Consider the following 115764-nt stretch of genomic DNA (forward strand, 5'->3'; position numbering starts at 1 on the left):
ATCAGATAGTCTAACTGACCACACGGCTTTCATTAGCATAGTACCGGAGTTGTGCCGTCTTGTGGCGGTTTCCAACAACAGGAACCTAAAACCTTTTCCTTTTGATTCAAAAGGACTACTAGACTGTAAATGATACCTGCTGTCAAACAATTTTCATACAACTAATTGAAAATAATTTTTTTGCAAAAGGAGAAGACTTGGAAACTAATTACAACTGGTAAATACTAGTTTCCTTGTTAACAGTTATAAAATGTCCATGAAACATGCTCAATATCGTGAATCCATACACAGGAAAATTTAATTTGAGAAGGAATAAACTGGTTCCATATGAAAAGCCATCATCGAAAAGTCAATACAAAAAAAAAGAGGAAAGAATAAATGGTGGAGAGGCCATGGAGAAAAAGGGAACTAATTTATGGTGCAGCTGGGATGTAAATGGTAACAACTACTATGAAGAACAATAGAGACGTGCCCTGAAAAGGTGAAAATTCAACCTCGGGTGATTGGGCAGACTCACCTCTTAAGAGTGTATTTGGAGAAACCCACATTTCAAAGACACAAGTGACCTAACGCGGGCTCTACAGCACCATTCACAACAGGGAGGAAGGACATGGGAGCACAGAGAATGTCCGTGGATAGGTGAGTCCGGAAACAAGCGATCACAGTGGAAGACGACGCAGCCATGAAGAATGAAGGTGCCATCTGCAGGAACATGGTAACACCTACAGCTAAGCCTACTAAGTGAGGTCAGTTCAGTTCAGTCACTCAGTCGTGTCCGACTCTGCGATCCCATGGACTGCAGCACGCCAGGCCTCCCTGTCCATCACCAACTCCTGGAGTTTACTCAAACTCATGTCCATTGAGTCGGTGATGCCATCCAACCATCTCATCCTCTTTCGTCCCCTTCTCCTCCTGCCCTCAATCTTTCCCAGCATCAGGGTCTTTTCAAATGAGTCAGTTCTTCGCATCAGGTGCCTAAAGGTTTGTAGTTTTCACCTTCAGCATCAGTCCTTCCAATGACTATTCAGGACTGATCTCCTTTAGGATGGACTGGTTGGATCTCCTTGCAGTCCAAGGGACTCTCAAGAGTCTGCTCCAACACCACACTTCAAAAGCATCAATTCTTCGGCACTCAGCTTTCTTATAGTCCAACTCTCACATCCATACATGACTACTGGAAAGACCATAGCTTTGACTACATGGACCTGTGTTGGCAAAGTAATATATCTGCTTTTTAATATGCTGTCTAGGTTGGTCATAAGTTTTCTTCCAAGGAGTAAGCGTCTTTTAATTTCATGGCTGCAGTCACCATCTGCAGTGATTTGGGAGCCCAAGAAAATAAAGTCAGCCACTGTTTCCACTGTTTTCCCATCTATTTGGCATGAAGGGATGGGGCCACATGCCATGATCTTAGTTTTCTGAATGTTGAGTTTTAAGCCAACGTTTTCACTCTCCTCTTTCACTTTCATCAAGAGGCTCTTTAGTTCTTCTTCACTTTCTGCCATAAGGGTGATGTCATCTGCATATCTGAGGTTGTTGATATTTCTCCCAGCAATCTTGATTCCAGCTTGTGCTTCTCCAGCCCAACCTTTCTCATGATGTACTCTGCATAGAAGTTAAATAAGCAGGGTGACAATATACAGCCTTGATGTACTCCTTTCCCTATTTGGAACCAGTCTGTTGGTCCATGTCCAGTTCTAACTGTTGCTTCCTGACCTGCATACAGATTTCTCATGAGGCAGGTCAGGTGGTCTGGTATTCCCATCTCTCGAAGAATTTTCCACAGTTTGTTGTGATCCACACAGTCAAAGGCTTTGGCATAGTCAATAAAGCAAAAGTAGATGTTTTTCTGGAACTCTCTTGCTTTTTCCATGATCTAACAGGTGTTGGCAATTTGATCTCTGGTTCCTCTCCCTTTTCTAAAACCAGCTTGAACATCTGGAACTTCACGGTTCACATATTGCTGAAGCCTGGCTTGGAGAATTTTGAGCATTACTTTACCAGCGTGTGAGGTGAGTGCAATTGTGCGGTAGTTTGAGCATTCTTTGGCATTGCCTTTCTTTGGGATTGGCATGAAAACTGACCTTTTCCAGTGAAGTCAGTCAAAATCAAAGAACAATATAAGCTATCCCATGAATCTGAAATTTACATCGTGAATACATGCAGGACATGACAAACAGGCACAGAAATGGAAAAACTTGTGATTAACGAAGGAGAATGAAGGGGCCGAGGGATCCACTATGCAGGTTGAGATGAAGAAACAAACTATCACATATACTGTAGATAGTCAACCAGGACCTGGGGACACGAAGGTGGTTCTGAGAAGACTCAGAAATAGCACACATGAGAAAAGAATCAGCAAGTAGTTGAGTAGCTGTCTCATGCAACTGTGAAACTGAGAAAGTCAAGTCCAGTCCCACGGTACCGTACACCAATACTACTCCAACTGCGGGGGAGGAAAAAGGCGTAAAACAGAGAAACCAGACCCAGGCATTTGGCATTCAATCTGGCACATCACACCATCCTTCACAATCCCAGAACATGACTTCCAGAAGCTCTGACTGCTTTAGAAACCAGAGCCAGGGATGAAGAAATCCTTCTGCCTTCTAGCCCTATGCCCCAACAACAACCTGAACAAGACCGATTCTGAGAACTTAATATTCATGGAGGCCACTGAGCTTGAAATAATACCTGTCCTCCCAGCATTTTAAGGGGTTAGTCATGGAAAAGAATTACAAATGGGAAAGTAGGAAGAAAAAATGATCACCAGGCAACTGCCACTCCCACCATTAAAAAAAAAAAACCCACTTAAAATGATGTTCAGGACGGCGACTTATTAGAGACATTCAAAGCAAACGGAGGAGGGATCATGAGGCACCACTAAAACAGCCGTTATCAGAACATCAACAGACGAGAAAAGCTGGGAGTGAGGTGAAGGGAAGCGGGGACCCTCCCAGGGTGTGGTGGGGAAGAGCCACTAAAGACAATGGGATGCAGGGGCCTTTAAAAGAAATTCAGACAATGAGCTACCGTATGATCGGGCAGTCCCCCTCTTCACAGTGTATGGTTTGAAAACAAGAATTCCAAAGGACCCGTGAACCACAGCAGGCACCATTGAAGTATTTACAATATCCTGAAATCGCAAGCAAACCAGATGGGCATGGCCAGATGAATGGAGACAGAAGTGATGCACACACAAGAGGGAATTTGTTGCAGCTGGGGAAAGGAAGGCCATAATGCTATCCACAGAAACTTCTGCGCCTAACAATGACCTCAGGGAGGTCAGAAAGACGAACACTAACATAGCAACTATCACTTACAGGTGAAATGGAGAGACATCCGCACCCAGCAAAGACTGCATTCCAAAAGTGAAAGTGACACAGGTTTAGAACACAAAACGGATGGTTGTCAATGGAAAAAGGGGGCTGCGGGCATGGAGGTGACAGCTGGGAGAAACTCATACCCACTAATACAGAGAAAACAGGGATTCTACAGGGACCTCCTGCAGAGCAAGGGTGCAGAACCAGGCACTCTGGAATAACCTACACGGGCAAAGAAAGCCAGGAGGAGGAGACGTGTAGGAGGACATGGGGGAGATGCTGCATGCCTGCAGCCGACAGGGCACCAGAAACAAACGCAGCCCTGTCCCAAGAACCGTATGTTCCACGTGAGAAAAACGAGACACAATTCCTGGGGGCAGACCCACCTCTAGGGGTATATCTGCAGAAACCCAGCTTCCAAAGAGACAAATGACCCACGTGGGCCCCACAGCACCACGTACGGCACAGAGGACACGGCAGCACACAGAATGTCCATGGACAGATGAATGCAGAAAGACGCTGTCTAGGAAGACAATGGAAGATGACTCAGCCATGAAGAAGAATGAAAGAATGCCCTTTACAGGAACATCGTTAAATCCAGAGATAATCCTACTAAGTGGAGTCAGTCAGAATCAGAAAGAACACTATCATAAGCAATCCCATGCATCTAAAAATGCACACCGCTAACTGATTCAGGAAAGAACCAATAAACAAACTGAGCAGCAGAAAAATGAGCTTCTGATTCCCAGAGGAGAATGAAGCGGGCCAGGAATAAATTAGGATGTTGAGATGAACAGTATCAAGCTACCCCATGTACAGTAGCTAATAGGCAAGCACTTAGGCACGTCTGGCCAGTCCTCTCAACACTGTAATGACCTCCATGAAACAGAATCGAAAGACGAGTTGCTGTCTCTATATGTGAAACAGATAAGAACTCTGGACACACAATATTGTACCAAGGCCCCTCCCATTCCAGATAAAAAGTCATTGAATGAGACAGACCAAACGAGACCCAGGAATTTGGTGTTTCTTGTGGCACACTCCACCCTCATTTACAACCTCTAAACGGGACTTCCACTAAAGCTCTGGCTGCAGAAGAAACCAGAGCTGGGCATCAGGAAACCCTTGCACCTTCTAGCCACATGGCCCAACAGCAACCAGACACTGTGGCTTCTGGGCAGCCTCACACTCACAAGGATGCCTGGGCTTGGAATCATACCTGCCCTCCAACAATTTAAAGGGGCAAGTCATGGAAAAGAATTAAAAACAGGGAAATTGGTATGAGGGACTGTGCTGAAGAGTTCAAGGAGGATCCAGGAATACAGGGGTTTTGCAACAATAACTAAGTGAAGTGAATTGAAAGTCGCTCAGTCATGTCTGACTCTGTGACCCCATGGAACTATATACTCCAAGGAATTCTCCAAGCCAGAATACTGGTGTGGGTAGCCATTCCCTTCTCCAGGGGATCTTCCCAACCCAGATCGAATCCTCCCACATTGCAGGTGGATTCTTTTTTTTTTTTTTTTTTAATTTTTATTATTTTTATTTTTTTTTCCAGTGGGTTTTGTCATACATTGATATGAATCAGCCATGGGTTTACATGTATTCCCAATCCCGATCCCCCCTTCCACCTCCCTCTCCACCCGATTCCTCTGGGTCTCCCCAGTGCACCAGGCCCGAGCACTTGTCTCATGCATCCCACCTGGGCTGGTGATCTGTTTCACCATAGATAGTATACATGCTGTTCTTTTGAAATATCCCACCCTCACATTCTCCCACAAAGTTCAAAAGTCTGTTCTGTATTTCTGTGTCTCTTTTTCTGTTTTGGCATATAGGGTTATCGTTATCACCTTTCTTAAATTCCATATATATGTGTTAGTATGCTGTAATGTTCTTTATCTTTCTGGCTTACTTCACTCTGTATAATGGGCTCCAGCTTCATCCATCTCATTAGGACTGGATTCAAATGAATTCTTTTTAATGGCTGAGTAATATTCCATGGTGTATATGTACCACAGCTTCCTTATCCATTCATCTGCTGATGGGCATCTAGGTTGCTTCCATGTCCTGGCTATTATAAACAGTGCTGCGATGAACATTGGGGTGCACGTGTCTCTTTCAGATCTGGTTTCCTCAGTGTGTATGCCCAGAAGTGGGATTGCTGGGTCATATGGCAGTTCTATTTCCAGTTTTTTAAGAAATCTCCACACTGTTTTCCATAGTGGCTGTACTAGTTTGCATTCCCACCAACAGTGTAAGAGGGTTCCCTTTTCTCCACACCCTCTCCAGCATTTATTGCTTGTAGACTTTTGGATAGCAGCCATCCTGACTGGCGTGTAATGGTACCTCATTGTGGTTTTGATTTGCATTTCTCTAATAATGAGTGATGTTGAGCATCTTTTCATGTGTTTGTTAGCCATCTGTATGTCTTCTTTGGAGAAATGTCTGTTTAGTTCTTTGGCCCATTTTTTGATTGGGTCATTTATTTTTCTGGAATTGAGCTGCAGGAGTTGCTTGTATATTTTTGAGATTAATCCTTTGTCTGTTTCTTCATTTGCTATTATTTTCTCCCAATCTGAGGGCTGTCTTTTCACCTTACTTATAGTTTCCTTTGTAGTGCAAAAGCTTTTAAGTTTCATTAGGTCCCATTTGTTTATTTTTGCTTTTATTTCCAATATTCTGGGAGGGTGGTCATAGAGGATCTTTGCTGTGATTTATGTCGGAGAGTGTTTTGGCCTATGTTCTCCTCTAGGAGTTTTATAGTTTCTGTTCTTACATTTAGATCTTTAATCCATTTTGAGTTTATTTTTGTGTATGGTGTTAGAAAGTGTTCTAGTTTCATTCTTTTACAAGTGGTTGACCAGTTTTCCCAGCACCACTTGTTAAAGAGGTTGTCTTTTTTCTTTTTTATATCCTTGCCTCCTTTGTCAAAGATAAGGTGTCCATAGGTTCGTGGATTTATCTCTGGGCTTTCTATTCTGTTCCATTGATCTATATTTCTGTCTTTGTGCAGTACCACATACTGTCTTGATGACTGTGGCTTTTGTAGTAGAGTCTGAAGTCACGGCAGGTTGATTCCTCCAGTTCCATTCTTCTTTCTCAGATTATTTGGTATTCGAGGTTTTTTGTATTTCCATACAAATTGTGAAATTCTTTGGTCTAGTTTTCTGTGAAAACAATACCTTGGTAGCTTGATAGGGATTGCATTGATCTATAGACTGCTTTTGGGTAGAATAGCCATTTTGACAATATTGATTCTTCCAATCCATGAACACGGTATTGTTTCTCCATCTGTTTGTGTTTCCTCTTTGATTTCTTTCATCAGTGTTTTATAGTTTCTATGTATAGGTCCTTTTGTTTCTTTAGGTAGATATACTTCCTAAGTATTTATTCTTTTTGTTGCAATGGTGAATGGTATTGTTTCCTTAATTTCTCTTTCTGTTTTTTCATTGTTAGTATATAGGAATGCAAGGGATTTCTGTGTGTTAATTTTATATCCTGCAACTTTACTATATTCATTGATTAGCTCTAGTAATTTTCTGGTAGAGTCTTTAGGGTTTTCTATGTAGAGGATCATGTCATCTGCAAACAGTGAGAGTTTTACTTCTTCTTTTCCTATCTGGATTCCTTTTACTTCTTTTTCTGCTCTGATTGCTGTGGCCAAAACTTCCAAAACTATGTTGAATAGTAGTGGTGAGAGTGGGCACCCTTGTCTTGTTCCTGATGTTAGGGAAATGCTTTCAATTTTCACCATTGAGGATCATGTTTGCTGTGGGTTTGTCATATTTATAGCTTATTATTTGGAGGTATGTTCCTTCTATTCCTGCTTTTTGGAGAGTTTTAATCATAAATGAGTGTTGAATTTTGTCAAAGGCTTTCTCTGGCATCTATTGAGATAATCATATGGTTTTTATCCTTTCAATTTGTTAATGTGGTGTATTACATTGATTGATTTGTGGATATTAAAGAAATCTTGCATTCCTGGATAAAGCCCACTTGGTCATGGTGTATGATTTTTTTTCAATATGTTGTTGGATTCTGTTTGCTAGAATTTTGTTAAGGATTTTTGCATCTATGTTCATCAGTGATATTGGCCTGTAGTTTTCTTTTTTTGTGGCATCTTTGTCTGGTTTTGGAATTAGGGTGATGGTGGCCTCATAGAATGAGTGCAGGTGGATTCTTTACCAGCTGAGCCACCAGAGAAGCCCAAGAATACTGGAGTGAATAGCCTATCCCTTCTCCAGCACATCTTCCTGACCCAGGAATTGAATCAGGGTCTCCTGCATTGCAGGCAGATTCTTTACCAACTGAGCTATCAGGGAAGCCTAAAAGTGAAAGCAAAAGTCACTTGGTCATGTCCAACTCTGTGACCCCATGGACTATCTGGTCCATGGAATTCTCCAGGCCAGAATACTGGAGTGGGTAGCCGTTCCCTTCTCCAGAGGATCCAACACAAGGATTGAACCCAGGTCTCCCACATTGCAGGCAGATTCTTTACCAGCTGAGCCACAAGTGAAGCCCATAACTAAGTAGTCAGAACATCAAAAAATTACTGTTAAAGAAAAGGAAACATCTCAAGTTAATGAATTTAGAGGTTTGCTGTGTTTGGTAAGGTGCCAGAGTCTGGCCTCTCTGAAATCATTCCTTCGTTATGCACCTTAAGTATCTATGGCCAGTATCCCGCTTGTCTGCAGCCTGAATCCCCTCAGAGTGAACAGTCCAGGCAGCTGCTGTGGCTGCTGGGTTGGTGGCTGCCAACATCCTTTGTTTACTGATAAGGATGGCAATACTTTTCATCCACAGTGCCTCATGTTGGTCATTAATTCAACTAACATTTGAGCAGCATTTCATGACCAACCTTGTCCCGTAGTGCTAAGAAGTGTTATTCCTAATCAGGTGAAGACTCTATTGCTAGGCCATCTGGTTTGCTGATCTTTTCTGGATCAGCCCCTTATTGATGATCTAAAATTCTCTAGATTGCCTGTCTTAATAGTCCGTTGTGATTCAGGAAATGTTCTCTCTTGTTGCTTCTTCTCATACCTAGAGTTTCACAATTAAAATTATTCTATGTACAGTTATATATATGATGAACTCTCTCAAGACATCTCTTTTGTTGGAGCCCTGGATACACATTGGGCAATGTGAGAGACAATGATCTTATAAAACAGATAGGATATAAGTAATACAGATGGGTAACACTAATAAAGTCATACGCCAGTAGAGAGAGACAAACCATAAACACACTGAAAATAAAGAACCAATTACAACAGTGGGTAGTATAAGTAGTAATCTGATTGCAAGAAACCATCAAGTCTGATGGAGAAGCTCAATTCTGGAAGGATCAGGCAGAGAGAAAAAAAATGCATTTCATCTTTGTTTACCAAGGGGCAATTTGTCAACTTATAGTAGTCATAGCATAAGAGTAAAGGTTTTTCTGGAAAAAAAAGATTAAAAGCTGGTATGTTTCAGAAAAAAATCATAGCATTATAAATCATTTATCAATTCATTCAGTTCCATGTAATTAATTCCTGTTGATCTGGATGAAGCTGTCAAGTTTTCTATCAGAGTTTTGTAATTTCTTCCACAGTTTAGCAGTATTATCATAAGTTATCAGAGACATTTATCAAGAAGTCTTTTATGAATTTTCTTGAAGATCTTCATTTTATAAAAAGAGTAAAACAATGATTGTCTATAGACCACAGAAGACTTAAATAGCATGGTTAAAGATCTGATTACAAGCCAATTGACAAGAAAGTTGGATATTTCTGTGACATACAACATTTTAAGATAACTGGAATATGACTGATAACATTATACCAGTATATATTACATTTTTAGGAATTCATATAAATTTTAGAATATCTCTATTAATGTTATTTATCCATACAATATAAGGTTTATCTCCAATCACTTGACAATTCTTCTCAAGTAATTTAACATATCAAATAAGCCTAATTATTTTAATTTTCCCCTCTGAGTTGCCCCCGGGTTCCTCTGAAGTACCCTGGAGTGAGCTGGAGGTCAGAAGAACTTTAGTTACAATTTGCTATTCAGGCAGGCAGTTTGTTTAAAAAATATCAAATAGCTTTCAAACACTTGGTCCAATAGGATCATAGGTCCTTGTGAAACAACTTAGTCACTTAAAGTGACAAAAGATTTCAAAAAGCAAATACAAATGTCTTAAAGGCAAACAAACTCATGATCTGTTACCAAAAGCAAGGAAACTTTGTTCTCTTAACAGAGAGAGGAACAAAAATCTAGTCTTGTGTCAGCCTACTTTTATAACAAAATCCACTTGTCTAACTAAATGTAATCTAGTCTCAGCTGTACAAAACTCCTTTATAGGGCTCTCTTTCTACAAACTATTCACAACTTTCTGTATCCTTATTAGTTTGTTTTTCCACCTCCAAAACAAACACACACCTAAGTCTAGGACACAATCATTGTTTTCCCTTAACAAAATGTTTTTCCATTCTTCATACCTAATTCTGCTGAAAATGCCACATCCTATATTCTTTCCATAATGAAATATTTCCATTAATATCTTCAGTAGCTTCAATTACATATTACAATTCTAACCCTTAAAAATCTTAATCTTTAGCAAAAACTGCCACATACCAAGTAACTGTAGTCTTCTCCATACCAGCACTTCCTGATTGGAATAGTCCACAACCTCTAGAAACAAAGAACAATTTCTTTCTTCAGTGTGGGACCAGATGTGTGTCTAATAAACCCACACATCTTTAGTGTCCCTTCCTAAGGAGCTACTGTGCGAAGCATGGCAAAGAGTCGGACACAACTGAAGCAACTTAGCACACACACTCACTCATAAGGAGACAAGGTAAGTAAGTTTAGACTTGTTTAGCAATTAACATTCAGGTATTTTATCTTACTTGAACTGACTTGGATAATTCAATGAATTCCCATCATTTAATTTAACTTAGCAAAACTCAAGTTAGCAAACATCTGGAGAAACTATTTTAAGAAGACATAACCAAAATACATTGTTTAGTAGCTAAGTTGGGTCTGACTCTTTGTGACCCCATGGACTGTAGCCTGCCAGGCTCCTCTGGCCATGAGACTTCCCAGGCAGGAATACTGAAGTGGGTTACCATTCCCTTCTTTAGGGGATCTTCCTGACCCAGGGGTGGAACAGATGTCTGTGTCTCCTACATTGGCAGGTGGGTTATTTATTGCTGAGCCACTGGGGAAGCTCATGGGGGAGATTAGACTGCCATTATAATATTGATCATATTGTATTTAAATCTTACAAAAAGATAAATAGCTCCATTTTCAAACATGGAAGGAATGTCACAGTGTTTGCAAACCAAGCCTTAGAATATCGAACTGACCCTCACTAAGCTAAAAATACTCATATACATTCTTTCAATAAGTGAATTTTTGTCTGGTGCTTTTATGCCATAGGTAACAGTATCCATGTTCATGGGTGAATTTTTCTAACTAAACTTGGGGCTTCTCACAGTGTAGCATTATTCACAAGAGCTAAAAGGTGGAAACAACCCTAATTTCCATCAATAAATGAATAAATAAAATATGATATATACATATAATGGAATATTATTCATTCTTTAAAAAAGGAAAGAAATTCTGACATGCCACACACAGATAAACCTTAAAAACATTATGCTAAGTGAAGTAAGTCACAAAAGGACAAATAATGTATAATTCCACTCATAGCAGGCACCTAAAGTGGTCAAATTCATAATGACAGAAAGTTGTTGAATGATAGTTGCCAGGATGTTGGGGAGGGCGCAATGAGAACTTACTATTTAATGGGTACAGAGTATCAGTTTGGGACAATAAACTTTGGGAGGCAGATGGTGGTAATGTTTGCACAACAGTGAGAATATATTTTATGAGAACTGTACATTTAAAATGCTTAAAATGAAAAAAAATAAAATAAAATAAAATGCTTAAAATGATTAATTTTATGGTTTACATATTTGACCACAAGTTAAAAAAAAATGCTGGGATTCATATAATTAATCTTTACCACACTAAGTGGCTGATTACGTGACCAGGCTGTGCAGATTTATTTTAAAATAAACCTCAAAATATAACAGAATCACTATGTCGTCATTAGAGCAATATGAGAAAGCTCTCTTCTATATTTAAGTTCAAGATCCAGAGTAACATGCTCTTTCTCAGAACTCCAGGAAGCCATTCAACAAAGTATTTTTCTAACACTGGAAATTCCTTTCAAATTAAATTTTTTGAAAAAAGGCAGAAAAGACATGAAACCTATCCTACCTTTACATTTCAGAACTCTAATCCATTTTGAGTATTATAATGTACTTAATTTTGAGTATTATAATACAGAGCATTTTGAGTATTATAATATAGAGCAATGATGGTGTGAACCCATCTGCTAGAAGCCTCCCTTTGGAATAACATCACCAACTGCCATTGCTGAAGCCAGTCTGAACCAACTTACCAGGGCTGAAGCTGACTGTTAACGTTCCAGGAATTTTGTCAGCTGCTTGTTAAATACAGGCATTATTAAAAATAAAATTATATGAACTTAACAATTAAATAAATGAAATCGCAAAGGTAGTTAATAACCAAATTCACCACTTCCTAAGTATTTTACTAGATTTTATTTTACTGTGTATGCTCTTGAGATTAGTTACTGTAGCCTTATCTTTATGGTGGCATCTCTCCCCAAATCCAAATGCAGTGTGACATCACGCTGGTAGGCTGAAATCAGTCATGGTTTAAATACTTACACCATGGAAATGGGCAAATGCTGTAAATCAAGAGTTGTTACATTTTAAAAGGGTTATAGAAACAAATGAAGAAAACGCAACACAGACTATATGAGACCCATAAAGCCGAACATATCACTCTCTTGCCCTTCACAGAAAAAGTGTGCCAATTTCTGGTTAAGATGTTGACAGAGATTGTGTTAATAAGAGAATCAGACTTAAAAGTGTGCATGTCTGAGTCATTACACCATAAATAGCACAAAAAAAATTAAGGAATCATTTTTCCAGTATTCAGAAACCGTTACCTCATTCAGCAAAGAAGTCACAACACTGATGAATGAATGAAGTTCTGACATGGTTTCACTATTGCCCTTTCATCTTACTCATTTTAATAAATGAAAGTATCAAACCAACACTCATATCAGTACAAAATTTTGATATATGACAGTACAAGAGAAAGAGTACTGGATTAGGAGGGAAAGGAACTGAGTTCTAAGCTTAGTTATGACCTTGAACAATTTACTTCATCAGTTTCCTATTTTCTAAAATGAGTGGGGGAAAAAAACTCAGATAATCCCAAAAGGGAGTCCCAATAATAGATGACTACTCTATGATTGCATACTCTATGTATGGATGTGAGAGTTGGACTATAAAGAAAGCTGAGCGCCAAAGAATGGATGCTTTTGAACTGTGATGTTGGAGAAGACTCTTGAGAGTTCCTTGGACTGCAAGGAGATCCAACCAGTCCATCCTAAAGGAGATCAGTCCTGGGTGTTCATTGGAAGGACTGACGCTGAAGCTGAAACTCCAATACTTGGTCCACCTGATGCGAAGAAGTGACTCATTTGAAAAGACCTTGATGCAAGGGGAAGACTGAAGGTGGGAGGAGAAGGGGACGACAGAGGATGAGATGGTTGGATGGCATCACCGACTCAATGGACATGAGTCTGAGCAAGCTCCGGGAGTTTGATGGACACGGAGGCCTGGCGTGCTGCAGTTCATGGGGGTCACAAAGAGTCAGACACGACTGAGCGACTGAACTGAACTGGAAGCTTTCATAAGGCAAGTCAACAAAAGTCCTTTTTCTGAGTGCACAAGTTAAACTCAGAACAAATTTCTACTATTATTAGCCCTTGGTTAGTAATATTGGTTCCCAGTGTGTGTGTGTATTTGTTTTGCTGTTGTTTTGTTAAAGGGCTCAAGTAACCATATTAGTTTCTTTTAGTATCTTTAATATTTCTTGAGGGGCAAATCTATTTGGTGTAGTATTCCCCAGTGAAACATGTTTATTCCCCAGTGTAATTAAGCAAAAGACAGTAACCATCTTATATAAACACACCATTTAAACACACCAAATTTTGCAAACTTTAATCTTAACTCTACATATTTTAGTTTCCTTTAGGACTCAGTCAACAAGCCTTAGTTTTACAGAGTCCTAGAGCTTTCCTCACTTTTTAATCCCCTGACGATTTTATCTATTTTGTATAAAAGTTTCTGGGGTCCACAGTGAGGGTTTAAGTCAAGAGACTCAGGTCCTTTTGTCAATCTTATAACTTGATTAATCGATCTAACTGTGGTCCCAAGTGATCACTGGTCAGGTGTATCAGTCTAATTTTCTTACAGCCATATATATTTTTAAGCTGGGGTAAATGGAGAAGACTTGTTTGGGGCCCTTTAATGTTGAGGACTAATATGGGGTTCCTTTTGCCCATGCAACCTTAGTTAGTGTTGTATCAAGTCTTTGATTTAATCCTATTAATGTCAATTTTACTTCTCTAGCTTTAAAATAACTAAAGATTTCTTTATCCATTTGGAACAAGTCCCTTTAAAATGTCCACCTGGTTGGATAAAGTCTCTACATTTCCCTTCAGTTTTTTCACTTATGCTGTTAATCTAATTAATGTTAATTATCATCTTATATTAGCATTGGTAAGACCCATTGAGGGAAAGAGGAAGCCACAAATAAGAATTCTCAAGGTGGTTTTCTTGTTTGTTTTAAATTAAGGGAGTTAAAAAAATAACCATGTATTTTTTTCACCTGTTAATTTTTTTTTAAGTGAGACACCAATAAAACAGTTGTTTATATTGAGCACTCTCTAAGAATTTACCAGAGTTTTTCCAATGTAAAGGATTCATCATCTGGCCGATACTGAGATATATCTTAATTGTGACTCAAATCAACAAGATCCAAGAGGCTTCCCCACAACAGAGTATAAATGATGTCGCCTAAACAAGATGCAGAAAGTTTATTCCCAAAAACAGCCTATGAAAGTAACGCACTTCCTGATGCAAGGAAGGTTAAAAATGGCAAAAAGTCCCTGAGAGTTCAGACAGTCGGATAAGGACTGCTCAGAATCCCAGTCTATTCTGTTGACGGCCAAAAGTACACACCACTATATCTTTTGGATGGCAGAGACCAAGTTCTCAAACATATGCAAAATGTTAACTGCACATGCAGTAAAAAGAACCCCATCTTAGTCATTTTGGGGGCGAGATTTTCTTTAATTCTCAAGTAAGTACTTTAAATTTTGGACATACATAAACCTGGCTGGGGTATTAGTTGGAGGCTGGCAATCTATGGTTAGATCTGATAGAGTACCTGAAGAACTGTGGATGGAAGTGCGTGACGTTATACAGGATACAGGGATCAAGGCCATCCCTAAGGAAAAGAAATGCAAAAATGCAAAATGGCTGTCTGAGGAGGCCTTACAAATAGCTGTGAAAAGAAGAGAAGTGAAAAGCAAAGGAGAAAAGGAAAGATATGCCCATCTGACTGCAGAGTTCCAAAGAATAGCAAGGAGAGACAAGAAAGCCTTCCTCAGCGATCAATGCAAAGAAAGAAACGAAAACAATAGAATGGGAAAGTCTATAGGTCTCTTCAAGAAAATTACAGATACCAAGGGAACATTTCATGCAAAGATGGACTCAATAAAGGACAGAAATGGTATGGACCTAACAGAAGCAGAAGATACTAAGATGAGGTGGAAAGAATACACAGAAGAACTATACAAAAAAGATCTGCATGACCCAGATAACCACAATGGTGTGATCACTCACTTAGAGCCAAACATCCTGGAATGTGAAGTCAAGTGTGCCTTAGGAAGCATCACTATGAACAAAGCTAGTGGAGGTGATAGAATTCCAGTTGAGCTATTTCAAATCCTAAAAGATGATTCTGTGAAAGTGCTGCACTCAATATGCCAGCAAATTTGGAAAACTCAGCAGTGGCCACAGGAATGGAAAAGGTCATTTTTCATTGCAATCCCAAAGAAAGGCAATGCCAAAGAATGCTCAAACTACTGCACAATTGCACTCATCTCACACACTAGTAAAGTAATGCTCAAAATTCTCCAAGCCAGGCTTCAACAGTACGTGAACCGTGAACTTCCAGATGTTCAAGCTGGATTTAGAAAAGGCAGAGGAACCAGAGATCAAATTGCCAACATCTGCTGGATCATTGAAAAACCAAGAGAGTTCCAGAAAAACATCTACTTTTGCTTTATTGACTATGCCAAAGCATTTGACTGTGTGGACCACAACAAACTGTGGAAAATTCTGAAAGAGCTGGGGATATCAGACCACCTGACCTGCCTCATGAGAAATCTGTATGCAGGTCAGGAAGCAACAGTTAGAACTGGACATGGAACAACAGACTGGTTCCAAATCGGCAAAGGAGTACATCAAGGCTGTATATTGTCATCCTGCTTATTTAACTTATATGCAGAATACAGCATGAGAAACGCTGGGCTGGAAGAAGCACAAGCTGGAATCAAGATTGCTGGGAGAAATATCAATAACCTCAGATATGCAGATGACACCACCCTTATGACAGAAAGCACTAAAAGAGCCTCTTGATGAAAGTGAAAGAGGAGAGTGAAAAAGTTGGCTTAAAACTCAACATTCAGAAAACTAAGATCATGGCATCTGGTCCCATCACTTCATGGCAAACAGATGGGGAAATAGTGACAGACTTTATTTTTCTGAGCTCCAAAATCACTACAGATGGTGACTGCAGCCATGAAATTAAAAGACGCTTGCTCCTTGGAAGAAAAGCTATGACTAGCCTAGAGAACATATTAACAAGCAGAGACATTACTTTGCCAACAAAGGTGCGTCTAGTCAAAGCTATGGTTTTTCCAGTAGTCGTGTATGGATGTGAGAGTTGGACTATAAAGAAAGCTGAGTGCCGAAGAATGGAATGGATGCTTTTGAACTGTGGTGTTGGAGAAGACCCTTGAGAGTCCCTTGAGCAGCAAGGAGATTCAACCAGTCCATCCTAAAGAAAATCAGTCCTGAATATTCACTGGAAGGACTGATGTTGAAGCTGAAACCAATACTTTGTCCACCTGATGCGAAGAACTGACTCATTTGAAAAGACCCTGATGCTGGGAAAGCTTGAAGGCAGGAGGAAAAGGCATGACAGAGAATGAGGTGGTTGGATGGCATCACTGACTCACTGGACATGGGTTTGAGTAGATTCCGGGAACTAGCGATGGACAGGGAGGCCTGGGATGCTACCGTCCACGGGGTCCCAAAGAGTCAGACACGACTGAGCGACTGAACTGAACTGAATCTATCGTTCCTTTTTCTTTTGAAAGCATTGTTTCCCATACCAGGGTTGGTTTGTTGAGATCACATTTATTTCAACAAACTCTATTCAAAGTATTCCAACTACCAATTCAAGGAAAAATGATGCCAGCTTTCCACTTAGTTACCCGGTCCAACCCTACCCAGTGACTTTCAATTGAGCGAAGTCATCCCAGTCTTTCAACTGAGGATGAACTTCTCGGTGTCTAAACTGAGCAAAAATCTTCCCCGCATCTTTCTGAGGATAACACAGATACCTCTTCTTGAAACTTAAGTTTCAAGGGTAACTGACTCCTCCAGAGAATTTAAATACCACTGAATAAAACTTAGGATCATCAGCCAATAACAAGAGATTCAAGAACCAGGAGACACTCACCCAGATTCCTCTGGAGTCTCTGAAGAGGCGGATGGGCCCAAGAGGCCTCTGCTGGCACCAAGCTCCAGGTCCTCGTCGAGTTCAGGTGAAGGAGAGAAGTCTGTTTGGGTCCCTTCGTAGTCATCAGAACTGTGGACTAAAAGAAATGCACAGCCTAAAAGTTGAGAATCATGTTTTATTTGGAGAATTTTCTGAGGACTTAAGCCCAGAAGGCAGCCTCAGATTGCTCTGAGGGGCTGCTCCAAAGAGGTCAGGGAGAAGCCAGGGTGTAGAGAAGTTTTGCAACAAAAGCCAAGTAGTCAGAACATCAAAAGACTACTGTTTATTTAAAAAAAAAAAAGCCAAACGTCAAGTTAAAGAATTTAGTGCTTTTCTAAGTATAGGAAGATCCAAGAGGTTGGGTTCATTGAAATCATCCCTTTGATTTGCACCTCAGCTATCTGGGGCCAGCATCCTGCTTTCTGCCATCCTGGGTCCCCTCAGGGTGAACAGTCCAGGCATCTGCCCGTGGCTGCTGGCTTGGTGACTGCAACATCCTTCATGGACTGATACGGCAGACAACATTTTTCATCCACCCCAGAAACCACTCACCTTTCAGTCCCTTGGGAATCACCCTTACTTCTTGCCCCGTCCTCAGGAGCAAAGGTTGAATGTACGCTTCCTCACTTTCCCCTCCCAAACTGGCAGCATCTTCAGTGGGCAGCTTCACTCTGAAACATCCCTGCCTCCAGCCCCTCAAAGCAAGCTCAGTATCATCTCCAACCTCACCATGCTGTTTGTGGAAAACCAAAAGTAACGCCTCATGATATGATTTGGTGTATTAGAAAGGGCTGTGACCCAATGGCTGAGTCAGTTTTTAGGGTCCCCCTGGTCTCTCGAGAATTTCTTCACCTGTTTAGGTGGGGCTGCACCTCTGTCAGACAGGCACAGTGGCCTTGATAATCTCCTAGGTCTCTCGAGAGGCCAAAAGTCTAATTAAAATTTCAAAATTCGAGTGCACTAAAGACCCATAATGAAGATCATGTCAAAGAGAAAAAGGTGAAGAAAGGGGCCTTCTAAGAGTCTGTAAAACAGAAAGACATACTTCACAAAATCATAGATTCTTAATGTTGGAGGAGGCTTTACAGATGTTTTTCCAAAACCCTCACATGCATAAAAACCACTCTGAGAGCCCCTTAGAAATGCAGACTGAGATTCAGTAGGTCTGGCTGGGGGCTGCTTTCTCCAGGGGCTACACTTGGAGGTATACCTTGAGGGTATACCCGTGGTTATCACCTTGACAGCACGTGGGGATTACTCAAAAAGCTTTAAAAAATACTCCTGCTTGGACGTCCTGCAGCCCTTCCCCCTCCACACAACGTAACTGATTTATTTCAATCACTTCCCCCTGATTCTAATCTGCAGCAAAGTGAGAACCACTGCCCCACATCAGTGCTTCTCAACTTTAGCACATATCATCATCATCTAGAGAGCTTGTGAAACCACAGTTCTCGCAAGAGTCCCAACGCAGAGATTCTGACTCAGCAAATCTGAGGTGCAGCCTCAAATGTGCATTATTAACAAGGTCAAGAAGCAACAGTTAGAATTGGACATGGAACAACAGACTGGTTCCAAATCGGCAAAGGAGTGGGTCAAGGCTGTATATTGTCACCCTGCTTATTTAACTTCTATGCAGAGTACATCATGAGAAATGCCAGGCTGGATGAAGCACAAGTTGGAATCAAGATTGCCAAGAGAAATATCAATAACCTCAGATATGCAGATGACACCACCCTTATGGCAGAAAGTGAAGGAGAACTAAAGAGCCTCTTGAAAGTGAGAGAGGAGAGTGAAAAAGTTGGCTTAAAACTCAACATTCAGAAAACTAAGATCATGGCATCTGGTCTCATCACTTCATGGCAAATAGATGGGGAAACAGTGACAGACTTTATTTTTCTGAGCTCCAAAATCACTACAGATGGTGACTGCAGCCATGAAATTAAAAGACGCTTGCTCCTTGGAAGAAAAGCTATGACCAGCCTAGACAGCATATTAAAAAGCAGAGATGTTATTTTGCCAACAAAGGTCCGTCTAGTCAAAGCTATGGTTTTTCCAGTAGTCGTGTATGAATGTGAGAGTTGGACTATAAAGAAAGCTGAGTGCCAAAGAATTGATGCTTTTGAACTGTGGTGTTGGAGAAGACTCTTGAGAGTCCCTTGGGCAGCAAGGAGATCCAACCAGTCCATCCTAAAGAAAATCAGTACTGAATATTCACTGGAAGGACTGATGCTGAAGCTGAAACCAATACTTTGTCCACCTGATGCAAAGAACTGACTCATTTGAAAAGACCCTCATGCTGGGAAAGATTGAAGGGGGGAGGAGAAGGGGACGACAGAGGATGAGATGGTTGGATGGTACCACGGACTCAATGCACATCAGTTTGAGTAAACTCCAGGAGCTGGTGATGGACAAGGAGGTCTGGCATGCTGCAGTCCACGGGGTCCCAAAGAGTTAGACACGACTGAGCGGCTGAACTAAACTGAAATTTTTCCCACTATTTAGGCAGCAATGTCACCCCACTCCAGTACTCTTGCCTGGAAATTCCCACGGACAGAGAGGCCTGGTAGGCTGCGGTCCATGGGGTTGCGAAGAGTCGGACACGACTGAGCGACTTCACTTTCACTTTTCACTTTCATGCATTGGAGAAGGAAATGGCAGCCCCTCCAGTGTTCTTGCCTGGAGAATCCCAGGGACGGGAGCCTGGTGGGCTGCCGTCTATGGGGTCACACAGAGTTGGACACGACTGACGTGACTTGGCAGCAGCAGCAGGCAGCAACCGATACAGGACTCCTGCATCTTGAGCAACAAGCAGAGTCCGTGATGCACAGTGGGTGCTGCTCAGTATCAGCGGATAAACTGAATGAAAAGCAAAGACCATCAGAGGTGAGACACCAAACAGCAGAGTCGTTGTGCTAGGTTGCTCCAGTCGTGTCTGACTGTTTGACCCCATGGACTGTAGCCTGCCAGGCTCCCGTCCATGGGATTCTCCAGGCAAGAATACCTGAGTGGGTTGTCATTTCCTTTTCCAGGGGATCTTCTCAAACCAGGGATGGAACCTGGGTCTCCTGCACTGCAGGCAGAATCTTTACCACTGAGCCACCAGGGAAGCCCGCACCCAGCAAAATTTAACCCAAATTCTAAAAGGAAAACTATTTCTTTTTTCAACAAATATTATATTGAGCTAGGCATTGTGCCACTAGAGATAAAAGACATGATCCCAAATGTACAGCTTACATTATAAATGACGACTTAAGTGTCTCATTTGAGGTTACAATGCCTTTGATCAATCTGAAAAGAGAGAGGTAGAGAGTGACATACTTCACAGGAAGGCTTTTCCCACCCTGCGAGCAGGAAGAACAGCACATGCTCACACGGAACCGAACAAGCTCCTAGGTGATGCTGAGTCTGCTGGTCCCCTTGGCCTTGGAGGTCATCCAATTTCGCATCAGTTTCCCACGTGGGAAACCAAGATGAAATGAGTCGCTCAAGGTCTCTTCCTTCCGAATCTCCTGACTCTGGTCCCCAGGTATACTCCGCCAGTCCTTTCTGCGTCCCGCATTCTTCCCCTAGTCCTCCGCTAATCGCCAGAATGAGCTTGTGCCCTGGGGCTCCGGAGGGCCGAGGTTCCGTGCGCTGGGAGGCTCTTGAGCTACCCTCACCTGCACAGTCCGACGCGAAGACCTGCGGTCTCGCTCTGCCGAAACCGGGGACGCCGCTCCCTGGATTCGAAAGCTCGGCTGGCAGCGCGCGACCTCTGCTAAAGAAAGGTGGGAGGCGGAACCCGCGAGAGGGGCTGTCGCCGCGATGTCGGTTACCGTGGCAACCGGTGCCCTCCCCCGCGGTAACCCTACGCTGACGTAAGGCTGCTAGGACCGAAGAAGGAGATTGGTGCGTCTGGGGGCGGGTTTGCGCGCAGAGAGGATAAAGGCGCTGTGCGCCAAGGGCCAGCTGGGCTTTCTGCTCTGCGCGCTGTCTCCGTGCCACGTGCGTCTCCAGCGCCGCAGCGGCGCAGCATCTCTGGGCAGCTGCCTCGGAAGGTCAGTGCGGTGGGGCTGGATGTTCCCCCGCGGCTGATCCTGCGAACTGAGCCTCTTTGAAACGGAGGCTGACGCCGCGGGACTGCCTGACCTCCCTGCCCCCCACTGGCCCGATAGGTGTGACAAGGCCCGGCGCCCCAGACTCAGCTCCCCGGGGCGATCGCGGGGCCCCAGCGGTCGCTGCGGAACTGGGAGGCCGACGGAGGGTCGGGGTACTGCAGGAATCGACAGGCGTGGCTCCCGGCCCTTCCTAAGTTTTGAAAGGGCACCCCTGCCAGGAGCGGTTTTTCTCATAAAACCGGTTTATCCAGTCATCTTCCCTGGAGGGTAGGCCCCCCAGAACTTTTCCAAAGGAAAGTGGGAGGCTAAGGCTGGAGATCCGCGAGCGGCCCTTGTCTCCACGTCTTTTAGGGTCTCTTAGGCCAGTGTTCACTGGGGGGAATGTGCGGGGCGCCCGCTCCGCAGGGCCAGGTCTGTCTCTGAGACCCTCTGTAGCTCGCGCCGAGAGCTCCAGGATTTTTCCCCCACGACCCTTTCTGGCTTTCAGATCATCCCCACGTTAAGTCTAGACTTTACCAGCTGGTTGATGGAGTCTTTAGCAGTTTGCTAAATAAGTGCTTTTATAAATTGCTTTTTATTAAATCCTGTCAGCATGTGGTGTCCCCTTTCTAAGGATGGGGATTCTTGAGGTTGGCGAGGTTGGTGTACGCCGGCTCGCGCTGGAGGGAGGGCGGTGTCTGGCCTTGAACCCCGGGTGCTGGTGGGTACTCTTCTCCTGGGGAGGGGCGAGGAGGAGGAGGAGCCGAGCTGCAGGGGAGGAGGGGCAGCGGGGAAGGTGGCCCCTTCGCCACCACGAGGATGCTCCCTCTTTGTCCCCTCTCTTAGGTACCCGATGTTTTCTCTTGGCAGGGAGGAGTGGGGGTGCTGGCAGGAGGGTTTGAGACTCAACGGACATGGTTTGCAACCCCTTGCCTTTTGGTAATTAATAATGTGCCTGACCTTGGGCGGGTCAATTCATTCTGCAAAATGGAGAAAAGATCCCAGCTTCAGAGTTACTGTGAGGCTTAAATAAGAGTTCGGGAAAGCAGATGCTGCCTCAGCGCTCAATAGTTGAGGTGCCAGATTTTCCTGTTAGATCGTTACTATGAAGAGTACATGTTTGGGGACTTCTCTGGTGGTCCAGTTGTTAAGCATCCCTGTGTCCACTGCCGAGGGTACAGGTTCAGTCCTTGATGGGAGAACTAAGATCCAGAATGTCATAAGGTGCAGCCAAAAAAAAAAAAAAGAGGATACATTTATTTTTATGAATTTTTTATGATTTAATGAACGGGAGGATATAAAGCCAAGACTGCCTTGCAAATAAGCAGTTATAAGCGTTATTGATCCTTAAAGCAGAGTGAGAGGTGGGAGAACTCAGGGGAGATGAAGATGGGCATGGTCAGCCCTGGGAGAGGGTCCTGGGGCCAGGAAGTTGTCAACTGGGCAATGACTGACCTTTGGTGAAAGCAGTTTCACTGAGTGTGGATCAAGAAGGCCTGCTAGGAGAGGGTGGGGATGTAGGTTTGGAGCAGTATAAACACTCTGGAGACCCCTGAGACTGGAAGGAAAGGTGAAAGCTGGATGAGAATGCTAGGTTTCAGCTGGTTTATAAGCAGAGGGCAAAGAACCATTTAAGGGGATTGGTGGGACCAAGGGCTTGGGAGTTTGAACTGGCTAGGGGTTTTGTGGGTCTCTGGGGCAGCATTGATCTACACTGGGTGAAGTTTCTAGCTCCCCAGTAATATATGTATGCACTGACCATTTCTTGGGTCTGGAGTTTTAAAAATTTGGTAAATTAATCACATAACATAAAATTTGCCCTCTTACCATTTTTAAGAGTACAATTCAGTACTGCCAGGTGTATTCAGTGTTGTGCAATGGATCTCTAAAACTTTTTTATCCTGTGAAATGAAAGCTGTGCCTGTTAATTAAGCACTCGTATCCCCTCTCCGTTTCTCCCGTCCCCTTGGCAACTAAATTTCCACTTCCTGTTTCTATGCTTTTTGACTACTTTAGGTAACTCATGTAACTCATATGGGTGGAATCATACTGTATTTGGCCTTTGTGACCAGCTTATTTCAGTCAGCATAATGTCCTCCAGGTTCATCCATGTTGTAGCATTTGACAGGATATCCTTTTTCAAGGCTAAGTAATATTCCATCACATGTATATACCACATTTTCTTTATCCATTCATCTGTTGGGAGCTGGATACTTGTAGCTTCATACTGAATGTGCTGGAGACATGACCTAATACATTTTTATTTACTATCTCTGTGTTGGGGTCCTTTAATGGACCGGAACCTGGTGGTACGGAGTCAACGATAAGAAAGTAAAAGAGAGAAAGAGAGAGAGACAAAAAAAGACCCGGGGACCTAAGCTCTGATGGAGCAAAGGTGCTTTAATGATTCTTCTATGAGTATATATAAGCTGTGGTACAAGAAACTTCTTTCGGGAATGATAGAGATCAGAAAACCAAACATACAGTAACCGTTACCAAGGGGACAAGGGGTAATCCTAGTCACAAGTTCAGGAGACAATCCATATCTCATGAAGGGGGAGCAAGACTAAGCAATTTTGTCAAAAAGAGAATGTTTACTAAAGGAGACCCAAGTCTGCCTCACACAATGACCTCAGTCCCTGGGAGCAGCGTGCTGTTCCGCTTGAAGAGGGACAAAGGACTCATGAGAGAGAGCACGTAGGAATCCTCCCGTCACACACTCCCTGACATCTCTGTGGCTGAGAATGATGGGAGCTGAGAGTTGGGAAGATCACAAGACAGCAAGAACATTAAGGGAAACCGATGATGCATCCTCTGAAGAAAAGGTCTATTTTCTTGGTTTTCAATATTCCAAATTAGAGTTTCTTTTAATATTTTTGAAATAGAATTATCTGTCTTCAGAGAAATCACAATTGAATTACAGTTTTTTTCCCCAAGAAATGGAAGTAATGTTCTCTGGAAACAGGGGACATTCTGTTTATTGTGGTGTAGACAAACCCCTGATACTTCTCTTTCCTGCCTGCCTGTTTGACATGGTATTTGAATTCTCACATGCATTAGGAACTGCTCAGTGGGACTCATAGCTCCCTGGGAGAGGCAGCCTTACTGGCTCCTGGCACCTAAAACCAACATGTCCAAAACCAAGCTCGTTTGTCTTCTTACCTGATCTGCTCCTCCAGTAAGCTCATGCACAAATTAGAGGTCCGTGTTATTCTTCTCGATTCCTCACCAGTTGCTCCATGTCCCAATAGTCACAGTCAGTTGGGCTCAGAGTCTGCATCTCTCTTACTCTCTTCACCATGCCACGGCTTTCTTGAGCTCTGCTATGGTTAGGGCAGAAAGGTAGATGCCTGGAGATGGGAAGGTTTGTATAACAACCACCCTAGCAAGGCTTGCGCTGGGGAGATGCTCAATTATTTAAGGGGGAAAGTCTGATGGCCTGTTTCTTTTTCATCCTTTGGAATTAAAGTAAGCAAAGTGCTTAGGGGAGAAAGTCTATGGACTTTCATTTGATCTCCAGTCATCTTTGATGGTTTCCATTTGTAAGTTTGATAACTATCTTGGCAAAGCAAGTCTTACTCTAGAACAGTTATTCTCAAGTGTAATCTGGGGAACCCTGGGGTTCCCTGAGACCTTTGTAAGGTCCATGAGGTCAAGGCTATTTTTACAGTAATACTCAGAAGTTTTTCTGCCTTTTTCATTGTTTCTCTCTCAGATATGTGGTAGAATCTTCTAGAGGCCACATAGAGGCTTGTGATGAGCTTTTCCGCTGGTCTAATGGGGTGTGTGCTTCTGTACTCTTGTGTTTCTAGAATCTTCTAAGGATAGCAAGCTTAAAGTATAAATATGTGCATTTTCAGAGATAAACTCCATTTGTTCTTATCACTTCTATGCATTTTTATTAGCTACATGCTGTTATATCTGCTGTTATCTTTGGAGCCCATTTTCTTTTAATATCAATATGTCATTACTTTGAAATTCTAAGTTGAGCCTTTACCTACATGGAAAAATAACAAAAAGTTTATTTTAATTTATTTTTTTTAATTTAAGGATACATCATTGGCTTAAAAGGAGGGCTATTAGAGGACTTGATTTTTTTCAACTCAAAGTTATACCATCTATGTGTATAAATGCTAAAAAGAAATGGCACAAGAGTTCTCTGAATCATGGAAAGAGGAATTTTTCTCCAGATAAATATACAAAATTAAATAATACATGAAAATATGAACGCTTTCCTCAGGTTTTACAGATGTTAGAAATTTAGCTTGTGTGTCTGATGCCACAGAATGTTTTGAGTAATATTTTGGTGGCAATAGCATTATTCTGAGACCAACCGTTCTGAATGAATGAAGTATAGATAGGATGATCTCTTTAAAAGCCAAAAATTATTTGTTACAGCTTGCCAAACTAGAAAAGGAAAAAACTATTGAAGTATGACAAGATAGGTTATCAAATTGCAGTGGCTAGAGAAACAATAAATCCTTGTTTGTATGAAAAAGCATGGGAAAAACTCAGCACCGCCACTGCCTGATAATACAGTAACTTGTCAGAGACTTAGCTGCAAACATGAAGACTGACAGTAGAAGTATATATCTTACAAGTGGAAGAATCTGTGGTCATGGCTGGACTTACCATTCTGTTTGTCTTCATACACTTATCAACGCCAAACCAATCATCAAAGACTATCTTTTTAGTGAATGTTTGACAGCAAACACAAATAGTGCCCAAGTCTTTGGTATAGAATTGCTTTTGTGAATTTCATGGTTTATCCTGGAATAACTATTGAGTTTTCACTGACAGTGCGCCAGCCGCAGTGGCCGAAAGTACTGGTCCCTCTGCAGGAAGCAAGGCAGTGGCACCACGTGGTCCTGGAAGTCACGGTATTCTTCACTGCCATCTGCTTTCCAGTAGAAAAATTAAAAGTGGAAAACTTAAGGACTGTTGTTGCTCTTGTTGTTTAGCCCCTGAGTTGTGTCTGGCTCTTTTGCAATCCTGTGGACTGTAGCCCACCAGGCTCTTCTGTCCGTGGGATTTTCAGGCAAGAATACTGGAGTGGGTTGCCATTTCCTTCTCCAGGGGATCTTCCCAACCCAGGGATCCAACCCGTGTCTCCTGCAGGCGGATTCTTTACCACTGAGCCACCAGGGAAGCCCCTTACTTAAGAATGCCCTTTATGAAACAGTAAAAAGTGATTAATTTTTATTAAACCTTAACCTTGAGATATATCTTTTTTGTGTATCATGTGGTAAGTGGGTGTACTTGTTGTGTATCAAAATATGATGGTTGTTTTGAGACAAAGCATTTTGTGTGATTGAATTGTGAGCTGAACTGGTCACTTTTTTTTTCTTCAGTCTAACGCTCTCCCAACTGAGCTATTTTGGCCACTTGCAGGGTCACTTTTTTTTTATAGAGTACTAGTTTTACCTGAAAGAATGACTGACGAACTATGATTATTCATACCTGGAAAATCAGCAAACATTTTCATTAAAAAAAAAAGAACCTAGTGAGCCTGTCAAGGAAACAACCAATGGTATCTGTTGCAGGTTAACTTGTATATCTACTATTCTGAACTTGACTTCTTCCCAATACTTAGGAATTTTCTGATGAGATCAGTGTCATTAACTAGTATAACTTTGGGGAATTGTACAGTCAAGTGTGTTAGCAGTCAGAAGCTCTGCATAACTCACTGAATGAGTATTTTCCGAAAGACCAATGCATGGAATTGTAAAATCATACAGGAATAAAAGATCTGTTCAAAGCATTAGATATACTAGTGGGTTCTAATGTTACAGGTACAAAAATTTCATGATAATATCTTCAGATTCTGTGTTGCAGCTAACTTTAAAAAAAAACTACTATGTGTTGAGTTCTGGATATCAAAGGTGAGTATCCAGAATTATCTGAGAAGGCTTTTAAGACACTGCTCCTTTGTGAGTCTGGATTTGCTTCATTTACTTCAATCAAAGCAACAGATTGAGTTAGAAGCAGGTGCAGAAACCCAGTTGTTTTTCTATTAAGGAAAACATCAAAGAGATTAGTAAATGTAAAACAGTGGCACTCTGCTCAGGATGTTTTTTTGTTTTGGAAGATGTATTTTCATAAAATACATTTATATTAACACTAGATAGAGGAGCCTGGTGTGCTACAGTCCATGGGTCACAAAGAGTTGGACACGACTTAGCAACTTGAACAACAAAAGGAGTTCTGAGACCAGAAAATGTGAGAGCTGCTACCTTAAAAGCATTCAACTGAACTTGGAAATGGCAAGATAATAATCTTGACTTGGAAAAGCTACATGCTGTAGATGGGTGGAGGGCTTTTTGGTTTTGTTTTTAATGTATATGCATTGTTAATCAAAGCCATCCCATAACAGGGACCGTAGTGCTGCTTGATGGTTAAAAACTGGGTTCCCTGAGATGGGTGATGGTTACGATGGTTAAATGCTATAATGCAGAAAGGCATTCATGGGCCTGTGGCCTGTATTGAGCAATACATGTTAGCTAGTGATAGTTGTAGAATAGTAATAGTCATGAATTGTCCACGTTGCTAAACTAACATACATTGTCTGAAGTTTCATCTCCCAGTGCTGTTGGAAATCTGACCTCTGACAGAGGTGGAGGCCACAGGGCAGTGTGCAGAGAGCAAAGACCTGACCTTAGGGAGGGTGGGCAGGAAGGTTGCTGTTTGAACCGGTAGAGTACGCCCTGCACTCTGATCTACTCTTGTGACATGCTCACCTTGCATAAAGTTGGCAAGGAAGAGGAACTGGACTGCAGTAAAATACACATGATCTTGGAAGAGGGGAGAAAATGGCTCTCTAAATTATCCTCTCTTAAGAGATGGCAGTGAAACAGAAATTAGTCACGGCTTACTCAGTACTGCTGGGGGCCTTTTTACCTTAGCGATCTGCTTTTCTAGTCTGGATCATCCTTAAGATAATGTCTGAGTTAGCACTCAGATGTGAACATCTGAGTCTCATAGGGTGCTGTGTTATTTAGTCCGGGACCTATTTGCACTTCAGTGGTATGTGGACAGATGGTAATGGTTGTGAAGATTGGAGGCTTTCACTTGGATCCATGACTTGGTGTTCCTGGCATGGACAGCTCTGTACACAGTAACCTCCACTGTGACTTTAGATCCCATTGTCGTCAGCACTTGCGGCTCCAGTGCTAAATCTCAGCCAGCCTTTGTTTGCCTGAACTTTGCATGAGCAACGTTTGTCCCTTTTCACGGGGCTGGGCTCACGGTCGTCTCTAGATTGGCTCCCTGGCCCCGCTCTCAGCGGGGTTTGGTTCATGAATCCAGGGCATGGCTTTGCTTGGGAGCTGGCGATCTTGGTGTTAGTCATGGTTACATGGTTTGTGTCTTGAGGGGTCTGGAAGGTAAGCAGTTACATGTTGAACTCTGCTTTTTTGTTTATTAAAATTTTATTGAAGTATAGTTGATTTATAATGTGTTAATTTCTGCTATATAGCAAGTGACTCAGTTATACATACATATATATATATTATTTTTCATTATGGTTTGTCACAAAATATTGAATATAGTTCCTGCTCTACAGAAGGAGCTTGTTGTTTATCCATCCTATATAGAGTATCACGTTGGCCAAAAAATTCATTCCGGTTTTTCCATAAGATGTTTTCCTGTGCTAATCCCAAACTCCATTCCTTCCCTTCCCTACCGGCTCCTCCTTGACAACTTCAAGTCTGTTCTCTATATCTGTGAATCTGTTTTTGTTTTGTAGATTTTTTTTTGCATCATATTTTAGATTCCACGTATGATATCATACGATATTTGTCTTTCTTTTTCTGACTGACTTCACACAGTATGATACTCTCTAGGTCCATCCATGTTTCTGCAAATGGCATTGTTTCATTCTTTTCTGAGTGCTAAGTTGCTTCAGCCATGTCCGACTCTGTGCGACCCTATGGACTGTAGCCCACCAGGCTCCTCTGTCCTCTGTCCATTCTCTAGGCAAGAGTACTGGAGCGGGTTGCCATGCCGTTCTCCAGGGGATCTTCCTGATACAGGGATCGAACCTGCATCTCTTCAGTCTCCTGCACTGGGAAGTGGGTTCTTTACTCCTAGAGCCACCTGGGAAGCCCTTCGTTCTTTTTTATGGCTGAGTGATATTCCCTTGTGTATATATGAAGCACATCCTCTTTAACTATTCATCTGTTGATGGACACTTAGATTGCGTCCGTGTCTTGGTTACTATAAATGGTGCTGCATGAACCTTGGGATGCGTGTGTCTTTTCTGAACTCCGCTCCTTTTGTGTTACAGGTGTGTCTCAGAGACCATGCCAGTTGTTCGGATGTTGCGGCGGGTTGCCTGCTGGATGCTGCAGAACCCGGCCTGTGGCTGCCGGGCTCCTGTCCTGCCCAGTCGGTTTCTGGGCACCTCCCCTCGGCAGATTCCAATGGATGCCAACTTCCACTCCACTTCATTCTTGGGAGCAGACCAGCAGCGTGTCTTAATTACAGGTTGGGTTTTTTTTTTTTCTTTCTCTCACCTTTGTAGCTTCATTATTTTCTTTGTGTGACTGTATGTTCGCTTTTGGAATGTCTGACATACCACCAGGTAACATGTATTCTTCAGAAACTCCCTTCCCACTCTTGGCTTCCTCCTGAATTGTACAAATCCCTGGTGTTTATTTTGTCACTGTTGACGGGGCTTGGTTTCCCTGCCCGAATTTCTTGTCATCTGAAGAAGGGACCTGGGAACCTGGGGATGAGAAAGCTATCCTGGGACTTGGTTCCCCTTTCCTGCTCGAGATCCAAGGTGTGTGGACAAAACGTGGACTCTGGAGTCCGGCGCATCTTTCTTTGGCCAGGCTCCTCTGGCCAGGAGTTACTGCACATTTGTGTCTTGGAGGTGGAGAAGATAGCCAGGGCCTGCCCGGGGCTCAGGGGACTTCTCGCCGTGACCTCATGGAGCCCGCATCTCATTGTCCACAGACTGGCATCTCCTGTCCCCCCAACCCCCGGTTCTGCATCTGCTCACTGCAAATTTGACCGTCTGCCCACAAGTCCTTCCAGCTGTCTCAAGCCCACCGCTGATTTGATTAGCACATTTTATTGTCTTCTGTTTGCCAGAGTTTCATGCCTTGACTTCACGTCCTTATCCATCTTCCCTTCCTCAGTGTGTGCACCTTTCTCTCGCTGCCACCTCCTCCTCTGCTGTAAATGGGTTTCGAGTGAGGTCTGTTCCCTTAGCGCCTCCCTCCCTGACTCTCCCAGCATCTTCTGTGTCTCTGAGTCCCTCCTCCCGCCACCAACAAAGCACCCTCCAGGTGTTACCATCAGCATGCTGGTTTCAGCCACATGTTTACACGTGATTACAGGAGATCCCACAGTCTGCATCTTCCTGCCTGATTACTTTCTCCCAAAATGGAATTTAGGGTTGTATTCCCCTAAATGTGTTCCTAGACCCCCAGCTCTCCCATGTCCACCAATGGCATTTGTAAGCATCCAGATTAAGATGCTGTAATCATTTGTTTAATATTCTTAGCAGCTCCTAACCCACCCAGTTATCTACTGTTTTTTTCAGGCGACTTCTTGGTTTTTGCCTTCTTTCTCCATTCCTATTCCACTGCAGGTCTACTGGAGGAGAGTGCTCTGGATAATCCCACCAGAGGTTGATATCCAACTATTATATCTTGCAAATAAACTTATTTACAAAATAGAAGCAGACTCAGATTTAGATAACAAACTTATGATTATCAGGGTAGGGTGGGAAGGATGAGGGGAAGGGACAGTTAGGGATCAATGTGAACACACTGCTGTATTTAAAATGGATAACCAACCACGACCTACTATATGACACATGGAACGCTGCTCAATGTCAGCCTGGATGGGAGGGGAGTTTGGGGGAGAATGGGTACGTGGATACGTGTGGCTGCGTCCCTTTGCTGTCCACCTGAAACTATGACAACGTTGTTAATCGGGTATACCCCAATGCAGAATAAAAAGTTTCTTTAAAAAAAAAAAACTATTACATGTGGCTACTATTAGTGTTCTGGTACCCATAGGAGACAAGCTTCATAGCCCATCAAATAACAAAGCCAAAGCTGGTAGTGTGCTCCTGGCTGGGAGATGCTCCTGCTCTCCTGTGACCGTTCTCTCCCTGTTCCCTGACTTCCCCTCAGCCATCGCTCGGCTCAAGAATGTTCTGTCTCTGAAACTCATCTTATCTGTACTCGTCTATGACCTAGCTCGGAGAAGGTGATTCAACTCCATCAGGCCATCCTGGGGCTTTACCTAATTAGCTAAGATTACCAGTGGAGTTTTATTCTGTTATTACATCCTGGGAATAATTGAACTGGTTCGATTTAAATTGAAGTTTCACTTTTTTCTTCTTTATCCAGGGGGTCTTGGCCAGCTTGGAGTGGGGCTTGCTAACTTTCTGAGGTAAGAGCTCTCAAAGTTGAAATTAAAATCTGAGTTTGGGGGTCTGTGAAGCTTATCTTTGCTCCTGTTTAACCACTGAATCTCTGCTCTCCCCTCTTGCTCCTGACTCTTACGACATTGCATCTAAATGGCCGCTGGGAATGTGGTTCATTGTGCCTCTCAGCATGGCAGACTCTGTCTCAGGTCCTGACTCGTGTCCCCACGCTGGTCCTTTGCCCTCTGCCTTCTCTCGGTTAGGCAAAGTAAGACCTGCCTCCAAATGAGTCGGTCAGTTTTTTGGTGTTTGGGGCCTGAGAGAAGAACCTGTAGACACTGAAAAGGAGCAAGGTGGGATTTAGAGAAAGTGGGATAAAAGGAAAAGAGAGAAGGACAGGGGGGAAGAGGGAAGGACTCCAGGGCACTGGGAAGACATTGGTGACAGGTTCCCGGACGACGATGGGGTAAGGTACAAACAGGAGATGCAGCCCCGAGTGTGGCTGGAGCTGCAGGGGTGCTTGTTGAGGATGCAGAGGAAGAAAGGCTCCTGTGTAAAGGTGGGATGGAGGCGGGCAGTACATGGCAGTTCCTCTGGGCAGGATGGCGTTCATGGGACCCGGTATGTCCTCAAGTGTACCATCTCGTATGTTTGACTTTCCCTTTAGGAAACGATTCGGGAAGGACAATGTGATTCTGTCTGACATTCGTAAGCCCCCGGAACACGTCTTCCTTAGTGGTAAGAGGCTCTCAGAGCAGTTGGAGAGGCAGCTCGTAGGATTCATGTCATCGCTCATAACCAGGCTTGTGAATTAAAGGAGGAGGAGTATTTGAGGCACACTTGCGCTACTTAAAAATGTTTCCTGCTTTTGGATTTCCCTGGTCATTAGGTGGTTAAGACTCCATGTTTTCAATGCAGGGGGCATGGGTTCAATCCCTGGTCAGGAAACTAAGATCCCACATGCTGTGGGAGTGTAGCCAGAAAAGAAAAAAAAGTTTCGTGTTTTTGTCTTCATTAGTTCTATAAAACGTCACTGGTATAGTCATTGCTTGTTCAGGTGATCCAAGGATGGAAGTTCATTAGACCTTGGTGTAAATTGTGTAGTAATATCTTTGGATATAATCTGTAGCCATAGCTGTGGAATAAAAATTTGGATTCCTACTTTTCAGAGTTTTTAGTGAACTTAACTCAGAGACAAAGCACACAGAAATCAAGTTCTGAAATGAGGAAAAGAACCTCTAAGTTTTGGAGGAATTAATCCTCCTATTTCAGCATGGACTTGCTCTTAAACACCTGTGCATACACACGGATCTCAGACTTCTATAGTCGAGTTGTTTACCACCTCAAAGATGTTTTTATGTATTTTTTATTTTTTTGAAATTCCCATGAACATATTTTATTGGATAAATGTGTGCATTGCATCTTATTGTTGCTGTAACCTACATAAAATAGTGACTTAAGAAATTAAAGTTCTAGAGGTCAGGTCAGAAATTAAAACTCATTTCATTGGGTTGAATACAAGATGTCTGGGAGGGCTGGATCCATCAAGACACTCCCGAGAAGATGGCGCTGGCTTCCTAGATCACTTCCTCATCAAAAATATCTTTATAACATCTCCTAGCCCTTCCTGGTTCCAGGTCAGTCTTTTGCGGTTCACCTTAGGGAAGAGCATTAATGTGCTGAAAGTGGGGGAAATTGGCACTGCAGAAATCTGGCTCTACCTCTAACCTAACCAGGTGTGTTAAACCCACAATTTGTGGGTCATTTATATCACGGTGGGTTTTTGGCTTTTGTAAACCCATTTTATCTATTCCTTTAAAATATGCAGCTTATTTAAGCGGAATGAAATCACCAGGTACCTGCAGGTTTGGCATGAACGGCATCGACTCAAGCCAGCTGCCTGGTTTTGATCCCAGTTCTTAATCTTAATTCTGTTTGATTGTGGCAAGTTACTTAAGCTGTCTTGGCCTCAGTTTCCTCCTCAACAAAACACTCACCTCAAAGTTTGTTTGAGAGTTAAATATACAGTAAGTCCCCTACATACGAACTTTCAATTTGCAAACGTTCAAAGATGTGAAGGTGCATGCCAGCCTCTGTGCGCCAGCTACTGTGCTGTACTATTGTACTTTTCAAGGTGCTAGACTGTCAGATTAAAAATTTTTTATTTTTTGTTTTTTATGTATGTATGATTTGTATTAAAAGTTCTATAAACCTGTTACAGTATAATACTATATAGCTGATTGTGTTAGTTGGGTACCTAGGCTAACTTTGTTGGACTTATCCCTGGGTTTGGAAGTTCCTCTGGAGAAGGGAATGGCAATCCACTCCAGTATTCTTGCCCGAAGAATTCCATGGACAGAGAAGCCTGGTGGGCTACAGTCCGTGGGGTCGCAAAGAGTTGGATGCGACTGAGCAACTAACACACACATGCACAAGCGGGGCTTACGAGCGTGCTCTCAGGATGAACTCATTCCTGTGTAGGGGATTTGCTATACAGAAAGCCCTTAGAATAGTGCTCAGCAGGTACAAGTCCTGTGTGAGACTTAGGTGTTGTTAACCATGGAGTGTGTGTGTCAGTAGCTCAGTCGCGTCTGGCTCTGTGACCCCATGGACTATAGCCTGCCAGGCTCCTCCGTCCATGGGATTCTCCAGGCAAGAATACTGGAGTGGGTAGCCATTCCCTTCTCCAGGGACCCTTCCCGACCCAGGGATCCAACCCAGGTCCCCTGCATTACAGGCAGATTCTCTACCATCTGAGCCACCAGGGAAACACCTGGGGGTCGGGCTTTGTATTCTGCATAAGGAAAATGCTGAGTTGTGTCCGAATAGTTGTTACCAAGTTGGTAGCAATGGAATTCAAAATCAATGGGAAAATCCGTTGATGTTTTCAAGCCCTGAACTCCTTTACTTGCCTGTTTCACTGCTCCTTGCAGGCCCGTTTATTTATTCTGACATCCTGGATTACAAGAATCTTCGGGAGATTGTGGTGAACAACCGCATCACCTGGCTGTTTCATTACAGCGCCCTGCTCAGCGCAGTGGGAGAAGCAAACGTGTCCCTGGCCAGAGCCGTGAACATCACTGGTGAGTCTCTGGTCGTGCCCCGGATGGCCTGTTTGCAGGATTCCCCAGTTCCTTGCAAAGAGGTCTCCCAGGTTACGATGGCTGCTTGTTTTAGGACTGCACAATGTCCTGGACGTTGCCGCAGAGCACGGCCTGCGATTGTTTGTGCCAAGCACCATCGGGGCATTCGGACCTACTTCTCCACGGAACCCAACCCCTGACCTCTGCATCCAGAGACCAAGGACCATCTATGGGGTGTCCAAGGTCCACGCTGAGCTCATGGGCGAGGTAAGCATCGTCCGGCAAGGTGACTCAGTGTTTCCTTTTCTGTTTTTGTCTCAAACACCTGCTAATTCATCCTTGGAGAGGACTTCCTCCCTCCTCCAATCCCTGCCCCCAGAAATGCTTGGGGATTGATTGTGTTTGCCAAGTGGCCAGTACCCATAGCTCCAGCAGAATCCTCAGCCCTATGCTAACATTCAGCACTTCAAACATGCCCCGTGAGTGGCACCCCTCCTTCATTTGCTGCCCATCTTATTTGTACTCCACTGTTCTTTTAGGCTCCTGATATTACTATTGTCAGAGCTAACTTTAAAATAACTTCAAGTGTCCTTTTGGTTTTCTTTTTTAATGCACTTTGTCTTTATAATTGTATAGCACATCTTTTTTTGGTCATGCCTTGTAGCTTATGCTTATGGGATTTTAGTTGTCCAACCAGGGGTTGAACCTGGGCTCTCAGCATTGAAAGTGCAGAGTCCTCACCACTTGACTAAAATGTCCATAAAGGGCATTTTAGCCGGTGTCTGGCCCTTCAGCTGATGTGTGTCAGCGACCCTCTTTCCCTCTGCTCTCCAACACTGCCTCCTAGGATAGGCTCGTGGAGATTGGTTCAGGACAATGAGCAGGGTCTTCCTTCCAAAGAAAGACAGAAACTCCCCAGTCAGCTGATCTGTTATTTACTGTGTTGTCTAACGATGTTATTACCAGAATCACCAGAATGGTGATTCTTTGAAAATTACAAACTTCAGGGTTATTTGTTAAAGAAAAATGGCAATTCTAGGGTCTTCATTTCCTCGAGGAGGATTTTAAGATGACTGTATGGGGGGATGTTTGAGGAAAAGGCTGTTAATTCTTTGCATTGCTCTACCTGATTTAAAAGATTCTTTTTAAAGTTAAGTTTTCTCTTTCTCGTAGTATTATTATTACCGGTATGGATTAGATTTCCGATGCCTGAGATATCCTGGGATCATTTCTGCTGACTCCCAGCCTGGAGGAGGAACAACTGGTAGGGTTGTTTTTTATTTCTTTTTTATGTAAGATTAGCTTTCTATTTGCCTGCTGGAGTGGGGATGGATCTGCTGTCATTTCAGCCATATGCTGGCTGGAGTCTTTGCATCCTTCCTGAAAAGTGCATCTGAGAAGCTCATGAACCCTATTGACTTAAACTTGTTCAGGGCAGCTCAACCAATGCTGTAAATCCAATGGAATTTACCACCCACAGTGCCAGAATCAAACTGACTAATTTCACTAAGCATATTACCTTCCAAGTTCATCCATGTTGTTGTAAATTGCAAAATTTTATTCTTTTTTATGAGTGAGTAGTATTCCATTGTGTCCATTAGCCAAATCTTTATCCATTCATCTGCTGATGGACATTTACATTGCTTCCATGTCTTAGTTACAGTAAATAATGCTGCAGTGAATGTTGGACTGAGTGTATCTTTTCAAATTAGTGTTTTCTTTTTCTCTGAATATGTACCCAGGAGTGGAATTGCAGGGTCATGTGGTAGTTCTATATTTAGTTTTTTGAGGAACCTCCAAACAGTTTTCCACATTGTTATCATTTTGGACTTGAGTATGCATTATGTTCAGTAACTCCCGCATCAGAGATCCTTCCCATATGAGGGGTTCTGAGATATAACATAAAAGATACTTGACAACATCTGAGGGATTTTTACTATAGCTTTGTAGTATTGTCTGAAGTCTGAGAGGCTTATACTCCAGCTTTGTTCTTTTTCCTCAGGATTGCTTTGGCAATTCTGGGTTTCTTGTGGTTCCATATAAATTTTAGAATTATTTGTTCTAGTTCTGTGAAAAATGTCATAGGTAATTTAACAGCGATCACGTTAAATCTGTAGAGTGCTTTGGGTAGTATGGCCATTTTAACACTACTGTTGTAATTCTTTCAATCAAAGGCATGGGCTATCTTTCCATTTCTTTGAATATCTTCAATTGAAATGTGAGGGATTTTATTATTAAAAAATTTTTTTAACTTCTTATTTTGTATTGGGATATAACTGATTAAAACTGTTGTGTTAGTTTCAGGTGAGCTGCAAAGGGACTCAGCCATAAAAATTTGAGGGATTTTTTTTTAAGGGATTTTAAAAGAGCCTTTGAGTTTGGTTACTTTTAAAAAATTTGCCTAATGCAGTGCTTCTTCAGGAAGGCACTGGGAATCCCTGGGGATCCTTGAATCAAACCCTCTCAAGGGATCCAGGAGGTCAAAATAATTTTCATATTAATACTAAGATATTATTTGTCCTTTTCACCATCCTTTCCAGGTGTACCGTGGAGTTTCTCACAGGCTGCCTGATGTATGTAGCATAGCAGACTGAACACAGAAGCAGAGATTCTTACTGTTTCCCATTAAGCCAGGGAATAAAGAGATTTTCAGAATGAAAAACACACCATTCTTCTCACTAAATTTTCTCTTACTTGGAATCTATGTTCTTTTTTCACATATAATATCGTACATATGAATGTGTGGGCTTATTATCATTTTTTAAGTGTAGAAATATTTTTTAAAAGTTCCCAGTTAATTTCTGATGCAGTAGATGTTGCTATGTGTGTATATGTGCTCAGTCACACATCGTGTCCGACTCTTTGCAACCCCATGAACTGTAGCCCTCCAGGCTCCTATAACTCACCCTTAATAAAACCTTTTTGGGGCCCCTCAGTGATTTTTTAAGCCCACAAAGAGTTTCTGAGACTAAGACATCTGAGACCCACTGCCTTAATCCAAGAGGCTCACTCATAATTTTTGTTGTAAGATGACCCTCAGACAAGCTTCTCTTTCAGACTATGCAGTCCAGATCTTCCATGAAGCTGTCAAGAATGGCAGATTTGAGTGCAACCTGAAACCCGACACCAGGCTCCCAATGATGTACATTGACGACTGCCTCCGGGCCACGCTGGAGGTCATGGAGGCCCCAGCAGAGTCCCTGTCCATGAGAACCTACAACATCAACGCCATGAGCTTCACCCCCGCGGAGTTGGCCCAGGAGGTGCTCAAGCATGTGCCAGAATTCCAGGTCACCTACAGCGTGGACCCTGTCCGACAGGCCATAGGTTGGTACACTGCTGTGTCCCCCCAGAGCCAAAGCTGAGCTTCAGTCCGCCCCACGAGTCCGTGAGGACGGAAACCGTGGAGGAGAAGGAGAGCCCAGTGCCTTCCCCAGGGGCCTGACACCTTCTGCAGAAGGAGCTGCTGTTGCACCAGGGCTGGCAGATGGCACAGTTTTGGGAAATGATGTCCAAATAAACAACTTGTCGGCATTTCGCCATTTGCCAGTTTAAACATCAAACAGACAGACATAGTGTGAGAGCAGCCCTGGGTTCTCAAAGGCTGTGACTGTGCCCCTGCGTGAGCACCATCTGAGCGTGGCCGTCCCACCTTACAAGTCTGCAGGGGACTCTCCTAGTGGGTGACCACTCACAGTGCCTGGCAGTAGATACAGGCTTCTAGTCTAAGAAGGTGACTAGACTATAGTGCCCGCAATAGCTGCTCTGCTCTGCTCAAGGGAGATTTCAGAGAACGTTTCTTTCGTGGAATGTTGACCTTTAAAGTGTTCTAGACCTTTTTGCAAACCTAGAGCCTGAATAACTTAAGCTCCTTTTCCATGTCTTATCTTAGCGGATAGTTGGCCAATGAACTTTGATGATAGCAACGCTCGGAAGGACTGGGGATGGAAGCACGATATTGACCTCCCAGAGCTGGTGACGACAATGTTGAACTTCCACGGTTCTGAGAACAGAGTTGCCCAGGCTAACTGAAGGGGCCTGAGGAAGAGCTCGTGAGTCCTGGGTGGCTGTCCAGGGAAAGCCATAACAACCCTGAGGTTCTGGACCCCAAGGAATCTAGATGATGTGGGGCTGAAGGACTAATTGGATTGAATTTTCGCAGTTCATATTGAACTGCCACATGGAGAACTGACTTGGCTTTAAGCGTCTTCTCAGTGCTGTAGGTTTGGTGGTAGCCATTCTGAATCTTTGCTATTTGCCTAAACTTGTCCAAATCACAGAATGAAGACTTAAGTCACAATCATTTCTATTTCCTTAATTAAGATGAAGTGACCACTTCCAGGAAGATATGTGACATTTGTATTAAATTAAACTTAATTAAATATTACTCCTAAGACTCCATCATTCCCTTGACTAAGACCAAAGATTTCTTTTTAAAGACCATCAAAGATAATCTCCCAATTCAAAGAATTGTTTACTATCCCATCAGAGCCTAAAAAATGTCTGTGTATTAATCCCATGTTCACGAGATTTTAACCTGTCAAAAATGATCACTTCCAATTTATTTTTCTCTAAGAAGATACACTACTGGTAGGAAACTAAGAATATCAGAGATGATCTAACTGGTCAAGGGGAGCATCTCTTACTTTGATCGCCTTCCTGCTGGTGAGCTGGGGGTGGTGACAGGGACTTCGATCCCTTACCTGCCACGTCAGAATCTCCTGGAGCTTGTCGAAATGTACAGGTTTGGGGGCTCCATGCCTTCAGGTGGACTCAATTGATGGAGGTGGGAATCTCAAGAACTATGGGTCAGTCTCTTCCAGCACTGGGCCCCCAAATTGGGACCAATTCCAAGCATGATTTCCTAAAGAGGACTTCCTTGCAACAGCCTTTCTGTGCACTCTTAGATGAGCTTTCAGAAGAGCTCCACTAATCCTCTGAAGGGCTTCTCAGGGGGCTCAGTGGGAACCAGTCTACCTGCAGTGCAGGAAACGTGGGTTCAATCCCTGGGTCAATCCCTGGAAAATCCCCTGGAGAAGGAAATGGCAACCCACTCCAGTATTCTTCCTGGGAAATTCTGTCCTGGGAAATCCCATGGGCAGAGGAGCCTGGCAGGCTACAGTACATCAGGTTGTAAGAGCTGGACGTGACTTAGTGACTAAGCAACAAACACTTAAATGCAAATGGAAGATGGAAAAGGAAGGAGGCCTGTGTTCCATCATCACTCTACAGGGGCATTCACTTGCTGTTCAAAGACACTCACTTGCCCATTGTGGGGAGGGGGGGTCTATGCTCTGCCCCCTCCCCGGTTCCCTAGAGCACTGAAGCCTGCCAATAGTTCTAGGTCTGCCAGCATTCATAATCCAAGGCCCTAAAGGAGACCAATCGCCTAGCAAATAGGCAGTGACACTTTAAATGTTTCCCTTCTTTCCTTGATGACACTTTTGTACTTGAACATGAGCCTGTCTGGTACACTGGAAATCCACAAGTCTTCCAAGTAAGTACAAAATGTGAAAATCTGATTTTAGAGGGGTGTTTGATTTTTAGAGGGGTGTTTGATTTGGTGTTTGATTTGCTTTGCACCTGGAGGAGAAACGCATTCTGGCCGTCGCTTTGCCTGAGGCTGTGGATCTTGACCAAGTCCCTTCCTGTCTTAAGTCTCCACTTCCTCACCTGTGAGAAATGGCGTGAGCCTGGCTGCAGCTTCCTGACTTCCAAGGCTGTGGTTTCAATCAGGGGACTAGAAACAAGACCATAGTTAAACATTTCCTGAAAAAGTAGCATTGGGTATGTTTGAAAGCAGGTCTGTAAACATGTAATTTATGGGGCATAAGAAAACCAACTGGGGGATAAGAGGAGGAGGGGTAAATTGGGAGGTTGGATTGACATATACAGACTACTATATATAAGTAGGAGCTAATAAGGACCTAATACAGCCAGGGAACCCCGCTCAATACTCTGTAATGGCCTATACGGGAAAAGAACCTGAAAAAGAGTGAGTACGTATATATGTATAACGGATTCACTTTGTTGTATACCTGAAATTAACAAACATTGTACATCATCCATACTCAACTGTATATATATATATCTACTCAACTCAACTATAATCAACTATACTCACTGTAAATCAACACTGTAAAAAACACTGTGCTTTTATTATTTATAATAAAAATTATAAAAAACAGAACTGCCACAGCCCCACAGCTGCTCAGGGACCACCCATCCTCACAGGCTGCCTCCCGTCCCCACCCACACTTTGCTTCTCTTGTGTAGTTTTGACTCATCAGAGGTGAGCCTGGTAGTGTTTCCTCACTTCACTGGTGAGACCTTAAGGCTCTACTGAAAGATGAATCAATATTTCTGGTCCTTCTTCTCCTTTAAATAAACCATTATTCAAATACCTTAATGAAAAATTACTTTGCTTAAAATTATTCAGCACATTCATATTAAAGCAAAATTATCTGGTTGTCTTGCTGAGGAATACGTAAAGCTGAATTGCACGTTTCCAGTCAGTGAAAGAGATAGAATATATATTGCAACAGTTTGACAATTTCTAGTTTCCTCCTTAAGTCACTGAGTTTGGAGGTAGGGGAAATTTTTGCTAAATATCTTCCATATGCTTTGATACTAATTTTGCAATGTTTGGAAATAAACTCTGGAAATGAACTGCTGTGCTGATGTATTTATTCAGTCTTGAAACAGATGGGATTCTGTTTGAAAGACAGAAATGATTTTTAAGAATCTTTCTGTTTTAGTAAAAGATTTTAAAAAATGTCCCTGTTCATACTGAATTTTGTATAATTGTATGCAAACTGTTTTCAACACTTCTGTTTAAAGATGGTTTACAACTCCCTGGGAAGATTCCTTTGCGCTGAAAAATAATAAGAAGAATACTCATTTTAGTGAGTGTTTCTGTTTTGCTATTTAATATCATTTTTCACAACAAATATCAGGGAACCCAGATTGACTTCATAATTAAAAACATGTATCACTTATACCTCTCTTATCCCCAGTTGAAATTTTAAAACACCAGTTTTAACATTTCTCCCCCTTTTCACTTAAAAGTTGGGTGCATATTTACTATCTTTTTTTTTCCTGATCCAAGGTACACTTTCAGAAGTTCCTGGGTTACTGTTGTTTAGTTGCTAAGTTGTGACTCTTTTGCAACACCATGGACTGTAGCCCACCAGGCTCCTCCATCCGGTCCATGGGATTTCCCAGACAAGAATACTGGAGTGGGTTGCCATTTCCTCTTCCAGGGGAACTTCCTGACCCAGGGATGGAAACTGTGTATCCTGCACTGCAGGCAGATTTCTTTTTTACCACTGAGCCACCAAGGAAGGCCTTTCCTAGACTAATACAACCATGGAATTCTCATATGCACAAATAAAGTGAAAAGTGAAGCTTGCTCAGTCGTGTCGAAGTCTTTGCGACCCCCTAGACTATACAGTCCGTGGAATTCTCCAGGCCAGAATACTGGAGTGGGTAACCTTTCCCTGCTCCAGGGGATCTCCCAAACCAGGGATCGAACCCAAGTCTCCCACACTGCAGGTGGATTCTTTACCAGCTGAGCCACAAGGGTACTGGGGTTAATAGTCAGCCACCTGTTGCTCTGGCTAAGCCATAAGAAAATCACCATGGGAAAAGAATAAAAGCAAAATATAGCAATACAGCATAACCCAAATAAAAGCACATCAGGTTGATCTGTTGAGGTTGTCATGCCCTGCTAAGCTAAGGAAAAACATAGTGTGGACCTTGGAACGCTGGGTCAGTGCAAGTTCATAACACTGCTTGGTCACACACTAAGATGTTTTCCCAAGGTGTATGTGGGTCTATGACCTCCAGCTAGGTGATAGCCCTTGTACAAGAAAATAACAAAGATAGTTTAAAGTAATCAATAACCAGAGATCAAATTGCCAATATCTGTTGGATCATTGAGAAAGCAAGAGAGTTCCAGAAAAACATCTACTTCTGCTTTGTTGACTATGCCAAAGCCTTTGACTGTGTGGATCACAGCAAACTGTGGAAAATTCTTCAAGAGATAGGAATTCCTGACCACCTGACCTGCCTCCTAAGAAATCTGTATGCAGGTCAAGAAGCAACAGTTAGAACATGGAACAACAGACTGGTTCCAAATTGGGAAAGGAGTAGGTCAAGGCTGTATATTGTCACCCTGCTTATTTAACTTATATGCAGAGTACATCATGAGAAATGCTGGGCTGGATGAAGCATAAACTGGAATCAAGATTGCTGGGAGAAATATCAATAACCTCAGATATGCAAATGACACCACCCTTATGGCAGAAAGCAAAGAAGAACCAAAGAGCCTCTTGGTGAAAGTGAAAGAGGAAGGTGAAGATGTTGGCTTAAAACTCAACATTCAGAAAACTAAGATCATGGCATCTGGTCCCATCACTTCATGGCAAATAGATGGGGAAACAGTGGAAACAGTGACAGACTTTATTTTAGGGGGCTCCAAAGTGACTGCAGATGGTGACTGCATCCATGAAATTAGAAGACTCTTGCTCCTTGGAAGAAAAGTTATGATCAGCCTAGACAGCATATTAAAAAGCAGAGACATTACTTTGCCAGCAAAGGTCCATCTATACAAAGCTATGGTTTTTCCAGTGGTCATGTATGGACGTGAGAGTTGGACTATAAAGAAAGCTGAGTGCTGACGAATTGCTGCTTTTGAACTGTGGTGTTGGAGAAGACTCTTGAGAGTCCCCTGGACTGCAAGGAGATCCAACCAGTCCATCCTAAAGGAAATCAGTCCTGGGTGTTCATTGGAAGCACTGATATTGAAGCTGAAACTCCAATACTTTGGCCACCTGATGCGAAAAACTGACTCATTGGAAAAGACCCTGATGCTGGGAGGGATTGGGGGCAGGAGGAGAAGGGGACGACAGAGGGTGAGATGGGTGGACGGCATCACTGACTCAATGGACATGAGCTCGAGTAAACTCCAGGAGTTGGTGATGGACAGGGAGGCCTGGTGTGCTGCGATTCAAGGGGTCGCAAAGAGTCAGACATGACTGAGCGACTGAACTGAACTGAACTGAATCAATAAAATGGGAGATGTGATCAGGGACACAGGAGGCTGACTTCATCGTAGCGCAACAGATACTCTGCTTGCCAAGACAGAAATAAAAGTGATGTGGCTCCGAGGAACAGGGTTCTTGATCCAAGAGGTCTTGAGTCCCCTGGTCCTATCTTTAAAACTTTAATTCTGTCTCTAGTTTGTTTTTTTTTCCCCCAAACTGTGCGTCAACCACTTTTGATCCCTACCTGCTGTGCTGACTACAGCACAAGGGAAGCCCAAGAATACTGGAGTGGGTGGCCTGTCCCTTCTCCAGGGGATCTTCCTGACCCAGGAATCGAACTGGGGTCTCTTGCATTGCAGGTGGATTCTTTACCAGCTGAGCTCTCAGGGAAGCCCCGCACAGATAAAAGCATTTGCTAAAAATCATGGGCTTTGGGACTTCTCTGGTGGTCCAGTGGCTAAGACTCCACATTTCCAAGGCAGGGGGTGTCCCGTTTCCATCCCTGCTCAGGGAACTAGATCCCCGATGCCTCAACTAAAGATCCCGTGTGCTGCAACTAAAACCTGGCGCAGCTAGGTTAATTAGTTAATTAAAGGGGAAAAAAGCAGTGCCCATGGCAGAGCAGGTGCCCTGTTATTAGTTCTCGTGAAGTCTGGATGCTCACCTGCCTCCCCATGAAGCCAGGAGAACTCTGAGGGAAAGACCCCAGAATGGCATTTCACTTTCTCCTTTCCTGGAACCTGACACGGGCAGGATGAGAAGGACGCATTCAGAGCCCCGGAAGCTCACCCCTGCCTGAGGCCAGATGTGGCAGAGATCCGGAAACGGGATGTGTTTCTTCCTGCTTTGGTGGCCGGTTGCTGGGCTCTCAGCCAAGCAGCCGTTTGGAAACCTGCCGAGCCGGTTACTGCTCACTGAGCCTTTTCACCTGTGTGCGCCTTGTTGCTCGGTTGTGTCCGACTCTTTGCGTCCCCATGGACCATAACCTACTAGGCTCCTCTGTCCCTGGGGATTCTCCAGGCAAGAACCCTGGAGTGGGTTGCCATGCCCTTCTCCAGGGGATCTTCCCAACCCAGGGACTGAACCCAGGTCTCCAGCATTGCAGGTGGATTCTTTACCATCTGAGCCACCAGGGAAGCCCGTGAACACTGGAGTGGGTAGCCTATCCCTTCTCCAGGAGATCTTCCTGACCCAGGAATTGAACCGGGGTCTCCTGCATTGCAGGCATATTCTTTACCAGCTGAGCTACAAGGAAAGCTCTGGCCTTCTGCTGATACTCTGTCCAACTCCACTGCCTGGAAACACCTGACTTACCCTTAATGCTGCAGGAATCAAGGCACCGGGATCCCTTAGAAGAGGGAAACAAACCCCCTCCCACGCCCTGTAGCAGCTGGCATAGTGCAGAGTCTGAGCTGTGGCCGCGGCCGAGGAACCCGGTGTGAAGGGGACTGTGGGTGTTAGGAGAACCTGGCCGCCAGTCTGAGGGGTCTGGGCTGGGGAGAGCCTGCAGCAGGAGGCAGGGCCGGTGGTGAAGGGCTGGGATTGGGGCACATCGGAAAGAGACGGGAGCATCCAGGAAAAGGAGAGGGGACCCAGGCGAAGTCCTCCAGGTCTGTCCCCAGAATCTGGGACCTGTACGACGGCTCACTTGGAGCCATCCAGGACGGGGAGGCCTTTAGGCAATAATCTGATGAAACACCTAAGGAGGATCAGCCAGATGGGGGAGACCCAGGAGGCGGGGTGTGGGGGGCTGCAGAGCTGTCAGGCCCTGCCTGGGGGCACCACGCCCCAGATGCTGCCTGAACCCCCTCAGTCAGGGTTTGAGTGTGAGTGTGAGTGACTAAAGGGAAAGGGAAAGTGTTAGTCACTCAGTCGTGTCTGACTTTGCAACCCCATGGACTGCAGCCCGCCAGGCTCCTCTGTCCATGGGATTCTTCAGGCAAGAATACTGGAGTGGGCTGCCATGCCCTCCTCCAGGGGGTCTTCCTGACCCAGGGATTGATTAAATAGGGATCAAAAAGAAAACTCTCAGCTACACATTAAATGCTACATTTTTCAGAGTAGAAGGTGCTGGCTTTCATCAGATTCCCAAAGAGTGCCTCTCCAACACAAAGGGTAAAGAACCACGATGTGAGGGATTCTCATGTATACATTTGGAGGAAAATGCAGACAACTCATGTCTGGGGGCACATCTGGGGGACTAGGCTGGCTATCTTGCCCGCACCAGGTACCCCGGGTACCAGGCCAGAGCCGGACAATCGTCCGCAGCCCCAGCTGTGGTCAGCCAGAACAAAGGATGGTAGGTCGTGTGCCCGTGCCTGGCGCAGTTCCCAGGCCCCACTTAGCTTATCAGCCGCTCTGCCCTTGCCTTGAGGCTCAGACCTCGTGAGCTGATAGCATCCTCCCCTCCTGCCAGAGTCAACATTGCCTATGAAGCTGGTGGCGCTCCCAGAGCGGGGGCTGGATGCTGTCTTGTTGCTGAGGTGCCAGGTGTGTTTGGCTTCATCTCAACAGGCCCCTTTGCCTTCTCTCCTCATCTCCCTGCTCCCGAGGTCCTGTAGTGCTTATGTGGGTCAACGGATCCAAGGATGACAATTCTTCCCTATCTAGGGTCCCCTGGGGGGGTCTGTTGTCAAGTAAGACCCACTGTTTTCAGATCTCGGCCCCTTGGACGTTTTGTCTCACTGGTGGGAACCCTGGTAGAGCCTGCGCTTGCAGACACCAGAGCCGTGTGCAGGGGTACAGCATCAGTTCCCTGGGGCAGGCAGCTCTGAACCTGTGCTTAGCGAATGTCCCCAGCGTGTGATGGGACAGGCTGCACAGGTGGAGAGGAGACAGTCATCGGTCGAGTGTATGCGGGCGCAGGAACTCCACGTGCTGTCAAAGCAGCAAGGCCTCCATCTCCGGGCCAGCACCGTGTCATGCAATAGAGATTGGCAAGGATGCCACGCCAGCATTCCTGCTGTGTAACCCCGGAAGAAAGAAGCAAGTTCTGCACGTGGTTAAGACTCAGAAGGCATCTGTCGAGAAGTATGGACTGTGCCTTGGGGAAATCGCGTCAGGCTGGCTGGGCCAGTTATTACAGGAGCAGTTTATGGCAAAAATCGTAGCTAAGGAACTCAGAAACATGAAAGGCCCCGACTTCTCATTCTGTGTGCAATTAATTTCACAAGCGGGAAGGAGGGAAGCTATGCTGGTTGTTGTTGGGAAACGAGAACAAATAACCAGGTCGGAAAGCGTGGCAGCAGAACTGGGGGTGGATGCGGCGGATGCAACCCAGCAACCTTGGGTCAGACGGCACAGAGAGTGGGGGCTGCCAGCTCCTCCCTCTGATCAGGGAGCGGCCTGAACCCCGATCTAGTCTGCAAGTATGCCTGTGAACAAAAACCCCCCGGGCGGGGCATCAGCAGGAAGTGTGGGAAGGGCGCATCCTGAAAATCTCCACCCAGGGCCTTTCACTGGGCGCCTGGTTCATAGACGGCCGTCTTCTCACTGTGTCCTCATGTGGCGGAGGCAAGGGGCCCCTCGCGGGGGAGTCTTTTTTACAAGGACACTAATTCCCCTCTATGACGGCTCATCCTCTTAACCTAATCACCTCCCAGAGGCCCCACCTCCTCATCCCATCACAACCTGGGTTAGGATTCAACATGAATTTTGGGGAGAGACATTCAGTGCATCCAGTTTAGCTGATGCACCCTTAAACCAGGGAAACCCCAGTGACTCCCTGGGTTACATGTATGCTTGATTCTGCCTGTTCTCCTGTCTTGCTATTCAAAGTGAGGTCTACCGACTGCAGCACCATCCATGGGAGCTTGTTAGAAATGCAGACTCTGAGGTCACAGACCTGTGAGTCAGAATTAACAGGAACCCAGGCAACTCACAGGCATGTGAACACTTTGGAGAAATGCTGGGTAAGCATGATCCCAGAAAAGGTGTGGCCAAGGGAGACACACAGTCGTGGTTGCGAATCCTGACTCCACCCTCCCACCCTTGTGACCCACTGCAAGTTACTCACCTCCCCTGAGCCTCAGTTTCCTCACCTGCAGAATGTGGACAATCACAGCACCCAGTTTGTAGGACTGGAAGATGAATTGCATAGGCTGGTGTATGAGAAGGTCCTGGTGTGTAGTGGGTGACTGATGGATAAGAATTCTTTTTCTGGAGCTTTCCTCCTGGCAGATTCTTCAGGAATGGAGCTGAGAAAGCAGTGTGTTCCCTCAAATGGATAAATTACTCCCAGAAGAATTGATGCTTTTGAACTGAGGTGTTGGAGAAGACTCTTGAGAGTCCCTTGGACTGCAAGGAGATTAAACAAGTCAGTCCTAAAGGAAATCAACCCTGAATTGCAAGGACTGATGCTGAAGCTGAAGCTCCAATACCTTGGCCACCTGATGCGAAGAGCCTACTCATTGGAAAAGACCCTGATACTGGGAAAGATTGAGGGCAGGCGGAGAAGGGGATGACAGAGGATGAGATGGTTGGATGGCATCACCAACTCAATAGACATGAGTTTGCACAAACTCACGGAAATAGTGAAGGACAGGGAAGCCTGGCGTGCTGCAGTCCATGGGGTCACAAAGATTTGGACATGACTGAGCGACTGAACAACACCACTGGTGCAAGACATTGCCTTGGATCATTTATAGAACCTCACACCTGGGACTGCGCCCAGGGCGCACCCTTGCGCACTGGGATGAGGCTGACTAGCATTGCGCTCCCTGCCATGGGGAAGGAGATCCGTCCCCGCCCCCTGCCCGTGACCAGGCGGCCAGCAGTGGTCCAGCCCCTCAGAAACCCCGTGGGTGATCAGATCTGTCCAGGCACAGCCCGACACCCACGACAGCTCAGAGAAAGGACACGGGGAGAGAGGAGAAGAGGGGCAGGATCACATCAGCCCTTTTAGGAGCTTGGCTGGAAAGGGAGCAAGATCTGTGATAGTTGAGAATCCAAAGGATTTTTAAGAAAGATGGGAACTGAAATGTTATGTGGGTAGGGGTAACTAAACTAGCATTTATTCAGCACCTGATATTGTTTCTATAGCTTTACTTTTTTAAAAAAGCTATTTCGGGAGGGGGGTACTGTATGGTAGAACATATCTATAGGAACGTGCATACAATTCAAAGTACAGTTCAAGAAATAATTATAAAGCAAAGTCCTGTGTGGCCTCCAACCAGCTCAAGAGGCAGAACCATGCTGGCACCCGACGCCAGTGTGGACCATGGCCTCCCAGCAGGAGACCACACACATCCATGGTACTTTCTTAGTGTCCTTGTTTTAGGCAGGAGGTTCAGGAGGTTAACTACTTTCCCCAGGGTCACACAGATCGTAAGCAGTAGAGCCAGAATTCAAACCCATGCGTGTCCGACAGCAGAATGGGACTAAGGAGCAGGGCTCCTGCATGGGAATGGGGCAGGATGGGGGCCCAGGCCAAGGTGAGGTGGGCAGGGTGAGGCATGGACCCAGAGCCAGAACTCCCTGAGCAGGGGAGGGTAGAGGAGAGGTGAAGGGGGAGCCTGCCCCACAGGTGTCTGTCCTCAGGCCCCCCGACATGGTCACCCCTCAGTAAGCCTGAGGGCGGGGCATCCTTGAGTCTTCCTGAAACACAGAGAGCTTGGCAAGCAGGTCTGGCCCATCCAGATCACCAAGGAAAGAGCATCCATGGGGGTGACAGAGAGCCCAGAGGAAGGATGGACCTTCCCCCCAGAGGGAAGGGTCCCAGGGGCTTCAGGGCCCCCTGCTCTCAAGGGAGCTGGGCTGTTTCCAGAGGAAAATGCTCTCCTGGTTGGTCTGAGGTTCATGCTGGGTTTCAGGTGAGATAAGACAGATAACAAGGCACTGATCAATGGCAGGTCAAGGTAAACTCCACTAGAAAGAGTTAGCATTCATAGGCGGCCGCATGGCCATTATGCAACCTTCAAATCTGATTTTTGCTTTTCCATAAGCACCTGGGAATTTCTGAGACTTGTTTATATAAAATTAGAACCTCTTATAAGACATGTGATAAATGTCACACCCACCTTTGCCTGCCATCTGCCCAGTTCCCACCCAAGCCCTTCAAGGTAAAGTTTACTTTTAGTTTCTTACGCATCTTTTCAGAGCTTTGAAAATGCATATCCATGCAAATAAAATACTGGAGTCTTATCCCCTCCTCCCTCCACTTAACATGAGTAACCAATTATATACTGGTTTGCACCTTGCTTTTTGCCCCTAATTAAGAAAAGGTTTTGGCAAAATACACATAACATGAAATTTGCCATCTTGACTATTTTTATGTGTCCAGTTCATTGGCATCAGGTACATTCACAAAGTTGTGCAACTGTCAGCACCATTCACTTCCCAGCTTTTTTATCTTGCAAAACTGAAACTAAACTATAACCCCATTCCCCTCTCCTCCCGCCCCTGGCAACCCCCATTCTACTTTCTGTCTGCATGCATTTGACTACTCCAGGTACCTCGTAGAAGTGGAATCACACAATATTCGTCCCTTTGTGACTGGCTTGTTTTGCTTAGTATACTGTCTTCAAGGTTCATCCATATTGTAACATGTGCTAGAATTTCTATCCTTTTAAAAGGCTGAATAATATTCCATTGTATGAGAGACCACATTTTGATTATCTGTTCCTCCATCAATGGACACCTGGCTCACTTCACATGGTAGTTCTTATAAATAATGCTGAGTATACAAACATCTGTTTGAGTCCCTGCTTTAAATTCTTTTAGTTAAACACCCAGAAGTGCAATAGCTGGATCATCTGGCAGTTCTACTTTCAAATTTTTGAGGAACCTCCATACTGTCTTCCATAGCAGTTTTAACTGCTGTTACACTCCCAGAAGCAATGCATGAGTTCCAATTTTTTCCACATCCTCTCCAACACTTATCACTTCCTGTTTTTAATAATAGTTATCCTCATAAGTATGAAGTGGTGGTTCACTGCAGTTTTATGATTTGCATTTTTTTAATATTCAGTGATGTTGAGCATCTTTCCATGTGCTTATTGACCATTTGTATATCTTCTTGCAGAGAAGTTTAAGCCCTATGCTGATTTTTAAAAAGGGTTGTTGTGGGTTTTGTTATTGAGTTTCAGGAGCTCTTTTAATATTCTGGATATTAATCTCTTATCAGATATATAAATTGCAAATATTTTCTCCCATTCTCCTAGGCTCTTTCACCTGTTGATCATGTCCTTGGACTCACAAAAGTCTTTACTTTTGATGAACTTTATATTTTTTTGTTTGGTCATCTGTGCTTTTGGTGTTGTAGCCAAGAAATCATTGCCAAGTGGAAAGTCATGAACTTTTAAAAAAATAAAAATTAATACAAAAAAGAAATGTGGAAAAATGATCAAAACCTGACCCAGATGGATATTGCATGACTTAACCTTCTTCACCTCGTTGTGATCTCAGCCTTGTTCAGTCCTGTCTTCACTGAGAATGTTGCTATTTTCTTCATATGGAGCTTGGGGGCATTGATTTTGACCTTTAAAAATATTGCGTTAAAAATACCAATTGTCTTGATTACTGAGGTTCCTGATGCCCCCAACATTTTGTGCCCGAGCTGAGTGCCTCCCTCCCCTCACCCTGACACAGCCCTGCTCCGGACACAGCAGCTAGCCAGGCTCTCTAGTCATCTTCATGTGGGGCCAGCTCTCCTCCAAGGCTGGACACCCACCTCCTCAGAGAAGCCCTCTGCTCTGCCAGCAGCCAATGGACAAGCGTTCACCGCGCTAACTCATCCTGATCTCCATCAGGGGCGTTTTGGTCAGCGTTCAACAGCTGGCCCTTGGCAAAGCAGGGATGGGCAGGGTGAGCAGTTTTCCATGACATAGTTTCCCCCCCAGACGAAAGTTCAAGCCACAAACAAAAGATGTTGCTGAAATCAGAGCTGGGAAGAGCTGGCAAAGGGCAGATCCAAGCCATGGGAGGTATTGCAGGGAACACCCACGGCCAGTGGGAGAGGGGACAGAGCCTCCCCACAGGATGTTATCACTGGGCTTTGAAATTGCAACACATCAGCCAAAGGTTAACTGGGATAGCAAAGGAGAAATAATGCAGGAAATCGGTTCCCCAGGGGGTGGAGAGGTTCAGAATCACCCAGGGACAATGTAAGTCCAGGAGCAGAGGGAAGGCCCTCCATGCTGGGCTGAGAGAGAGGAGGAGAGATGGTAGGTACCAGAGTCAGGGGCTTGTGTGGCAGTGCTGGAACTGCAGACGAGATGGAGATGCTGCTGGACATGCTGCCAGAGGGAGGGATGAGAGAAACACCCTGGTTTCTCTTCTCCTCCTGAATTTCCATCCCCACCAGCACCTCCCATTGGGCTGAACACGGCTGACCGCGGAGAAGGGGGTTTGCAGGCTGCAGGCTGCCCCTTAATACGCAGCACCTGGAAAGGGTGAGGAGCAGGTCGGAGGGCATCCAGGCCCAGAGGGGCACATCCAGGTGCTGGGGGCCTAGTGCTGGCCCATCCTCATAGTGCCCATTGCAAGGGTCAAGGGTACAGGTGGTCTGGCTCTGCGATTCTGAGTATTGAGTGGTGATTAGATTATCTACAGTGGGGGGGGGGGGGAAGGGGAGGGGGGAGGGGCTTAAACAGCTGAGGACTTTATATTTAAATGTGAAACTTAGATGATTCCTCTAGAGCAGGAAACTGAAATGGGAGTGATTAAATATTTGGGAAAAAAAATTTTAAATTAGAGACTTGACTTAAGTATCAATAAATAATATTCTAACAGATGAATTACAGACTTGAGTCAAGTAAATAATATTCTAACATACCTCAAAACTTTGTTTTGTTTTATAAGAAAGAAGTATTTCAGTTATTAAAGCTGAAAAATTATTTTGATGAATGATAGAGTTGTTACACTTATAAACCTAAATATATAAAGTAAGAAAGAGAAGCAGAAGATAATGAGAAAAGATGAAATAATGAAAAATATAAAAGTGAAAGTCACTCAGTCTGACTCTTTGCAACCCCATGATTGAATTCTCCAGGCCAGAATACTGGAGTGGGTAGCTGTTCCCTTCTCCAGGGGATCTTCCCAACCCAGGGATCAAACCCAGATCTCACTTATTGCAAGTGGATTATTTACCAGCTGAGCCACCAGGAAAGCCCAAGAATATTGGCATGGATAGCCTATCCCTTCTTCAGCAGATCTTTCTGACCCAGGAGTTGAACCTGGGTCTCCTACATTGCAGGCAGATTCTATACCAGCTGAGCCACTAACGAAGTCCAGTGAAGATATAGGTCACATATAAATATGTATAAAGAAAAAAATAAAGAATATTTAAAGTAATGAAACATCAATTGTTAGAGAAAATTATTCATTTTTAAATAAACTATATATAAATGCACATTTGATGACAAAGGTAAACACTGTCATGGAAGTTCCTTCCACGTGGCTGATTGATATTCACGAAATTTCATGGGCTGCAGGTGAACATAAGTTGATAAAATAAAACCAATTCTTTAATAGGACCTTTCAATAAACATTTTTATGACTTAGTTGGTAACAGAAATATTGAATAAGAAATTCTTTAGTGAAATTCCTTAGTTCAGTGGAAGATTCAGCACACAAAATGAAACCATTGATACTAAGATGTTTACTTAGGACTAAAGTCACCTACCAAATATTAACTGAATGGGGAGCATGGTTGAGAGTTTGATATGATTCTGTAGGTCAAATTATGGTTCAGACAATTAGTTTCACCTAGCAGGTGACAGCTTGCCAGCCAAAAAAAAAGTGGCAAAAACTTTAAAAGATCAGTTACTTGAAATAGCTAAAATGATTTATTGATTTATTTTCTCAGTCATTTTATATTCCTTGATATGTCATTGTAGCAGCTCAATTAGTTTGTTTTGATATTAGATAGACTACATTTTCCTGATTTGATTTGCATTTGATTTACATGACCATTCTTGCTGCTAACTAATATTTTCAGATCACATGGAGAACTCATTTATAGAGGAGAGGCTGCAGCTGAATTTCAATTGGTAAGTTGGGAGGGGGCTTCAGCCCCTAAATATGAGCATAAACCTTGCCCATAAATATGAACAGGAACATGTGAAAGAGCCTGTGTGATGTGTGGGCTCAGTCATGTCCGACTCTTTGCGACCCCATGGACTGTAGCCCACCAGCCTCCTCTGTCCATGGAATTCTCCAGGTAGGAATACTGGAGCGAGTGCCATTTCTTTCTCCAGGGAATCATCCCAACCTAGGGATCGAACCCGCATCTCCTGCATCGGCAGGCAGATTCTTTACCACTAAGCCATCTGGGAAGCCTAAAAGAGTTGATACAGGGGCTCATTTGGATAGCCAAATGTGGGCAGGGAAGGCTTACTCACTGTCATTCATTCAACAAATGAATATGCCAAAACTTTAAAAAGGATTGAGATGCACAAAACCAACGGGTCCTTCATGAGAATGCTTCTCATCACAGAAAAGAAAAATAACAGTCTTTGCTTTCTTTCCCCTGCCCTCAAAAGGCAGGACATGTGTAAATAAAAGGTATGTATCACAGAAGTGCCCCAACCTAACCTCCTTCCCAGAGAAATCTTTATAATTGGAGGTGTTTGCGATGATTTATAAAAGAGTTGTTTTAAAATTTGTGAAAAAAGGCAAAAAGGACCTGTGTTTGCTTGACTTATCAGATTTTATAATTATGTTAAAAAGCATGTCAAAACTCTAACATTACCAGTTCTCAAGCAGGCTAGGGCTGTCAGGCTGGAGGCTGACAGCCCTGTTAAAAATGGCGCTGTGTGTTCTGGATCCCGCAAGCCAGCTCTGGTTTAAATTACTCTTTCCTACTCTGGGCATCAGCGCCCTTGTACTTGTCAGGTCCTTCCTCCATTTGACTTTGGGAAATGCCATTATACTTCTTGGAAAACAAGACAGTCCAGACATGGTGCCTAACTGGTGTCCATTCTGTGAGTCGCTAGGAGCCGACGGGATGTCGGTAGGAAGTAACAGCTGGTGTGAGGACCACACACAGGAGAAAACAGTCCTGAGCTGAACAGGGTTTAACACTGGCTTTTAAGTTCCTGGAAGGCCAGGACTGTGTCTTAATCCTTTCTGAATGCCACGTTCCTAACAATGCCTCCCCACCGCAGAGTATTTGTTGAAACGAAATACTCATAAACAAAGCATTGTTAAACACAACAGCCGGTGTTATAGTCATTCTATCGTTCGAAAAGCACATGTGGACTGGTCTGATCAAGAACATGAATGTTACAGCCTAGTTCTACTTAGATCTGTTACTGTTGTTATTGATACGTTATTACTCACAGTGATTTCAATTAATTAACACAGTAGCTGAGTTACATTTCCTGGGGCACAAGAGGTGAGCGAATTCAGAAAACAAAATTCCTTGGCACTTGAACTTGAATCCCAGGTCTATCATCGTCTATGTGGTCCTAAAAAAAAAAGTCACTGATTTCTGAGCCTCAGTCAGAAATATCCAGTGTGGATATGAAAGGCTCTCTGCAATGACTGTAACGGTGTGTAGGCACAGCCAGCACTCAATTCAGAGAAATAACCAACTGAACCTACTGGGGGCAACATACGAGTGTCCTCCACATCACCAACATTTGGTGTTACTAGTCTTTTTCAGTATTTCTCATGGGTGTGAAGTGGTGTGCATGTGTGCTAAGCCGTTTCAGTCATGTCCGACTCTTTGCGACCCTATGGTTTGTAGCCAACCCCGCTCCTCTATCCGTGGGATTCTCCAGGCAAGAATACTGTAGTGGGTTGCCATTCCCTCCTCCAGGGGATCTTCCCAACACAGGGATCGAACCCACATCTCTTACGTCTCTTGCGTTGGCAGGAGGGTTCTTTACCACTAGCGCCACCTGGGAAGCCTGGGAAGTGGTGCACCACTGTGGTTTTCGTTTTCATTTCCCTGATGACAGGTGGTGTTGAGCATCTTTTCACATGCTTACTGGCCATTTGTTTTCCTGTGAAGGGTGTGTTTGAAAGTTTTTGCACATTAAAAAAAATTAAGTTGTCTTTTTATTACTGAGTTGTAAGAGCCTTTTTTTTTTTTAAATTTTCTGGCTACAAGTTCTTTGTCAGACATATATATTGAGAATATTTTCTCCCAGTTCGTGGTTTATTTTTCCATAAGCAATCTCTTCTCAAAGATCATAAGTTTTACATTTTGATAAAGTCCAATTTGTTAAAATCTTTTGGTTTGGGTTTTTATTGTGTTTTTATATAAAAAGATCTTTGCTTATCCCAAGGTCATACAGATTTCTAAAATTGACACAAAACATGAATCTCTGTTGAGATGGCATGAATAAAACCAAAGAACCATATAAACCTTCAGCTTCTAATCACCTTGCTTTCCTAAAATTGGCATATTGCCTGGCACATAGTAAATACTAAAAAGTATTGGTAGAATTTAATTTAATTGTGACAGTGTATTCCAACTAGAGATTTCAGTTTTTGAGTGGTGGAAATAGCATTTGAACTTTTGAGTTTTCCACCAAATATGGAAAGTGATGACAATCACAAATGCAAATATCAAGGTGTAAATTCTTGACGATGCTACAGTCTTTGGAAAACAAACCATGTATTAGTAGATTCCTCTGTTTCTCCAGCAGGGGGCGTTTTAGGATTTCCTTAACTCAGTAAGTGTTAGTCGCTCAGTCCTGATTGACTCTTTGCAACTCCATGGACTGTAGCCCACCAGGCTCCTCTGTCCATGGGATTCTCCAGGCAAGAATACTGGAGCGGGTTGCCATTCCCTTCTCCAGGGGATCTTCCCGACCCAGAGATCGAACCTGAATCTCCCACATTGCAGGCGGATTCTTCACCATCTGAACCACCAAACTCTATGTTAAAAATCTGAAAAAATTATTTACAGTACTGGGGGAAGAACTTCTCAGATTTGTTTTCTCAGACCTCCTTCTCTGTGTGGTTCCAGAGGCAAGGTTCTGCAGGGAAGAGAGGGTGTTGGGAAGAGCCAAGATGAGGAGTTATGAGGCCTTGGTGCATTCCCAGTTCTGCATCACCCAGACGGCGACAGTGGTCAGCCACTCCAGCTCTTGGACATGCTTCTTTGTTTGCAGGAAAGGAGAAAAAAAAGTTGTACTCAGATTGCTAAAGCCACCTGACTCTGACAGCATATGGTGTGCCCGCCCTGCAGCTCGGGGTTGATGTGAATCGCTCTTCTGACATGTTATATGATTGAATTCTAGCCCCATCTCATCAGGGCATGTCTCTCTCCTCTCCCTTCTTCCTTAAGACTCATCACTCCCCAAGGCTGCCTCTTGCTCTCTGCTTTGTCCCTTGAAGCGATGCTGTCACGGCTCCTGTGTCCCACCCCTGGGATGCATGTCTCACTGCACATCTGTGAGCCTATGAAGGAGCCACACACTCGGCCTTAGAGGTCCTCTTGAAGCTGTAGAGGCGTCAAGGTCATTTTCTTCAGGAGGCCTTGTGTGGGTGCAGTTTGCCCACCCCTCCCAGGCAGCCAACAGCTCAGAGACTCCTGGCTCTCCTCCCCCAGGTGGGTGGTCAGCGAGTCCCTCTGATCCACTTTTCTGAAAGGGACCACTCAGGGAGACTCTGTGTCTCCTCTGCTAGAAATAGAAGCAGCTGGAAACTTTTAACAGAAACCTGCTTTCAGCACATCCCTTTTCACCTCCTGGGCACCATGCTACATCTTTAGGATCAAGTCTTTCCTTAGAGAGAGGTATAGACAGCTGAGCTTACAGGCCACTATGGTTGGGAGTGGGGGATATAGGAAACGACATTTTGTGTGTGGACAGTGTCGAAATTAAGACGTAGAACACCGAGTTGGTATCTGCCGAGAACCACAGAATTGATAGGGGTGGGAAACTCACACATCTTCTGTTCAGGTGGGGGGTGTTGTGTGAGTAAAAACCCAGTGCTGCGGCAGGCAGAGAGGCAGGCAGAAGGCCTGTTGAGAATCACCCACTCAGGTACTGCCAGAAGCCCAAAAGTTGCCCACTGGAATCCAGAGCAGCTCTGGGAATCACGTCTTAAAACAGCCACTTCCCTGACTCTTCCAGTGGTTCTGTAAGCCTGGATGCCCTGGGTCAGGTCATCCCCGGCTTGGGATGCTGGGACAATTTCACTTCCCACCCACTCCGACAGGAGAGAGAGCGCCCTTGTTCTGCCTCAGTCTTGTTCCACCAGATGGAGCACCCTGACCAGGTGAGGCTTGAGGGGCAGTGGCTGGTCCCAGGTCCCCCTTGGGAGGGAGTTTCCCTGAGGGCGGCAGAGTCACTTGGGTCCTCTCTCAGACTTCAGTTGTCCCCATGTCGGGAGGAAGGGGCTGGAAGAAGCATGACTGAGGGGCTCCCCGTCTGTAAAAAGGTCTAGGAAATAAACAGCCTCCAGTCCTGCAGAGCTGAACCACGCCTTGCCGGATCACTTCGGGGAATTTCCACCCACTATCGGCGCCCGTCGCTGCCGGGTGGGAAGCGTCCCCGATGGACTTATCTCCTTGCTGTGAGTGTGGGTGACTACTGTCCAGAGCGCTCCAATGTTTGAGGTTTGTCTTCCTGAATCAACTTCCCTCGGAGACCGCCTCGCTGTCTCCACCAATGTTTGCTCTGAGCCTGTGAACAGGGTATTTAAAAATAGCCTCGTCTGAAACCTTCCATGTGTCTGAGCGGTTCCGATCAGACTCCCATCAGATAGGTCCCTGGCTGTATTTGGCCTGTGTGTCCCGGCGGGGCCACCACTGCTCCCCCAGCCCTTGTTCCCCAGCCCTCACAATCTCAGACTCGGGGCTTTGACAGGGAGCGTTAGAAAGTGGGAGATGCTCTGCTGTTGCAGAGAAGCCAAGGGGAATGCTGTCGACTGAGCACAGAGGCCCCTTTCTAAATAAGGCAGGTGAAGTCTGCACGGCGGGCTCTTGGTCTTGACCGACGTCACCAATGCATGCAGCACACACTTAGCCAGAGCCAGCAGGCAGCAAATGTAGCCTCGGGCTGGGTCTCTGAAAGACAAGCCTGCACGGTCCCCGAACTGTCACTTTCACTGTCCCCACACCTGTGCAGCCTTTCTCCACCAGCCCTGTCCCTCAGGGAGTCCCAGAAGGCACCCAGACCCCCCACTGTGGACCCAGAGCTCTGACACTCCAGTCCTGAATCTCCATGTTCCCTCTTCCCTCCTCACTCAGCTGGGACTCCTTGATTCAACACTGGTTGCTCTTTTGCAAAACACTTAAACTTTTGCTTCCCCATCCTCCCATGTACCTGCCTGGCACACCCCCTCGCCGCTCTCTGCCTGCTCTGTGGCATCTAACCATTGCTGGAGGAAAAAAAAACACACACACAACCTCATTCACAGGATCTGCATCACACGGAAAGACCACAGCCTCAAATGGGGAGCCGACACCGCCGGATGGTTCCACTACTCTTCCTAACAAATGAACACGCCCACTTGATGAGATAATTATTTCAAAACTTTCTCCCCAGACATTCAACATTCCACCAACTCCAAGTCACTCTATTTTACAAGGACAATAGGAAGGATCCAATGGGACTCTCCTCCTCTTCCCACCAGAGATTCCTTAAGCCACTCATCTTCAATCTTCCCTCTCATGACAATGAAAGGAGTGTCTTTGCTTCCCTTCCAGCCCGCCCCCTCCCCCCACTTACACGCTGACACTCCCTTCCTCTCCTCCTGAAGAACTTCATTGTTACAATTACTTTCCTCTCTCCTGCACCATCCATTTCTTCTTTCCTAACAGATTATTCCCATTGTCAGCACCATTATTATATTATATATTATGCCAGCACCTTTATTATACATTTTTACTATGATACACTGTTAATGCACAATTAACACTCTATTATGCATTTATTTTGTTATACACTGTTTCAAGGAAACCAAAAATTGTTTCCCTGACTTCATGACTTTGTCCAGCTCCTATTTCTCAGCTCCCTTTATAGCAAACCCACTTAGAAGAATCCATTTCTTCACTTTCCGTTTTCTCCTCAACCCACACAACTGGACTTCTGTGCTACCCCTGATCTGAAAGGACAATTGTTGTTGTAATAAAGGACAAATGGGCTCTGTTTTGCTTGAAACCACTGTTTATCTCTCTGCGTAACTTTCCTGTAATTTCTCCACAGCGGTTGATATTGACGACACTCTTTGACACATTTTCCTCTTTAAGGCTCCCATGCCTCCTTCACCTGTTTTCCCCTGTACTTTACCAGCTGGTCTTTCTAAGTCTCCTTGGACTGTTCCTTCTCTATCAGACCCCTGGATGCTGGCGTCCCTAGGGTGTTGTACTTTTGTCAACACTTTCTTCCTAGAGGAGTTTATCTGGGTGTGGTGCTTTTTAACATCACCCAAACACCCAAATCCAGGTTCCCCAACTTATGCACCCAACATTGGTCTTTTCCTGAAGACTCCTGACTTGAGCTCCCCTCAAATTTTCTCATCTCAGTAAACAGCAACCCCCATCCAGCTGCTGACCAGAGAGCCATCCTTAGTCTCCAGCTACCGGTGGGCCCTGCTGGGTTTACCTCCGAAGTATCTGAAGGGTGTCCCGTGGTAGGTCCCGAAGTAAACCAAGACATGCCTCCCCTGCCTGCTTTGTTCCTCTGAAGGTTTCTCTAAGTGTCTGGGGACCACCTGTGCTGGTCTCACGGGGGTGTTTGTTAGAAGAGATTCCTAGGCCCTGAACCAGAGCTGCACACCAGGAATCTTGAACAGAGCCCAGGAATTTCCTGGGACTATGCGTTTGCATCGGCTGCTCCAGGCGATGCTTTATGCGGGTTTCCTTTTCAGGACCGCTGCTTGAGATGTTGAACGAGTTTGACACAAATTCTCCACATGGGATAGTAATGCGAGGCAACGTACTTGGATGATGGAATTGTGATTTGAAATATACATCCCGTGGGTCCACTGTCCAGCTGTGCTCTGAGTTTGACCCAAGTATGCTGAACCCAGTCACCTTTGAAGTCTTTAATGCAGGAGAGGGGCTTCCCAGGGGGCGCTAGTGGTAAAGAACCCGCCTGCCAATGCCAGAGATGCAAGAGACTTGGGTTCAAGCCCTGGGTCGGGAAGACTTCCTGGAGGAGGAAATGGCCCTCCACTCCAGGATTCTTACCTGGAGAATCTCAAAGGAGCCTAAAGGGCTACAGTCCACGGGGTCGCAAAGAGTCAGACAGGACTGAAGCGATTTAACACAATGTAGGAGAGAGTGGGTGTGCTTTGGGTCCGGCTTTGGTCAAATTCAGGAATAATGGCTGGGTATATTAACTTCACATCTTGAGCTGGGAAGCTCCTGATGGCATCACTACCAAGCAGCCCTCGGTGAGGGAAGGCATCATGAAGGAAGGACAGTGAATCCTGTAGCTCCTCTTCTCTCCCCCATCCTCCCCACTCCCTCTTGATCTCCCTCTTTGCTTCTCTTTCTTACAATTCAGTGCTTGGCCCTGTGTGCGCTGTAACGGGAACAAGGTAAAAGGAAGCACATTTCTCCTCTTTATAAAGATGTCCTTTTGAAATATTTTAATTTCACTTTTGCTAACAGCAATATAGAAACAATCATAAAAAATAAAATTATAAATTGTCCATCGATTACATAATAGCACTTGGTATTGCTACAGGGAGGAGGCCTGGGGCAGGGGCAGGTCATCTCAAGCCTGCCTGGGCTCCCCAGGCCTCTGGGATCACTGCTGAGCCCACGAAGGTGTCAGACATTGCCCCGCGTGGCAGTGTTAATGCAGACTTCGAGTTTTACACCCAGGGGTTCTTGGGGGTGTCAGAGAGATGGGCAGATAATGAGTAAAACTGCAACAGTGTTGTATACACACAGTAGGGCTGGAAGGCTGCTCTGAGGTGAGGAAGGTTAGGCTGCGACTGACTCGGACATCTCTTGACCACACGAGGCAGGGACTTCACAGAGCTGAACTGACCTGGTTAGTTATTTGCATTCACCTTGGAAATAAGGCTGCTAACAGATGCTGCACAACAAGTAAGAAAACACACCTGTCTTTCCCCTGCGCTTCTCTTCCTGATCCCCTCCTCCCTTATCCCAAAGTAAGATTCTCTTGGGATGAACTAAACACAATAGCTCAGACAACTAACCTATTCCAAAAGGTGTGTGCCTTGATCTCAAAGAAAGGAATCATCAGGTTAACTGAGCAACTGAACTGCCCAGTTGCCTCATCCATGGACTTGATGACATTCAGCTAGATCGCTCAGCTTTGGTTGATTCCAGCTTTTTCAGTTACTGTAATGACTGGTTTCTAGAAAGAAAAATAACCAGTTTGGCACTTTTCTTCCTGAATACGGAATAGGCTTGCCCATGTGGGTTGGGTGTGTACATGTTCACGTCTCTGTAGAGTGGGTGTGAGTGTGTGCAGGCCATCCTGATACCCCATGACCTCAAGGGTTCTTCTGGAGGAAGCCTGGCAGGCGTGCCTCTGTAGGGCTTGGCAGCATCTGTACAGAACCCCCGAGGAAAGGCATCGCTGGGGTGAGGACAGGCGTGGGGCAGCCTGGCCTTCCACCCAGGCCTTCTCCATGGACCTCAGAGTCCACTGAGTTCTGCCACTGCTCAGAGTCAGCTTGAAACAGACCTTGGCTAGGTGGTTGTAGCATCTTTGAGGGAAGCATAAACCCTCTGGCTCTTAGAAATCACAAGGAAACACCAAATCATCCTCTAACCAGGGACCAATCATTTACAAACTCCTACTCCCAGCCCACAAGAGGAAACCAACCTTGCCCCAGCATGGGTCATGGTGTGTGTGTGTGTGCAAGTATGCATGGGCTTTGATAAAACTCTACAGGAAGACGAAGCATGAAAGACAGAGCAACAGGACCCCTCACTTCGATGACGGAATGCTGACGGCAAGCAGAATTTTAACTTGGGAGGTGACAGAGTTGAGTGAGGCGGAGAGTAGAGAGGTTGGCAGTTCGTGGTTTGGCAAAGCCTTAGTACCATCTTTGGAATTCAAGTTCATTGATACATGATTGGTGTAGGCATTATTAATAATGATTATAATTAACACATCCATATTCTACAGCCACTGAGGAGCCTGGAGGGGGCTCCTCCACTAGCCTCTTTTATTCCTCTGTGAACCAGAGGGCTTGGCTAGAAGGATCAAAGACTTTGGGTCAAACACCCAGAACCCCCAGGCACAGGGCGCTCCACTAGGTTAACTTCCTAAACTGTGGAGGTCTCATCCTCACCTTGCTGACCCCCCCACCCGTCCTTAGACAGAACCTTTTAAAACCAAACCCTGAACCTCTGTCAAACTTGACCTACCACTGGTTCGCCATTTGGGCAAAAATCAAGCAGTTATAAACAAGCTGGCCATAGGTTAGTAACAGTCTGATTTAGTTAAAGTTAGGTGTTTAAATCAGGCACAGAAGCTCAGAGGCAGCTCAGGGAGAGCTTCTGCGGAGGGCACGAAGGTGCGGAGGTGACAATGTCAGAAGCCACCAGGAGGCCTCTGCTGGTCCCCCTGGGGAAGCCCACCCCTAGGCCCTACCAAGGCCAGCTTGTGGGGTGGCAGCAAAGGGGTTCTTTGGAGGTTGGGACTGGTGTGTGTAGCCAGAGCGGGCAACAGTCTTGCCTGTTCTACCCCGGCTACACTGGCAGGACCCCACATACCGGAAACAGTTTACCTGGCATCTGTGGGGCCGAGGTCCAAGACCTTGCCCAGGGCACTGGCAGCAGGTGGGGCCTGCTTTCCCAAGTGCCACCTGTTATTCTTTTTGATTTTCCTTTGCTGGTGGGTCCCTGTTGAGGTTGCTGAGTCAACCACTTAGGGTGAAGTGAGCCTCAGAGCACAATAGGCATGGCTGACGTATCTAATGCCTCCCTTCTGGGGTTCGGTGTCCTTGGGGAAGCCTTCTGCAAGAATCACAGCTTTGCCCCCACCCCCCACTTTGGGTTCCCAGGTCATAGCACCAGTGATTCCGGGAAACAGGAATCTGCGTTACCAAGTGGGGGGATGAGATGTGTGCGTGGGGTACCCAGGTCTCACTGAACATCGGATGGAGCAGCCCTTCTGCAGGACCCTGGGTATTAAACCAGGGTCAGGCATGGGGACACTGGGCTCCACAGCTGGGCTCCGAGAGCACTTGTCCTGGGGACACCCTGCCTCCAGAGAGACCCCCTGGGGTAGCTGGGCCTCAGCTCCCTTCCTACACCCCCGGCTCACCTCCCAAACCCTCGTTCTGGCTCCACCGCCCCGTCTTGGGCTTCTCAGCACAGAGAAAACCTGCGGGAGTTGATGTTCATCTTGGTGACCCCGATGAGCTTGAGTGGTGCAGAAAGACTGAAGGAGGCGGCGAGGGGAGCGTCGCAGAAGAGGTCGGACAGCTCGTCCCGCTCCTCGAGTTCGTAGGTGGCGTCGTTGAGCATCCGCCGGTGGAGGTCGCAGGTCTGCTCGATCTTCAGCTTTTGGATGTCGCTGCGCAGGCGCATGAGCTGCCGCGCCAGCTGCTGGTCCTGAAGCCGCATCTCCATCTGCAAGGAAGGGGGCAGGGGAGGCGTCAGCGCCACGCTGGAGGCGCTGGGGCGGGGCACAGACCCCGGTTAGCAGACCGGCTTGCATCATCATTTGCGGCCCACCTAGGGAGAGTAGCCAGGATTCCCTGGTGGTTCAGACGGTAAAGCATCTGCCCGCAATGCGGGAGACCCGGGTTCGATCCCTGGGTTGGGAAGGTCCCCTGGAGGAGGGCATGGCAACCCACTCCAGTATTCTTGCCTGGAGAAGCCCCATGGACAGAGAAGCCTGGCAGGCTTCAGCCCATGGGATCCCAAAGAGTCGGACACGACTGAAACGACTAAGCAGAGCACAGAGTGGGTATCCCGTTCTCAGGGCAGGGAGGTGAAAAATCAGAGAGTGAGGTGACAAACGAGGACACGCTTGCCACACAGCCCTTTGCAGTAAGCTAGATACTGAATCCAAATCCTTCTGGAAGGCGTGTGTGTCAGTCCTGGCTTGGAAGCATTTCCAGCTGTCTCATTGTTTACGAATGGAGTAAGAGTATAAAGAAATGCATGGGAATGATAAATATCAAGTTTAGGAGCATGGTTACCTCTGGGCAGGAAGGAGAGGCTGCGATTAGGGAAGGTATTTGGGGCTTCAACTCTATTGATGCTGTTTTATATTATATGCTGGGTGGTGGTATGCTGTCACCTTATTCTTTAAACATTTCAGAATATTTGCAACACTTCTTATTTCAAAAGAGCCAAGCATAAATACATGCTAATATTTATTGGATGTTTTACTGTGAGCCAGGCACTGTTCTAAGCTTTCTGAGTAGGTATTAGTCAGCCCAGGCCGCCATACAAAATACCATAAACTGAGTGGCTTAAAACAACAGATATTTATTTCTCACGATTCTGCAGGCTGGGAAGTCCAAGTTCAAGGACTTGGTGTGCTGATTCAGTTCCCAGTGAGGACACTCTTCCTGGCTGACAGGTTCTTCCACCTTCTCACTGTGTCCGCACGTGATGCAGAGAGAGTGCTCTGGTCTCTTTTCCTCTATAAGGACAATAATCCCACCAAAAGGTTCTACTCCCATGACCGCAACGTCTGATCATCTCCAAAGGCCCTGCCTCCCAACACTGTCACATTGGGGTCTAGAGTTTCAACATATGAATTGGGGAGGGGGGGACACAAACTGGGTATGTTGATATGCAGCACTTAATCTTCACCCCAACTCTGGAAGTAATATCACCATCCTACTCACAATTTCTGCGCTTCTCAGATGTTGTTAGTGGTAGAGAACCCGCCTGCCAGTGTAGGAGAAATAAGAGACCCGGGTTCGATCCCAAGGTCGAGAAGATCACCTGGGGGACGGCATGGCAACCCACTCCAGTATTCGTGCTGGAGAATCCCATGGACAGAACAGCCTGGCGGGCTACAGTCATAGGGTCGCAAAGAGATGGACATGCCTGAAGTGACTTAACAAGCATGCATGCACTCACAATTTATAGATGAAGAGGCTGAGGCTCAGCAAAGTCAGTCCTCATGACAAGTCACAAAGCTCACCGAACTGGGATGAGGCGCTCAGAAGTTAGACTCCAGAGCCCAAACCTCTGACCTCTAAGTTCGTAGAGCTGGAGTGTGGGGCATGGGACCCGTTTTGCGCTCATGACCTAGGAGAAGGTTCTTGATATATTCAGTGGTTTTTTTTTTTTTTCTACTGAGGAAGAAATGGGATAATAACTCCTCACCTGGTCACACATTTACAGTTTCCAAAATTCACTTCCTGGTTAACTTTGTTGGAACCACAGCCAGCCCCAAGGTAGCAGTGTGGCAGTCTGGTTGAGTCCAGAAGAGTTTTAATGAGCTATTCAGTGTCACAGCTTTGCTCCCGGGGTCTCCTCGGCTCCTAGTGCAGTGTTTTCCATTAATGACACTTGGTCACTGAGGTCACCAGCTGCTCTTACTTGGCACGAGACCTGACTCCTTCTCACTGTTTGCTCTGCTCTACTTGCAAGAGGTTAATGTTTACGTACTGCTGTTTCTTCACACTCAGCTGTGTTGTTCAGCCAGTGCTTGGAGCCAAACTGATTTAGAAAGACCAACTGTGGGAGTCCAGAGGGACTTTCCTGCTGGTTATGCAAATCAATGCCAACATTCTCACTTTTCCCTCTTCAGGCTTAGAATCAAGTGCCTTGCAGAAAAATTAGTGACTCCACCAATAAGCATTTCATTGTTCTATTTTCTCTCTTTCATTGTTTGATGTACTTCTACAGATCTCTTTAATCCAGATTTTATAGATGAGAAAAACCAAGATAGGAAGTCTTGCATGGGGATCAGCAAAGTATTGAATGACCATCACCACCAAAGTATTTAATGGCAAGTTCATAGCATCCAGTTGATCCATTTACTTCACAATGCTTGGGCATCACAACCCAGATGCATCGTCAATCAGAATACTCTAGTAGAGCCAAATTAATGATGGCAGGCTTGCCAGAAGGTGACTGGCCATTCATTCACTTATTTGGAAGCTGGGCTAGGTGTTGCCTAAGCCCTTCTGAAGGAGATAGGGGTCCAATTTGTCTGAAAGATAGTGCCAGCTCACGTCACTGCTTTATTTAACATGGTCTTCTAGGAGTTTGGCTTGAACCACTTCTTTTTGGGGTTTCCTGTAATTTGAAGATTGATCTCTTTGAAAGCTAGGAAGCCTGTGGCTCAGACGTGAACCCAGAAACTGGCCTCAGGAATTTGATCCTCAATCTGAAAATATCCCTTTTTTTTTTTTTTCTGGAAATTTTTTTTTCCCTTTATTTTTTATTAGTTGGAGGCTAATTACTTTACAATATTGTAGTGGTTTTTGCCATACATTGACATGAATCAGCCATGGGTTTACATGTGTTCCCCATCCTGAACCCCCCTCCCACTTCCCTCCCCATCCCACCCCTCTGGGTCATCCCAGTGCACCAGCCCCGAGCACTTGTCTCATGCATCCAACCTGGACTGGCGATCTCTTTCACACTTGATAATATACATGTTTCAATGCTATTCTCTCAGATCATCCCACCCTCACCTTCTGAAAATATCCTTAAAGTTGGAGAATTCCAGTTTTGACCAGGTGTCTGCAAGTCTCTGTGAGATGTGGTGGGTGGAAATGCCTGATGGGAGAAAGGGGCTATTTTTCTATGGCAAATAGATCTGGTCAAGAGTCTGAGAACAATTTAGGGTTGAAAAACCAGCTGAAGGAGGGGTGATAGTAAGGCACCTGTCCAGTTTCCTTGGACAAGGCCACCTTGGTGGAGTCACCTGCCACCCACTGAGCTTGGAAGTGTTCACCTCCGCCTAGAGGGAAGGAAACGGCTTCTGGTGGGGATGGTGACCTGGTCACTCCCCGCGTGGGAGTCTCAACACTGGAAGGGGCTGGGAATTCTGTTTCCTCCACTGCCTTGGTCCTGAGGGCACATCATCATGTGAGCAGCCCATCCTAGGACTTGTTTGCAAGACATATTTTGTTATGACTCCTGAATATAAATCCACTATTTCACCTGATGCTCAAAGAAATAGTGTTTGTCCCAGGGCTCCAAGGAAAAGCAGCAGTGCTGGCCTCATTCCCACCTACTCTGCAGATCACACAGTTTTCCAAGGGGGACTCCACATCTTAAATCCTAAACTGAGTCCTTAATGAAGAGGTAACTTCACTGCAATCAAACCAAATCCATATAGAAACAAGTATTATGAGCCCCCAAAGAAATCTGAGTAAAATGTGCAGAGCTAAGAGGCTCTTTCCACCCTCCCCCTGCCCCCACTCCCCGCCACTAGGATTTTTTCAATTGTGTTAAAATACACAGAGCATAAAACCTTACCGTCTAAACCATTGTGAAGTGTGCAGTTCAGTGGTATTAAATACTTTTACATTGCTGTGTGACCATCACCACCAACTATCTTCAGAATTCTTTCCATCTTGCAAACTTGGAGCTCCATCTCCATTAATTAATAACTCCCTATTTCCCCTCCCTTAGCCCCTGGCAACTACCATTCTGTGAATTTGACTATCTGGTTACCTCGAGTAAGTGGAATCAGTACATTATTTACTGTTTTGTCATATTTCATTCATTCAAGATTCATCCACATTGTAGCATGAGTCAGATTTCCTTTCTAAAGCTGACTTACATCCCATTGAGTGTATAGATCACATGTGCCTTATCCGCTCATCCGTGGATGAGTGGGTGTCTGGGCTGCTTCCAGTTCTTGGCTCTTGTGAATAATGCTGCTATGAACACAGGTGCACAAGGATCTGAGTCCCTGCTTTCACTTCTTTTGGGTGTAAACTAAGAAGTGGCATTGCTGGGTCATGTAGTCATTCTATGTTTAAGTTTTTGAGGAACTGCCATACTGTTCTCTGCACCATTTAACTGCAGTTCTTGTTTTTATTCCTGCCAGTCCAGAGGCAGGAGTAGTCAGTTCCTCTTTTAACTCTCCAGGAAATCACTAAAGACCCATGAGACTCGGACAAAGAGAACTCACAGCAAATCACTTACACACGCAGATTCTTCTGTTTGCTGAGTTTCCTTGGCCGGCACCCTCCTTGATTCTCCCTTTCTATTCCTGCCACCCTGGAGCCTTACTCATCACACACCCTCATCTCATCAAAGAAAACTGGGGAAATCTTCCTCCTCCTCTTGCAGTTGTTGTTATTTAGTTGCTAAGTTGTATCTGAGTCTTTTGTGACCCCTATGGATTGTAGCCGGCCAGGCTCCTCTGTCCCTTGGATTGTCCAGGCAAGAATACTGGAGTGGGTTGCCATTTCCTTCTTCAGGGGATCTTCCTGACCCAGGGATCAAACTTGAATGTCCTGCATTGGCAAGTGGATTCTTTACACCTGAGCCACCTGGGAAGCCCTTCCTCTGGCAAAGCAGCTTAATTACCACCTTTAGTTACATCTTCCCTCCCTTGGAGTTTCACCTTTCACCTTAAGAAACAACCAATCTCTCCAAATAAGATCGTCTATACCATTTTTCTAAATTCCACAAAACATATGGATACCAAGGAGGAAGGGGGGCCAGGATGAACTGGGAGACTGGGATCGACATATATATACTATTGATACTATGTATAAAATAGATAATAAGGGCCTACTACTGTATATCACAGGGAACTCTACTCAACACTCTATAATGACCTACATAGGAAAAGAATTTTAAAAAGAGTGGATATATGTAAATGTATAACTGGTTCACTTTGCTGTATATCTGAAACTAACACAACATTGTAAAACAACTCTACTCCAACAAAAATTAATTTTATAAATCCCATTTCAATCAGTTTGACTTAAGATAGATAGCCAGTGGTAGTTTCTGTTGGCTGAGACCGAGTTCTGTGACTGGTACAATAAGGTTTTTTTCCTACCCCCGAAAGAAAGAAACAGGCTCTCCTAAGAGCCATTCTTATCTGACTCAGAGAATCAAACGTGTGTTGCCTGCAGCACACCTCTTGCAACAGGGCCTGGGTCACCGGCCACCCAGCACTCCCCTCCCCACTTTGGTGCGTGCACTTCCTCACCCCGTGGGAACACAGCCTTTCACGATGCCCTAATTATAGGATTGCTGGAGCTACAGGCCGCGCCTCTGAGAATCCTGTAAGTGTCTTTATCCCGCAGAGGCCACAGGCCACCCTGGGAGGGGGGACTACAAATCACATGTCCCACAGCTGAGCCTTTGCCAGGGCGAGCATTAAGCCCACATGGATGGTGGAGTCACTGGGACCAGGTTTTCGGGCCAGCATCTCTTGTCTTTTTAATAAAGGCTCAAAACTGGGAGGCCCTGCCCAATCTCCATATTCTGTACCTAGAAGGACCTAGATGGTGGAATTCTTGCCTTTATTTGACCGGCATTGCTCAGCTTATATGGCATATTACTTCTGATCTACTTGCTTCCTACAGTTCTTGGAAGGGGCATTATTCAGGCAGACAGGAAAAAAAAAATCCCAAGGTGACCAAGGACATTTTGTTCAATCCCTGTTTCTAAGGCTGGTGTCTAAGCTATTCTAGCCTCAACTCAGCTTAGTCATGTCCGACTCTGTAACCTCATGGACTGTAGCCCACCAGGCTCCTCTGCCCATGGGATTCGTCAGGCAAGAATACTGGAGTGGGGTGCCATTTCCTCCTCCAGGGGATCTTCCCAACCCAGGAATCGAACCCAAGTTTCCTGCATCTCCTGCACTGGCAGGCAGATTCTTTACCACTGAGCCACCTGGGAAGCCCAGCCTAACAGCTACAATTAATCTTTGATTGATGCTGAAGAGAGGCTGGGTATAAAGTCCGAGCCATTCTCTCAGAAACATGCTCCCTTCTCTATGGGACTTAATGCTGGAAACTTGGGAACAGTTTTTGTAACCTGTCTCATGATTTAACTAAAGGTCCAGTTACTGTTTTAATCAGTGTTGTTCAGACACACACTTAGAAGCCTGGATAAAACATGACGCATTATTTGATCTTGGCCTCTTAGAAAGAGCCAGAATCACGCTGTGAGGAAAGAAAGCAAGGCTTGTCATTGAAGTGTGCTGCTGGCCGGCAATCTCAGATGCCGGGAAAAATTAAAAAAAATTTTTTCAGACACCTCAGAAACCAAACTGTGTTTGTGAATTGATTTCCAGGAGATGCTGTCAACTCGGGGAGAGGGTGGAACGTGTTTCTCAGCCTCCACTTACTCTGCAGCCCCCCGCCTTGGGACTGGGGCAGGCACTGGCTGGAAGCAGGGTCTCCTGATGTCGCTGGCCGGGGGTGGGGGTGGGGGCAGGTCCCATGGCTCCCACCCTCTGTCTGGAGGGGTTCCTCCGGGGTGCTCTCCTGCACCCCCTGGAGCCATCGTCTGCTGGGAGGGGAAGTCGGAGCAGAGCCCCGGAGCTGGACAGAGAGGAGGAGCTGCTTCAGGCCCCACCAGGGACTCTCCATCACCAGCGGTGAGTCATACTCTACATACTGTATGATAAGGCCTTTGATTTTCAAATTCGGAAGGTCCCAGGCCAAATTACCACCTACACAGGGGAGGCTAACCTTTGAGAAGAATGTGGTGATACATTCTGCAGGCCTCCAGGTCTGTACCCGGAGCCTCTGGGTTCTAGTCTGCTTTGATCTGGATCTTTGTGTCCACCTCTCCCCCAGATTCATATGTTGAAGCCCTAATGCCCAACATGTTGGTATTAGGAGGTGGGCCTTTGGGAGGTGGTGAGGTCAAGAGGGGTATGGACCCCTCATGAAGGCTTTTGTTGTTTAGTCACTCAGTCGTGTCCAACTCTTTGCAACCCCATGGATTATAGCCCACCAGGCTCCTCGGTCCAAGAGATTTCCCAGGGAAGAATAGTGGCTCGGGTTGCCATTTCCTTCTCCAGGGGATCTTCCCGACCCAGGGATCAAACTCACGTCTTTCATTGGCAGGTGGATTCTTTACCACTGAGCCTTCAGGGAAGCCCCATGATGGGTTTACTGTTCTTATCAAAGAGACCCTAGAGAGTCCCCTGGCCCCTTCCATCATGTGAGGACATGGGGAGAGGTCTTTAACTCAGAAAAGGACCCTCTCCTGACCATGCTGGGACCCTGATCCCAGACTTCTAGCCTCTGGAACTGTGATAACTGAATATCTGTGGCTTACCAATTCCACTCGCAGTGGCCAGAATAGACATAGACAGTCCCTGTCCAGCCCGTAAGGAGATGAGGGGCTCTGGCAGCTGATGTGACCCCCTCTGTGGAAAGGGGATGCTCGTCCCCTTCCTCCACCTCATAAGAGTGCACCCTGTGCACAACGGAGCCCTGGAAACCGTACGCCCAAGAAAGGAATTCTGTGCCCGAAGATAAGAGGGCAGAGAGGGGCACTGCGGCCAGGGGCAGGCGGGCATGCCCACACTCGCCTCTCACCTGCACCAGCCGCCTCTCTGCACTTAGCCCTTCAGTCAACAGGCCAGTGGTCAGGTTTCTCCCCTTCTGCAAACCCTTCAAAGGTACAACCAGCCCTCCTGGCTCCCTTGCTCTCCCCATTCTCGGCCCCTGGCCCTTTGAAGCAGCCATGCTGGGCCTGTGTCCCCTCTTTCAGAACCAACCCTTCCCACGCCAACATCCTCAGGCCCAGCTCAGCCCCTGTCCCCCAACCATGAAGGCTGAGAGAGACTCCCACGCTGGACTCCTCCTACCACAGCGCCTACGCACCGCACTGGCTATCTCCCCAGGCTCAATCACTCAGTCGTGTCCCACACTTTGGGATCCCCTGGACTGTAGCCACCAGGGTCCTCTGTCCATGGGATTCTCCAGGCAAGAATACAGGAGTAGGTAGTCATGCCCTCCTCCAGGGGATCTTCCCGACCCAGGGATCGAACCCTTGTCTCCTGCATTGCAGGCGGATTCTTTACTGCTGAGCCACCAGGGAAACACCTTTATCAATTCTTTAGTAACAACTAAAGGGCAGTATCTGGCCAGATTAACAGGACAGTCTTCCTCCTGCAGGAACAACAGGCAGAAAGCCCAGCTACATGGAGGAGCCTTGAGTAAAGGCACACTAGAGCTGGAATCCCTTGTGCATCAGACCTCATCTCAGCCAGCACCCAGCCTGGCTGGCTCTGAGCAACTAATTATTCTCATCATGCTCTGGGCATGGCTCGCCCCATCCCTGCTTTAGGGTTGTTACAAGACATTGCTAATAACAGGGGTCCCATTCTGAGATCAGCAGCATTTTACATGCAGGCTTTCCAACAACTCCTGGCCCCCCTGACTTGAACATCTGATGTGAGCACCGGTACCCAGTACACAGGAAAGAGATCTGGGTCCAGAGCCTGGAGATGCGGGTCTTGGCTTCGTCTCCCCCTTGCGTAAGATCTTGGAGAAGTTACTTAAACTCTCTGACCCTCAGGCTCATCATTGTTCTGAGCCTCAGTCTTCTCATAAAATGGGAAGAGCAAACACCTCCAATTCTTCTCACTTAGATACTGCATGTAAAAGACCATAAGATGCTTCCCAGGTGGGCAGGGTGAATGTGGGTATCACTTTCATGCCTCTCACCTCCATCCCCATCAGAAGATGCTCAGTGAGCCTGAATTGTCATCTGGCCATTATCATTCAGTGGCAATGGATAACACTGGCCTCAGAGGGCAGTGTGGACACCCTAGTCACATGCTTGTCAAGCGGGCAGCACAGGCAAGAGAAGGTTAACGTGGAGAAGCTGGACTTGAGCTGTGGCCACAGAGGGGCCAGCTGGGTCCACAGCTGCAGGACTCCTGCCACAGCGGGCCTTACAGTTACTAAAACCTGCCAGGTTTCTTCTTTTCCTGACAACCATAAACACCTTTTTGATGGCAGGCTGTCTGTGGGGATCAAACAACCGCGTGAGGCTAAGAGAAAAATATCTGTTGATGCTCAGCGGTTCTTGCCACAAGACAAGCACTTAGGTAGCTGGAAATTTTTTTTTTTTTTTTTTTGTTTTAGTTTTGGCTCTGCAGAGGCCAAGGAGACGATTTCTCCCTTTTCTTTATCCTTCAAGCTGGCAAGGGAAATGTTTTAGGATTGAAGGCAGAAGGGAGCATCTCTTTTTCTGGCCACTCTGGCAGCAGGAGCAGTCCAGATCAAGCTGAATCACAGAGGGTCAGTTCACCTGGCTCTGAGTCTCTCTTCCCAGAAAGCGAACCTGGGGAGTCAGGGGGCCGAAGCTGCCAAGTACAGAGCTGGCAGCCCTGCCTGCCATGGCTGGGTGGTGACACCTCTCCTGGACACTCGGGGAACCAAAGGTCAGGTCTTGCTGGCTGGAGAAATAGTGCCAGCAGGGTTTTTAAGTATCCCCACCTTCCTCCCACCCACAGTGAGTGACTCTGAAGGAAAACTCACTACTTGCAAGTCCCTGGGGGTGTCAGAAGTGCCTGAACTTTCCCTGCAGTCCAAGCTGAGAGGGAGGGCAGACCCTGACGGCGCTGCTAGGATCTTCTCTGGCTTTTGGAAATAAACCAACATTCAAGCAGTCACTCTACCTTTGAACTGGCCTCCTAGGAAGCAGGAGTGGACCATCCATCCTTACAGACCTGACTTCACCTGCCTCTAGGAGGGTCAGCAATGGACAACAAGCACCTCACTCATTCTCTGGGTCAGGAAGTACCCCTGGAGGAGGATAGGACAACCCACTCCAGTATTATTGCCGGGGAAATCCCATGGACAGAGGAGCCTGGCAGGCTATAGTCCACGGGGTCCCAAAGAGCTGGACATGACTCACTCACTGCATCAACTGTCTCAGGATAAGATAGAGACCTGTTCAGGGCACAAACCCACAACTGAGCCCAAACTCCTAAGCAACTGAGTTTGGCATCGTGTAGGGCAAACAGGCACATGGCTGACTGAATTGCAGATTTTTAATTGGTTTCCTTGGCCAGATCAAGAGAAAAGACATATTTGCAAGTGAGCCTGACAAATTGCCAGAGAGAGTCCTCCCAGGTAGAGAGAAAACTTGACTCTGGGCTTAAAATAAAACAAAGGTTATTGAAACCAATTTTGAAATGACTATTTTTTTAAAATCGATAATTTTTAATGACACCTTCAACAAGTTAACAGATGACAAATTAGGAAAACAATGACATAAAGTCTGATGTTTGACTGAGACTTAAAACTAGAGAATGGGCATACTGACCAAACATTCGACTCTGTTTTCAAGCCAATCAAAGGATTTTATAGGTTGCCTTTGTTAGTGTTTAATCTTAGAAGCAGGCAGAATTGCATGTTTCAGTTGGCCTGCCCGCCCATCTGCATTTGGGCTGCTCTGGCCTCAGACTCACAGTCTTCTGAACAAACTCAGCTCGTAGAGCACTCAGTGTGGGATGTTGTAACTTTATCTCTGGAAACCCAAGCCCATAGTGTAGATGTGGCAGGGACAGGGCTTAGGGCACAAACTTGGGGATCCTGGGACTTCCCTCTCAGGTCCCGTCTTGGTTTTCTGACCCCAGTCTTGCCTGCTTTTCAGTCCTAGATTCTCAAAGTGTGGTCCATGGACCAGCAGGATAGCACTATCTTGGAGCTTGTTGGAAATTCGGAATCATGGATTCCATTCCTATAGGATCAGAATCTTCATTTTAACAAGATCAGAATCCTCCCATTAGAATTGGAGAGTCTCTGCTTTGAGAGTTTCCCTACCTGCCACCCGAAGAGGCCTGCCCAATGACAGGGCCCTGTGGGGAGGACCCCCCTCACCCACGGTCTCTCTCCCCAAAGCTCTGCTCTCACTGGTAAAGGCTGAGTTCACCACTTACTAGTCACATCACTCTGGGCAGGTCGTCTGACTCCTACGAGCCTCAGTTTACTCATATGTATAATGGAGACAATAATAGCAATTGCACTGGTCTGTTCTAGGATTCAAAGAGACCGCAGCGTAAGGGCTGGACCAGTTTTGTTTCTCCCTCTGCCCCACCCTACACATTCTGTTGAGTACCTGCCGACATCTCTATGAATTGACATTTTTAGGAGTCACAGAACAAAATCAACTGCCTTTGGGAGACACCACCTAGTACAGTGGTTAAGAAGAGCCAAGCGATGCAGCTTGGCACACCCACCCCCTTCTCCTGTGCTGAGTGCCACCACTGATGAGAGTCTGCCATGACCGTGGGCAGAAAACAGGTTGAGCTGCTGGCCGCAGCTCCCAACACATGCCCAGTGCTCACACTTACCCCACCTGGATGCCCTCTCATCCAGTGCGTCAGTCGCTCAGTCATGTCAGACTCTTTGCAACCCCACGGACTGTAGTCCACCAGCCTCCTCTGTCCATGGAATTCTCCAGGCAAGAATACTGGAGTGGGTTGCCATTCCCTTCTCCAGGGGATCTTTTCGACCCAGAGATCGAATCCGGGTCTCCTGAAATGCATGCAGGTGGATTTTCAAATTCTGAGCCACCAGGGAAGCCTTGGTTTCTTGGCAATTTTCCTACTCAGTCTCTGAGGCTCAGCCCAAAGCCTTCACCCCCGCCAGGCCTGATCAGCCATGTCACCCCAGGGATCTCCCGATTCACCCCTCAATGTGCACAGAGCACTGCTAGGCTAAGCCCGAACCACACAGCCCCACTGCCCAGCACAGCGCCGCGCGGAGAGTGGCTGCCGAATAAAGGATCACACGGGCGGATGGCAGGATGACAGGGTTTCAGACAGGAAGAGGCACAGTCACTGTCCAGGAAGGAGCGAGTGAGACTCTTCTGCCAGAGCCGACTTCACCTGGCTCTAGGAGGCTCAGCAATTGACAACAAGCACCTCACTCATTCCTGGAACCGCTCAGCTCTTGGACCACTCAGTGTGGAATGCTCTGGCTTTGGGGTGGCATCAGGAAGGCTGCGGACACCTTCAGAACATGGGCTCAGGCTCTCCATAAGTACCTGTGGCTGGGGGCTGATGGACCACATGGACCTACATAATAATGAGGCACCCCCTTGTCTGAATAGGAAGATGTGAAATTGGCAGGGGAAGAGACAGAGAAAGGCTTCTTTTCTGGGGCTTCCTGAAGGGACAGCCACTTACTTACCAGTTCCTTCCTGAGCCAAGCTATAGCTTCGTCGATGCTCTCAAAGCCCTCCAGCTTGCCAGTGGGCGGGGGCCCGGCGTCCTGGTTAGCCCTCCCACTAGATGGGGGACGCGGCCTGAGTGCTCTGGTTCGCAGCAGCGAGGGTTCCTCCTCCGCCGAGCCCCGCTGCTCGGCCGCCGGCCTTGGGAAGGGCCACGTCTGCTCCTCCAGCCTGGCCTGCCACTCCAGGTAGGAAGGCCTGCGGGTTTCCAGCCTCAGTTTCTCCGTGAGGGCTTTCAGGCTCCGGAGGTGGTCATCTGGAGGTGGGGTCGTTCCTGCCGGCCCTTCTTCCCCACCGGCCCCTTCTCCTACTTGGATCTGGGGCACAGACATTCTAGAACCTGCCCGGACAGCCAGACATGAGAGGTGGTGGAGGGTGCCGAGGGATTCTTGGTGGGCAGCAAGGTCGGGTCCTGCTCTGGAGGGGTCTCATCCAGTGGGGGCCAAGGCTCCCGAGGGCATCGCTAGGAAGGGCGCGGCTCCTGGAGTCCAGAGGGGGCGGAGGGGACCTACACAGCGTCCTCTGGAGCAGCTGCCGACGTTCAGGGCTTAAGAGGCTTCCTGGAGCGCTGTGGGCGCCATGCTTTGCAAGAGCAGGAACAGACAAGCATTAGCAGGAATCTTTGGGGGCAGCTTTGCCAAGAAGATCTATCAGTGCTGGAGGGGCAGGCAGATCAGACTCCAGTGGGGATGCGGGACGGACCCTGTCCCCTTCGCAGGAAGGGCAGGCGGCGGGAAGCTGCTGGCTGGTGTGGGACCTACAGGAAGGATTGGAATGACGTCAGTGCTGACCCCTCCCTTGGACGCAGCCTCAGGAGGGGACGCGGAGGCTCAGAGAGGCACAGTGCCTGAAGTCGATGCAGGAAAGAATGGACTTTGTACAGTGTCTTACCATTTAGGAAATGGTTCCACCCCTATTATCTCATTTAATCCTCCGTGTAAGTCTATAATTACTTATTTTTGTCTCCATGTTATGCATGAGGAGTCAGAGTCTCCAGAGGTTACAGGGCTCACCCAAGAGCTCCCAGTGATTAGTAAGGACGCCAGGCTCAGGTCTCTTTGAGCTAAGGCTGCCAGCCGGAGGGAAAGGCCAGAGACCCCTGACTCTGCCCCACCCTGCCCACTACAGCCCCTTCCTACGCTCTGGTTCCTCAGGGCGAGTCCTACCACACACCCTCAGCTTCTTTCTCCAAGGACAACACCTTACCTCACCTCGTCAGAGCAGGAAGCAAAGAAACCTGCAGAGAGAAAGCAGGCTGCACTTGGGTGGATTGTTAAACAGAGCGAGGCCATGACTCACCTCCTGCAAAGATGGTTCTCACGTTCACCTAATAGGCCCACACAGCAGCAGCTCCCGGGCTGGGGCTGCAGTTCTCCGATCCGGCTTGGCCTTCCCACCCCCACGGAGGAGGTGAGAGCCAGGCCCTTGCCCCATCACAGGGAAGCAGGGAAGTAACTGAGGCACAAGCAGGCCCCGGGCTCCCGGCCTCCACGTCCCACAGGGTCTGGGCAGGTGGAGGTGGGCCATCAGAGTGGGAGAGCTTTCACTTCAGCAGAGAAGAGGAGTCCTTGGTTTTCAGGGTGAGTTTTGAAAATCTGTGGGAGGGCATGCAGTTGGGCCAAAGACTGCATGTAACTGGTATGTAACAACGTCCAAGATAAAGCTTACGTGGGGGAGAAAAAAAACAATAAGACATCTTCAGCCCGGAGAGGACACTTGGTATGGAAAAGGTAGGGAATGAAGAGATTTGTATTGACCTGGATGTGGCTAAGGAGGAAAGCTGAAACTAAGAGCTGTGATTGTGTGTCTAGGGTGATGGGAACCAGGCATGGGGCGATGGTGTGAGGGCTGGGCCGCTAGGGAGGCTGTGGGCTCATCTCGCGCCTGGGCTTGGAGTTACTCAAGAGCAGGGCCTGCTGTCTCTCTGGACGGTTCCTGCAACCCTTTCCTGAGATGGCATCTGACCAGAGGGATGTACTGCCCCTGGCTCCAGGAATGAAAAGAAATCTTCCCCCTACTGATGGCAGAGAAACCTAGTTCTCACCTCCAGTCACACAGCTGAGAATCCTCTGAGGAACCTCCACAACATGAGTCCCAGGCCTGTCCCAGGGGTCCTGGTTCAGTTCGTCTATAACCAGACTCAGGCATCAACTCAAAGCTCCCCACGTGATCTGAGAGGACCAGGGTTGAGAACCACTAGGTCTTGAGACAGAAGCACAAGACTTGGAATCAGATTGCTCAGCTGTAGGTGCTTCCAGGCTTGCTGAGCCTCAGTTTCCGCATCTGTAAAACAGAGGGTGATAATACCAACCCCCTAGGTTTGGGACACTGGCTTGTGTGGACTTTCTGTAGGTGTAGCACAGCCTGCAAATGTGGGGTATTCTCATGGGGGCCTTCCATGCAGCATCACTGTTATCCAGGCTCCTCAAGAATCTCTCCAAATCTAAAGACCCATTAGCCTCTGTCTGGGGCCCCACCCAGGCACCATCTGCCTCTTTCCTGAGGTGTCAGAGTCTGGCTGGAGTGTGCCCAGGGTGGTTTTACCCTACAGGGCATCCTCCACTGACAGAGGAGCGCTGGCAATTTCCATCGAAGCCTTTTAAGGAGACAAGCCCTGAGATCTGTGAGCAGAAGAAGCTACTGGGACGTCTGTCTGCCTCCCTTTCTGCTGGCTGCACCCTCCCTGCAGAGGGAGGACCTGTTAGGAGGCGTGCTCCTTCTGGGGGAAACAGCTCTGACCGCTGCTGTGTAGCTGCCTCCTGGGGTCAGGGAACTGATTTTAATCAGCGGTTTCTGCATCAGTTCCAAGAAGACCTGCGAAGGCGGTGTCAGGACGACTTGGCAGTATGGGCAGGAGCATCTGTGGGAGTCAGCCCGTGCTGATCCCCGATCGGCTGAGCGTGAGCACAGAAGGCTCCCCGTGTGTCTGTCCTCTCCCTCAAGCCCCGTGGCTGCCCTGAGGAGCAGGTGAAAAAGTGAAAGTGAAAGTCGCTCAGTCGAGTCCAACTCTTTGCAACCCCTGGGACTATACAGTCCATGGAATTTTCCAGGCCAGATACAGGAGTGGGTTGCCGTTCCGTTCTCCAGGGGACCTTCCCAACTCAGGGATTGAACCCGGGTCTCCTGCACTGCAGGCGGATTCTGTACCAGCTGAGCCACAGGGCAAGTGAGGAGCAGGTGGTGTCCCCCTATTTCAAGAATGGGAAGATGGAGCTCAGGAAGGTTGAGGGACTTGGGTCAGCCTCCTCTTACTCCAGGGGGCATAGGCCTTGGCATCAGTCCCCCAGGGGCCCAGTTCTGTAATCTTAGGCATGTGGCTTCAGACCACTCCGCGCTTCTGTGTCTTCTCCTGACAAATGGGGAGAATCAGGACTCCCTATGTAATTTGCTGGGCTTGGTGCAAAATGTAATCAGGGCACCTTGTTACAACCTAGTAAGATTGTGGGACTTCCCTGATGGTCCAGTGGTTAAGAATCCAGCTTGCAATGCAGAGAATACGGGTTCAGTCCCTGGTAAGGGCACGAAGATCCCACCTGCCGCCGAGCAGCTAAACCGGAGCCCCTACTACTGAGCCCCGAGAGCCACGACTAGAGTCCACACGCTACAATGGAAGATCCCATACGCTGCAACTAAGACCTGAGGGGCAGCAAAAGAAAAAAAAAAAGTACTAGATTTTCAAGACAGGGACAGCAGAGCATGAACCCAAGGACAGGGCCCTGTGGGGCTGCCAGGTCTCTTGCTCGTGAAGCTGGCCCCAAGGGTAATACTATCAACTTTGTAGGTCATTATGAAAACTAGGCAAGGTGACAAATATCAAGCCCTTAACAGTGCCGGTCTACAGTAAGCCCAAGACAAAGTGACATTCGCTGGGGACTTGGCAAAGTCAGAGATCCCAGGAGTGAAGCCAGAGAATGCCGCCAGAACTAGGACCTGGGACATCCAGAAAAACAAGGCTGGACCGTAATCCCACCAGGCCTGGGCATGCCCCGCCAGGCCGCCACTGAGCTTCGAAAGAACCTGAAGTTCCTGAAGCAGAAGATCAGCCCTGGGGGCGCGTGAGCTCCTTAGTAGTGACGTGTCAGCACCTGGGACCCACACCACACACAGGGACTGCTGTTCAAACACGCTCCTGGCTCACTCTGGGCCCACGGTGGCTGCTACAAAGGATGCCCTGCCAGCCATGAGCTAATGCCCTGGCTGCTGGGGGAGTCATGTGGGTGCAGCCCAGTCATGCGGCCAACATCTCATCCCAAGATGACCTAATCTATCCTCCTGGACGACTTCCAAACCCGCTTCCTAGACGGGCTCTGAGAACAGGAAGGATGCTGAAGACCCATTCTCTCTCATCTCTCTCTCTCTCATGGGACACTTGCTCTCTCTTTTTTTAATACTTATTTTTATTTATTTGGCTGTGCCGGGTTTTACTTGCAACATGTGGGATCTAGTTCCCTGACCAGGGATTGAACCCAGGGCCCCTACATTGGGAGCATGGAGTCCTACCGCTGGACCACCAGAGAAGTATCCCACTCCCTCCCTATTGCCCTGTGTTTTTCTAAGAAAGTCTCAGTCACTCTCTCCCAGTCTGGATCCCCAGGCTCCAGTCTGCTCCTTCTGGTCTGGGGCTCTCCACGAGAAGGGACTCATTTCTTCACCAACACTGAATCCCGGGCCCTCCCATGCCATTGTGACTCTGCACAAGCTAGTTCCCTCAGCCCGGAACACCCTTTGCTCCCTTCCACAGCTCATTTCTCGGGAATTTTCCCCCCTCAAGTTTTCCTCGACTTGCCCACGCTGCACATGCCCCCGCAATGCCACGAGACCACATCGGGGAAACAATTATGTCATCACAGCAACATTAGGTCACATCTCCTTGGAGCAGCTCTCGCCAGGTGTTGTTCTAAGAGCTTCACGTGCACGAACATGTTCAGTCCTCACAATACCCTCATGAGGCATGTATTATCACCATCTCCATGACCTAGATGAGGAGACCAAAGCCCTGAGAGGTAGAGTAGCCAGCCCTGGGTCACAGAACCAGCTGAAAAGCTGGGAACTGAACCCCTGTGGTCTGGCTCCAGGTTGGCTCAAAACTGGGCTCAGTGGCCCTCTTAGACCACAGCACTTCTACCAGGAACTTTCTCCATGGTCTCCTCCACTGGCCTCTGAGCCTCTTGAGGGCTGACTCTTGGAAATGAGGGGGACAAACAGTTCATTTGGGGGGCCAAAGCATATAACTGAGGCCTGAGCAGTGTCATAAAATAAGATGAAGACAAGAGGACATTCTCCCCCACATTTCTATGTGTCCCTTAGATGGGGTGCCGCCACCTCAAGTTGAGGCTGGATGACTGCTGTCCACTCAAAGAAGCTTTTACTGAGTCCATCTGGAGGGACTTCCCTGGTGGTCCGTTGGCTGGAACTTTGCCCTCCCGACACAGGGGGCCCAGGTTCGATCCCTGGTCAAGGAACTAGATCCCACATGCCGCAACTAAGAGGCAGGGCAGCCAAATAAATAAATATCTAGGGGAAAAAAAAAAGACTCCAGCTGCATCCATAGTTGATTGTTTCCTAATTTACAGTCTACTATGGGTAATGCTTGATGCGGATGCAATAAGAATTTTGCACATGGGTAAATTTACACTTCTGTTGCACCTTCTAGTAGAAGTGTTCTTGTGCCTCAACTGATATGCTCTGGTTTTCCCTGGGGTGATACCTGCAGCACCAGCTCTTTTGCACACACATGTGAGGCTGGCTCTGGCCTCCAGCAGCAGAGCACTGGGTAACATACAGGAACCGGAGTGGAGAGGAACAGCCCCTTAAGGCATCCCATCCCGGCCAGGTCTGCCTTGCTGAGGAAAGTCAGATCCTGTGAGGGCCTCAGCCGCAGTGTAGCCAGTTCTTCAGTGTGGAAATGCGCCTGCAGAAGACAGACCCAGCTGCGGAGCCCTCTCCCGGGGCCGGACCTCCGGCTCTGTGTCCACTGCTGTGCCGGCCGCTGCCTCTGCTCATCTGCCTTCTACCTCTGTGGCTCTCAGACTCCTGAGTCAGGCTGGACCCATCAGTCCCTAAAAGAGAGCCTCCCTGTGGCTGTGTTTTGCGTGTGATGAGGCCTAAAATACCTACCAGAGGGACTCAGGCCCAGGGCTGACGGGCCACCTAAGCAGGACAGGAGCCGCAGCGCCCATTCTGGCTTTAGCCAGACCAGGCCTGCCGGCCACCTCCCAGCAGGGCAACACCGTCCCACCTTCCACCCACAGGTCTACCCTGAGAGCAGGTCAGAGGCTGCCGGGGCTGAAGACAGAGGGACCTCTGCTTCCTGCTGCAGATCTGTCCTCTGGGAGGGGGGATCCCTCTCCAGCAGGAGCTGTGAGACTTGGGTCTCGGCCCCTGTTTTGGAAATGAAGTAGTTGCAGTGTCTGTCTCACAGCCTCCCGCAGGGCTGAAAGGACAGAGTCGGGGAGAAAGCTCTGTGGTCCGCACTTCACAGTATGAACTTCCAAAGTGGCTGAGGCCACGACTCACACCTGAATCTTTTTCTTTCATCTTCTAAAGCAGCGAATGCCTCTTTGTTCCAGGTGAGTGACAGGTCAGTAGCTGTGGGACACGGAGGGGGAGTTGTGATGAGGCTGGCTTTTCAGTATGGGGTTTCATCATAAAACCCTGATGCTTATCTTAAATGGAGAGCCCAGGGCTGGGCCTCAGGACTGACCTCCGGTGGCTGATGGAGGCTGGAAAACCCCATCTGTGCTCTGTAGACTCGTGGGAGCCCTAACAACCGGGGCTGAGCGGCTGGGGGACACAGCCCTATGCCCCTTGGAGCGACCCACAGTCTCCAGGGCACTTCCAGGAGCTGCCAGAGAGCGCGTTTTCTCACCTCCTCCAAGGTTGCCATGGTGACCGAAGCAGGCGGGGCCACTGCTGGTTTGGCCCTGCACGGATCATCTTTCCCAGCTCATCTGTATTCCTGGTCTTGGTCAAAGCTGGTGTGGGGAGCACCTGAGGTGGGGAAGACATGGTGCAGAGACAGGACCCTGGGTACCAACTGTGGGTGCATGGTGGGGGCGAACTGCGTTGGATATCGTGTGTGAGAGTGTCTGTGTGTTTGTGTGCATGCGGATGTGTGTGTGTGGTGGGGTGGGCTTTATTGCATGTGTGCTCTGGACGTGCACAGTGGGGAATGCTGGTGAGGACAGTGGGGTGGTACTTGGGTTCTTCGCCTCCACCCACGATGTACCTCAGGGGCCACAAGCTGCCACCAGGAGAACCCTCCACTCACCACTTCCAGAAAGCCACCCTTTGGCTGCCTAGATCACTCCTGCCCCAAACCACTGTGAGACTCCAGCCACTTCCTCTTAAGACTCCGAGACTGTGCCCCCCACCCTCATGCCTTGCTCTGTCTGCTGACTTCTCCCTGATCTCACACCACCACTCAGATGCCACCTCCACAGATGCCGGCTCTGACCAGCCCACTGGGATGTCCCTGCTTCCTTTTGCTTTGTAGCTCTTCCCATTCACATAACTAGGATATTACACATTGATCACAAGTGTCACCGATGGGAATGTAGGCCTGAGCGTAGGGACTTCGTCTTGTTCACTACTGTGATCCTAGCGGTCAGAACAGTGCCTAGCACATAGTAGGTGCTCAGTAAACTTGATGAACAAGTGAAGGAGTGATAGGATGAATGAAAGAAGGAAGACTTTCTGGACAGTTGGTTTTATCCTTTTGTCCATCACTGGTCCTTGCGGAACACCCTTCTCCTCACTGGGTCTAGAGCTCTGCTTTGAAGCTCATCTGAGGGCTGGCCTCCTCTCCAAAGTCCTCTAGGAAACCCCACCTTCCAAGCCATCCTCTGAATGTTCCCAGCACTGTCACTCACACTGCACCCATGGCCTGTGTGACCTTGAACGGTGAGAGTGTCCAGGCTCCCTGGCCACCATCTAGCTCCTTGATGGGAAGAACCTTCCTTTCTCTTTTGTGTTCCGAGTTCTGCAAACAGCGGATGCTCATTAAATGCTGAGGATGGCGGTGCTGTGAACCAGTGAACAAATTCACACCTCCAGATGGTTTCCTGCCCAGTAGAAGACCCCCTGCAAGCTCAAGGTCAGAATGTTTCTAGTGAGTCTGAGTGGGGAGGGCAGGGGTGGTTTAGGAAGCTGGTCTCAACTCGATGTTTTAGCCTTTCCATGTAGCCTCGTGTTTGAATTTGACAAGTCCCTGAGCCTAGTTCAGACACCACCTCATTCTACTCTATAGTCCTCTATCCCAATGGACAGGGTGGAAGGAGGCTGGGGGATGCTACATTCCTCACTCCTCACTGCCTGCTCCAGGGGTCCCAGAACTGCTGCTGGGGGAGGGGAATGGGTCCCCCATTTTGGTCAGGCCCAGCCTGGGTGGGAAAGAGGCGTCCCTGACCTGGGAGTCAGCTCCAAGGACCCCATCTCCACCCCCACCAACTCGAGCGACTGTGGTGACTCACTTCCCCTTAGGGTTTCGCTTCTCCCCTCTGAAATGCACGGTTTGGGGGCAATGGCCTTGACCCTTATTCCTTGCCAATAAGCACAGAATCTAGACCACAGCACCCCATGAGGTCGTCACCTTGTCACCAAGTCGCACTCACAGCGGGTTGGGACAGAGGAACCCACTCACCCGCGCTCTCAGGCGTTTCTCCCAGTGAAGTTTGGTTTGCAAGTCCTGTGCTAATGGCTGCACCTCAGGCTATCACTCAGAGCTCCCTTGTCCACACCTGAAATCACAGGAGCCATCACAAACACTGGGAAATCACACTGCAGTTTACAAATGTTTCCCCATACTCACTCGACAACCTGGGGTGGAAAGACCTTCCTGAGAGTATAATAGCAAAGCCACAAACCAGAGATGTTGCAAGACTTGCCTGGGGTCACACAGCTCCGTTCGGGGAGCTGGCTGGGCTTGGGTCCACATCTTCTGGCTCCAAGTGGAGCTTCCAATGTCTAAAATATGGAGAAAGCTTGCTCTGTCTCGCTGGGACGTTGTGAGCAGGCAAGGATCTATAAAAATACTTGTCAGGACTTCTGTGCTTTCAAAGAGCTCGGGCCACACTGAATAATTGATGGGCCTGCTCCCCGCTGCAAAGAGAGGCCACGCAGGCCTCCCGCTGAGGCTGGGAATGGAGAGACCTTTCCTATCGTTTTCCCCAGTGAAAGAGGTGGCCGAGGAAACCGCCGAAAAAGACTTGTGTGTCCCCATGAGTGGGGGAGAGGTCCTGGCTCCCGGGAGCCACAGATGTAATTTACTGCCGGGCTGAAAGGAGAGGAGGGGCTGCCGGGCCATCCAGCATCCCCGCCACGGTGTCCCTTCCAAGGCTGCGAGGCCCTGGGAAAGGGCTGCTCGACTCTGACAGGCGGTAGAAAGGTGCCTGAGAATCTGAGGGTCCCTCGGGGGGAGCTGGGGGGATTAGCCATGGGAAACACAGAGTCCGAGGCAGAGGTTCTCCTCCGTGAGAACCCTGACGAGGCAGAGATGCGCAGGAGGGGTGAGGCAACCCGTCGTTGCCCGGCCGACCGCTGCATGTGACCGCGGGGCTCTTCTGGCCAAAGGCCATGGCAGCGGGGATTAGGGGGCAGAAAGCAGACACAAAGTGGCCTTTAAAGCAATTTGCAGAGATCAAAGCCGAAGGCTGTCTGAGCAGACACTCTGACTCTAAGAACAGGGAACGTTTCACAGCTGAGGATGCAGGAACTGTGCCTCCTCTCCCGTGGGGTGTGTCCACCCCACCCAAGGGTCCCCGAATTGGCATTTGTCTCGGCTCCCAGACAAGTCAGAGGTAGGACTATCTGAGTCCACAGGGTTACGAGCTTCAACTTCAAATAAGCAGAAGCAACCAGCTCACGCTCAAATGGGAAACTATTGGGATGACTGGTTTTCTGTTTCACTCTGCATCCAAAGTTCCAAAGCCTAATGGTTTGACAAGGACTTCCTAAGGAGTTTCACTAGCTTCTGCATAGTCTGGGTGTGCTGACTTCTCAGGGGGGTGAAGGGCCCTCAGAGTTTCCCTGTGTTTGGGCAAGGCCTGTACTAAGGATGTGTGGGAGCTCTATCTGCAGCTCCCCCAAAGCACAGCCCTGCACCCTCTCTGGGGCCCTGGGCAGAACAGAAAGTAGGATGTGTGACTTTGCTCCCCTTTGGTGTCAGCGTGAGCTGAGCACAGCCAGATGCTGAGCTGCCTGAATTCGCACTTCACAAAGGGCAGGAATCAGGAGTTGGAGAAAGAAATGGAGAAAGAGATGGAACAGGTTAGGGATGAGGCAGGGCTGGGTGTTGGTGGATGTGGGTTGATAGCCAAGCCCTGACACTAGTTCTCTGACCTTGGGATCATAATGGAATCAACTGCAAAGCCTTGGAAGGATCTGATGAGTATATGTGAATTCTTAATTATGCCTCTAGTAGGACAGTCCCCTCCTGCCCATGACAGTGCTTGGCTGGACTCTCCTTGGCTGCCAAACCACTGACGTTAGCTCACACGTCTGTGTGCCCCAGAATTTGCAGAATATCACTCTAGTGTCAGCCCAGAACTGTGGGTTGCACATGTGCCCTGTTCTCTTTGGCAACTCTGGTCAGACTCCGCACGCCTCGAGAACAGAGCTATTGTCTTATGCTTCCTTGGTGAGATGTCAATGATTGATCTTAAAAAACTTCACAGACATGAGATGTTCCGTGTGGTATTGCGGGGCCAGCTGCAACCAGCTGCATTCAACAAGGGACATCCCAACCCCAGCTGGGAGCCTAGTGTAGGGTTCCCCACTCGAGAAGGGACTCTGGCAAATGCTTGAGTGTCTTTCCTACTGCTCAGCACCAGACATTTAATAATTAACACAGCAAACATTAGAAATGCATTCTCGTTGGTGAAAACAGAGGTATTCAAGATATGCTGGCCAAATGAATTTTGACTCATGAAAGGGCAGGGAGAAAGAATCTGGCAAGACCTCGAGGGAGGTATGATCAGGCCTTCTAGAGAGATAGATGACTGTGAGTTGAACCAAGCTCACAGAACAGGCCGTCTGACCTCTGCTGGACCCATTTGCAAATAAACAAGTGTTCGAAAAATGTCTAGCTGGGAGGCAGAATTCCGTCTGAGGCTTATTTTCATTCATCCTGATACTGAGGTTTGCGCTCACCTCATAGTTTTCAGTGGCTGCCATCAAACAAGTAAACAAACAACAACACAGCAGAACCTGAGCGTCTGGGCCAAACCCGTGGGTCAGTAAAGCGATGTCTCTGAGTCGACACACAGGTAAATGCTCACGGGAGCGCGGCTTTAACTTGATGATGGACAAGGATGACGAGTGCCTGAAGTGGCCTGCCCGGTCAAACATCCCGATCTAGAACCTTCCTGTGTACTCCTCACCATGTACCACCCGGCTGGCCCTTAACGGCCCAGCTCACACTCAGGCCTGGCTGGCTTCCTGGAATGAGGAAAGGCTGTTCAGCCTTCAGTGAGCCTGAGCTGTGGCTGCAGTGGAGGTCCCTGTCTGGGCCCATTATGTCCCTGGAAACCAGCTCTGAGTTGGGCCTTCCAGGTCCCAGGGGACAAGCCTGACGACAAAGCCTCTGGGAATACATAAGCAGCTCCCACATCTGAATCAGGATACCTGAGGGGCTCTCTAGCCGTCCTGGAGAGATGGCCTGGAAGAAGTGGGGCTCAGTCTGTGCCTGGGAGGAGATGAACCCCACCCCTCCCCGGGGCTGTGTGAAGGCTGCTGCCCAGGGGCCAGGAGTGAGGCGGCCCATGATGGTGGGGGGTTCACTGTCCCCCTACCCTCCTGGACGGTGTGCCCACAGGGAGAATAGCTCCTATGCTCCGCATTTCCTTCCTTAAGGAGCTTTTCATGGGCGAGTGTTGTTGTGGGTTGGGGGGGGCATGGCTGTTGGGCGGCATCGGGAGGACGAAAGATTGGTATGGGGCAGAGCACACTGCTACCTTCTCTTGACAGTTTCTCTGTCTTCCTTTCTCTTGCCTCTCCAGAGAGAAGTATGGAGGGGTAGAGGAGGGGGGCGCAGGGGAGGGGGCAGCGATGGGCTTTCCTGCACCAGGGCAGCTGTCCTAACCATGCAGAAGCTGACATTTGCAGTCTTCCTAACTCACGTTGGCAACTTGAACCCCTGGGGCAGCTTAAACTCTACAGGCTGATGACAAAGTTCCTTCTAACCACCTTGCCCACCTCCAGATCCTTCCGGGTCCACTTGCCCACTGCCCTCTGTTTGGTCCATGCACACCCCCTTGGGCTCTGCTTCAGAATTTGCCTTCCCTTTCTTTCTTCTTGCCCCGGGTCCAAATCCCAGAGTGCATGTTAAGAGTCATCCTGATTAATCCTAGAAGATTTCCATTTCGTGAGTGAGAACTCCCTTCCCGCCTAGTCAGGAAACTGAGATCAAACTGCTCCAATCATCATCCATCCTCCACCTTTGCAAACAGCTCTATGTCCCAGGCAAACAAAGAGCGACTGTTGGGGGAGGCATAGCTCCCAGAAGGTTCTGGGAATTCCAGACACTCCTGTGGGGCCAAGGGAGTTTTCCACGAGCAAAATTTACCTAGAGAGTGCCACCTGCATGCGTGAGGAGACTGACAAGCAGTTTCTTCCTCACTGGGCTGGGGCTCGGTGGATCTCTCTCAGCAATACTTAGGCACTGCCTGAATTTACTTCCCTGCCACAGTCCCTCTTGGGAAGAGGTCAAGCTGGTAGATATGGAGGTGGGACTGTTAATTTAGTGGAATCCCATGCATGTAATTAGGAGGACAAGACAGGAGCAAGAACATGAGAAGTTGGGGGTCTTCGACTGGGCAAAGAGGAAAAGGGGGTGAGGGAGGGCCCTTTTCTCTCTTGGCTTCAGGGGAGTGGGATTGAAGCCACCCAGGTGGAATGCAGAGCCTGGCTTCTCTCCTGGCTCCACAGGGCCCTTGAGATGGCCAGGGACATTCCCAGGACACAGGAGAAGCCCCGCCATGCAGCCTGCTTTTCATCTGGTTTCTTCCCTCTCTGCTCAGATGTTCAAAGCCTTCCTTTGAGACCACTGTCTTAGGAGTCAGGCATGTGGGGCTGAATCTCTCTGCTCTTTCACCAGTCCCACGAGCTGCACCAAGTTACTGAGTCTCTTGGAGACCTGTTGGTAAAATGGGGGCATAATGTCTCCTTGAAAGGCGATCGTGAGGATAAAATGGCCAGTGTGTGTGCAGGGTTCTCAAGCCATGCCCGATTGGCAAATGCACTCAGGGAAGAAGAGCTGTCCTCACTGTGCACTCTGAGTACAGCTCCTGGCTGCTTTGCCAAGCCCCTTAAAAACCCGCCAGCAGAAGCTCCCACCCCGAAGACATGGCTAGGCAGAGGCACCCTGGCCATCTCTGCTCTCCCAGGACTTTGCCCAGCTCAGCATCCCGCCAGGAGCACTGTCTCTGGGGATGGGAAAGGAAGCTGCTTTCGAACCACGCCTCCCTCAGGCACTCTAGGGATCTGGCTCATTCCACCTGGGATTCACTGGGGACCGCTGGGAGCTGGTGGAAACAATCTGGGACAGTGCAGCTGTGGGTTTGAGACGGTGGCCTACCAACCTGGAAACAACCCACCTTCCAAATCTTCTCATGAGAAACAGGGAATGAGAAACGGATACAGGCAATATGGGATTTAAAAAAAAGCAGAACAGTCAACGTGACTTGGTGCACACAGACATCCGCCTCCTGGCCACAGGCTATACAGACCTGCCCGCCTTCTCTCAGTGAGCAGGAGTCAGCCACAGGGCTACTCATTCTCCCAGGCCCTCCTGGCCGTGCAGCTCTCTCTGACCACACTGACCTCGGCCCTTCAGAGCACTCTCAGCCCCAAGTGCCCTTGGGTCACTTATGAGTTAGGGACTGCATCCTTGGGACAGGAACAGCCGCATCACTGAGCCTGAAGTAGACAGAGGGAGCCGGTGGGCTTGGAGGCGACCAGCCGGCGGGAGTAGACCTGCAGAGGCTGAGTGGGGCGCCTCCCTTTCATGTCTCAAACCTCAAATCTCCACCCAGATCTGATCCCTGGAAGAGGCCCGCTGGGATGGGAGAGATGCACCCACCGTCCCACTCCCGCTGAGGGCAGCGAGCCCCCAGGAGCGGCTGAGGTAGGACCTCACCTCCTGCGGGCGCGTGCGGGGCGTCCACTCCAGGGTGCCCTGAGGTGGGTGCTCCGGCAGTTCCCGCTGCTCCCCTCTACCGCCTGATCTGGGGACCTGCGGTGCCCCGAGAGCCCCCTCCCCTGGCGGCGCCGCAGGCCACCGACAAACCAGCTCTAGACCGGCCCCCAGACCTGGGATCATCCCCACACAGCCGCGAACCCACCTTCCCGTGCGCTCCGAGGCCCCTCCCGGGGTGTCACCAGGTCCCCGCCTTCTCCTTTCGAAGTGGGCTCCCAGCTCCTCCGCAGCCTCTGGCCCCGGCTTCGGGGCTGAGTCGGCTTCTGCCGCCCTTTCTCTCGTGCTAGGGCGAATTCTCAGCACTGTTCTTTTTTTAAGGGACTTTTTTTTTTTTTTTTTTGCGTTGCGTCAGGGCGGTTGCCTGGCGACAGCGGAGCTATTCCGCCGCGAGTCCTTTCAGCGGAGGTCCCCTCCAGCCTCTCATTCAAGCCTCTCCGCCCGGGGCTCCGGGGACCGGGACGCGCCGGGTCCTAAAGCCCTTCCAGCTTCTCGTTCCCGGCCAGGACCTCAACCCGAGCAGCCGAGAGGAGAAGCAAACCGCACGCGATGGCCCAAACCCTAGACGAAACCAAACCCAAATAGACTTTAAAAAAAGAAAGAAAGAAAAGAAACCAAGGCGGTTTTCCTCCAAGCGTGGCAACGTGGCTTTGCCACTGTCAGCAGTTTGCCTGCGTGGAGCGGGCGGGAGAACCCCTTTTCCGGCGGTGTCCGCAAACAGGGAGCCTCCACGCCACCCGCCAGCGGCTTGAATTCCAACCACCAGCAGCAAGGCCTGTATAGTGAGTGCGCAGCGCGTGCCACACCATCACAGCCCCTCGAGGGGGTCAGCTTACAGAGGAGGAAACTGAGGCTCGGAGAGGCTAAGTAGAAGCAGGTCTTCCAGATCCGTCTCCCAGCCCAGTCCGGGGATTGGGCGGCGGGCGAGGGGCGCGGGGCGCTGCCCTAGAGCTTGTGTTCCCCCCACTAACCACAGCTTGCCTCGAGGCACAGAATGCTAGGTGCCGTGCCAACCACTGGGACCACTGGAGATGGGTGCCCTTGCTCCACCAGAGCCCAGAGCTCCGGGCACCCAAGACACATACAGGACTGCAACCAGGGCTGCTCCACCCAGGCCTTTAGATCAGTCCCGACTGCAGACAGGGTACTCCCGTCCTGGGGGCAGGGTTCCTCCTCTTCCTGGGATCTCCCGCCCCAGGGCTGATTACTGGAAGTTAGCCTTACTCTCAGGGGCAGCCTGGACATGGTCAGGTTCTTCTCCTAGACTCTTGACTCTTCACTGTGGGCTCCTTCAAAGTTATCTCATCTCCCATGCTCAGGACAGTACTGGAGATGCAGGGCAAGCATCGTTATTTCCAGGGTAGATGTACACACTGGGGAGCGGGGCTGCAGAATGGCTTGACCCAAGATGACTGGCCTTTTCTGTGGGACTCAGCTCCCAAGATGCTTGAGACCCTTGTGCTGCCCTCTGGTGCCCGTGACCCTCACTGCAATTCCCCATCTGAGCCCTGTTCTGCTTCCTTTCTTCCTCTTTCACTAGGACTTCCGCTAAGGATTTTGTCAAAGGAGACACCCCACTAATGGGAGCACCTCTTCATGCAAACAGGCTGATGGTGCTAAACTTGCAAGTGTTCTTGAACCGGGGCTTTCTGGAGAGTCCCTGGCATTGACCCAACCTCTTGACTCTAGCTCTTAAATGTGAAAAGTGAAAGTCGATCTGTTGGGTCTGACTCTTTATGACCCCATGGACTGTAGCCTGCCATGCTCCTCTGTCCATGGAGTTCTCCAGGCAAGAACACTGCAGTGGGTAGCCATTCCCTCTTCTACCGGATCTTCCTGACCCAGAGATCGAACCTGAGTCTCCTACATTGCAGGCAGATTCTTTACCATCTGAGCCATCAGGGAAGACTTCATATGGATCCGGTCTTTCCACTTCTTTCCATCCCCTCTGCCACTCTCCTGGCCTGTGTCAGCTCAGCTGACTTACAGAACTGTAGCATAGGATCACATATAGCCATCCAAATAAAATTCTCAAAAAAACCCTGATGACACAGGAAAATGCTAATGATCTCACACTAAGCAAATAAGACTGGAACATCAAATGTTGAGGTAAATAAGACAGTATGAAACCTTTAATTCTAATATTTAATATTCAATTATTTTATACAGGTAGAAAAAAGATCTGGAGGAGGTATGCAAATATCAGCTGTGGTTTTTTTCTGGGTGGTGGAATAACAGAATTTTAAATTTCTTCTACAGACTTCCAATAAATTTCCATAGTGAATTGTTTTTGTAATTTGCAATATTGAAAAACACTGCTACAAGGAGAAGAGGGCTCTGAGCTTGGGGTATGAACCTGATGTCTCCTGCTCTGAATGCCTTTTCTATGAGGAGCTGTGAGGCTGGGCTGGAGCTCAGAGCAGCAGGGTTCCCTCGGGGCTCTTCCCCTCCAGTGGCCGTTTGGACCACGGGACATTGGGCTGGTCCAGGAAGTGCCTGTCATTCAGAGGCGTTGATGCTGGCAACGGTAATGGCTCTCTGCTGCCCTTATCTCTCAAGAGGGTTTGACTCAGGCTGAAGCACAGAAAGGAGATGAGGACCAGCTTCCCATCCTGTCGGGAGCCCAGGAGGTCAATGAGTGTTGATGGGTGGCTTGCTCTGTACCACCCGGTGCCAAGTGTCAGGTGTGGCGCCTGACACTTATTGATGTAGGGATTAATTGACAAAGAGCATGCACCTTAGAACTAGAGTTCGGGGTGGGGGGGGGGTGGTGGTGACAGAGGCCATCTAAGCCCAGATGAGGAGGATAAGGGAGTTTGCTAGGAGAGGGGATGGGAGGCCTGACAAGACCAGAGAAGGAGCCACATTTGCAAGAGTGTGTGCAGGCCAGAGGGGGCTTGACCACCACCGAGAGGAAGCGTGCAAGAGCACATGATGGGCCAAAGCGAGGTCTTTGAACACGACCCTGAAGGCAGGGGATTAAGAAGGTCTCTTGTCACAGCTTTTGTGTCTTAGAAAACCTGGCTTGATGAGGGGACAAGACAGGAGGCAAGGAGACCAATAAAGAGATTGTTTGCACCTTTCCAGGGGTGAGACATGTTGGGAGTTCGGGCCCCCAGCAGGGAGAGGCTCATAACATCCCAGGTGATGCTGGGCCATGGGGAGAGCAGTGTGGGGGAAGAGGCCCAGCAGGGATTCTGGAGGCAGGCAGGCTCAGGTTCAAGTCCTGGCTCTTCTGTGGCTGGTGTGTGCCTGTGTAGAGTCACTCAGGTTTTCTGACTGCAGCTACTTCATCTGTAAAATGGAAATAATTTTAATAATACTAGCCTATAGATGGGCAAGAGGGCCTGCCTTGGCTATATGCTTTAGATAGCCTTCATCTGGTCCTCCTCCAGGGAAGAGGGCCATGAGGCCAGAGGACACACCCATCCAACTCCATTCCTCCCCTCTCCTGTGCTCTAAGTAGCCAGGATCTGGGAATTTCCTCCCCAGACGGCCTGCCTTCCGGCTTGTGCAGGCCTCTTTCTTGGACTGGGGTGGACTCTCAGGACTGGGTTTTCCCTGCTTCAGCACAAGGGCCCTCAGGGTAAAAATGAAAGAAGGAAGGCCATGGGTGGGGCTGAAACCTCACCTCTCTGCCCAGGTGTTCTAGGTGTCCAAGATGTGCAATTGAAACCTGCCTTTGAGGTTGTTATAAAGATATGTTTGTCCAGGCAAGAGGAAAGAACAAACATTATCTAATGATTTGTTAGCTTGGTTTACAACTCTCAAATATTTGGATACATGGCATGTGGGCCTCCATTTATGCCTTGGCTTTAGACCTCTCAAACACTGAGGGTGGGCCTGATGGTTTGTTTAAGAAGCCCAGGACATTACACATATCTGTGAACTCTCGTCACCCGGTCACTCTCCTCTCCACCATGGCATCTCCTGCAGAGTTTGCACTTTGATCTGAAGAACACTTGTAAGAATCACCATCTGAAAGATGATGCAGTGTATTTCCAGGTCAGGAGGAGAAGGGGGCAGCAGAGGATGAGATGGTTGGATGGCATCACCAACTCAATGGACATGAGTTTGAGCAAATTCCGGGAGATGGTGAAGGACAGGGAAGCCTGACGTGCTGCAGTCCATGGGGTCGCACAGAATCGGATGCTACTCAGCAACTGAACAACAACAACCAGTTCAACCTCAGCTGCAATGAGGTCTCCCTGGGCACTCCCCGCTCTGGAAGGAAAGCAGAGATGATGACACTTAATGACGGGCATGAAGCAGCCTGCTGCCAGGATACAGCCTTCTAGATTCTTCATCTGGAATATCATCTCACTGCCTCTGAACTCTGGAAAGAGCCCTGGATAGGAATTAGGAGATCCAGGCTCCAGTCCTGTCTCTGTAACTAATTAGACTTTTGTCAAATTCCTGGAATGAAGGGTTCAAGCTCTGGCATGTTTGGACCCAAGATTCCACTGTCTTCCCCACTGACGGAGTAGAATGTATCACGCTAGGCAGAAGACAGGACCAGAAACTGCCAAGTGCGAGGGTCTGACGGAATCTGCCAGTCTGGATGAGCAAGAGGTCAAGGCCAACTAGATGGGTGAAAAAGAATCCTGTGGGTTTGCTGTGAGGCTGGGTGAGACACAGTCAAGGCTGCATTCCCTATGTCCTAGGGAGAGCCTAATTGTACTCTGCCCTGCTTCAATCTGGGGTGGAAGTAGGGTGAGGTGCTCCTGGCCTGAAGACAGGATGAGAATGTCTAGGGCCTGCAGTAGAACTCTGCACCTTATGGAAGCTCCACCTGATTCTCAATCGCTTCATGATCTCAACAGTACTCCTCGTGGCTTTATTCTTTATTCTTTTCATTTCCACTAGCCAGTCCCTGATGGTACAGAGGCTAAGGATGGGTATCTGGAGGAGAAGTCGTCATGCATGGGGATAAAGTTGAACTTGATCTTTCTTTCTTTTTTAATATAGTTCCCCATGCTATACAATAAATCCTTGTTGCTTATCTATTTTACTTTGTTTATTTAAATTTTTTTTTGGCCGTGCCATGTGGCATGTGGGATCTTTGTTCCCCAACCAGGGATCAAACCTGCGTCCACTCCTGCATTGGATGCATGGAGTCTTAACCATTGGACTGCCAAGGAAGTCCTGAGCTTGATCTTTCTATCACTAAGAAAACTGAGATCATAAACATGGGCTTTAGAGGCAGAAACAGGCCAAGTCAAAAAAGATAATGCTGTACTTATTACCCATTAGTGGGCAGGGTTTCTGGGGGAAGAAGTTCTCTGGGTCTTCATATTTGTCCCCTTTCCAAGAATTATATACCTCAAGGACAGACCTCTCTAACTTCCCTATACTAAACTGCTCAACTAAAATCAACACGAACTGATTATCCCCATGGAAGTTGAAGCAAATGGGATGCACGCTTTCCCTGCCACCCAACCCTGACCAGCAAGGTGGGGATGGAGTGTACGGAATACCCAGTTCTGGTTTTGGGGACCTTGGATCTGGTTCTGGCTTTGCCACTTGTTATTGGGCTGCTTTGGGCAAATAACTAACCCTTTTGAGCTTCCATTTCCCCTTCTATACATCAGGGGTCACAATACCTATCACCATGGGTTGTTGTGAGGATTAGAATGAATGTGAATGCTTGCCTATAAAATGCCTTATGTGACGTTTGGCACAGAGTAGGCACCCAATAAAGGATTTTTTTTTTAACCATGTCTGTGCACCAACTGATCTTCAATTGTGCCCCATCTGAGAAGGGTCATGCCTGTTGCTCATTCTAGTCTAACCCACAGCACAAGCAAATATTAAACAATCAAGCTGACAGGGTTCCCGAATGTCTTAGCTGCCTTATTTGCCTTCCTTGAACACGAGGTAGCCCTGTTAGGAATCTGACACTAGGAAAACAGGATGGAGCACAGAGCAGACCACATCCCCCGTGGTTCAGCCGCAATCCTCAGGCCAGACTCAGGGCACTTCCTGGCAGGGATGCAGCCGGGACTTGGCATGCGCAGCTGCGACTGTCCTGACTACCGTCTGATGATTCGGACTGTTTCTGGTCCACAGAGAGAACTAGAAGTGGACAGAGAAAGGAAAATAGATGCAGGCACCCAGAGATGGGCTTACTGATGCTCTCAGGGATGAGGGAGACCAAGGAAAGGGTGACAGTCGGTAAAAAAACAGAGCAATCACTTCTGCAGGCCGCCTTCCCGCCGGCCGCCCTCCCGCAGGCCGCCCTGCAGAAAGTGAGTCGCCTTCAGGTTAACATTTCTTGATCAGATCAAAATGTTTAGTGAACAGAATCAGCCCTCCTTGAAAATGGTTGGTTGCAATGATGCCAATAAGCTTGTGAGAAGGAGGAGGAAGAAAGTGAGGGTGGGGAGGGAGGGAGAGGGAGAGGAGAAATAAGGAGGAGAAGGAAGAGGAGGAGAAGGGGGTAGAAGGGAGGAGGAGAAGGAGAAGAAAGGTGGAAAACAGAAAGAAAATACTCAGAATAGTGCTGTGGCTTGAAACTTGTATGTTGAAGTCCTAATTCCCACTGTGATGGCATTAGGAGATGGGGCCTGGGGGAGGTGATGAGGTCATGAGGGTGGAGCCCTCACTAGTGGGAATAGTGCCCTTATAAAGAGACCCTACAGAGCTTCCCTCACTCCTTCCGCCCCACGAGGACACAGCAAGAAGACACTGGCTACGAACCAGGAAGTGGGCCCTCGCCAAACACCAAATCTTTGATCTTGGACTGCCAGCCTCCAGAGCTGTGAGACATAAAGTTCTATTGTTTATAAACCACCCAGTCTGTGGTATTTTCTTAGAACAGTTTGAATGGACTGAGATGGTGGGAAACATTCTTCCTCAGTGGCCTAATGTGAGTGTCCGGGACTCTGCCAGGATGAGCTAACAGCCTGGCTCTGCCCCCGCCCCCCCAGGAAGGCGGCCCTTGGTCCGTGCAGGCCAGGTGGTCTAGCTGTCCCAGGAACGGTCGTCGGTCAGCCTGGGGCTGGGGGTCCTGCACCCCATCCCCTGCTGTGGGGCACCCCGACCTCAGGCAGACTCACCATACCATACCATCTCTCACCATACCATCTCTGTAGGATCCACTCTGTTCTCTTTGGACCCGACCTCAGTTTTCCAAGCCAGTTTCCCCTGTGGGCATTTCTGCATCCTTGCAAGTTAGGACTCATACACGGAAAAGTGTGGATTATGTTTGAAGTTTTACAAGGGGGAACATTAACCTGTTGGCAGTTGGGAGAAAGGAGTACCTCAGAGGAAGTTTAAAATCCTCCCACTGCCCCGCCTTCCACCCATGCCCGCAAAAGTGGCCTTTCTTACCCTGAAGTCCACCTATGCAAGCAGTGCAGTCTTGTGGCACTCAGAGCCTAAGAGAGATCAGACGGAGCCCAAAAGAAATCAGGCAGAGGCCAAGTTCAAAAAACAGCTAACGATCCATAGAGAACATAGAGAAATAGAGAAATGTACGGGCACCAAGGACGAAGAGGAGGAGGGGGATGAGCTGGGAGATTGGGATTGACTTATACACACTACTAGGTAAAGATAGATGATCAACAAGAGCCTACTGTGTAGCACAGGGAACTCTACCCAATGCTCTGAGATGACCTAGATAGGAAGGAAGTCCGAAAAAGGGGATATATGTATATGTCTGACTTCTCTGCTGGCTCAGTGGTAAAGAATCTGACTGCAGTGCAGGAGATGCGGGTTTGATTCCTGGGTCATGAAGATCCCCTGGAGGAAGAAATGGCAACCCACTCCGTTATTCTTGCCTAGAAAAATCCCATGGACAAAGGAGTCTGGCGGGCTACAGTCCATGGGGTCAGAGAGACTCAGATACAACTGAGCGACTGAGCACTTGATATGTGCCGTAGAAACTAACACAATATTGTAAAGCAACAATACTCAAATAAAATTAATTTTAGAAATTAATCTTAAAAATGAATTAATTTTACAAAGTTAATGACCCAAACTTTTAAAACATCTTAGTCTTTTCTACATTATGTCTTTACAAAAGACTTCTTGCCTTCAGAAGAACCATCAGCTTTCCACTCACATACAAACATGCCTATTGAAATACATCTAGGACCTGCAAAAACACTAGGCTCTGGGCTATAGATAACTACACTTGTATCATCTACTTAAGCGATGAAAGGGAGCAGAGAAAATGTTTAATAAATCTGGTCAGATGTACCTGTTTGCAGGTCCTAGAATAGATCGATTCTCTAATCTTCACTTACGTGTATTGATTCTATTTCCCCTTTCCCCAATAATCACCCCTCTAACTCAGATCGGTGCCCCTCATCTATGCTTCCCTATCATCCAAGACAAAATGTTGCTCTAACACTTCACCCTGAGGTCACCAATCTCTTGTCTGTCTCTCCTAATCCTAGTAGAGTCCAAGCCTGTGAGGTCAGAGGTGGCGTTTTATCTTACACTGGACCTAGTGCCAGTACAGGGCTGGGACACAGAGGGTGCACAATCAGTGATGCACGGGTAAGTGAACAAACCAATGAATGAACACATGTTCTCATAAACCCTGGTGCCTAGTCTCCTCTGCCAAAGAAGGCATGGAAGGAAACGAACTAAGCCAGGGGTGCCAGAGTGTCCAGGGCCACAGGTGACAGGGTGGGTGATTTGAGACCTGGGTCGTCTGTCCTAGGCATGAGTGGATATGGCTCCTTTAGTTCATCTCCACCATGGTCTGGCCACCACTGGCCTGCCTGACATTGACTTACAGAAAAATGACAGGGGATCTCTCTCTCCATTGTTATTTTTTTTAATTAATTTTTATTTGAGTACAGTCCGTAGGGTCACAAAGAGTTAGATACGATGGAAGCGACTTAGCGCGCACATGGTTGTTCTGCAATGATCTGCAGTACAGCAAAGTGAATCAGCTAAACATGTACATACATCCCCTCGTTTTCGGATTTCCTTCCCCTTCAGGTCACCACAGAGCGCTGAGTAGAGTCTCCTGAACCATATGGTAGATTCTTATTAGTTATATATTTTATACACGGTATTAAGAGTGTATACATGTCAACCCCAATCTCTCAATTCATTCCCACCTCCGTGTTATTAATTTGCCTCTGTGATCAATCCTCTTTTCTCAGAAGCTAAAGAAAGGTAGTAGTTTATACTATCTCCTTTCTCAGGAAATCAGCAGAGGGTCAGCTTTGTTCTGGCTTTTGTGCAGGTAGAGCGGTGGATGTGAGGGTGGGCACTTCCATCAACGCCCTGCAGCTTGCATGGGAACCTGGCTGCTAGTCGGGACTTGTCATCCCCCTCCAGCCCTGAGTGTGGGAGCACTGGACTTTAAAATGTTTTCCTTGCAGTAGTTATGACTTGGGAAAATTCCACAACTTACCCCACCTTCCCCCCAGGCCCAGGCAACTGAGGTGTTTGTATCTGGGTATCTGGAATGTGTGTGAGCCTGTGGGGGAAGGGGGACAGAACCAGGAAGGTGGGCCCTGGGACACTTCTGGGACTGAGGCAGGAGACAGATGGGCCCCAGGCTGAAAGCAGGATGATGGAGGAGGCTGAGCCCTGCGCAGATAAGAGATAAAAGATCACATATTCCCAAATCTCAAAGTCAAGGAGACCTCCTCAACTACACGTACGTATGCAGAAAGGCTCCTGGAGGTCAAAAAGGGAGGAGACGTCAGCTACCCATGAGCCTCTCTGATAGAATCCATCTTGGCTGAGAGATGAGCGCGCATAAGTAGGAGCTTCCGGAGATTCACCAAACAAGGCCTCAGTTCAGGTCAGTTCAGTCGCTCAGTCGTGTCCGACTCTTTGTGACCCCGTGAATCGCAGCACGCCAGGCCCCCCTGTCCATCACCAACTCCCGGAGTTTACTCAAACCCATGTCTATCGAGTTGTTGATGCCATCCAGCCATCTCATCCTCTGTCGTCCCCTTCTCCTCCTGCCCCCAATCCCTCCCAGCATCAGGGTCTTCTCCAATGAGTCAACTCTTTGCATCAGGTGGCCAAAGTATTGGAGTTTCAGCTTCAACATCAGTCCTTCCAATGAACACCCAGGACTGATCTCCTTTAGGACGGACTGGTTGGATCTCCTTGCAGTCCAAGGGACTCTCAAGAGTCTTCTCCAACACCACAGTTCAAAAGCATCAATTTTTCGGCACTCAGCTTTCCTCACAGTCCAACTCTCACATCCATACATGACTACTGGAAAAACCATAGCCTTGACCAGGTGGACCTTTGCTGGCAAAGTAATGTCTCTGCTTTTTAATATGCAATCCAGGTTGGTCATAACTTTCCTTCCAAGGAGTAAGCGTCTTTTAATTTCATGGCTGCAATCACCATCTGCAGTGATTTTGGAGCCCCCAAAATAAAGTCTTACACTGTTTCCACTGTCTCCCCGTCTATTTCCCATGAGGTGATGGGACTGGATGCCATGATCTTAGTTTTTCTGAATGTTAAGCTTTAAGGCAACTTTTTCCCTCTCCTCTGTCACTTTCATCAAGAGGCTCTTTAGTTCCTCTCCACTTTCTGCCATAAGGGTGGTGTCATCTGCATATCTGAGGTTATTGATATTTCTCCTGGCAATCTTGATCCCAGCTTGTGCTTCTTCCAGCCCAGCGTTTCTCATGATGTACTCTGCATATAAGTTAAATGAGCAGGGTAACAATATACAGCCTTGACGTACTCCTTTTCCTATTTGGAACCAGTCTGTTGTTCAAGACCAGGCAAATCAAAGTGACTGGCTGAAGGAAACCTGAAGAAATGCCCCAAAAAAGTAATTCAATCTGCCACGAGGATGCAACTCTCTGGGCCTGCCTATGTGTCTATCCACACGTGCGTGTGTGCTAAGTCTCTTCAATCGTGTCCTCTGTCCATGGGAGTCTCCAGGCAAGAATACTGGAGTGGGTTGCCATGCCCTCCTCCATGGGATCTTCCCGACCAGAAATCGAACCCGCAGTTCTTACACCTCCCGCGTTGGCAGGCAGGTTCTTTACTCCTAGCACCACCCGGGAAGCCCCTATCTGCACATACTGTACTCTTTCCACCCCTAATAAACACTTCACTTGTTTCACTACTTTCTGTCTCTGTGGGAGTTCTTTTCTGCAAAGCCAAGAAGCCAGGGCCTTGTCACTGACCACTGGCCTAGTGGCTAGGATCTGGCGCTCTCGCTGCTGGGACCTGACCTCAATCTCTAGCCGGGAACCAATACCCTGGTTCAAGCCACTATAGGCAAAGGCCACCCGAGATCAAGGCCTGGAGTTCATTCCTCCTGAGGGGTGGTCCCTCCTGATGCTGGAACAGGGGAGTGAGAATTTAAGCCCATCTGGCTGTAGCCCTCTTGTAGGCTGAAAGCTCCTGTGTGTCCTGTTTGGGAGACGGTTTTAGGCTGGAAGGCTGAGCCAGGACCCGAGTCTGTGGGAAGGAAATGGGCTAAGTGGGGGCAACTGAGGGCAGGGCAGTGGCAACCCCCTTCTTGGGAGCCTGAGAAGAGACCTGAGGTCCAAAAGGCCCAGGCAGCTTGAGCCTTCGCCCTCCTCCTCTGGGCCTTCAAGCTCCTGCTCCGGGTTCTACTGAGCCACCGAGCTCAGTCTCAGCTTCAGCTCCTGCCCTGTGTGTGGTCGGGGTCATTGCTAAGTGACCCTTGCAAGGTCAGCCCCAGCAGGGTGAGGAGGTAGAGGGCTGGCTGCTGAGGGCCCAGGTTGGACCTGGCAGTGGTGAGGCAGGCTGATATCTTAAGGGCAGGTGCAGTTGAGGGGAAGTATTTTTAGGATAGAGAATAGGACACATCTGAGATTAAGGAAAAGAATCAGGGAAGAAGTCTGTATTGAAGGTGGGAAAAAAATTAAGGCAGGGGACAACCAGAAAAGTAGAAAGAAGTGAGCCCAGGTTTGGATGAAGGAAAGAGGCGAAAATGGGATGGGTGTAAGAGATGGAGAGGAAGGGATGGTAGACAAGTTTACACCTTTCTTCAACAGATGAGGAGGAAAAGATGGAAGGTTAGGATCCAGGGTCTCAACTCTCAGTCCCAAAAGAGCTTGCACTGACTCAGCTGTGTCCCACCAGGGATGACTCCGGCAGGCCAGGGTGGCCCCTTAGGAGTCTGGGTCTGGGGATACACAGAGGTACCAAGCTGCAGATGTTGCTGACCTCTTTTTAAGAAGACAGTCTGACTTGTGGCAGCTCAGCCTTCAGAATTCGATGCTCCCAGACCATCTGCTCTCAGCTCAGACAGGTCATTAGTGGGCTTGTGAGAAGGAGGTCTGGGAGGAGCTTGCTAAGAGGCTGCATGTTGGGAAAGAGAGAGGACTAGACCACGGGTCAGGAGCACTGGGATCCAGTCCTGGTGTTCCTGCTCGCCAGCTGGCAGCAAATCTCTTTCCTTCTCTGAACCCTGGAAAACAGAGACAGGAAATGGTGCCATAAGGGCCCTAGGACTGGTCCCAAACTTCCTCTGCCCTGGGGTTGTTCCCAGTTCTCAGCGTAAAATCCGTACCTGTTATCTCCTGTAGCCATAGCCTGGTTCCCACTTAGCTGACCAGCAGGAATGCAGCTGCAAACAGCGACAATATGTCAGTGACACTGGGTAACTGATTTTCTGGTAGGGCATTCTCCTCCTCTCTTTTTATGGCTGAGGGGCAAACTCAACGGCCTTATTGATGGAGTTGTTAGGTGTTTAGATTGAGGGCTGGAAATCCTCCAGTCCAGGAGCCAGCATCCTCTCTTGTCTTCTTCATTTCCCTCAGGAAAAGGAGTTATCCCCTGCCCCCCACCCTAGAAAACTCGTCACGCTAAGATCTAAGACCGCAGAGGGTTCTGAATTGCTGAAAGCCAGCCCCCAATCTAAACAACCAAGGACTCCATCAATAATGCTGCTGGGTTGGGCAGAGTCAGCTGTCATTACCATCATCACACAGCAATTGCAGGGACGTCTCTTGCTGGTTACGCTGGCGTCCCAGACTTCTCCACGGGCCAGTCTTTATTGTTGGAGAGGTGGGTATTATGGCTTGTCAGGCTCTTCCCCGTGAGAAGGCAGCACGCTTCTTACCTGAAGAAGAGGGGAGGGAAATCTGGGGAAGCAGATGGAAAAAAAATCAATGAAACAAAAACCAAAGCAAAACTAAAAACAGCTTCCATAATCTTCCACAGACTGACCCAAAATGTTTGGTCTACTGACTCATAGGGTGGTGGTCAACTTAACCTCAATAACACTTAGCCTGTGGCCATCCATGGCTGAATGTCACAGGACTCTGCATGATTCTGTTCAGCTGCCAAAACAAAGCACAACAGAGTGACGGTTTCAACAATAGACACATATTTTCTCTTCATTTTGGAAGCTGGAAGCCCAAGATTAAGATGTTAGCAAGGGTGCTTCTTATGAGGCCTCTCTCCTTGGCTTGCAGACAGCCACCTTCTCCTTGTGTCCTCATGGCCTTTCCTCTCTGCAAGTACACGTCCCGTGTCTCTTTTGTGTGTTCGCATTTCCACCTCTTATGAGGATGCTAGTCAGATTAGATTGGGACCCACCCTAAAGACCTTACCCTGACTTGGTCACCTCTGTAAAGGCCCCATACAAATCCAGACACAGACCCAGCAATCCCACTCCTGGGCGTACACACCGAGGAAACCAGATCTGAAAGAGACACATGCACCCCAATGTTCATCACAGCACTGTTTATAATAGCCAGGACATGGAAGCAACCTAGATGCCCATCAGCAGACGAATGGATAAGGAAGCTGTGGTACATATACACCATGGAATATTACTCAGCCATTAAAAAGAATTCATTTGAATCAGTTCTAATGAGATGGGTGAAACTGGAGCCCATTATACAGAGTGAAGTAAGCCAGAAAGATAAAGACCAATACAGTATACTAACGCATATATATGGAATTTTAAAAGATGGTAATGATAACCCTATATGCAAAACAGAAAAAGAGACAGAGATGTACAGAACAGACTTTTAGACTCTGTCGGAGAAGGCGAGGGTGGGATGTTCTGAGAGAACAGGATTGAAACAAGTATACTATCAGGGGTGAAACAGATCACCAGCCCAGGTTGGATGCATGAGACAAGTGCTCGGGGCTGGTGCACTGGGAAGACTCAGAGGGATGGGATGGGGAGGGAGGTGGGAGGGGGGATCAGGATGGGGAACACATGTAAATCCATGGCTGATTCGTGTCAATGTATGGCAAAAACCACTACAATATTGTAAAGTAATTAGCCTCCAACTAACAAAAATAAGTGGGAAAAAAAACCCAAAAAACAAATCCAGACACTCTCTGAGGCCCTGGATATTAAGGCTTCTACATATGAATGTTCAAGAAACACAATTCAGCCAAAACCTAACTCCATCCACAGAATTACACAGACGTTAGGAGGATTTCAGAAATCCCTGAGTCCATTCCCTGGCACTTGCAGTGACGCTCAGGGTCATGGGGCCTTTGCTGGGAGTCACAGAGTAAGTCAGTGCAGGGCAGGGGCCTGGTCTTGGGGCTGCCCTGCTCAGCGGCATGACCCAGGTGGGCACCATCCTCACTTGTAAGAAGTGGATGAGGAGTTCTCTCGTGCTGGCTGTCTGTTGAGAACTCAGAGCGCAGTTACACTCGTAAACATGCTTTGTAAACCTGCACCCTGCCACTGAACTGTACAGTCAAACATCGTTAAAATAGTATGCTTTATGTTATGCGACTTTTACCACAATAATAAAAGACATTAAAGATAAAAGAAAATAAATCCGTCCAGCTACCCTCAAGAAGTATAAAAACAATCATGGTCTCCAGCCTGGATACATAACTCTTGGGAATCTTTTTCTAAAAAATAAACCTAGCAGAAAGGAAAAAAGAAATAGAACAAGAAAGAATAAAGTGCACAGAGGAAAGGGAAGGGATAGGAATAGAACACAGTAGACTAGCTAACAGGTAAGAATAGGGAATTGGGGGTAAAACTTCGGACTTAGTTATTTACACGTGTGTCCTGGTTTGTGATGTAGGCTGTGGTTCACAAAGAGCTTCGGAAGCCAATTCTCTGGGCTTTCCAGCCCTGTGTCTGCAGGCGTCTCCTCTAGGACCCAGGAATTATGACTTTCAAAACCTTAATGATAGGTCCTGCCCCTGTCCAGTTTTGAATGGAGTTATTTCTGAAAAGTAAATGCTTTTCCTATTGGAGTTCCCAAAGATTAGGGATAAGACTGCCAATCTGGTGAACTTCTGGATGGCTGCTAAAAATCACGTTTCCTTGCTGCCTCAAGAATTTTTTCAGGGCCATACTCCCAGAATCTCCCATTGCTTCTGGGCAACATTCCACTTGTGAATACAGAAGCTCCCCTACCCACCGATAACCTGGGTCATCTGGCTCTCACCTGCCCAATACTATTTTTTAAAATCTAGTTTTTAGTGTCTCTCGGGGTCATACATGTACGCAGTTTAAAGACTCAGACAGGCTCACCATGAACAAAGGTCTCCTTTGCCTCTGCCAACTGCCTCCTCTTTTCTGCTCCCCACAATCCACACTGGGGAATTTTCAGTGGATACCTGTGACATTTACCTCCATGTCAACAAAGAGCATGTTTTGACTACTGCTTCTTGATTTTTTCAGTTTTAGACATGATCTTTTTATTTCTTATTATGAAGCAAATTTAGCTCTTTTTGGTTTCTCCAACACGCCCTTCTAATCTCACCATATCGATAGCCAGTTCAGTTCAGTTCAGTCGCTCAGTCATGTCTGACTCTTTGCGACCCCATGAACCACAGCACGCCAGGCCTCCCTGTCCATCACCAACTCCCGGAGTTTACTCAAACCCATGTCCATCGAGTCGGTGATGCCATCCAGCCATCTCATCCTCTGTCGCCCCCTTCTCCTCCTGCCCCCAATCCCTCCCAGCATCAGGGTATTTTCCAATGAGTCAACTCTTCGCATGAGGTGGCCAAAGTATTGGAGTTTCAGTTTCAGCATCAGTCCTTCCAATGAATACCCAGGACTGATCTCCTTTAGGATGGACTGGTTGGATGTCCTTGCAGTCCAAGAGACTCTCAAGAGTCTTCTCCAACACCACAGTTCAAAAGCATCAATTTTTCGGCGCTCCAGTAGAGTTATGTAATTGCTTTAAGTATTCAGGGTCTGTAGTATGATTATATAAATTCTACTCACAACTGACCATATAATATACTATGCTTTTTCCCCAAACACAATTTTAAGTCTTCCCTGGATAGAAATGACTCGATTTTTCATTTGCTTAATTACTTATATGTTTAGCATTAATTCTACCCTCTAAACTAGCTGTGCCTAGTTGTGTAAGTCTCCTCTGAATACCCTCGAACACACTGGGCAATGCGATAACACCACCTTCTTGAGGAAACCCCCCAGAGCCCCCCAAACCTACTTCAAAATGTGCGGGGTGTTTCCTAGGCCTGCTTCACAGTTTTTTCTTGAGAGTTCTCTTCATTATTTTCTTGGGGATCTCTCTCATCTTGGCTGTTTTCTTTCTCAGATTTCAGGTCTTTTTCTTCCTTAATTTGTTTTCTCATTTTTATGACGCACATCATGAAGTCCCTTTCTGAGAAAGGGAATGTGGAACCAATGTTTTAAGAGCTTGGATACCCCAAAATGTCTTTATTCTACTCTTCCCCTTGGCTTAAGACAGACTTCCAAGTTGGAAATAACTTTTCCTTAGACTTTCGAAGATATTGTTCTATTATTTTCTGGCTTCCAAGGTTACTTTGAGGAGTATTTTTGACAAGCTATTTTTGTCATTGATCCTCTGTCCTCTGTTTCTCTGGAAGCTTGTGCATGAATATTCTCTTTTCTTGCTCTGAAATTTTGTGATGCAGTGGGAAGCTTTATTTTATCCATCATGATGAATACTCAGTGGATATGTATAGAGGTGGTGAGGGTTGTTGGGGTCCCTGTTGGAGAAGGCTGCTTGGGTGCTGCTGTTCTCTTTATTGCCTTCAGGAAGATGCTGTGGTCAGATCCCTCTTGGTGCTGGGTTTGGGCTGAAGGCATGTGCACTACTGAGGTGACCCCAGAGTGTGAGGGGTAGTCGTGTGTGGAGTGATCATAGGGCCAGGCCCGGCACATGAACCTGTCGCCCCCAGATCCAGGGTACAAGCGTGCTTCGTGTGACAGCAATTGCTGTTCAGTTGCTCAGTCGTTTCCGACTCTTTGTGACCCCTTGGACTGCAGCATGCCAGGCTTCCCTGTCCTTCACCAGCTCTCAGACCTTGCTCAAGCGTATGTCCATTGAGTCAATGATGCCATCCAGACATCTCGCCCTCTGTCATCCCCTTCTCCTCTTACCCTCAATCTCTCCCAGCATCAGGGTCTTTTCTAATGAACCGGCTCTTCACATCAGGTGGCCAATGTATTGAAGCTTCAGCTTCAGCATCAGTCCTTCCAATGAACACTCATGACTGATCTCCTTTAGGACGGACTGGTTTGATCTCCTTGCAGTCCAAGGGACTCTCGAGAGTCTTCTCCAACACCGCAGTTCAAAAGCATCAATTCTTTGGTGCTCAGCCTTCTTCAGGTTCACCTCTCACATCCATACATGACCACTGGAAAAACCATAGCTTTGCCTAGACGGACCTTTGTCGGCAAAGTAATAACAATGATACTGGTGTCTAAGATGCAGGCACCCGTGGGGTGACCAAGGCTCTGAGGCTCAGGGCAAGCACACTTGCTGTGGTGGTGGTGGCAATGTCGAGTGTATACAAAGTGGTTTCTGAGCGAGGGTCTGGAGCATGTGTGCAACTGTTTGGGGGGGAATGGAGTGGGGACATGGAAGCTCTGGCCCTGGGGGATGCAGCGGCAACTCCTCCCAAGGCAGGGAGCACAGCAACGGCTCCTTCTAAAGGAGTGGGGGACACAGTAGTGGCTTCTTCTCCAGGGAGGCACAGCAGTGTGGATCCCAAGCAGCTGGGTCTGCCGGTGTCAGGTCAGTGTCAGCAAATACTGCAGCAGTCCTCGGTGGTGAAAGCTTTGGGTGTCTCCGTGGTGACAAGGGCTGCCGTGGTCTTCTGCTCTCTTTTCCCCCCATGTGGGAAGGTCCTGCTGAGGGCATCCGTCCTGGCACGGAACTGTGCCAGGCTGGGGGGTGGGGTGATCCCGGGAAGATGCTTCCGATGCCTTTCTATGCAGTCATCCTTGGGTTTTGTGCTTCACTGAGTTGCTGCAAGTTCTTTCATTCAGAGCTCTTCCAGTGCTATGCTACTTCATCTGCTTGTAGTTCTTCGTGTGTGTGTGTGTGTGTGTGTGTGTGTGTGTGTATGTGTGTGAACTTCCTAGTGCTAACTGCCTGAGATCACGTCTCCTCCTTACTTTTCACCTTTTCTTTGATTTCTTTCCTTGGTGTTTGCTCTGGTGATTACAGTGTTACTGCCGTTCGGTTGCTAAGCCGCGTCCAGCTCTTAGCGATCCCATGAACTGCAGCATGCCAAGCGCCTCTGTCCTCCTCCGTCTCTCAGAGTTTCTCAAATTCACGTCCATTGAGTCAGTGATTCTATCTAACCATCTCATTCTCTGTCAGCCTCTTCTCCTTTCACCTTCAGTCTTTCCCAGCATCAGTGATTACAATATGCCTCTTCAATTGACTGTAATCTACTTTAAATTAGTGTAGTTTTTGGTGAAAGAAAAAGGAAACTTTGCACACGTGTAGCTCCATTTCTCGCTCCCCCCTTCTCTGTGCTATTCTTGGCATATATATTTATGTGTGCTACAAACCCACAGTATGATGTTATAATTTCTGCTTGAGCAATCATATGTGTTTTTTTAAGTTAAGAGAAGAAAAGATAATATATTATTATATATTTTTAAATTCACTTACATGCTTGCCATTTCCAGTGCTTTTCGCTTCTTTTTGTCAGCTGGTTAACATCTGGCATCATTTTCTTTCAGTCAGATAGAAACAAATTCTCTGTTTTACTGATCTGGAAAAGTGTTTATTTCACCTTCACTTTTTAAAGATATTTTTATTGGATAATAAATTCTTAAGTGATAGTTCTTTTTTAAATTTTTTTATTTTAGCACTTTAAATATGCCATTCCAGTGTCTTCTAGCCACCACTGTTTCTGATGAGAATTCAACCACTAATTGAGTTGCTATTGCCATAAATATGATGGATCATTTTATTCTCTTGCTGTTAGCAGGATAATCTCTTTTCTTTGGTTTTCAGTATATAACCATGATGTCTCAGTGTGGTTCTTTGTGTTTATATTATGTTGGGCTCATTCTGTTTTCTGACTGTGGTAGTCTGTTTGGGCTACTATAACAAAATATCATGAACTGAGTGGTTTATAAGCAACAGAAATTTGTTTTCCACTAATCTGAAGGCATGGAACAACAGACTGGTTCCAAATAGGAAAACGAGTACATCAAGGCCACCCTGCTTATTTAACTTATATGCAGAATACATCATGAGAAATGCTGGACTGGATGAAACACAAGCTGAAATCAAGATTGCCGGGAGAAATATCAATAATCTTGGATATGCAGATGACACCACCCTTATGGCAGAAAGTGAAGCAGAACTAAAGAACCTCTTGATGAAAGTGAAAGAGGAGAGTGAAAAAGTTGGCTTAAAGCTCAACGTTCATAAAACTAAGATCATGGCATCCAGTCCCATCACTTCATGGAAAATAGATGGGGAAACAGTGGAGACAGTGGCTGACTTTATTTTTTTGGGCTCCAAAATCACTGCAGATGGTGATTGCAGCCATGAAATTAAAATACACTTACTCCTTGGAAGGAAAGTTATGACCAACCTAGACAGAATATTAAAAAGCAGAGACATTACTTTGCCAACAAAGGTCCATCTAGTCGAGGCTATGGTTTTTCCAGTGGTCATGTATGGTTGTGAGAGTTGGACTATAAGGAAAGCTGAGCACAGAAGAATTGATGCTTTTGAACTGTGGTGTTGGAGAAGACTCTTGAGAGTCCCTTGGACTGCAAGGAGATCCAACCAGTCCATCCTAAAGGATATCAGTCCTGGGTATTCATTGGAAGGACTGATGTTGAAGCTGAAACTCCAATATTTTGGCCACCTGATGGGAAGAGCTGACTCATTTGAAAAGGCCCTGATGTTGGGAAAGACTGAAGGCAGGAGGAGAAGGGGACGACAAAGGATGAGATGGTTAGATGGCATCACTGACCCAATGGACATGGGTTTGTGTAAACTCTGAGAGTTGGTGATGGACAGGGAGGCCTGGCGTGCTGTGGTCACAAAGAGTCAGACACGACTGAGCGACTGAACTGAACTGAACTGAACTAATCTTAAGGCTGGCAAATTCAGGATCATGGTGCCAGTAGATTTGGGGTCTGGTGAGCATCTGCTTCGCTGATGACCGACCGTCTCTTTGCTGTATACTCGCATGGTGGAAGAGAACTCTCTCTGTATAAAATTTTTAAAAGGCCTTTTTTATTTAAGTTCACTAATTCTTATTGTTTTCCAGGTAAATAAAAGTGAGGGAATTTGCTTCTATCCAACTTACATGAGGCCATGCTCTCATGGCCTAATCACTTCACAAATGTTCCACTTCGTAATTAGGTTGGGCACGCTGAGTCCAACATACGAATTTAGGGGGACGCAAACATTCAGATCATAGCATTGACCCTTTAAGCTAATGCCATTCACTAACACTGAATAATTGTCAACTATTTTTTTCTTCAAATAGTTTTTCTGTGTCTTTTCTTCTTTCTTCTTTTTTGGGACTCCTATTACATTTATATTTGAACATTACACTTCGTTTGTCAGGTCTCTAAGTCTCGTTCATTTTTCTTAACTCTTTCTGCTTTTCTTTCTTTCTTTTTTTTTGATTCATTAACTTTCATTGCTCTATCTTCAAATTCACAACATCTTTCTCCTGCCATCTCAAATCTGCTATTGAACCTATATAGTTAATTTTCAACTTCAGTCTTTGCAGTTTTCAACTCCAGAAATTCCACTTGATTCTTGTTTATAATTTCCATTTTTCTGTTGAGAGTCTCTTATTGTTGATATATTCTCCGCATAAATTCCTTTAATTCTTAAATATATATTATTTTCGTTTCTTGAACATAGCTAAAAAAGCTGCTCTGAAATCTCTGTCAGCTAAATCCAACATTTGGATCCATGTGGCATCAGAATATTGACTTTTTTCTGATCACAGTTTCCTGTTATTTTTGTGTGCCTAGTAATTTCTAGTTGAAAACTGGACATTGCTATGAATTCTATTTTATTCCTGAATTTTGTTTATTTTTCTGAAAGTTGTTTCCTGTTTCATTAACTTTTCTGCATCTGAATTGCAAAGTTGGTCTCCTCCATGGTGTGCAGCCATTGACATCACTGTGTAGTGTTTACTTTTAGTATTTTACTTTGTTTTTCAGTCTGGCTCACTAAGGGTGCTCCCTGTTTGTGCACTATTTAATGGTCAGGTCATTATTTGGATAGAAGTTCTGCTCAGAAACCTTGAATATGTGAGCCTTCTACCTTCTGCTGTCTGAGTTGTGTGTGGTTGAAGGAACAAATTCAAATCTGCAGAGTGTCCTTCGGTATCCCTTGATTTTCACTTTTTTCTGGACTCTCTCTGGTCTCCCTGACTTGTGCATATTTTAGGAGTTGGTCAGGGACATGTGGGGAGTTTATTATCTCAGCCCTTTGGGGGCTCCCTTACTTCCAGAGTTCCCCCATTGCATTTCTAGGTGATCTTTAGGCTACTCTGAACAGAAGTTATGATCTCAAGTCCAGTAAAGCTGCAGCTTTTCACTTTGATCTGAACTGATTCCATGATCTTTAACCCATAAGCAGCAGATTTTCACCTCCTCACTCCAGATCACATCTGTCACCTCCACCTGGCTGCTGGTTTTCACTAACAGCCCTCAAATAAGTTCATCATTCACACAGTAAAATTGTGGTTCTTGGGACTTCCCTGTGGTCCGGTGGCTAAGATCACACACTCCCAATGCAGGGGGCCCGGCTTCCATGCCTGGTCAGGGAACTAGATCCCACCTGCCGCAACAAGAGTTTGCCTGCCATAACTAAAGATCCCGCCTGCCACAGGGAAGATCACAGACCCCTTGAGCAGCAACTAAGACCTGGCGCAGCCAATAAGTAAAATTATATTTTAAAAAATAAGTAGTAGCATAAAAAAAAAAAAGCTGTTTCTCATCGGCCAAGCTAAGGTGTGTGGACGAGGCACAGAAAGTCCAAACAAGAAGACCACAGACTCACAGCCGCTCTGATGCAGGAGCAGGTTTCCAAGATTAAACACGTCTCAATCTGTCTGCCTTTCGTCAGGCTCCAGCACCTTTAAATGGTGAATTTTGATGACTTTATCTGGCTTTATGCTTGTTTTCTTCAGAGGGAATTTGCCCCACTTCTCACACCACCATTCCTAAGTGAATCTTGGACTGGATTATTTTAATGTTTCTTCCCTTCAACTATTCTACTGTCCACAGCTTTTTTTTTTTTTTTCAGAAATGTTCTGATGTCAGAAGGCTATTGCAAACACATGGAAGGATAGCTCCGAATTTTGCATATGTCACCTCAAATGTGCAAAAATAAATGGGGCAGCCAGTGAGGTTGAACACTGAGCTGAGAAGGGGAGGATCAGAGCTGGAGTCTCATCTCAGTGCAGCCCCGGAGCCCTCTCTGAGGTTCTCCAACAAAAGTTTCTGCTGAGGACACCCCTCGCCTCACCTCCTGTGTCTGGCTGCTTCCAATCTTCTCTCCCGGCTCCTCCTCCCCTCCCCCTGCCTTTCTTATGGATGCTATGACTCTGTCGGGGTGAAAATGGCTGAAAGCAACTTTCACTTCTGCTTAGACAACTGAAACCCAGTGTAAGGTCATTTCCTCCTTCTTTTCTGGGTGGCTGCTGGAATCCATTTTTGGGTTTTTTTCCGATCCCTGTCTGTTGGGGGTGGACAGAAAGGTGACCTTTTTTCCCCCAAAATCATACAAAAGCCAGCTTCCCTGAACTCCTTCCCTGAACCTCTCACATCTCCTCTCACACTAACCTTGAATAGATAAGTCATTGGAGGAAATGGATTTTCTCTTTAGAAAGGTAGACTCCCTGTTTCCCACTGTATTCTCTGTATCCTCGGGTTCAAGTATGTACAAATTCTTCACAGTTCACTTATTTAAGCCCCATAGATTAAAAAAAAAATTTAGACATAATTCAGGCAGTATCACTGGACCCTTGGTAAGTAGGAAGCTCAATGCGGGCTCTGCCTCAGAGTTTGCAGGATCCTTAGTGACAAACCATGTTCAAAGCCTCCTCCTTGGTAATGTCCTCCATAGTCCACGGTGGAGTTACTGCTCCTGCCTCTGTTCTAACACGTGCCTTGTTGAGGTACCTAGGGCCTCACTTACCACACGCAGTCATTGTTGTCTATCTACCAGACCCCTTCCAGACACCTTAGACTGGCTCCCACAGAAGGCAGGCATGCTTACTTATATCTGTATCCCCAGCCTCTTGTGTGTTCTTAAAGCAAACAATCAGAAAAGTTTGTTGTGTTAGTTGAATTGAAATAACAGGACTGAATAATCTCTCCTCAATTCAGTAACTTTTCTGTATTTAAGATTTTATTTTATTTTTTTGACTTCCAAGTTTTGTTTCATTTTTAATTGGAGGATAATCGCTCACAGTGCTGTGTTGGTTTCTGCCGTACAACGATATGAATCAGCCTAAGTACACACATATATGCCCCCTCCCTCTGGGGACCCCTCCCACCGCCTTCCTCTCTCTCCTCTAGGGTGTCTCAGAGCACCAGGCTGAGCTCCTGTGTAGTTACTATAGATCGAATCAGTAACTTTTAAATCATAAGTTTAAGTGGTTTGGGAGTCTTCAAACTAGAGTGTAAATGCTTAGGTCCAACTCTCAGGTGTCAGGAAGTGAATACAAAAATAGTAACACCTACGATTCACTGAGCAGAGTCAGTTCTGGGCATGGCTCTGGGCCCTTTGCTGTCAAGGATGCAAGAAGACAGAGCAGTTTTTCTAAAAGATCAGGTTTGGCACTTGGATTAGGCATATTCACATCAGCTACCAGTTATTTGGAGTTCTCATGTGCTAAATACTGTAATAGAGGCTTTTTATACATTAATCTGTCTGTTCTCACAAAAAATCTTTTGGGGGAAATAAAACAGATTGTTTCCAAGGAGGCTTAGAACCCAAGATCTCTATGTTGCTGCTACGGTTGCCATGAACATCTGTCAAGAAACTTTCCTGCCAGAGACTCACAGCGAATTACTCTCTTAATCCTAAAATCCAAGGGAAGGGACTCCCTGAAGAAGCTGAGATTCTGAACTGTAGTCCCAGGGAAGGAGTAGAAGCCAATGTATCTAAATTCTATCCTTGTCCCCCCCATATCGAGGTTCCCAGACATAAAGGCAAGAGAGGAGATCACCCACTGGCTCCCTTTGGTCCGCAGGTCAGAAAGTAGGAGGCCAGTGGCTCACTCTGTCCGGCTGAACCAATAAGTCTCCAGAGGGCATCTCAGCAAACTTCTTGGTCCCGTTGGTCCCTCAGCTGGTGTGGTAAAGGACAGCACCTCACCACTCTAGATGTTACGGTCCCTCCCCATCACCTCCATCATTCTCTGCTCCTCTGAGTTTTCGCAGTGGAGTGACATGGCACAATTGTAAAGGCTCTGAGATCAGAGTCAAGGACTGGCTAGAGTCAAGGGAATTTCCTTACTGGAGACAAGGGAATTAAGCCACATTTTTGCCGTCACTCCATTCTATCATTTGTGCTCTTAGTATCCCATGAGCTGGGTATCATCAGGACTATTTGGAAGACAAGACAAAGCCAGTATGGCAAGGGAGATGGCCACCTTGCTCACACAGATGGCATAAGGCAGCAGAACCCAAGCTCCTGCTTGCCTTGCAGACAACCCTGCGAGGCAGCGTGAAATACCTTGCAGGGTTAACTTGGAGGTTTACTAACTCTTCAGGCTCACTGCAGGAAAAACATCT

At 47.1% G+C, this 115764-nt stretch overlaps 3 protein-coding genes and 1 long non-coding RNA gene across 12 annotated transcripts; 1 reads left to right on the forward strand and 3 right to left on the reverse strand.

The window, feature by feature from the left end:
- Window positions 1-11960: 11960 nt before the first annotated feature.
- LOC122452774 lies at window positions 11961-28472 on the reverse strand. The gene is made up of 6 exons (XM_043486411.1): window positions 28320-28472; window positions 21794-22009; window positions 21177-21335; window positions 20367-21077; window positions 17010-17145; window positions 11961-12087 (listed from the first exon to the last, which is right to left on the reverse strand). The coding sequence occupies exons 1-6, from the start codon at window positions 28470-28472 to the stop codon at window positions 12056-12058; spliced, it is 1407 nt and encodes a 468-aa protein (XP_043342346.1). The 3' UTR covers window positions 11961-12055.
- LOC122452921 (L-threonine 3-dehydrogenase, mitochondrial) lies at window positions 20943-38978 on the forward strand. 2 transcript variants are annotated; one of them, XM_043486742.1, is made up of 9 exons: window positions 20943-21085; window positions 29409-29608; window positions 31492-31534; window positions 32176-32246; window positions 34442-34591; window positions 34686-34858; window positions 35765-35855; window positions 37649-37918; window positions 38484-38978. In XM_043486742.1, exons 2-9 carry the CDS (start codon window positions 29425-29427, stop codon window positions 38621-38623), a joined length of 1122 nt encoding a protein of 373 aa, XP_043342677.1. In that variant the 5' UTR covers window positions 20943-21085; window positions 29409-29424; the 3' UTR covers window positions 38624-38978. The 2 variants fall into 2 exon arrangements, with proteins under 2 accessions (XP_043342677.1, XP_043342678.1); XM_043486743.1 differs by lacking the exon at window positions 20943-21085 and adding an exon at window positions 28354-28506.
- Window positions 38979-61119: 22141 nt separating this feature from the next.
- Window positions 61120-91593, reverse strand: FAM167A (family with sequence similarity 167 member A). Of its 8 annotated transcripts, XM_043486860.1 has the most exons (7): window positions 90973-91593; window positions 85275-85371; window positions 83502-83623; window positions 78678-78916; window positions 77840-77870; window positions 76594-77390; window positions 61120-64105 (listed from the first exon to the last, which is right to left on the reverse strand). In XM_043486860.1, the coding sequence occupies exons 6-7, from the start codon at window positions 76963-76965 to the stop codon at window positions 63842-63844; spliced, it is 636 nt and encodes a 211-aa protein (XP_043342795.1). In that variant the 5' UTR covers window positions 76966-77390; window positions 77840-77870; window positions 78678-78916; window positions 83502-83623; window positions 85275-85371; window positions 90973-91593; the 3' UTR covers window positions 61120-63841. The 8 variants fall into 8 exon arrangements, with proteins under 8 accessions (XP_043342795.1, XP_043342790.1, XP_043342793.1 ...); XM_043486855.1 differs by lacking the exon at window positions 77840-77870; XM_043486858.1 differs by lacking the exons at window positions 77840-77870; window positions 85275-85371.
- Window positions 91594-102973: 11380 nt separating this feature from the next.
- LOC122453028 lies at window positions 102974-103872 on the reverse strand. The gene is made up of 3 exons (XR_006272918.1): window positions 103720-103872; window positions 103312-103368; window positions 102974-103209 (listed from the first exon to the last, which is right to left on the reverse strand). It is a non-coding gene; the product is annotated as an uncharacterized LOC122453028 (long non-coding RNA).
- Between the last annotated feature and the right edge of the window lie 11892 nt (window positions 103873-115764).

Source organism: Cervus canadensis, chromosome 14 (genome assembly GCF_019320065.1).
Source record: "Cervus canadensis isolate Bull #8, Minnesota chromosome 14, ASM1932006v1, whole genome shotgun sequence".
Taxonomy (NCBI): Eukaryota; Metazoa; Chordata; class Mammalia; order Artiodactyla; family Cervidae; genus Cervus; species Cervus canadensis.

Coding starts and splice junctions, on each gene's coding strand:
- LOC122452921 (XM_043486742.1), top strand. CDS start 29,425: ATGCCAGTTGTTCGGATGTTGCGGCGGGTTGCCTGCTGGATGCTGCAG. Junction 34,592..34,685: donor CAGAGCCGTGAACATCACTG/GTGAGTCTCTGG, acceptor TGCTTGTTTTAG/GACTGCACAATGTCCTGGAC. Junction 35,856..37,648: donor GCCTGGAGGAGGAACAACTG/GTAGGGTTGTTT, acceptor CTTCTCTTTCAG/ACTATGCAGTCCAGATCTTC.
- FAM167A (XM_043486859.1), bottom strand. CDS start 76,965: ATGTCTGTGCCCCAGATCCAAGTAGGAGAAGGGGCCGGTGGGGAAGAA. Junction 64,106..76,593: donor CTTGGCTCAGGAAGGAACTG/GTAAGTAAGTGG, acceptor CCTTCCTTGCAG/ATGGAGATGCGGCTTCAGGA.
- LOC122452774 (XM_043486411.1), bottom strand. CDS start 28,472: ATGACTAACACCAAGATCGCCAGCTCCCAAGCAAAGCCATGCCCTGGA. Junction 22,010..28,319: donor GTTGCTCATGCAAAGTTCAG/GCAAACAAAGGC, acceptor CCCTCCTGCCAG/CACCCCCACTCCTCCCTGCC. Junction 21,078..21,176: donor GGCCAGTGGGGGGCAGGGAG/GTCAGGCAGTCC, acceptor TGACCTTCCGAG/GCAGCTGCCCAGAGATGCTG.